General features: G+C 36.9%; 2 long non-coding RNA genes across 2 annotated transcripts; one reads left to right on the forward strand and one right to left on the reverse strand.

Annotated features, from left to right (window-relative positions):
* The first annotated feature begins 28,611 nt into the window (after nucleotides 1-28,611).
* On the forward strand, nucleotides 28,612-67,842 carry LOC138837110 (uncharacterized). Its single transcript, XR_011375182.1, has 4 exons — nucleotides 28,612-28,654; nucleotides 32,520-32,567; nucleotides 65,782-65,859; nucleotides 67,785-67,842. It is a non-coding gene; the product is annotated as an uncharacterized lncRNA (long non-coding RNA).
* A 49,138-nt stretch (nucleotides 67,843-116,980) lies between these two features.
* LOC138837111 (uncharacterized) lies at nucleotides 116,981-119,829 on the reverse strand. Its single transcript, XR_011375183.1, has 4 exons — nucleotides 119,743-119,829; nucleotides 119,251-119,442; nucleotides 118,508-118,550; nucleotides 116,981-117,566 (listed from the first exon to the last, which is right to left on the reverse strand). It is a non-coding gene; the product is annotated as an uncharacterized lncRNA (long non-coding RNA).
* Nucleotides 119,830-144,179: the final 24,350 nt, after the last annotated feature.

A 144,179-nucleotide genomic window follows, 5' to 3' on the forward strand; every position in this document is an offset into this window, starting at 1 on the left:
CCACATAAGCCAAAATAAAAAATCAGCAAGTGGCGCTGTGGCTCAAGAGGTAGAGCACTAGCTTTGAGCTGAAGAGCTGAGGGACAGCGCCCAGGCCCAGGGTTCAAGCCCCATGACCGTACCCCAAAGAAATATATAGAGAGAGAATTATAAGATATAAACATACTTAAGATTCAGGATCATTGTAGCATTAACATTGTAGCATTAAAAAAATATGTACCCTGTATCTGTTGGATATATTTTCACTTCTGTTACAATGTCTTTGAATTATGAAAGGTGATCATTTGATGTTATCTGGTTTATTCTTGCTTTTTTTAGCCACTAATGAGCATCCTGAGCATCGAGGATTACAGGCATGACATATTGGTGCATGTTTGTGTTTCAATTTTTAAGGGTTTTCCTGTTTCCTTTGAATTCAAACATTGTCCTGTCAGTAATTCTGCACATTCTCAGAATGTTGTTCTCAAAGAAGATAAGTATCTGTTTGATGGGTGATTGTCCTGTTCATTGTATTTGACATAGTTTTCATTGTTTCTATTGATTTGCCCTTCCTAATTATTTCATTTGATGATTAGAATATTTAATATATAGACTTCAGTTTTGCCTCTATGGAGATTGTAGAAGTCATGTCAAAATAATGGTTTAAAAGATTCTTATAGAGACAGAATTGTGAACTTTATACATAAAAATGAAAAAAAAATTGGTCTTTGTTTCTATGAAGAAATTTTAAAAATAGGATTTAAATTATATGGTAATATATTTTAAATGCCATATGAACAAAAAATATGATAATCAGCAAAATTTTCTCTAGGTGACTGTCCCATTTATTCCCCCACCCCACCTTTCCCTGTTCTGGAGCCTAGAAAGGAAAAGGAAAATTTGTGTTGATTATTAAAGATTGTGAATTTCTCAAACTAGCTTTTTAGAAGCTCTAGAGGGTTGGGATGTAGAACTGTGTTGGCCAAGAAGAAGGAGGAGGAGGAAGAGGAGGAGGAGGAGCGGGAGGAGGAGGAGGAAAAAGAGGAGGATGAGGAGGAAGAAGAAGAGGAGGACGAGGAGGAGGAGGAGGAGGAGGAGGAGGAGGAGGAGGAGGAGGAGGAGGAGGAGGAGGAGGAGGAGAAGAAGAAGAAGAAGAAGAAGAAGAAGAAGAAGAAGAAGAAGAAGAAGAAGAAGAAGAAGAAGAAGAAGAAGAAGAAGAAGAAGAAGAGGGAGAAGAGGAAGACGAAGAAGACGAAGAAGATGAAGAAGATGAAGAGGAGAAGGAAGAGAGGAAAAAGAGGAGCAAGGAGATGGAAGAAAAAGAAAAGGAGGAGGAGGAGGAAGAAGTACAGAATCAAATTTATCCACATTTTATTTGATGAATATTTATGGCAAAATAAGAGGTTCAAGTTTCATTTTGATCTTTACAGTAGTTCCTGTTTAGCCTCTGGATATACATTTCAAGTGGATACCTGAAATCAATGAAGTACTTTAGAGAGTTAACCCTCATTATCCAGAATTTCCAGATCTAGGTGATCAATCAACCAGAAATTTAAAATATTCAGGAAAAAATGTTCCCCAAACATTCAATATAGCAACTATTTATATACTGTTACATGTATGTTGGTAATAGATATAACCTTGACGTGATTTAAAGTGTAACTTACTTTGTATGACATACTATGCTATTTTCTATATGGGACTGGAGCCTATGCTGATTTTAGTATACTCAATCAGTTCTGGAAGCAACACTGTAAATACCTAGATGACCATTTTATGATTTTACCCAAACAAATATAGCTACAATGAAGCTTCAGGTATAAATTAGGTACAGTAAGACAATTATAACAGTAGCTAATAAAAATAGAAAAATTGTAACAGTATACTGTAAAAAAAAAAAGTAATGTGAAATGGATATGTAAATGCATACCTGTAATTCCAGGAAACAAGACTAGGCAGGAAAATAATCAAAGAAATATACAGTGAAACTTTAGCTCCAAAAGAACCCAAAAAACAAAATGAAGGTATTAAGTGAATGTGGTCTCTTTTAAATTATGAGATGTTTTTCCATTAATCTTTTCAGAGCACAGTTGAGAACAGGTAACTTGTTGGGTCTTTGTCCGTCCCACGAAAGACAGACTGGGTCTGAGGAAAGGTAAGTGCGTTGCTTGCCCATTCTCCACACTCCCTCAGCCTGGGGGACAACCAGACACAGCGGGGAGCCAAGTCAAGAAGGAAGAGAACTCGTTTATTAACAGAGAGCAGCCCTTTTTAAAGCCAAAAATGCTGGTGGTATGGCAGGGGAGGAAGAGGAAACAATCACTGTCAAAGTCACACCCTATCATGCACCTAAGCTTTCACGGGCTGATTACACACTGAATGTAAGGTAAATTGGGCTCTACCCACTCACCTCCCTCTCAGCACCATCTTTGTGCTCTGCAGTAACTAACTACAGAAGGGGGAATTACAGTGAAGGTGAATACTGTATAATTGTTTTGTGAAGAGAAAAACGTACCTTATTTAAAGGTTCTTTTCTGACAAGAAAAACCATGCACAATTCTTTTGCCTTTTTCTGAAACTCTAAGATATTTTTCCCCTCCCAACTAACCATCTTCCCACCTGGGTGCTGGAAAGGACAAGCACTCCCAAACTAGCTTAGCTGTGCCATCGAGTCTTTCCAGGGCAACAATGCTTGATAAGAAATGTACTCATTACTTTGCTCAGGTAATTGTAACCTCTCTGTATGGTACTTTCACAATTAAAAAGAAAAAGCAGAAGTACAAACATGATTTATTCCTGAACAACCAAGCTTTCTGTAGCCTATTTCACTCTTCCTATTTTGCTCCCAGACGCCCAGAAGACCCTGGTTTGAAGACATATTCTGTATTGTCAGGTGTATGAGATAAATGACTTCTTTAGAAGAAAATGTGAATTTGGAGATTGAAATTGTGAAGGGAAATCAAACTATCCCATCTTTTTTACTAAGGACTAGAAAAAAATGATATGTGCTTACATGCTGAGAGTAAGCAACTTTTGCCACCTGTGGTAATGAATTTAATTTTGATGCTGTTGTGAAATGTGTCCTGAATCCTAATTCCTTATTTTCTGAGAGCACCACCTCTTCAGAAATTCTGATTTGTACTGTGAATATTTACTTCCTGTAAAATGTAGTTGCTTGGATATTTTGATTTTGTGAAAGCTTGGTTAGTTTGATATTGTTCTCTCAGTTGAATTATAAGCAAGTAAAAATGAATTGAAACTGATTAAATGAAGTTCTTTCTGCCCATTTACTCTGGTACAGATTTCTTTGATTTAGGAAATCTACATTTTAAGTCATTCTGGATGACTAACTAGGTCTGTGTATGTGGATGAGTCAATAAGAATTGCAGACTTTGCCACATTGATTTTGGAGCAAAAAATTACAGCTGGTAACTGGGCAATGATTCAGAAGACAGCTGAGGCTGAAGCCATGAGCCCTCCTGATTGTGTTAAGCTCGCAATCTCTTCTAAAACACCCTTCACTCCCCATTCAGTGGTTTCATTGTCTATCCAAAAAGGTTTCTGGAGCTTCATCTTATGCTGACCTCCTAGTATGCCAACATAAGGGGAGTCAAAGCAAGCAAGCCAGATGTGGCAGAGGGATTTTTTTGGTCGGTTGTGGGGCCTGAACTCTGGGACTGGGCATTGTCCCTCAGCTCTTCAGCTCAAGTCTAAAACCGCTGATCTAAACAACTGCATAGATCAAGTAGATTTAACTGACATCTACCGAATAATTCACCCAGCAGCAACAGAACACACGTTTTTCTCTGCAGCACATACAACATTTTCCAAAATAGACCACATTTTAGGTCACAAAGCAATCTTGTCCAAATTCAGAAACATTGAAGTTATACCTTGCATTCGCTCACACAACAAGGAAATAAAATTAGAACTCAACACCAAAAACAACCAAAGAAAGTCCTCTAACACATGGATGCTGAACAACACACTGTTGAATCACCAGTGGGTCAGGGAAGAGATTAAAAAGGAAATTCAAATGTTCATGCTATTCAACAAAAATGAGCACACAAATGAACAGCTCTTCTGGGACAGAGCAAAGGCAGTACAGAGAGGCGAGTTTATAGCTTTGAGTTCCTATATCAACTAATTGGAGAGATCTAAAACCAATAATTTAATGAGACATCTGAACCTCCATGAAAAAGAGCAGCAAGATAAACCCTAATCCAGGAGATGGAAAGAAATAATTAAAATTAAATCAGAATTAAATGAATTAGGATCCAAGAAGGCCATAGAAAGTATTAACAAAAGAATGAGTTGGTTCTTCGAAAAAATTAACAAAATTGACAGGCCCTTAGCAAATCTTATCAGAAAAAGAAGAAAACTCACCCAAATATATAAACTCAGAGATCAGAATGGAAACATCACCACAGAAACAACCAAGATTCAGAACATTATAAGGGAATACTTCTCAAAACTATGCTAATAAGTTTGAGAACTTGGCAGAAATGGACCTTTTCATTGCAAATATTGACATGCCGAAACTAAACCAAGATGAGTTAAAACATTTTAACATGCCCATATGAAACATTGAGATAGAAACTTCAATAAGAGCAGTCCCATTTAAAAAGAGCCCAGGACCAAAAAGATGTGCAGCAGAATTTTATAAGGCTTTCAAAGAAGAGCTCACACCAATAGCCCCTCAATGAAATTGAAAGAGAAAGTGCACTACCGAACTCACTCTGTGAAGACATCATAACCCTCATCCCAAAACCAGTCAGGGACTCATAAAAAAAGAGAACTTATAGACACATTTCTTTGATGAACATTGATGCAAAATTCTGAACAAAATTTTGGCCAATCGACTTCAGCAATTCATCCAAAAAATCATAAACCATGATCAAACAGGATTCATTTCAGGAATGCAAAGCTGGGCCAATATACGCACATCAATTAATATAATTCCTCACATCGGCAAGAGCAAGGATAAAAACCACATAGTGATCTCAATAGATGCAGAAAAGGCATTTGAAAAGATTCATACCCATTGATAATGAAGACTAGAAAAACTAGGAATCCGGTGAACATTCCTCAATACAATGAAGGCTGTATATGACAAACCTACAGCCAGCATTATACTTAATAGTGAAAAACTAAAGCCATTTCCTCTTAAATCAGGAACGAGGCAAGGATGTCCATTCTTGCCACTCCTCTTCAATCTAGTATTAGAATGCGTAGCTACAGCAATAAGACAAGATGCAAACATAAAATGGATCTAAATAGGGAAAGATGATGTAAAACACTCCCTCTTTTCAGATGTCATGATCTTGTATTTAAAGAATTCCACTGACTCCACTCCCAAATTATTCAAACTTATTCAAAACTTGGGCAAAGTAACAGGGTATAAATTTAACCCTCAAAAATCAATGGCTTTTCTGTATGCCAAGAATGAGAAAAGTGTGGCTCAAATCAGGAAAGCAACTCCATTCATAATAGAGCCACAAAAAAAGAAAATACCTAGGAATTAACTTAACCAAAGAAGTGAAGGACGTCTATGATGAAAATTTTAAAAGCCTGAAAAAAGTAATCAAAACAGAACATAGAAAGTGGCAAAAACTCCCATGCTCCTGGATTGGAAGGATCAACATCATGAAAATGGCAATATTTCCCAAGGCTATCTACGAATTCAATGCAATATCTATCAATATCCCAGATTCATTCTTCAAGGAATACAAGAGACAATCCAAAAATTCATATAGAACAATAAAAAACCCTGGATAGCATCAAAGATCATTAACAGAGAGAAAAGGGCTGGAGGAATATCAAGACTAAATTTCAAACTCTAATACAACACAATAGTAATCAAAAAAACTTGGTAATGGCACAAGAACAGATCTCAGGACCAATGGAATAGAATTGAACCTAAAGATATATAGCCATCTAATCTTCGATAAGGAAGCTAAATAATTAGAATGGAAGAAAGACAGCCTCTTCAGTAAATGGTGCTGGCAAAATTGGTTAATCACTTGTAGAAAATTGAAGCTAGATCCTTATATATCACCCTGAACAAGAATCAACTCCAAATGGATCAAAGACTTCAGAGTAAAAGCAGACACTCTGAAAACATTACAGGATGCAACAGGAAAAACCCTAGGTCTCCTTGGCACAAGAGAAACACAACAAATCAAACAAAAGTTGGACAAATGGGATTGCATGAAATTGCAGAGCTTCTGCAAGGTAAAGGACATAGCAAGCAAGATCAATAGAAAGCCCACGGATTGGGAGATGATCTTCCATAGCCATAAAATGGACCAGGGTCTCATATCTAAAATATACCTGGAACTCAAAAAAAAAATCCCCCAACAACAAATCCTCAGAGAAACAACTGCCCAATAAATAAGTGGGCTAAATGCTTAAAGGGAAACTTCTTTGAAGAAGAAAGTAGGATGGCCGATAGACATATGAAGAAATGCTCAACCTCTCTAGCTATAAAAGAAATGCAAATCAACCCAACATTGAGATACCACCTCAGCCCAGTTAGAATTATATATCTTGATTCTAGCCATAATCAAGAATTCTAATAACAACCGATGCTGGAGGGGATGTGGACAGAAGGGAACCTTACTTCATTGTTGGTGGGAGTGTAAACTTGTTCAACCACTTTGGAAAGCAGTATGGAGGTTCCTCAAAAGACTTCACATAAAGCTCCCCTATGACCCAGCAATCCCACTTTTGGGCATTTACCCAAATGCTTACAAACAAGACCACACTAAAGCTACCAGCATGACTATGTTTATTCCAGCATTATTTACCATAGCTAAGATCTGGAACCAACCCAGATGCCCCTCAGTAGATGAATGGATCTTGAAAATGTGGTATATATACACAATGGAATTCTATGCCTCCATCAGAAAGAATGACATTGCCCCATTTGTTAGGAAATGGAAAGGCTTGGAAAAATTATATTAAGTGAAGTAAGCCAAGATCAAAGAAGCATAGGTCCCATGGTTTCCCTTATTTGTAATATCTAGTATATGTATGAGTCAAGCAGAAAAGGTCAGATAATGTGATGCTAGGAAAATGAACCCTTAGATATGTAAGTAAATGTTTTTTCTTTCATGCATTTGTTTCTAATACATTTATTAGATTATTTCTTATTTGCTTTGTATGTCCCTCCCCCACAGTATAACCCCTGCTTTCACTATATTTGATGTTGGTACAATTTGTGGAGGAGAAGGGGAAAAACAAGTCGTTTAAGGATAACTGTGGACCCGTTACAAGAATGAGAAGTACAAGTTGTCATGTCGAAAACGAACTTTACAACTTTGGTGGGGGGGGAGGATGGGGGAGGAGGCTGGGAAGGGATATGAAGGGTAAACAAAGGAGGAGGCTGCAATGCTTGATAAGAAATGTACTCATTATCTTGCCCATGTAATTGTAACCCCTCTGTACAGTATGTTCACAGAAAATTAAAATTAAAATTAAAAAAAGAAGCAAAAAATGAAAATACACAATATATCAATGAATAAGACACAAAATAAAGAGAATGACTACAACAAATGCAACATGCCATATTTGGAAATATAGATCTTTTGTTTTTATTATGAATTTATGACTATATTGGCCCCCACCAGGACTCCATCTCTGGTCCCAGAAATGGCCTACCTCCTTAGTGGCTCATAGGCTGGTGTGCTCACCATGACCCATTCACCAATTGGGCCTGCTAGGCCTTGAGTTCAAATTCCAGCATTGCCAAAGATTCATTCTGATGTGAAAAGCCTAGGGTTGCACATGTTTTCCTGTTCGGTGAATGTCCTGGGTCTCTTTGAGGATCGAAAATACTATATAAGCAACTCAATAGCCATGGGAATAGGTTGTCATCCATGTAAGCACAGTTGTATCTGTCAACATATTCAATAAAATGCACAATACATCCATGAATAAGATAAATAAAAATTAATAAAAAGTATAACTACACTGAATGCAAGATGCATACCACACCTGTAGGTAAAGAGAGATCCTATGATTTAAAAAGGTGGGCTTGGGGAGTCCGGGAAGATGGCGGAGGAGATGCTGGAGTCTAAGTAAGTTCTCTCATAGAAAGCAGTTTTAGAGTTCCACTGAACAGTCCTAAGCCAGAGAATTACACCAAGTGTGCCATCACAGCACAGAGAATTAGGCCAGAGAAAGAAACCCGGGCAAGAAGACACTTCTGAGCTCTTGCCAGCAGCAGCCATGGCGGCGGCAGCTGTGGCAGTGGGCGAGCCCAGGAGCCATACCTGAGCAACAGAGAGTCTGGGACGTAGGAGCCAGACGCACAGAGGAGCGTATTATACTCAACATCAGCAAGAACCGACAAGGACCAGACATCTTCATCCTGCAGTTCGCAGACCAGAGACGACCCAGGAACTAAGACTTGGAATGAGTAGAAGCCTGACATCCTCACTCCTTCTCAGGGAGTAGAGGAGGGAAGGCCACCCCTCCCCCCCCCAGCACAGGTGTTCTCCATCTTGGATAGCGAAAAAGCTCGAAGGAGCTGCTAGCTCCAACTCAGGCCTTGGAATAAAATGAGTCATTTAGAAGGTCACAAGAACTTAACGGCGGCGTGACCTGCCAGACTCAGCTCCACCCAGGGAAAAGTCACCCAGCTCGGCACCAGCCCTAGGAGTGGGTTTCTTCACTGGGTAATCAGAGCCAGAGGCTGCTCCTCCCTCTAGCAGCCTCGACACTCAATTGAAAATCAGTAAACAGAAACCCTGAGAATGGCTCCAGGCTGGGCTCCGTGAGGTTTTCACAAAGTAGCCCCAGAAAAGCTACTGTCTGTTGAAAGGCCTCAACTCTACCCAGAACCTAGCCTCATCACTGCATCCCCCTCTTTTGTGATACTCAAAGCAGATCTGCCTCCCAATGAACTAGCCTGGGAGGAGGATCGCCAAGTCCTGGGTAAAGCAGAGCATTTTTCTGCCTGTTGGAACAAACTGACTTAAGAAACCAACCAACCGATAATCTTATAAATGTGTTAGAAAAACATGCATGAAAGAAAAAAACATTAAAGTACACATCTAAGGGTTCATTTTCCTGACATCACATTATCTGACCTTTTCCGCTTGACTCATACATATACTAGATATTACAAATAAGGGAAACCATGGGAACTATGTTTCTTTGGGCCTGGCTTACTTCACTTAATATAATTTTTTCCAAGTTTTTCCATTTCCTAACAAATGGGGCAATGTCATTCTTTCTGATGGAGGCATAGAATTCCATTGTGTATATATACCACATTTTCTTGATCCATTCATCTACTGAGGGGCATCTGGGTTGGTTCCATACCTTAGCTATGGTAAATAAGGCTGCACTAAACATAGTTGTGCTGGTAGCTTTAGTGTGGAGGAGATGGGGAAAAACCAGTTGTTTAAGGATACAGGTGGACCTGTTGCAACAATGAGAAGTACAAGTTGTCATGTCCAAAACTAGCTTTACAACGTCGGTGGGGGGGGGGAAGGAGAAGGATTGGGATTGGGGGGAGGGGGGAGGCTGGGAAGGGATGTGAAGGGTAAACAAAGGAGGAGGCTGCAATGCTTGGTAAGAAATGTACGCATTATCCTTCCCACGTCATTGTAACACCTCTGTGCAGAATGTTCAAAAATAAAATAAAATTTAAAAAAAAAATAAAAGTAACCAACCAAGCCACAGGACCACAATCAGACCAGAGACTCCAACAAGAAGCTGGTTAAGGACACAAGGGAGATACAGGATTTTTCCCACTTCTCCCAAAAAAAATCAAAGACTTTTTTTTTTCTCTTCTTCTTCTTCGTCTTCTTTTTTTTATTTTTTATTTTTGGTATCTTATATTATTTTTTTTTCTTTTCTAAAACTTTTTTTAATCTTTAATCTTAGTCTTTTTTGAAAAGAAAATTGTTTTCCAGAAATATTTTTTTCCTCTTATACTTTTATTTTAGGGATACGTGAGTGTGCGTTTCTCTTTCTTTTTTGGTCTTCTTTCTCTTTTTTTTTCTTTTGTAATTATCTTTTTGTTCTTTGTTTAGCTCTACTTAACTTCTCATCTTTTTCTTCTTCCTTTCTTATCCTTTTCACCTTCTCCTCTCTTTCATTCTGCTTTATGTGACTTAATTCTTTTTTTTTTTTTAATTTTATTTTTTTTTATTTGAGAACATACTTTACAGAGGGGCTACAATTACATGGGCAGGAAAATGCATACATTTCTTACCAAGCATTGCAGCTTCCTCCTTTGTTTACCCTTCACCTCCCTTCCCAGCCTCCCCCCTCTCCCCACCCAATTATACTCCCCTCCCCCCCACACCGACATTGTAAAGTTGGTTTTGACATGACATTTTGTACTTCTCATTGTTGCAACAGGTCCACCTGAATCCTTAAACGACTTGTTTGTCCCCATCTCCTCCACATGTTATACTGACATCAAATATAGTGAAAGCGGGGGTTACACTGTGGGGGAGGGACATACAAAGCAACAAAGAAAGAATCTTATAAATGCGTTAGAAACACATGCATGAAAGAAACGAAAACATTAAAATACATATATAAGGGTTCATTTTCCTAACATCACATTATCTGACCTTTTCCGCTTGACTCATACCTATACTAGATATTGCAAATAAGGGAAACCATGGGACCTATGCTTCTTTGGGCCTGGCTTACTTCACTTAATACAATTTTTTCCAAACTTTTCCAGTTCCTAACAAATGGGGCAATGTCATTCTTTCTGATGGAGGCATAGAATTCCATTGTGTATATATACCACATTTTCAAGATCCATTCATCTACTGAGGGGCATCTGGGTTGGTTCCATATCTTAGCTATGGTAAATAATGCTGGGATAAACATAGTTGTGCTGGTAGCTTTAGTGTGGTCTTGTTTGTAAACATTTGGGTAAATGCCCAAAAGTGGGATTGCTGGATCATAGGGGAGATCTATGTGAAGTCTTTTGAGGAACCTCCATACTGCTTTCCAAAGTGGTTGAACAAGTTTACATTCCCACCAACAATGAAGTAAGGTTCCTTTCTGTCCACATCCCCTCCAGCATCTGTTGATGTTAGAGTTCTTGATTTTTGCTGTTCTAACTGGAGTGAGGTGATATCTCAATGTTGTTTTGATTTGCATTTCTTTTATGGCTGGGGATGTTGAACATTTCTTCATGTGTCTATTGGCCATCCTTCTTTCTTCTTCAGAGAAGCTTCTCTTTAAGTCTTTCGCCCACTTATTTATTGTGCTGTTGTTTCTTTGAGGATTTGTTGTTGGGTGGTTTAATTTTTTGAGTTCCAAGTATATTTTAGATATGAGACCCTTGTCCATTGTATGGCTATGGAAGATCATCTCCCAATCCGTGGGCTTTCTATTGATCTTGCTAGCTATGTCATTTGCCCTGCAGAAGCTCTGCAACCTTATGCAATCCCATTTGTTCAACCATTCTTTGATTTGTTGTGCTTCCGGGTCTCTATTCAGAAAATTTCGGCCTGAGCCGAGGAGACCTAGGGTTTCTCCTATTCCATCCTGTAATGTTTTCAGAGTGTCTGCATTGAGTTCAAGGTCTTTGATTCATTTGGAGATGATTCTGGTGCAGGGTGATATATAAGGATCTAGCTTTAGTTTTCTACATGTAGTTAACCAATTTTGCCAGCACCATTTATTGAAGAGGCTGTCTTTCTTCCATTCTATTGTTTTAGCTTCCTTATCAAAGATTAGATGGCTATAGGTCTGTAGGTTCATTTCTGGGTTTTCAATTCTATTCCATTGGTCCTGAGGTCTGTTCTTATGCCAATACCAAGCTGTTTTGATTACTATGGCTTTATAGTAGAGTTTTAAATTTGGTATTGATATTCCTCCAGCAGTGTTCTTTCCGTTGAGGAGCGTTTTTGCTATTCGGGGTCTTTTTTTGTTCTATATGAATTTTTGGATTGCCTCTTCTATATCCTTGAAGAATGAGGGTGGAATTTTGATAGGTATCGCGTTGAATTTGTAGATAGCCTTGGGAAGTATTGCCATTTTCACGATGTTAATCTTGCCAATCCAGCAGCATGGGAGGTTTTGCCATTTTTTAAGTTCTGTGTTGATTTCCTTTTTTCAGGATTTTAAAGTTTTCATCATAGAGGTCCTTCACTTCTTTGGTTAAGTTAATATCTAGGTATTTTATTTTTTGTGGGGCTATTACAAATGGAATTGCTTTCCTAATTTCAGCCACACTTTTCTCATTGTTACCATATAGAAAAGCCATTGATTTTTGGGGGTTAATTTTATAACCTGCTACTTTGCCAAAGTTTTGAATTAGCTTGAGTAATTTGGGAGTGGAGTCTATGGGATTCTTTAAATACAAGATCATGTCATCTGCAAAGAGGGAGAGTTTTATTTCTTCTTTCCCTATTTGGATCCCCTTTATGTCTGCATCTTGTCTTATTGCTGTAGCTAGGCATTCTAATACTAGATTGAAGAGAAGTGGAGACAGTGGGCATCCTTGTCTTTTTCCTGAGTTAAGAGGAAATGGCTTCAGTTTTTCACCATTGAGTATAATGCTGGCTGTAGGTTTGTCATATACATCCTTTATTGTATTGAGGAATGATCCATGGATTCCTAATTTTTCCAGAACCTTCATCATAAAGGGGTGTTGGATCTTGTCAAATGCTTTTTCTGCATCTATTGAGATAACCATGTGGTTCTTATTCTTGCTCCTGTTGATGTGATGAATAATATTAATTGATTTGCGTATATTGAACCAGCTTTGCATCCCTGAAATGAATCCTGTTTGATCATGATGTATAATTTTTTGGATGAATTGTTTAAGTCGATTGGCCAAAATTTTGTTGAGAAGTTTTGCATCAATGTTCATCAAAGAAATGGGCCTATAATTCTCTTTCTTTGATGAGTCCTTGCCTGGTTTTGGGATGAGGGTTATGATGGCTTCATAGAATGTGTTCGGTAGTGAGCTTTCTCTTTCAATTGCACTGAAGTGTTGGAGGAATATTGGTGTGAACTCTGCTTTGAAAGCCTTGTAAAATTCCGCTCTAAAACCATCTGGTCCTGGACTTTTCTTACCTGGGAGGTAGGTCTCTTATTGCTGTTTCTATTTCAATGCTTGATATGGGCCTGTTAAGCTGGTTTAACTCATCTTGGTTTAGTTTTGGCATGTCAATATTTGCTAGGAAAAGGTCCATTTCTGTCAAGTTCTCAAACTTATTAGCATAAAGTTTTGTGAAATATTCCCTTATAATGTTCTGAATCTTGGTTGTTTCGGTGGTGATGTTTCAACTCTCATCTCTGAGTTTATTAATTTGGGTGTGTTCTCTCCTTTTTCTGATAAGGTTTGCTAAGGGTCTCACAATTTTGTTAAGTTTTTCGAGGAACCAATTCTTTGTTTTGTTGATTCTTTCTATAGTTTTTTTGGATTCTAATTCATTTAATTCTGATTTAATTTTGATTATTTCTTTCCGTCTACTGGATTGGGGTTTATCTTGCTGCTCTTTTTCAAGGAGGTTTAGATGTGTCATTAAATTGTTAGTTTCAGATCTCTCCAATTTGTTGATGAAGGATCTCAGAGCTATAAACTTGCCTCTGAGAACTGCCTTTGCTGTGTCCCAGAGGAGCTGGTAATTTGTGTGTTCATTTTTGTTGAATAGCATGAACATTTGAATTTCCTTTCTAATCTCTTCCATGACCCACTCATGATTCAGCAGTGTGTTGTTCAGTCTCCATGTGATACCGGACTTTCTTTGGTGGCTTTTTTTGTTGAGTTCTAATTTTATTCCCTTGTGGTCAGAGAGAATGTAAGGTATAACTTCAATGTTTCTGAATTTAGACAAGTTTGCTTTGTGGCCTAAAATGTGGTCTATTTTAGAAAACGTTCCATGTGCTGCTGAGAAGAACGTGTATTCTGATGCTGCTGGGTGAAATGTTCGGTAAATGTCTGTTAAGTCTAGTTGATCTATGCAGCTGTTTAGATCTGCGGTTTCTCTGTTGATTTTTTGCTGAGTTGATCTATCTAGTGGGGAGAGTGGTGTGTTAAAATCCCCAACAATTAATGTCTTTGGATCTATGTGGGATTTGAGGGAAAGTAGTGTTTCTTTGATAAATATGGGTGCTCCATTGTTTGGCGAATAGATATTTAGAATTGTAATATCCTCCTGAAGGAGAGATCCTTTAATTAGTATGTAGCGACCTTCTTTATCTCTTCTCACGAATTTTAATTTGAAGTCTATTTTATCTGATATTAGGATTGCAACTCCCGCCTGTTTATGAGGGCCGTTTGCTTGGTAGATTTTGTTCCAGCCTTTAACATTGAAAATGTGTTTGTTTTTATGGGCAAGATGTGACTCCTGCAGGCAGCAGATAGAAGGGTCTTGTTTTTTAATCCAACTAGACAGTCTATGTCGCTTAATTGGAGAGTTCAGTCCGTTAACGCTAAGAGGTAGGACTGAGAGGTATTTGGGAGTTCCTGCCATGTTATCCACCTTCTTGGGGGCTGTGAAAACTGGGTTCTTCCTAAGGTTCTTGGATTCTCAGTTTGGGTGCAGTTTCTTGGCCTTTGTTGCAGTCTTGTTGGTTTTCTATGTGTAGGACATCTTTAAGAATCTTTTGTAGGGCTGATTTGGTGGAGATGTATTGTTTCAATTTTTCTTTGCTATGGAAGGTTTTTATTTGGCCTTCAATTATGAAGGAGAGTTTAGCTGAGTACACTATTCTTGGTTGATAGTTGTTTGTTTTTAGGTCATGGCATACCTCATTCCAGGCTCTTCTTGCTTTGATTGTCTCTGCTGAGAAATCTGAGGTGATTCTAATTGGTTTCCCTTTATAGGTGATTACCTTTTTCTCCTTATCAGCTTTAAGGATCTTTTCCTTGGTCTGGGTTGATCCTGTGTGGATTATAATGTGACGGTGGGATGTCCTATTCTGGTCTGGTCTATTTGGGGTTCTAAAAGCTTCTTGTATCTGAATAGGCCTATCTTTTTGTATGTTTGGGAAGTTCTCTGCTAGGATCCTGTTAAACAAATTTCCTAGACCATTAACTTCTGTTTCTAGGTGCTCCTCTACACCCATTATCCTTAGATTGGGCCTTCTGATGGTGTCTTCCAGGTTTTGGATAGACTTATCATATTTCTTGGACTTGCCTTGGATGGTTGTACGTTCTTTCTCTATAATATCTAGGCTGTCTTCAATCCCTGAGATTCGATCTTCTGCATGGTCTAACCTGCTGTCAAGACTCTCTACTTTGTTTTTTACCTCTTTTCCTTCTAATTGGTCAGCTTTGATGGCTTCAAGTTGTTTGTTGAAGCTCTGTTTTAGGTCTTGTATGAATTTCTTTACTTCCTTAATTTGGTGTTCAGTGTTTGTTCTCAAATCACTTAGTTGATTGGTTATGGTTTCTTTGGACTCCCATTCCTTCTGTTGGGTTCCATTCAGCATTCCCTTTGTGGTCTCCCTGATTTCCTTCAGCTCTTTGTTAATGGATTCCATGAATGCCTTTAGTGATCTTTGTGTATTCTCTACCTGGTCTCTCAATTCCTGAATTACTCTTTGATTAGCTTCCTCCCGTCTGTGGGATTCCTGCAGTTCTCTTTCTTCCCGTTCGTGGGATTCCTGCAGTTCTCTTTGAGTGTTCTCTGCCTGCTCACGCCATTCCTCCCTTTTTCTTTGAGTATTCTAAATTTGTTCACGCAAATCCTGTATCAGTTTTTGAGTAGCTTCCTCACGCTTATGATATTCCTGTATAACCTTCTGGGATGCCTCCTCTCTCCCTATCACGCTCATACAGAGTCCTTTGTACATTGTCAAACTTCTCATTTATCATGTTTGCTATTAGTGTTTGTAGAGCTATTTGGGAACTCTCCTCTGGATTATTCTTTATCTGTTCTAATCCCTGATTATCAAGATTGGGAATTGAGATACCCGAATTTGCCATTTTCCTTGTGTTTTTCCGGCTTACTCGGCCCATTTGAGATGAAGATTGCACCAGTTTTGTGCTAGAACACTATCTTAAGGCAACCATCAACCTAAATTTGCGTTTGTACAGTCAATAGTCTACAGATACAATCTAGTTCAACAGATACATCTATTCAACATCAAACAACTATATGTTAAAGGACTTCGAACCGCAGAAAAGAATTTGGAAAACCAGAAATTATTAGGATTAGGGAGAGATGTGGGTAAAAAATAGGAATAGATTGGTGTGGGGAGGCACAGGGAGAGTTAACTATGTCCTAATCACAATGCAGGAAATGGGTTGGGTAGGATGCAAGTAGAGAGAGAGAAAAAAAGAAGAGACGGAAAGGGGAATGAAGAGAGACCAGAAAAAAAATGGAAACGTAAAAATTAATGTTATTATAGAGGTTAAAAGACCGTCTATTTAGAGAGGAATGTGAATATGTTCAGAGAAGGGGAGGGACATAGAGGAGATGTGAAAAGCTTTAAGGATAGGAAAGGGAGAAGAAAAGTTCAGAAGTTCAGTAGAGCTAGACAAAAAACAAAAAGATAATTAAGAAAGAAAGAAAAAGAGAAAGAAGACAAGAAAAGAAAGGAAAACGCTCATTCACATATTCCTAAAATAAAAATTACAAGATAAGAAAAAAAAAGTTACTGGAAAACAATTATTTTTTCAGAAGAGGCAAAAATTAAAGATTAATAAAACTTTTAGAAGGGAAAAAAATATATATCGTAACAAAAAACAAAAAACAAGCAAAAAAAAGAAAAGAAGAAGAAGAAAAAAAGAAAAAAAAGTCTTTTGATTTTTTTTTTGGGGGGTGGGGAGGAGTGGGAAGAATCCTGTATCTCCCTTTTGTCTGTAACCAGTCTCTTGTTGGAGTCTCTGGTCAGCTTGAGGTCCTGTGGCTTGATTGGTTTCTTAAGTCGGTTGGTTGGAAGAGGCAGAAAAATGCTCTGCTTTACCCAAGATTTTGAGATCCCCCTCCCAGTTTATTTTTCTGGCAGCGTGATCTGCTTTGAGAATCACAAAAGAGGGGGATGTGTTGATGAGGCTAGGTTCTGGGTAGAGTTGAGGCCTTTCAGCAAACAGTAGCTTTGCCCTGGGGCTATTTTGTGATAAAGCTCACAGCGCCCAGCCTGGAGCCATTCTCAGGGTTTCTGTTTTTCAATTGATTGTGGTGGCTACTAGAGGGAGGGGCAGCCTCTGGCTCTGGTTTCCCAGTGAGGGAAGGCACTCCAATGGCTGGCGCCTGAGCTGGGTGACTTTTCCCTGGATGGAGCTGAGTCTGGCAGGTCACTTCGCCGTTAAGTTCTTGTGACCTGCTAAATGACTCGTTTTATTCCAAGGCCTGAGCTGGAACTAGCAGCTCCTCCGAGCATTGTTGGTATCCAAGATGGAGATCACCGGTGCTGGGTGGGGAGGGGTGGCCTTCCCTCCTCTGCTCCCTGAGAAGGAGTGAGGACGTCGGGCTTGTACTCACACCGAGTCTTGGATCCTGGGTCGTCTCTGGTCTGCAAAGAGCAGGATGAAGATGTCCGCTCCTCTTCGGTTCTTGTTGGTGTTGAGTAGAATCCGCTCGTCCGCTGCGTCTGGCTCCTTCGTCCCGCACTCTCTGTGTCTCAGGTATGACTCCGCGGCGGTGGTCGCCGCTGCGACCCTGCCGCCGCAGCGGCAGCTGATGTGTTTCCTTGGCTTCCCCTCTCTTGTCTAACTCTCTGTCCTGTGATGGCACACTTGGTGTGATTCTCTGGCTTAGGTCTGTTCACTGGAAATCTACAACTGCTTTCTATGCAAGAGCTTGTTCAGATTCCAGCTTCTCCTCCGCCATCTTCCCGGAACTCCCTATGTGACTTAATTGTTGTACTGCACATCCTCAGATAAACCCGTAGTTGACTATTATACCCTATCCCCCATTGTGAACACACTTAATCCACAAATTTATTACTCAAGTCACAACCTCTAAGACTTAAACTCCTTAATAGCAGTACTACCTCTTTATACCTATATAATATTTTAAATATTTTTATTTTTAAGTTTTTCACATCTTCATTAAATCCCTCCCCTTCTCTCAATAAATACACGTTCTTATTTAAATAGATTGTTATCGAATCTACATATTTTGATTAATTTCTACCTTTCTATTTTTTCTGGTCTCTTTTCTTTTCCCGTTCCCTTTCTTCTTTTTTTTTTCTCTCTCTCTACTGTCATCCTACCTAACCTATTTCCTGCTTTGAGATTAGGACTTAGTTACCTTGCCCTGAGCCTCCCCACAACAATCTATTCCTATTTTTTATGCACATCTCCCCCTAACTCTAATAATTTCTGGTCTTCCAAATTCTTTCTTGCGGTTCATAGCCCATTAACGTATAGTTGTTTGATGTTGAATAGATGTATCTGTTGAACTAGATTGTATCTGTAGACTATTGACAGTACAAATTCAGACTTGGGCTGATGCTTGCCTTAAGATAGTGTTCTAGCACAAAACTGGTGCTATTTTCATTTGAAAAGGGCAGAGCAAGCAGGAAAAACACAAGAAAAAATGGCAAATCTGGGTATCTCAATTCCCAATCTTGATAATCAGGGAACAGAACAGATAATGAATAATCCAGAGGAGAATTCCCAAATAGCTCTACAAACACTGCTGACAAACATGATAAATCAATAGATTGAAAGCATACAAAGGTCTCTGTATGAGCGTGATGGGGAGAGAGAAGTTTATACAAGAACATCATAAGCCTGAGTTAGCTACTCAAAAACTGACAAAGGATTTGCATGAACAGCTTGAGAATACTCAAAGAGAAAAGCAGGAATGGCGTGAACAGGCTGAGAACACTCAAAGAGAACTACAGGAATTCCACGAATGGGAGGAAGCTAATCAAAGAGTAATACAGGAATTGAGAGAACAGGAAGAGAATACACAAAGATCACTAAAGGCATTCATGGAATCCATTAACAAAGAGCTGAAGAAAGTCAGGGAGACCACAAATGGAATGCTGAATGGAACCCAACAGAAGGAATGGGAGTCCAAGGAAACCATAAGCATTCAACTAAGTGATCTGAGAATAAACACGGAATATCAAATTAAGGAAGTAAAGAAGGTCATACAAGATCTAAAACAAAGCTTCAACAAAGAATTTGAAGCCATCAAAGCTGACTAATTAGAAGGAAAAGAGATAAACAACAAAGTAGAATGACTTGAAAGCAGGTTAGACCATGCAGAAGATCGAATCAAAGGGACTGAAGACAGCCTAGATATTATAGAAAAGAATATACAACCATCCAAGACAAGTCCAAGAAACATGATAAATGTATCCAACACTTGGAAGATACCATCAGAAGGCCTAATCTAAGGATAATGGGTGTAGAGGAGCACCTAGAAACAGAAGTTAATGGCCTAGGAAATTTGTTTAACCGGATTCTAGCAGAGAACTTCCGACACATGCAAAATGATAGGCCTATTCAGATACAAGAAGCTTTTAGAACTCCAAATAAAACAGAGAAGAATAGCACATTCCACCATCACATTATAATCCACACAGGATCAACTCAGACCAAGGAAAAGATCCTTAAAACTGCAAGGAGAAAAAATTAATCACCTATAAAGGCAAACCAATTAGAATCACCTCAGATTTCTCAGCAGAGGCAATCAAAGAAAGAAGAACCTGGAAGGATGCATGCCATGTCCTAAAAACAAGCAACTATCAACCAAGAATACTGTACCCAGCTAAACTCTCCTTCACAATTGAAGGCCAAATAAAAACATTCCATAGCAAAGAAAAATTGAAACAATACATCTCCACCAAACCAGCCCTACAAAAGATTCTTAAAGATGTCCTACACATAGAAAACCAACAAAAACACAATAATGGCCAAGAAACTGCACCCAAACTGAGAATCCAAGAACCATAGGAAGAACCCAGTTTTCGCAAACCCCAAGAAGGTGGATAACATGGCAGGAATTCCCAAATACCTCTCAGTACTTTCTCTTAACGTTAACGGACTGAACTCTCCAATTAAGCGACATAGACTGTCTTTTTGGATTGAAAACCAAGACCCTTCTATCTGCTGCCTTCAGGAGTCACATCTTGCCCGTAAAAACAAACACATTTTCAATGTTAAAGGTTGGAACAAAATCTACCAAGCAAACGGCCCCCATAAACAGGCGGGAGTTGCAATCCTAACATCAAATAAAATGGAATTCAAATTAAAATTCGTGAGAAGAGATAAAGAAGGTCGCTACATACTAATTAAGGGATCTCTCTTTCAGAAGGAGAATACAATTCTAAATATCTATTCGCCAAACAATGGAGCACCCAAATTTATCCAAGGAACACTATTTTGCCTCAAATCCCATATAAATCCAAAGACATTAATTGTTGGGGATTTTAACATACCACTCTCCCCACTAGATAGATCAACTTGGCAAAAACTCAACAGAGAAACCGCAGATCAAAACAGCTGCATAGATCAACTAGATTTAACAGATATCTACTGAACATTTCACCCAGCAGCATAAGAATACACGTTTTTCTCAGCAGCACATGGAACATTTTCTAAAATAGATCACATTTTAGGCCACAAAGCAAACTTGCCTAAATTCAGAAACATTGAAGTTATACCTTGCATTTACTCTGACCACAAGGGAACAAAATTAGAACTCAACACCAAAAGCCACCAAAGAAAGTCCGGTATCACATGGAGACTGAACAACACACTGCTGAATCACGAGTGGGTCATGGACGAGATTAGAAAGGAATTTCAAATGTTCATGCTATTCAACAAAAATGAATACACAAATTACCAGCTCCTTGGGACACAGAAAACCAGTATTCAGAGGCAAGTTTATACCTCTGAGCTCCGACATCAACAAATTGGAGAGATTTGGAACCAACAATTTAATGAGACATCTCAACCTCCATGAAAAAGAGCAGCAAGTTAAACCCCAATACCGTAGACAGAAAGAAATAATTAAAATTAAATCAGAATTAAATGATTTAGATTCCAAAAAACTATAGAAAGAATCAACAAAACAAAGAGTTGGTTCTTCGAAAAAATTAACAGAATTGACAGACCCTTAGCAAATCTTATCAGAAAAAGATGAGAACACACCCAAATAAATAAACTCAGATTTGAGAATGGAAACCTCACCACGGAAACAACCAAGATTCAAAATATTATAAGGGAATACTTGTCAAAACTTTATGCTAATAAGTTTGAGAACTTGACAGAAATGGACCTTTTCCTAGCAAATATTGACATGGCAAAACTAAACCAAGGTGAGTTAAACAGGCTTAACAGGCCCATATCAAGCATTGAAATAGAAACAGCAATAAGAGACCTTCCAACTATGTAAAGTCAAGGACCAGATGGTTTTACAGCGGAAATCTTCAAGGACTTCGAAGCAGAGCTCACACCAATACTCCTCCAACTCTTCAATGAAATTGAAATAGAAAGTTCACAACGGAACACATTCTATGAAGCCATCATCACCCTGATCCCAAAACCAGGCAGGCACTCATCAAAGAAAGGGAACTATAGACCTATTTCTTTGATGAACATTGATGCAAAACTTCTCAACAAAATTTTGGCCAACCGACTCCAACAATTCATCCAAAAAGTCAAACACCATGATCAAACAGGATTCATTTCGGGAATGCAAAGCTGGTTCAATATACCCAAATCAATTAATATTATTCATCACATCACCAGGAGCAAGAATAAGAACCACATGGTTATCTCAATAGATGCAGAAAAAGCATTCGACAAGATCCAACACCCATTAGGATGAAAGTTTTGGAAAAATTAGGAATCCATAGAACATTCCTCAATAGAATGAAGGCTGTATATGACAAACCTACAGCCAGCATTATACTTAATGGTGAAAAATTAAAGCCATTTCCTCTCAACTCAGGAACAAGACAAGGATGTCTACTCTCTCCACTTCTCTTCAATCTAGTATTAGAATGGCTAGCTAAAGCAATGACAAGATCCAGACATAAAGGGGATCCAAATAGGGAAAGAAGAAATAAAACTATCCCTCTTTGCAGATGACATGATCTTGTATCTAAAGAATCCCATAGACTCCAGTCCCAAATGACTCAAGCTGATTCAAAACTTTGGCAAAGTAGCAGGTTATAAAATTAACCTCCAATATCAATGGCTTTTCTGTATGCCAACAATGAGAAACGTGTGGCTGAAATTAGGAAAGCAATTCCATTTGTAATAGCCCCACAAAAAATAAAATACCTCGATATTAACTTAACCAAAGAAGTGAAGGACCTCTATGATGAAAAATTTAAAATCCTGAAAAAGAAAATCAACACAGAACTTAAAAAATGGCAAAACCTCCCATGCTTCTAGATTGGAAGATTAACATCGTGAAAATGGCCATATTTCCCAAAGCTATCTACAAATTCAACGTGACACCTATCAAAATCCCACCCTCATTCTTCAAGGAAATAGAAGAGGCAATCCAAAAATTCATAAGGAACAATAAAAGACCCCAAATAGCAAAAACGCTCCTCAACGCTAAGAACACTACTGGAGGAATATCAATACCAAATTTCAAACTCTACTATAAAGCCCTAGTAATCAAAACAGCTTGGTATTGGCACAAGAACAGACCTCAGGACCAATGGAATAGAATTGAAAACCCATAAATGAACCTACAGACCTATAGCCATCTAATCTTAGATAAGGGTGCTAAAAAAATAGAAAGGAACAAAGACAACCTCTTCAGTAAATGGTGATGGCAAAATTGGTTATCTACTTGTAGAAAACTAAAGCTAGATCCTTATATATAGCCCTGCACCAGAAACAACTCCAAATGGATCAAAAACCTCGAAGTCAAAGCAGACACTCTGAAAACATTATGGGATGGAATAGCAGAAACCCTAGGTCTCCTTGTCTCACGCCAAAATTTTCTGAATAGAGACCCGGAAACACAACAAATCAAAGAAAGGTTTGAAAAATGGGATTGCATAAAGTTGCAGAGCTTCTGCATGGCATAGGACATAGCTAGCAAGATTAATAGAAAGCCACGGATTGGGAGAAAATCTTTAATAGCCATACAAAGGACAAGAGTCTCATATCTAAAATATACTTGGAACTCAAAAAATTAAACCCCCAACAACAAATCCTCAAAGAAACAACTGCCCAATAAATAACTCGGAGAAAGACTTAATGAGAAACTTCTCTGAAGAAGAAAGAAGGATGGCCAATATACCCATGAAGAAATGCTCAACATCCTTAGCCATAAAAGAAATGCAAATCAAAACAACATTGAGATACCACCTCATTCCAGTTAGGATGGCAAAAATCAAGAACTCTATCAACAACAGATGCTGGAGGGGACGTGGACAGAAGGGAACCTTACTTCATTGTTGGTGGGAATGTAAACTTGTTCAACCACTTTGGAAAGCATTATGGAGGTTCCTCAAAATACTTCACATAAAGCTCCCCTATGACCCAGCAATCCCACTTTTCAGCATTTACCCAAATGCTTACAAAGAAGACCACACTAAAGCTTCCAGCTCAACTATGCTTATTGCAGCATTATTTACCATAGCTAAGATATGGAACCAACCCAGATGCCCCTCAATTAATGAATGGATCTTGAAAATGTGGTATATATACACAATGGAATTCTATGCCTCCATCAGAAAGAATGACATTGCCCCATTTGTTAGGAAATGGATAAACTTGGAAAAAATTATATCAAGTGAAGTAAGCCAGGCCCAAAGAAACACAGGCTCCATGGTTTCCCTTATTTGCAATATTTAGTATTTGTATGAGTCAAGCGGAAAAGGTCAGATAATGTAATGTTAGGAAAATGAACCCTTAGATATGTATTTTAATGTTTTTTTTCTCTCATGCATGTGTTTCTAACGCATTTATAAGATTATTTCTTTGTTGGTTTGTATGCCCTTCCCCACAGTATAACCCCTGCTTTCACTATATTTTATGTCCGTATAATTTGTGGAGGAGATGGGGAAAAACAAGTCGTTTAAGGATACAGGTGGACCTGTTGTAACAATGAGAAGTACAAGTTATCATGTCCAAAACGAGCTTTACAATGTCGGTTTTGGGGGAGAAGAAGGATTGGGATTGGGGAGGGAGGGGGGAGGCTGGGAAAGGATGTCTAGGGTAAACAAAGGAGGAGGCTGCAATATTTGGTATGAAATGTACGCATTATCCTGCCCATGTAATTGTAACCCCTCCATACAATATGTTCACAAATAAAATAAATAAAATTTAAATAAAAATAAAAAAATAAAAAGGTGCGTTTGCTATTTTGTTCAGTCCTGGGGCTTTAAATCAGGCCCTGTACCAGGCCTGACATTATAGTCTTCAAGGATGGTGAGCTTCCCCTTCCCCCTCAGTGCAACAGAGCTATCGAAACCTGAGTTCAAATCCCGTCACTCACAAAAATATTCATCCTGATGTCAGAAGCCAGTTGTTTTAAATGTTTTCATCTCCTGTGTAAGTCCTGAGTCTCAACTAGGAAGGGGAATTCATAGGCAACCCTATAACCATGGGAACAGGTTGTCCTCCATGTCAGCACAGTTAAACCTGTCACCTTACTTAGTAAAATACACAATACCTCCATAAAGTAGAAACAAAATAAGGAGAAATTCACCGAACACAAGATGTTGTACACACACTATGTCAATATAGATCGTATGTTTAAATTATGAATTCATGACTGTAGTGGACCACCCTGGTGATCACTGTCAGATCCTGGGAATGGCCTAGCTCATTAGTAGCTCACAGGTTAGTGTGTTCACCTTGACCTATTGGCCAATTGGTTCTACTAGGCCCTGAGTTAAGATCCCAGCACTACCAACAAGTGAATCGTGGAGTAAGAAGCGAAGTGTAAAACTTGTTTTCCTTTTCTCTGAATATCCTTGGTGATCCTGAGAATCCTGGTATGATGGAGAACATTTCTATAAATCTATATGCTCTGTGAAAGGATGTCATCAATGTAATACATGGAAGGGGTTTCATCATAGTACAATCAATGGTAAATAAATGAATATAACAAAAGATACAAGAACAACCACACCAAACATGTATGGTTGAACATCTATAGGTAAGTAAATATCCTATCTTTACAATGTATATAAATAGTATGTTTCCAGGGCTGGGGCTTGAATTCAGTACTAGTGAACAGGCCTGACTTTTTTATCTTCATCCCCATTGCTGCAGGTTTACCCAGATCCTGAGTTCGAATCCAAAGCCTGGAAGAATAAACAGCATGAATTGCAAGCCAGGGAGCTAATTTTTTTATTTTACTTTTCTCAATACGGCGCTTGAACTCAGGTTATGGCAACTCTGCCTCAGCTTTGATAACCCTAGGCTGGGGTACAGCCACTAGATCTATAGCTCCTCCTGGGATCCTAGACCCCCAGGCCTTGCAGGGAAATCAATGCACAAAAATGGCCATTTTACGTTTTCTTCCTTTGCATGGTGACCATCATGGGTCTGAATGACACTGTTGCAAAGGGTACTTCACCTTGCATTGCTGAAGGCTGCCAGACTATCAGGATTAACAATGGAATGTTGTCAATGTCAGGGTTGAATGAATTGATCATGGATGATGCTTTATAAAATTAGACAGCATCATTTCAGGAGGCTGATTGATTTGATTTAATATTTATGAAGCATTGAAAGAATATTATTACTTAAAGGAATGCAATAAATTCAGGACATTGATTTCATTAATAGTTTAAGAATGGAAACAATTTATTAATTACATTACATTAATTACATTAACTACATTGAGGCACAATTAATACCCAGGAATTGGTAAGAATGTAGTTTATATAACATCTTTGACACTCTATAAAGATATATATTTATTAGCGTACTGCCATCTGCATGTCAATCTTTTCTTATTTTGGTAACCCCTGGGGCTTGATCTGAGGTCCTGGGAACACCCTATCAGCTCAATTTGCCCCAGGATGGCATGCTAACACTCACCCATTCATGAATTGGGCCTTGTAGGCTTGTAGGCCTTGAGTTAAGATGCCAGCACTACCAAAAATGAATCGTGGAGGAAGAAGATGATGGTGACACATGTTTTCCTTTTCTCTGAAAGTTCTGGGTGTAAGGTATGAAGTGGAATACATATGCAGACCTATATCCTGTGTAATCAATGTAATCAATGTTTTATGTTCCATAATAGTCAATAAAATAAATGGTCAATACATGAATAAAACAAAAAATAAAATAACTATACTGAATGCAATATGGAGTCAACCAATGTATATAAATATAAATCATATATGTAAATTCTACATGAATAGGATATTTTCTAGTGGTGAGGATCTATTTTAGGCATAAGGAACAGACCGGAATTTCTTGATTTCAAGGAGGCCAGCTTCCCATTCCCACACAGTGCAACAGAGTTACTAAGACCATGAATTTCAAACCCAGACCTGGCAGAAAAATGGCACCTTTGTAGTATGTGAGGCCCAATTCTTATGTATTTTATTATGTCTAAATTTTATGAATGTGATTGTTTAAATGCTTAATAAAGAATTAACTAAAATCGATCAGTGTCCTATAATATATTGTATATAATTTTATCCTAGAATCATTCAAGAACTGCCCATTCAATCAGGACATACATCACATTCCATTGGTATTCATATGGAAAGGAATGAGTTCCTTAGAATCTCCTGCCATTTGGAGGTGGCAGGACCAGGATTCCAACTGTGGGCTCCAGCTCCCAACACTTCAACCTGGGGATAGGGTACGCACCGGTCTGTCCAAGAATATCAGCAAGACCAATGATTAGGCAGGCACCAGTGGCTCTCAACAGTCCTCCTTGATACTTACAAGGCTATAATGGGAGGATCATGGTCAAAGTCATCCTAGGAAGGAAAGTCCTTGAGACCTCTGTCCAACTTCAGTTCCAACAAAGCCAGAAGCCCAGGGCTCCAGTGTGGAAGGCGAGCCTTGAGCAAAAGCAGCTCACAGACTGTTCCCAGATCCTGAGTTCAAGGTCCGGGTCTGGTAACAAACAGACATACACAACAATCTGTGCAGCCATCCAGCTAAAGCAGGTCACCCTCTTGTCTCCAACTGAATTGGTCCCTGGGAAAAGGGCTGCGGGAGCTGCTGTCTTTTTGACTCCACCCATGCTGCTTGCATCACAGAAATCCAGCCACACCCCCATTATTTCATGGTTCTTTCTGACCAATGGGATACAAGAATGGTGACCACGCCCACATTCTGTGATGCCCAGTAGCACCTGGATTCCCTCTGTTAGTTTACAACATTACCAGCAGTTGAGGAAGGTAGAGGTGGCTGAGTGGTGAGGAAGAGACTCAAGCGACTTTGGATTATAGTAGGAAATTGAGAAGCCTGCCCACACCCTGGCTCCCTCCCCCCTTCCCCAGGTGCAGGATTTCAAACCTCAGGTAAAGGTGCCTACCAGCCCTCCTAAAGCACTGACCTGGTCCCTGGCCCTGGTTCTTTGCTCATGGCCCATCTGTTTGCTATGCCACTGCCATTGATGCTTGCCCCACCTGGAGCAGCCTCCAGCAGCTTTTCCCAGCAGCACAGGTGAGTGGCTGCCCCCAAATCACCACTACCCGAGGTCAGACACCCCTCTGGGGGCACCATGACCCCCTGCTTGTTTCCTCATGCTGGCTCTGAGGAGCCACCTTTCTGTCTTGTGCATTTCTGAAACAGAGACTCAATATATGATTCTGGTTGGACTGGATTGAGGTCCTCCTATCTGGGACAGGTATGCTCTACCGCTCCACCAGACCTGGTCCTCTGTAGTTGGGATGGTAGACATGTAGCACCATGCTCAGTCATCGATTTAGATGGATTATCCCAAACATTTAGACAACAGCAGCCGATTCTTGACCACAGGTGAAGCTCTGGGTAGGGCCACAACCATCAGACCTCATTCTCTTCACAGGACAGTTTTGAGGAAACAAGGGATTTATACAGAGGGAATCTCTGGAGCATGACTTGGCATGGAGGGAGTGGCCTTTAGAGAAGGTTCTCGGCTATTCTGTTAGCAAATGACAGGAAGATACCCGAAAAGGGCTCAGGTGGGGTCAGTTATTAATCATGCAACAGGTGGGGATTTTGAAACAAAACATGGCTCTCTTTCATCATTACCCTATCCCCATGAGTAAGGGGATGCTTCACTGTGTTGAGTTTTGCATCTGGGGAAACCGAGGCACAGAGAAGTCAGGTGATCTCCTTATCATTTTAACTTCACAGGAAACTCGTCCTGACTTCATTACCATCCTCCCAAGGACAATGGGTGCTATTCAATCCACTTCTTGTGGTAGGAAGTCCACTTCTTGTCAGTTGTGGGGCTTGAACCCTAGGCATGGGCGCTGTTCCTGAGCTCCTCAGCAAAAGGCTAGTGCTCTACCACTTGAGCCCACAGCACCACTTCTGGTTTTCTGGTGGTTCTTTGGAAATAAGAGTCTCAGAGACGTTCCGGCCGGGGCTGGCTATGAACCATGATCCTCATATATCAGCCTTCTGTGTAGTTAGGATTAGAGTTCTGAGCCACCGCCACCCGACTTAATTGTAATTCTGACTTTTCTCTCTCTTTTCACAAAAACTGGTTGAATGGGTTCTGGAGGAGGGGCCCAGCATTCCCATATGGCTGGAATCCAAGGTGACCCTCTCATTCTGGAGGTGGGCTCTGGGTCACGAGCTGTCTCGCTTAGCCTGTTGAAACAGCTCCCTGAGGTAAGACCCACTGGGCCCTGGCTAGACTGTGAAATTCATTGTCCATCCAGCCTTACTGGACTTATTATATTGTATTGCTTTCTGCATCATTTTCTAGCACCTGGACAAACTTATGATACATACTTACGGAATGAAAATGTAATGCCTTCTTAAGAAATTCTCTTAGGGCTTGGGAATGTGGCTTCATGGTATGGTGATTGCCTAGCATGAATGAAACCCTGGGTTCAATTCCTCTGTAACACATAAAAAAGAAAAACACTGAAAGGAATGCTGTCCCTCAAGTGGTAGTGTGCTAGCCTTGAGAAAAAAAAAAGCTCAGGAATAATTCCCTACCACAGAGTTTAAGCCCCTGAACTGGCAAAAAAATAGTAATTGGAAAATAAAGAAACCATACTTGAAATATATAATTGCTCCTTTCATACTGACACCTGACAATAGCCCCTAATTCATGTATTTTACTTATGTTAGGATACTGTGTTGAAAAAAGGTTTGTTCATTAAGTCACAGCAATTAATGCCAGGAATGTGCTTAGATGTTAGGTGAAGATTAATTCTGGAAATTCAACGATTCCAGGATTTTGTGTCATCACTGCTAATCACAAAGTGAAAATAGTCTAAGTGTGATTATGAAAACTTTCTGGTCAGTTTTGGCACCAAAAAGGCAGAAGTTAATTAATAGTTGTGACAGAAAATAAGGAATAACTCCAGTTGGAAGGAAAAAATGATAGTAACTAAGTTTACCAGAAACTGGTCTAGAGAACCATTTTTGGTTACTGAAGATCTAGTTGTCAAGTAGGCTTTTCCTCATTGCCTTTAGCATTCTAAATCTCTTAGGCTAGTTCTTAATCTCTGCATGATAAATGTATCTCCTTCTATGCTGTTCTTTCATACCTTATCTCCTTTGTTTTCTAAAAATCTCATTCTTTCTACATTTCTCTATGAACATTTCCTGATACTAAATACACCTATACAGATGTCACAGGATGCTAATGTAAGGGTCCCATAGCTCATGAGTCATTAATGTAACAAAATGGAAAAGGAGGACATATTTACTGCTACCTCAATTTTTCTGAAAATCTACTATGTTATCATTTGGTTAAAAATTCCATTCTTTGTCTACACAGTGTCATTCAGTGCACATATATGCAAATATGAGCTGGGTGTTGGTGGTTTACACCTGTAATCCTAGCTACTCAGGAGGTTAAGACCAGAGGATTGTGGTTCAAAGCAAGCCTTGTCAGGAAAGTCCACGAGACCCTTATCTTCAATTAACCACCAGAAACCCGGAAGTGGTGCTGTAGCTAAAGTGGTAGTGTGCTCAACTTGAACTGAAGAGCTGAGGGACATTGCCCAGGATCAGAATTCAAGCCACACAACCAACAAAAAGTGAAATATGACTTTAAGTTTTCCCAAAAGGAACGACAAGATCAATAATCTTCCCAAGCAAAAAAATTAATTCCAAAATGATTCAGTGCACCTACTTTTGTTGAGTTATGTTATAGAATCTTTGCTGGACATATTCTCTAAAAACAAATCGTTTAGGGATACAGGTGGACCCATTGCAACAATGAGATGTATAAGTCATTATGTTGAAAAACGAACTTTACAACTTTGGTGGGGGGGGAGGATAGGGTGAGGGGAGAGGGGGTATGGGAATGGAAGGGAAGGGGAAACAAAGAAGAGGCAACAATGCTTGATAAGAAATGTGCTCGTTATCTTGCCTGTGTAATTGTAACTCCTGTGTACGGTATTCTCACAATAAAAAAAAGTCAAATACTAGCTTTCCAATAAACATCTAATATTTCTTCTTTGAAGAGACGTCTATACAGTTGATGTCACTTAGCATTACTCCTACGTGGAACACGAAGTATGAAGCCACTCCCTTTCTAAATCATGCTTGCTAATCACGCAACTTTGTAGACAGTAGAATGGAAGCATAATTCTGTTTCCAATGCAAATCAGATATAAGAGCATGGACTTAATTGGAAAAAAAGTCCATCCTGAGAGAGCAGGGATTATACTAGCCATCAACTGGTGGATAAGATCACATTTATTTTCTTTCCTTTACTTATATATTTTTTGTTGGTGGTGGTCTTGGCACTTGAACACAGGGCTGGGATCTGTCCCTCTGCTATTCAGCTCAAGCCTAATGCTCTATACTTGAGCCACAGTGCCACTTTTAATTTTCTTGTAGTTAATTGGAAAAAGAGTCTCTGGGACTTTCCTGTCCAGGCTGGCTTTTAACCCTATCCGAAGATCTCACCACCACCAAGCTTAGGATCACATTTCTAACAGTGTACACTCAGCATATGTAATGTGCATGTTCATCTATCTTTATATAAATTCTTTTTTTTTAATTTAATTTTATTTTATTTGAGAACATACTGTACAGAGGGGCTACAATTACATGGGCAGGATAATGCATACATTTCTTACCAAGCATTGCAGCCTCCTCCTTTTTTTACCCTTCACCTCCCTTCCCCGCCTCCCCCCTCCCCCCACCCAATTATACCTCCCTCCCCCCCCACACCGACATTGTAAAGCTGGTTTTGACATGACATTTTGTACTTCTCATTGTTGCAACAGGTCCACCTGAATCCTTAAACGACTTGTTTGTCCCCATCTCCTCCACATGTTATACTGACATCAAATACAGTGAAAGCGGGGGTTACACTGTGGGGGAGGGACATACAAAGCAACAAAGAAAGAATCTTATAAATGCGTTAGAAACACATGCATGAAAGAAACGAAAACATTAAAATACATATTTAAGGGTTCATTTTCCTAACATCACATTATCTGACCTTTTCCGCTTGACTCATACCTATACTAGATATTGCAAATAAGGGAAACCATGGGACCTATGCTTCTTTGGGCCTGGCTTACTTCACTTAATATAATTTTTTCCAAACCTTTCCATTTGTTAAAAATCTATGTTACACCTTAGCCTTTACACTCACAAAATATTTGTAATTTAAAATTTGATACTACTGGAGCAATACAACCTAAGAATGTAAAGTAGTCTGGGAAGTTCAGTTTGCATCCAGCCTGGGCAGAACAGTCTTTGAGAAACTATATATAATTAACCAGCCAAAAGTTGGATTGGAAGAATGGCTCAACTATTGGAATACCAGTCATGAGCAAGGTTGCTGAATAAGATGTTGAGGCTTTACATACATACATGCAATCATACACATATATACAGAGGCACTTATATGTGCACAAATACACATATGAAGCAACTCTCAGAATATGTGGAAAAGTTAGAAAACAATAGAAAATATGTCCTGAGTAAGACTAGAATCAATTGATAATTTTTAATGTTAGAAAATCCTCAAGTGAACTTTCTTCAAAAAAGTTTAAGAATACTACATAGATAGGGACCAGAGATAGTAAGAGAGTCAAGTATTCATTATTAAAGGGATCAGATCCATGGAGGAATGAATCAGAGACTCCTGCAGGTTCATCTGAAAATATTCATATCCTGTGTCAAATGTTAGAACATCTTTGAAGAGTACATGAACACTCTCAGCAGTGCAGTGGATAATATTACTGGAGAAGTTCAGAATTGCTAGTCTGTATCTAGATTAAATAAACCAAGAATCTATGGAGGGGCAATGTGATACAAGGCTAGAATTCTAGCACTGAGATTAAGATAGGAGATTAGATAGTGGAATTACACAGTGATACCTTCCCTGGACCAGGTAGTATACTTTTGTCTTAATAAAATAAACCAAACAAGAAAGGAATACAAAGTTGGACGTTTGGGCTAATTTTGTCATTATGTTTTGAGAAGTCAAGTTTCCTATTGAAGTGCAACTCATATATAATCCTCAGTTGTGTTTTAAATGCACTCTTCATTACAGAACCTTAGATGCAAAATGGATCATGATTCCCATCCAAAATTTGAAAAAGTAAGTAATCATCACTCTGTTTGATTCCAAGGAAAGGATGAAGGATTACAAAAACTTAAGCCTGGGGAAATAGCAAAGTTAATCTAATGAAGGACTATGTAGATCTTGCTAAATTGGAGTTTAGATTTAAAATAAATACTTCGGTTTTGTTTGTAATTTCATATTCTATAAGATACTTACAAAATTCTTTTTAAGTACAGTGTTTAATTGACAAATTTACAAATGTTTCTTGCATTCTATTTGCCTAGAATATTCTTTCATAAGAGTTATAATTAGAACTCAGCTAATAGATAATTACAACACTTCATGTATAAAATGATAATGTGAATAATGTAGAGAGAGTTGCCAACAAATGGATGATATTAATTTATAAATTTAGAAAAAGGGCAATGTTTTTTTTGGTCCGGTAGTGGGGCCTGATCTCTGGGCCTGGGTGCTATCCCTCAGCTCTTCAGCTCAAGGCTAGCCCTCTACCACTTGAGCCACAGCACCACTTCCGGTATTTTTCATTTCCCTTATGTGGTGCTGAGGAATTGAACCCAGGGCCTCAGGCATGCAAGGCAAGCGCTCTGCCACTGAGCCACCTTCCCAGCCCGAAAAAGGGCAATTTTTTGAGGCTTTGGTATAACATGGTATGAAGAGAATAATTGTGTGACATCTTCTTTCTTCTAACTGTATGTAACACAGGAAGAAATTTCCCTTAATTACTTCCTCTGTATACAGTGAGAAAAATGCTAGGTTTGGGATTTGTTTTTATTTTTGTTTTTGTTTTATTGGTTTGTCCTAGGGCTTGAACTCTGGGACTGGACACTCTCTCTGAGCCTGTTTATTCTCAAGGCGTGTGCCCTACTATTTCAACCTCAGCTCACTTGTGTCTGTCTTTTGCTGAGAAGTTTATTGGAGATAAGAATCTAGGGAACCTTCCTGCCCGAGTGGGCTTTTGTCAACATCTATTGCGTTGGGGTCCCTGGGTAAGGGTAACGAAATCACCAAGACATAAGGGATGCAGAGTGCAAACAGCAATTGCCACTGAATGCTGTGCTTTATTGTCAGTGGTATTTAAAGACAAGCAAGCATGATCTTTGCCAAGATTTGGTCAGAAGACATTCACACAAAAATTTCAACAGATACATTTTTACTTGACCTATGAGACAATGTCTTGGTATTTTATTATCTAACCTATTTTAGAGCAAGCTCAAACCACTTCTTCAATATCAGGAAAATGCTTGACCAGCTGATTATCTATGCTTAAGCAAGCAGAAGAGCTACTTCCTCAGCTCCCAGGAGTCTGTGACATGTGTTTTGAGACAGGGAGAGAGAAAATTTTCCCTCTCTAGCCCGGCATCCAAGAGGTTTCTTAATACTCAAACACAGCCCTCGGATAATCCTGAGGCCAGAGCCTGCATCATTCTGCCCCTTTAACATAGACCCTGAGTCTTCACAACTTTATTCTTTTTTCTTTTTTTTTTTTAAAGAATATCTTTCCACAGCGTTATCATAGACGCTTGCATTGGTTTCATAAAAATCAAATATAACAGTACAAGTGCAAACAAAATAAAAACAATCATGATTCCCATACTACTAGTAGTATTTAAAATGCTATGTTGTATTTCTTTCGGATCCAACCCTTCCGATTGTTTAATAAATGCATCAGCAATATTAGAAGCATCATCATTTGTAAATTGTTTACCAAAAATATCATGTACATTAAATTATAACTGAGCAATCAATTGAGCAGCTGTAGAATTTCCAGATAAATACTACTGTATTACATTCTAATCATGTATAGATTTATTATATTTTATATTAGTAATGCAAAAGGTAGTAAAATTCCAATCACATTTTAATAATAACTGTTTTTCCACAACCAATAACATTTTTCCTAACCATCCCACTGTCTGTTTAAGAATATTAATCTGGGGCTGGGAAGGTGGCTCAGTGGTAGAGCGCTTGCCTTGCATGCTCGAGGCCCTGGGTTCGATTCCTCAGCACCACATAAGCAAAATGAAAAAAGCCGGAAGTGGCACTGTGGCTCAAGTGGTAGAGCGCTAGCCTTGAGCTGAAGAGCTGAGGGACAGTGCCCAGGCCCAGAGTTCAGGCCGCACGACCGGACCCAAAAAAAAAAAAAAAGAATATTAATCTGTGTTTATATTAGAGCATCAATTTCTACCTGTGAGACCCACAATTCATGTGAATCCCAGTGCCATTCTTCCACAAAGTGCTTAGTTTGTAAGGAAGTGTATAGGGCAATTCCAGACACTGCAGCAACAGTGGTAATAGCAATTAAGTTTAAGATCACATATAATGGCTCCAATCATACGCTTTGTACGTTTTAGTAGTTTGGTAAAAAAATTCAATAACAACACTATCCAAAGGATTTTGGGACCATTCTCTTCCTAATTTAACAGGTAGCCAAATATGAGTTCTTTGTTGTAATATCATAGTACTATTACTGTCATTAAAATTAAGAGAGGAATTAATGAAAGAATACAGGCGACAAGCTACAGCAATAAGACAAGATGCAGAAAGAAAGGGGATCCAAATAGGGAAAGAAGTAAAAAAACTCTCCCTCTTTGCAGATGACATGATCTTGTATTTAAAGAATCCCATAGACTCCAGTCCCAAATGACACAAGCTGATTCAAAACTTTGGCAAAGTAGCAGGTTATAAAGTTAACCCCCCAAAATCAATGGCTTTTCTGTATGCCAACAATGAGAAAAGTGTGGCTGAAATTAGGAAAGCAACTCCATTTGTAATAGCCCCATAAAAAATAAAATACCTAGGAATTAACTTAACCAAAGAAGTGAAGGACCTCTATGATGAAAACTTTAAAATCTTGAAAAAGGAAATCAACACAGAACTTAAAAAATGGCAAAACCTCCCATGCTCCTGGATTGGAAAGATTAACATCGTGATAATGGCAATACTTCCCAAGGCTATCTACAAATTCAATGCACTAACTATCAAAATTCCACCCTCATTCTTCAAGGAAATAGAAGAGGCAATCCAAAAATTCATATGGAACAAAAAAAGACCCCGAATAGCAAAAACGCTCCTCAACGGAAAGAACACTTCTGGAGGAATATCAATACCAAATTTCAAACTCTACTATAAAGCCATAGTAATCAAAACAGCTTGGTATTGGCATAAGAACAGACCTCAGGACCAATGGAATAGAATTGGAATCCCAGAAATGAACCTACAGACCTATAGCCATCTAATCTTAGATAAGGGAGCTAAAACAATAGAATGGAAGAAAGACAGCCCTTCAGTAAATGGTGCTGGCAAAATTGGTTAACTACATGTAGAAAACTAAAGCTAGATCCTTATATATCACCCTGCACCAGAATCAACTCCAAATGGATCAAAGAACTTGAAGTCAAAGCAGACACTCTGAAAACATTACAGGACGGAATAGGAGAAACCCTAGGTCTCCCTGGCTCAGGCTGAAATTTTCTTAATAAAGACCTGGAAACACAACAAATCAAAAAAAGTTTGGACAAATGGAATTGCATAAAGTTGAGGAGCTTCTGCAGAGCAAATGACATAGCTAGCAAGGTCAATAGAAAGCCCACGGATTGGGAGAAGATCTTTACTAGCCATAGAACGGACAAGGGTCTCATATCTAAAATATACTTGGAACTCAAAAAATTAAACCACCCAACAACAAATCCTCAAAGAAACAACTGCCCAATAAATAAGTGGGCGAAAGACTTAAAGAGAAACTTCTCTGAAGAAGAAAGAAGGATGGCCAATAGACACATGAAGAAATGTTCAACATCCTTAGCCATAAAAGAAATGCAAATCAAAACAACATTGAGATATCACCTCACTCCAGTTAGAACGGCAAAAAATCAAGAACTCTAACAACAACAGATGCTGGAGGGGATGTGGACAGAAAGGAACCTTACTTCATTGTTGGTGGGAATGTAAACTTGTTCAACCACTTTGGAAATCAGTATGGAGGTTCCTCAAAATACTTCACATAAAGCTCCCCTATGACCCAGCAATCCCACTTTTGGGCATTTACCCAAATGTTTACAAACAAGACCACACTAAAGCTACCAGCACAACTATGTTTGTTGCAGCATTATTTACCATAGCTAAGATATGGAACCAACCCAGATTCCCCTCAGTAGATGAATGGATCAAGAAAATGTGGTATATATACACAATGGAATTCTATGCCTCCATCAGAAAGAATGACATTGCCCCATTTGTTATGAAATGGATAAACTTGGAAAAAATTATATTAAGTGAAGTAAGCCAGGCCCAAAGAAACATAGGTCCGATGGTTTCCCTTATTTGCAATATCTAGTATATTTATGAGTCAAGCAGATAATGTGATGTCAGGAAAATGAACCCTTATATATGTATTTTAATGTTTTTTTTCTTTCATGCATGTATTTCTAATGCATTTAGAAGATTATCTCTTTGTTGCTTTGTATGTCCCTCCCCCACAGTATAACCCCTGCTTTCACTATATTTGATGTCAGTATAACTTGTGGAGGAGATGGGGAAAACCCAGTTTTTTAAGGATACAGGTGGACCTGTTGCAACAATGAGAAGTACAAGTTGTCATGTCCAAAATGAGCTTTACAACATCGGTGCAGGGGGGGGGGGGAGAGGGGAAAGAGAAGGATTAGGATGGGGGGGAGGGGAGGCTGGGAAGTGATGTGAAGGGTAAACAAAGGAGGAGGCTGCAATGCTTGGTAAGAAATATATGCATTATCCTGCTCATGCAATTGTAACCCCTCTGTACAGTATGTTCACAAATAAAATAAAATAAAATTATAAAAAAAAGAATATAGGCGACAATTAAAACAAAAAATAGTAGGAGAAAATGTAAAATTTACCACTAAAAATACATAAGGCAGAGGTACACAAGCAGTAACATCATAAGATTTGTACAAAGTAAAATTATAAGTGGATGCAGAGTTCGACGTCCCTGAAAACTATCCATTTGATAGCATCACGGGTTTCAGCACTGCTCTGACCTTCCAAATTGAGTCTGAAAACAGTGAGTACAGCCATGAAACCCAGCATGCATCTGCAATGCCTCCATCTCCCTAGGCCATCAGTCAATCTCCAGTAAGTGATCCATTAATGGCTTCCAGCATCCTAGTAACATTTGATAAATCACATCTGGTACTATTCCATTCTGAACATGTGTTAATAAACTGTCCAAAAGGTCCCTAATTAATAAAATTATTGAACACTTTTCCAAATGTCCCTCTACACTCTTGCCACACAAAAGGCTGATATTATAAATCAATATAAGTAAAATCAGGACACATAGGTAAGGATAACTTGCCATCAAAGGTGACACTTTCCCAGCTACTATTTATGGACCAAGTAGTTAATCGCTTCAGCTGTGTTCTAGAATTGGAAGTGCATTTCCCAGGTAAAACCCAATGTTGCCAATTCATAACTAAACATGGAGGAGGCCCCAGACAAACAGGCAAGGGATGAGTATAGTAAGTAAAATTTAAAAAGCTACCATCATCCTTATTGCAAAATGTCAAATTATTCCAAGGAGAGATTAAACAGCAGGAACATTATAGATGGTTATATCCATGTCTCCCCAAACAACAGGTTCCAATAAAGGAGGGTTAGGAACAAAAGCCCGAATAACTTACATTAGCATTAGCATGGACAGGGTTTACAGCAAGCAGGGCACACATGGCCAGAACAAGTTCTCAGCCACGACAGGTTTACCAGTGCATTGTAACATCTTTTGTCCTTCTCCAGTCAACTTTTTTACCTGTCCCCAGGTGGGCAGTGGGGATTTCTTCTTCCTCAACTGGTGGGGGATTCCTTGCAGGATATGGGGCTGTCCTCACTGGGCCGCGTCTGTATCCATTGTGCAGGAAGACAGTATTGTTTGCCATCCTGTGTAGACACAAAACTCTATCCTCATCCCTTATGTAATGTTCCTAGTTGCCATTCTGCTTTCAATGTAATCTTAATCTATGTGGGAGCATTTAAATAAGGTTTTTGTGATATTTGTTCAAAATGGCGCTCAGCTCTAGGTAAAATATCTCCTTGTGGTAAGTTAAAAACGTTAAGAACAAAAAGAGCTTGATGTAAAATTATTTTAGGATTTTGCATGGAAACCCACAAAATATCCATACCTTAATCCAACCTTTTCCTCCTTTTTAATTTTTTGATTTGTTGTTTTAGTGTGCAATGAACTCGTTCAATAATGGATTGTCTTGGGAGTTATATTCTATTCCGGTAATATGTACCACATCATAAAGTTCACAAAATCTTTTAAATTTGATACTTTTATAGGCTGATCCAATATCAGTCTTTATTTGGCAGGCACTCCCATAATGGCAAAAACTTCCAATAAGTGTTCTATTACATGGTTAACAGTTTCTCCCGTAAGGGCAAAAGCCCAAATTTGGAATAAGTATCTATTGTAACATGTATAAAGGAAAAATGGCCAAAGGCTTGTACATGGATTATGTCCATTTGCCAGAGCTCCTTAGGTTGTAATCCTGAGGATTTACTCCAGCAGGTACAACTCTCAAATGCATTGGTCTGCAGATGGGGCACCTTTTTATAATTTGTTTACCTTGAGAATAAGGTATTTTATAATGCATATGTAAATGGCAAGCATTTGTATGTAAATGAGCATGATCTTGTTTAGCAGAAGCAAAACTAATTTATCAACCTGATTATCGCCATATACAAGGTACCCAGGTAACGAAGAGTGAGCCCTAATGTGAGTTAGCACTTTGGCCTTATGTTGTTGCAGTAATGCTTGTAATTGTTTAAATAATTGGTTTAGCTGGGGTTTAGATGAATAAGGAACAGCAGTGACTATATTAGTCACAACCCCTACAGCATAGGCAGAATCAGTAACAATATTAACATCTCCCACAAAATCTTGTAACACCTTAATAATAGCAAAAAGTTCATTTTGTTGAACTGATGCTAAAGTAGTTGTTTGAACCCAATATGTATTTGTTGTCCAATAAACACTTTTTGTTTTGGAGCCATCTGTAAAAACAGTAAGAGCAGTGGAAATAGGGACCTTGGTAATTATATTATTAAATACAAATTGTTGTTTAAGCAAGCAATTCCACAATCTACCTTTGGGAAAATGATAGGAAAATTGCCCAGTAAATTTTACTAATGTAATTTATAGCATTTCAGACATGTTTAACAAATATTTTACTTGGTCTTTTGGCAAAGGAAGGATAATTTCAAATAAATCTTACCCTGATAGGGTGAATACCCATTGCCTGGCCTGTTGAATAATAATTGCCAACTGTTGTTCATAAGGCATATTTTTTGTAAATCTATGCAGTGTATAAATCCATTCTAATGGTATCTCATTTTGTCCTATAATTCCTTTTGGGTGTTTCCATGTATCTAAAATATATAAATTTATGAGTTGATTTAGCGTTACTGGATGTAAAACCATTTATTTTATTCTCTGTTCTACAAATTGTACTTCCCTTTCAGCTTCCTTAGTTAAAGTTCTTTTGCTATGTAAATCAGGCTCCCCTTGTAACAATGAAAACAAATTATGTAATTGATAAGTAGGAATTCTTTTTTTTTAATATTATTTTATTTTATTTGAGAACATACTGTACAGAGGGGCTACAATTACATGGGCAGGATAGATAAGTAGGAATTCTTAAGGCCAGTTCCATCCAATTAATATCTCATAGGAACTTTTGAAAATCATTTAACATATGTAATTGATCACGTCATAAAGATATTTTTTGAGGTGCGACTGTTTGTCTACAGACAACATATCCTAAATATTTTACCAACATGTCTTTTTGTATTTTTTCAGGTGCTATTATTAATCCAAATTCTTTAAATATAGATGGTAAGCACTGTAACACCATTTCTAATTCTGTCATATTTGGTCCTGCAACTAAAATATCATTCATATAATGAAAAATATAAATGTGAGGCCATTTTTGTCTAACAGATTTTAAGGCCTTATCAACATATATCTTATCAACATATAACACATAGTTGGAAAATTCACCATTCCTTGGGGCATCACCTTCCATTGGAAGCACTGATAAGGGCCTTGATGATTTATTTGTGGTAAAGAAAAGGCAAGTCTGTTACAATTTTTTTTTTTTTGTCGGTCGTGGGGCTTGAACTCTGGGCCTGGGCGCTGTCCCTCAGCTCTTCAGCTCAAGGCGAGCACTCTACCACTTGAGCTACAGCGCCACTTCTGTATTTCTGGTGGTTTATTGGAGATAGGAGTCTCACGGTCTCTCCTGCCCGGGCTGGCTTTGAACCGCGATCCTCAGATCTCAGCCTCCTGAGTAGCTAGGATTACAGGCATGAGCCATCAGCGCCCGGCCTGTTACAATTTTTTACATGTACAGGAATGGTAAAAAAGCAATCTTGTAAATCTATTACTATTATTGGCCAATTTTTAGGAAGCATTGCAGGCGATGGTAAACCAGGTTGTAAAGCCCCCATAGGGTACATGGATGCCTTTACTCCTCGTAAATCAGTCCGCAATCTCCATTTCCCTGACTTCTTTTTAATAACAAATATTGGAGAATTCCATGGTGACATAGAGGGCTCAATATGTCCGTTGGTTAACTGTTCTTCAACTAATTGATAAGCTGCTTCTAATTTTTCTTTCGATAAAGGCCATTACTCAATCCAAAGAGGTTCCTCAGATTTCCATAATATCATTATGGGCTCCATCTAAAAATGTTAAAATTGAATATGAGCTCCCCATTGTTCCAGTACATCTCTACCAATTATGTTAACTGGAACTTCCATAATATAAGGTTTAAGGACAGCTGTCTGTCTATCTTCTGAGGTTATAGTAACATACAACACTGCTTGTCCTATAAAATTTACAAGAGTATTGTTAACTCCTTTAATATTACAGGAGATTATTTTATATAATAAATGATTAGGCCATTCATGAGTGTTAATAATTGTAATATCTGAGCCAGTATCTATTAGTCCTGTCAATATCTTTTCCTGAATATTAATCTTAATCTTAGGTGCATTTTAGTAATATGAGTAGTCCAAACACATTTTTGTTGGTTAATACTTCCAAATCCCCCAATGTGGGGTTTAAATGACTTTCCAATAGATATCTATGGTAATAACAAAATTTGAGCAATTCGTTCTCCCTTTTTAAAGGAATTATCTGCAGAAGCTGACATTAAAATTTTTATTTCCCCAATATAGTCAGCATCAATAATTCCTAAATGTACTAAAACTCCTTTTGTATTAAGACTGGATCTACCGGTCAATAGGCCAAATGTTGCTTCAGGTAAAGGCCCATAAATTCTGGTAGGAATTTTTTGTGGCTTATCACCACCTTTCAAAATAAAATCTTTTAAGGCTGGTATGTCCACTGCGGTGCTGTGGGCTGTGGCAGGGACGAGGGAAAAGTTGGTTGGCTGCCCTCGGTTATTAATCCTGGACTCCGGGGCTAGCCCGATGGAGAGTTTCCCTGCATAGGGTAAGCATATTTTATAGGAATTCCTTTATTGTCTCTTTTTGCTCTACACTCCCTTTCTCAGTGCTTCCCCTTTTCACACTTAGGGCAAATTCCACGTCTTCTCTTGTTAACATCAGTAGCCTTTTTAAAATTTTTCTTTATATGTCCCATTTGACCACATCCAAAACACTTTAGATTAGAGGGCTTGTTTGCATAGCATGCCAGGTAGTGGCCATAGTTTCAGCAAACACCTGCATAGGCCTGGATTCAGATGTAAAGTCTTTGCAGGCCCTTAAATATGTATTCACATCCCCAGATTCTTTAATAGGCAATAGGGCTCATCTACAGTCCTCATTAGTATTCTCATAAGCCAACACGCGCAGCAGTTGTTGCCATGCAGCCTCTCCCACAACAGTACGTTCCAAGGTCAATTTCAATCGTGATAAAAATTCAACATAGGGTTTACTAGGTTTTTGAATTACTTTAGTCCAAGAGACATAATGCTCTCCTACCGGTGGAATCCTTTCCCATGCCTCAATACCTATGTCTCTTAACTGCTCATGGATTTCTTCAGGAGAGTTTACTTTTATATGAGCATCCGCATATTGTTCTGTTCGACCTAACATGGGAAAGGTGTGGATTACTGCTCTGTGCATTTTGTCTAGCCCTTTTTGTACATAACTCAGTAAACCACATTTGCCATTGTAGGTGTTTAGGTTTCTTAAGCAAGGCTCTACAAAGCATCTTCCAATCCATGGGAGCAAAATTATTGTAATGTCGGGCAAGCCCATTAAGCAATTCCTTAACATAATGAGACTGAGGACCATACAACTGCCTTCTTAAGTTTACCAATATCATAAACAGCAACACTTTCATATCTGGCTGGTTGAGCTATACCATTCATAGGGGGTGGTTGAATTACAGGATAAGAAAAAATAGGCATTTCATCATCAAACTCACTGTCTGAGCCCTCTGTTTTGGGAGGGAGTGATGCTTTAAATATTGCATCAGCCAGTTGAGGAGCCGAAGGCTGCTTTACTTTCACTTTCTCAGGTTCTCCATTCACTCTGCTAATTTCCAACTCCATATGTTGTAATCTTGATAAAATCAATTCCATTTGCTCAGACATTTTATTTATACTTTCAGTTTATTCTTTTTCAGCTTTTAGCTCTTGTTTTTTTCTCTGTTAATTGCAATGCATCCTTATCTATTGCATCTTTAACCTCAGAGTCCAATTGTAAATCTACAAAAGAAGGGGGGAACTCTTTCTTTACATCTGCTATTAATCTTTCCTCATTCAAAGCTTTAAAAAAGGTATGTAAAATAGCCCAAATGGACAAAAATATAATAGCAATCTTTTCCCATTCTCGAACAGCTCTTTCTACATTATTCTTTACTCGGAGAACCAAGGATTCCATTCCCTAACTACATTAATACACATTTCTATGTCATAAGAAGACATATTTACAGCATAAGCAGCAAGTAAATGATTAAGCATATGTAAGTACAGAGTAGATTTAACTTGTCCCATCACCCTGTAATTAAAAGTACTTTCCTGAATATCCTTTCCTGAATTCAACAATGCAGGGTCCCTGTTTGGGCGCCAATTGTAACAAGCAAGCATGATCTTTGCCAAGATGTGGTCAGAAGACATTCAAACAAATATTTCAACAGATACATTTTTACTTGACTTTTGAGATAATGTCTTGGAATATTATTATCTAAACTATTTTAGAGCAAGATCAAACCACTTCTCCAATCTCAGGAAAATGCTTAACCAGGTGTTCATCTATCCTTAAGCAAGCAGAAGAGCCACTTCCTCAGCTCCCAGGAGTCTGTGACATGTGTTTTGAGGTAGGGAGAGAGAACATTTTCCCTCTCTAGCCCGCAATGCCAAGAGCTTTCCTAATACTCAAACACAGTTCTCAGATAATCCTGAGGCCAGAGCCTGCATCATTCTGCCCCTTCAACATAGACGCTGAGTCTTCACAGTCTTTGAACTGCAATCTTCCAATCTTTGCATCCTGATTATCTATGATAGTTAAAAAAGTATAAATATAAATAATATTTGTAAGAATACCAGTGAAGGAAAAATGATACAACCCTATTTATAGTGGTGTTCTTTTCAGAATATATTGGGCATCACATTAGCAGAGGTACAGTGTATTTTCACAATGGACATAAGCTATTTTTGATGTAAATTAAGGGAATTTTGAGGTGCACCCTACAAGTTGGAAACTGGTGTGCTAGGATCACTTTATGGCATAAATTTTGTGATTGATGGTCATAGAAATAATAGCTTAATCTGATAAACAACTGCTTAATCTTGAAGAATTAATTATAAGATGCTTCATAGTTTTATCCCATATCAGAATGTGGCTCTTTTCCTGTTCACATTTCAGTCTGTAACACCCCATTGGAAACTGCATCTACTGCAGAATTAAATAACATGCAAACAGGTTCAGAATTTGAAAATGAGTATTTATTAGTCATAAGAATTTTGAAGAACACATACATTCTGTCTTCTTAACAACTTATTTACTTTTAAAAGTTATGGGATTTCATAGAATTAAACTGTTTTCTGTTTTAGTATTACAAAGTACTATATTTATTTTATTTTCAAAATATTATGAAAAAAAAATTTTTTTTAATTGTATTTTATTTTATTTGAGAACATACTGTACAGGGGGGCTACAATTACATGGGCAGGATAATGCATACATTTCTTACCAAGCATTGCAGCCTCCTCCTTTGTTTACCCTTCACTTCCCTTCCCCTCCTCCCCCCTCCCCCCACCCAATTTTACCCCCCTCCCCCCACCCAATTATACCCCCCTCCCCCCCCACACCGACATTGTAAAGCTGGTTTTGACATGACATTTTGTACTTCTCATTGTTGCAACAGGTCCACCTGAATCCTTAAACGACTTTTTGTCCCGATCTCCTCCACATGTTATACTGACTTCAAATATAGTGAAAGCGGGGGTTACACTGTGGGGGAGGGACATACAAAGCAACAAAGAAAGAATCTTATAAATGCGTTAGAAACACATTCATGAAAGAAACGAAAACATTAAAATACATATTAAAGGGTTCATTTTCCTAACATCACATTATCTGACCTTTTCCGCTTGACTCATACCTATACTAGATATTGCAAATAAGGGAAACCATGGGACCTATGCTTCTTTGGGCTTGGCTTACTTCATTTAATATAATTTTTTCCAAACCTTTCCATTTCCTAACAAATGGGGCAATGTCATTCTTTCTGATGGAGGCATAGAATTCCATTGTGTATATATACCACATTTTCTTGATCCATTCATCTACTGAGGGGCATCTGGGTTGGTTCCATATCTTAGCTATGGTAAATAATGCTGCAATAAACATAGTTGTGTTGGTAGCTTTAGTGTGGTCTTGTTTGTAAACATTTGGGTAAATGCCCAAAAGTGGGATTGCTGGATCATAGGGGAGATCTATGTGAAGTCTTCTGAGGAACCTCCATACTGCTTTCCAAAGTGGTTGAACAAGTTTACATTCCCACCAACAATGAAGTAAGGTTCCTTTCTGTCCACATCCCCTCCAGCATCTGTTGTTGTTAGAGTTCTTGATTTTTGCTGTTCTAACTGGAGTGAGGTGATATCTCAATGTTGTTTTGATTTGCATTTCTTTTATGGCTGGGGATGTTGAACATTTCTTCATGTGTCTATTGGCCATCCTTGTTTCTTCTTCAGAGAAGCTTCTCTTTAAGTCTTTCGCCCACTTATATATTGGGCAGTTGATTCTTTGAGGATTTGTTGTTGGGTGGTTTAATTTTAGATATGAGACCCTTGTCCGTTGTATGGCTAGTAAAGATCTTCTCCCAATCGGTGGGCTTTCTATTGATCTTGCCAGCTATGTCATTTGCCCTGCAGAAGCTCTGCAATCTTATGCAATCCCATTTGTCCAACCTTTCCTTGATTTGTTGTGCTTCCGGGTCTCTATTCAGAAAATTTCGACCTGAACCAAGGAGACCTAGGGTTTCTCCTATTCCATCCTGTAATATTTTCAGAGTGTCTGCTTTGAGTTCAAGGTCTTTGATCCATTTGGAGTTGATTCTGGTACAGTTTTCTACATGTAGTTAACCAATTTTGCCAGCACCATTTACTGAAGAGGCTGTCTTTCTTCCATTCTATTGTGTTAGCTTCCTTATCGAAGATTAGATGGCTATAGGTCTGTAGGTTCATTTCTGGGTTTTCAATTCTATTCCATTGGTCCTGAGGTCTGTTCTTATGCCAATACCAAGCTGTTTTGATTACTATGGCTTTATAGTAGAGTTTGAAATTTGGTATTGATATTCCTCCAGCAGTGTTCTTTCCGTTGAGGAGCGTTTTTGTTATTCGGGGTCTTTTATTGTTCCATATGAATTTTTGGATTGCCTCCTCTATTTCCTTGAAGAATGAGGGTGGAATTTTGATAGGTATCGCGTTGAATTTGTAGATAGCCTTCGGAAGTATTGCCATTTTCACGATGTTAATCTTGCCAATCCAGGAGCATGGGAGGTTTTGCCATTTTTTAGGTTCTGTGTTGATTTCCTTTTTCAAGATTTTAAAGTTTTCATCATAGAGGTCCTTCACTTCTTTGGTTAATTTAATTCCTAGGTATTTTATTTTTTGTGGGGCTATTACAAATGGAGTTGCTTTCCTAATTTCAGCCACACTTTTCTCATTGTTGGCATATAGAAAAGCCATTGATTTTTGGGGGTTAATTTTATAACCTGCTACTTTGCCAAAGTTTTGAATCAGCTTGAGTAATTTGGGAGTGGAGTCTATGGGATTCTTTAAATACAAGATCATGTCATCTGCAAAGAGGGAGAGTTTTATTTCTTCTTTCCCTACTTGCATCCCCTTTATGTCTGCATCTTGTCTTATTGCTGTAGCTAGGCATTCTAATACTAGATTGAAGAGAAGTGGAGAGAGTGGGCATCCTTGTCTTGTTCCTGAGTTAGGAGGAAATGGCTTTAGTTTTTCACCATTGAGTATAATGCTGGCTGTAGGTTTGTCATATACAGCCTTTATTTTATTGAGGAATGTTCCATGGATTCCTAATTTTTCCAGAACCTTCATCATAAAGGGGTGTTGGATCTTGTCAAATGCTTTTTCTGCATCTATTGAGATAACCATGTGGTTCTTATTCTTGCTCCTGTTGATGTGATGAATAATATTAATTGATTTGCATATATTGAACCAGCTTTGCATCCCTGAAATGAATCCTGTTTGATCATGGTGTATGATTTTTTTGGATGAATTGTTGAAGTCGATTGGCCAAAATTTTGTTGAGAAGTTTTGCATCAATGTTCATCAAAGAAATGGGTCTATAGTTTTCTTTCTTTGATGAGTCCCTGCCTGGTTTTGGGATGAGGGTTATGATGGCTTCATAGAATGTGTTCGGTAGTGAGCTTTCTCTTTCAATTGCATTGAAGAGTTGGAGGAGTATTGGTGTGAGCTCTGCTTTGAAGGCCTTGTAAAATTCCGCTGTAAAACCATCTGGTCCTGGACTTTTCTTAGCTGGGAGGTCTCTTATTGCTGTTTCTATTTCAATGCTTGATATGGGCCTGTTAAGCTGGTTTAACTCATCTTGGTTTAGTTTTGGCATGTCAATATTTGCTAGGAAAAGGTCCATTTCTGTCAAGTTCTCAAACTTATTAGCATAAAGTTTTGAGAAGTATCCCCTAATAATGTTCTGAATCTTGGTTGTTTCTGTGGTAATGTTTCCATTCTCATCTCTGAGTTTATTAATTTGGGTGTGTTCTCTCCTTTTTCTGATAAGGTTTGCTAAGGGTCTGTCAATTTTGTTAAGTTTTTCGAAGAACCAACTCTTTGTTTTGTTGATTCTTTCTATAGTTTTTTTGGATTCTAATTCATTTAATTCTGATTTAATTTTGATTATTTCTTTCCGTCGACTGGATTGTGGTTTATCTTGCTGCTCTTTTTCAAGGAGGTTTAGATGTGTCATTAAATTGTTAGTTTCAGATCTCTCCAATTTGTTGATGTAGGAGCTCAGAGCTATAAACTTGCCTCTGAGTACTGCCTTTGCTGTGTCCCAGAGGAGCTGGTAATTTGTGTGTTCATTTTTGTTGAATAGCATGAACATTTGAATTTCCTTTCTAATCTCTTCCATGACCCACTCATGATTCAGCAGTGTGTTGTTCAGCCTCCATGTGATACCGGACTTTCTTTGGTGGCTTTTGGTGTTGAGATCTAATTTTATTCCCTTGTGGTCAGAGAGAATGCAAGGTATAACTTCAATGTTTCTGAATTTAGACAAGTTTGCTTTGTGGCCTAAAATGTGGTCTATTTTAGAAAACATTCCATGTGCTGCTGAGAAGAACGTGTATTCTGTTGCTGCTGGGTGAAATGTTCGGTAAATATCTGTTAAGTCTAGTTGATCTATGCAGCTGTTTAGATCTGCAGTTTCTCTGTTGAGTTTTGCCGAGTTGATCTATCTAGTGGGGAGAGTGGTGTGTTAAAATCCCCAACAATTAATGTCTTTGGATCTATATGGGATTTGAGTGAAAGTAGTGTTTCTTTGATAAATTTGGGTGCTCCATTGTTTGGCGAATAGATATTTAGAATTGTAATATCCTCCTGAAGGAGAGATCCTTTAATTAGTATGTAGCGACCTTCTTTATCTCTTCTCACGAATTTTAGTTTGAAGTCTATTTTATCTGATATTAGGATTGCAACTCCCGCCTGTTTATGAGGGCCGTTTGCTTGGTAGATTTTGTTCCAGCCTTTAACTTTGAAAATATGTTTGTTTTTACAGGCAAGATGTGACTCCTGCAGGCAGCAGATAGAAGGGTCTTGTTTTTTAATCCAATTAGACAGTCTATGTCGCTTAATTGGAGAGTTCAATCCGTTAACGTTAAGAGATAGGACTGAGAGGTATTTGGGGGTTCCTGCCATGTTATCCACCTTCTTGGGGGCTGTGAAAACTGGGTTCTTCCTAAGGTTCTTGGATTCTCAGTTTGGGTGCAGTTTCTTGGCCTTTGTTGGTTTTCTATGTGTAGGACATCTTTAAGAATCTTTTGCAGGGCTGGTTTGGTGGAGATGTATTGTTTCAATTTTTCTTTGCTATGGAAGGTTTTTATTTGGCCTTCAGTTATGAAGGAGAGTTTAGCTGGGTACAGTATTTTTGTTTGATAGTTGTTTGTTTTTAGGGCATGGCATACGTCATTCCAGGCTCTTCGTGCTTTGATTGTCTCTGCTGAGAAATCTGAGGTAATTCTAATTGGTTTCCCTTTATAGGTGATTACCCTTTTCTCCTTGACAGCTTTAAGGATCTTTTCCTTGGTCTGGGTTGATCCTGTGTGGATTATAATGTGACGGTGGGATGTCCTATTCTGGTCTGGTCTATTTGGGGTTCTAAAAGCTTCTTGTATCTGAATAGGCCTATCTTTTTGTATGTTTGGGAAGTTCTCTGCTAGGATCCTGTTAAACAAATTTCCTAGACCATTAACTTCTGTTTCTAGGTGCTCCTCTACACCCATTATCCTTAGATTGGGCCTTCTGATGGTGTCTTCCAGGTGTTGGATAGACTTATCATATTTCTTGGACTTGTCTTGGATGGTTGTATGTTCTTTCTCTGTAATATCTATGCTGTCTTCTATCCCTGAGATTCGATCTTCTGCATGGTCTAACCTGCTGTCGAGACTCTGTACTTTGTTTTTTATCTCTTTTCCTTCTAATTGGTCAGCTTTGATGGTTTCAAGTTCTTTGTTGAAGCTCTGTTTTAGGTCTTGTATGATTTTCTTTACTTCCTTAATTTGGTGTTCAGTGTTTGTTCTCAAATCACTTAGGTGATTGGTTATGGTTTCTTTGGACTCCCATTCCTTCTGTTGGGTTCCATTCAGCATTCCCTTTGTGGTCTCCCTGACTTCCTTCAGCTCTTTGTTAATGGATTCCATGAATGTCTTTAGTGATCTTTGTGTATTCTCTACCTGGTCTCTTAATTCGTGAATTACTCTTTGATTAGTTTCCTCCCTTCTGTGGGATTCCTGCAGTTCTCTTTGAGTGTTCTCTGCCTGCTCACGCCATTCCTCCCTTTCTCTTTGAGTATTCTCAAGTTGTTCACGCAAATCCTGTATCAGTTTTTGAGAAGCTTCCTCACGCTTATGATATTCCTGTATAAACTTCTGGGATGCCTCCTCTCTCTCCCTATCACGCTCATACAGAGTCCTTTGTACATTGTCAAACTTCTCATTTATCATGTTTGCTATTAGTGTTTGTAGAGCTATTTGGGAACTCTCCTTTGGATTATTCTTTATCTGTTCTAATCCCTGATTATCAAGGTTGGGAATTGAGATACCCGAATTTGCCATTTTTCTTGTGTTTTTCCGGCTTACTCGGCCCATTTGAGATAAAGATTGCACCAGTTTTGTGCTAGAACACTATCTTAAGGCAACCATCAACCAAAGTTTGCATTTGTACAGTCAATAGTCTACAGATACAATCTAGTTCAACAGATAAATCTATTCAACATCAAACGACTATATGTTAAAGGACTTCGAACCGCAGAAAAGAATTTGGAAAACCAGAAATTATTAGGATTAGGGAGAGATGTGGGTAAAAAATAGGAGTAGATTGGTGTGGGGAGGCACAGGGAGAGTTAACTATGTCCTAATCACAGTGCAGGAAATGAGTTGGGTAGGATGCAAGTAGAGAGAGAGAGAGAAAGAAGAGACGGAAAGGGGAATAAAGAGAGACCAGAAAAAGAATAGAAACGTAAAAATTAATGTTATTATAGAGGTTAAAAGACCGTCTATTTAGAGTGGAATGTGAATATGTTCAGAGAAGGGGAGGGACATAGAGGAGATGTGAAAAGCTTTAAGGATGGGAACGGGAGAAGAAATGATCAGAAGTTCAGTAGAGCTAGATAAAAAACAAAAAGATAATTAAGAAAGAAAGAAAAAGAGAAAGAAGACAAGAAAAGAAAGGAAAACTCTTATTCACATATTCCTAAAATAAAAATTATAAGATGAGAAAAAAAAAAGGTTACTGGAAAACAATTATTTTTTCAGAAGAGGCAAAAATTAAAGATTAATAAAAGTTTTAGAAGGGAAAAAATATATATATATATATATATATAAGGTAACAAAAAACAAAAAACAAGCAAAAAAAAGAAAAGAAGAAGAAGAAGAAAAAAAGAAAAAAAAGAAAAAGAAAAAAAAAGAAAAAAAGAAAAAAAAGTCTTTTGATTTTTTTTTTTGGGGGGGGAGGAGTAGGAAGAATCCTGTATCTCCCTTTTGTCTGCAACCAGTCTCTTGTTGGAGTCTCTGGTCAGCTTGATGTCCTGTGGCTTGATTGGTTTCTTAAGTCAGTTGGTTGGAAGAGGCAGAAAAATGCTCTGCTTTACCCAAGATTTTGAGATCCCCCTCCCAGGTTAGTTTTCTGGGAGGGTGGTCTGCTTTGAGAGTCACAAAAGAGGGGGATGTGGTGATGAGGCTAGGTTCTGGGTAGAGTTGAGGCCTTTCAATAAACAGTAGCTTTTCCCTGGGGCTATTTTGTGATAAAGCTCACAGTGCCCAGCCTGGAGCCATTCTCAGGCTTTCTGTTTTTCAATTGATTGTCGAGGCTGCTAGAGGGAGGGGCAGCCTCTGGCTCTGCTTACCCAGTGAAGTAAGGCACTCCGATGGCTGGCGCCTGAGCTGGGTGGCTTTTCCCTGGATGGAGCTGAGTCTGGCAGGTCACTTCGCCGTTAAGTTCTTGTGACCTGCTAAATGACTCATTTTATTCCAAGGCCTGAGCTGGAGCTAGCAGCTCCTCCGAACTTTGTCGGTATCCAAGATGGAGATCACCGGTGCTGGGGGGGGAGGGGTGGCCTTCCCTCCTCTGCTCCCTGAAAAGGAGTGAGGATGTCGGGCTTGTACTCAGGCCGAGTCTTGAATCCTGGGTCGTCTCTGGTCTGCAAACAGCAGGATGAAGATGTTAGCTCCTTGTCGGTTCTTGTTGGTGTTGAGTAGAATCCGCTCATCCGCTGCGTCTGGCTCCTTCATCCCCGACTCTCTGTGTCTCAGGTATGTCTCTGCGGCGGTGGTCGCCGCCGCCGCGGCCCCGCCACCGGAGCAGCAGCTGCTGCGTTTCCTTGGCTTCCCCTCTCTTGTCTAACTCTCTGTCCTGTGATGACACACTTGGTGTGATTCTCTGGCTTAGGATTGTTCACTGGAACTCTAAAACTCCTTTCTATGCGAGAGCTTGTTCAGATTCCAGCTTCTCCTCCGCCATCTTCCCGGAACTCCGTGAAAAAATTTTGTAGTTGGATATCGTTCAAGTTGATGACCCTTTGATAAAGAAGAGGTAATTAATTCAAATTAGATGCCAATAAGACTGATTTTTTAAAAGTTACTACATAAAGAATAATATTTACTATACCAAAACAGTGAAATTTTATTTCATCAGCTTATTTTTTTTATTTTAATGTGAAAATGATGTGCACTGTGGTTACAGCCATTGTAAGGTAGTGAGTACATAACTTTTCAAATTTGTTATCCCTTCACTCAATTTTCTAAGTTTTTCTTTCACCCTAATAACCCTCCCAAGTTGTAATGTACATTTGCAACTTATTGTCTTGTGAGAATTGCTATTGCATTGGTTTGCTGTTTGTACTTTGACTCGCCATTGTTTTTGTTCCTGTTCCCTTCCTTATTAAGGTAAATGTATACACAATATACAGGGTACCAAAATCAAACACAGCAGGGGATAAACCATAGGGGAAAATCTCAAAGAAACTAGAAATCACATAGTACATAAAAAAACAACTGCAAATAAATATCTGTTTCCATATCTTGGAATTCATTTTGTTCAGCATCAGCTTATGTGGTCAAATATACGCAATACAAACCCACTGGAAAATAGTAGTTTCATGGACACTATATCATTAAAACAACATGTTAACTGTTTTTGATGGTAAAGGTGGGATTAAGATTGGTGAATTCATGATTCTGATAAAGGAATTTAAAAAGAGTTAAAAATTTTTGACAGGTAAATTTTAATTGTTCAAACATTTTAACAACTTAGCCTATTAAGAAAATTTAAAATTGTCTGAGAAAATTGGCTTTAATGCAAAGAAATCCATGGAGACTTAGCTGAGAGGGAACAATGTGGGTGAATATGGCTCATTTTCACACTAAACAAACAAACCTCACAAACCTTGCTGTAAATCCTGTAGGTTCCCTTGAGAATTGTCCTTACCCAGGAAATATACTCTCACTGTGTGAAACAAAGTTGTAGTGGAATTTAAATTCAAAGTTCTGTAAAAAAAAAGTCATCAAAATTTGTGAATTGACATTTAATTACCAAACAATAATTCTCTGAAAAAGAAGGAAATATAATTCAAAATCACTTGACTTTATTAAAAGTATGAGAAAAGATTAGTGAAGACAGATGAGAGAAACCATAGGGTACTGTTTTCTCTCCAGTGGTGTAATGGGTTCTTGATCTTGATTCTTCCATTCTATCTTCATAAGCTATAAAGCCACAGCTCAGGACTGGAGTAAACAGTTCAGACAAAGAATACTCACAGAATGGGGGTTAGATACCTCAGATCCACATAAGCAAAAAGAAAAAAGCCGGAAGTGTAGCTGTGGCTCAAGTGGTAGAGCGCTAGCCTTGAGCTGAAGAGCTAAGGGACAACGCCCAGACCCAGAGTTCAGGCACCATGACCAGACCAAAAAAAAAGAAATACTCACAGAAGAAAATATGTGCAGTAGATGTAGGTGATTTATAACATTAGACAATCTATTTAAAACTGTTCAAAATTCTCCCCTACCTTAAACTGCCCTCTTTGAACAGCTTTGTTTGCTTTTCCCAAGATTGCCCTTCATTTACTGCTTAAAATTTTGTGAGGTCATATACATACTTTCTAGAGATTGCTGTTTGGTTGTGCTTTTTGTGTGTTTTTGTTTGTAGTTGTGTTTTTAACTGAAGTTCAATAGGTTGTGCAATTGTGTTACAATTAAATATGTCCATCTAATTGTCCAATGCTCCTGGATCAGAGTCACTCCTTCTATCATTCTCAACCAACACTTTCTTCAAGATTTATTTCAGATTTACCACTTCTTTTATTATATGTGTACATTGAGTATTGTAGCTGTACTTGCCCCTTGTTCCATTTTTCATTCATTCTATGTCTTTACTATTATTTTTTTCTGGTTTCAACTTCCTGATAGTTATTCTGTTAAATTGTCTGTTAATACTTTGAAACGTTTATATATATTCCATGGTGTTTCAATCCTGCATATACTTGAACTGATGTCAGCATATACTTCCATAATTCATTCATCTGTAATAACAATTTGCAAGACTGGAGACGTGAAGGACCTAAACATGATTTTATTCTCATATTTTTGGAAGATTAATCTTTAGTCAACAAGAAAGTTTAAAAATTGCTTAGAATTTATAGCTAACTACCAGTTTTTATAAATGGCTTTGTGCAATGGTCTGTGATTATTTGATTTTACATGGGATAATATTTTCTACTACCTATAAGTTTTGGAAAAAGAAGAAAACTAAAATTTACTACTTAGAGGAATATGATAGAAATAGAAGATAGATTTTATGTTTGTCACATCTCTGATCAGTACCCATATTCAAGACTTACAGTCATATTTATTACTATGTTAGACAGATAGGGAAAATATATGATAAGGCAACACATGATAAGGCAACTATTAGTGACTTTTTAAAATGTACCTTCTTATGTGATGAAATTTACTTTATTAGCTAATATTTGGGTTTGAAATATGGGAGGCTGATCTATTTAACACATTTCTGGAAGGCACCTACTGAACAACGCAAATGGTGGGAGATACTATTTCCACACTTTAATGAATGGTTGAACTTATTTGGCATTAGTGCTCGGTAAATAAATCAACTCTATTGTAACTTGATTCCTACACTTGCGAAACTTTTAATATCACTATCATCTACTTGTCAAGTGTTATTTTGGTGAATATGATTCTAAAAAGTTTATTTGAAAAGGAACATACTTTCAGGAGATTAAATGTAAGTTACATTGGTTTGAGAATGACAACATTTTTATACTACAGAACCAAGTTTTACTGAAGTGCCAGTGTTTTGAAGCACTAGGGTCTTCTCAATGTTTTTCTAAATTATACTTGACATCGAAGTCAAGTTTCCTAGCCTTGGTAGAACAATTATGGATCTATCATTCCAGGAATTTTTTTGGCCTACTTATGCTGGGCTGAAATCTTTCATTCATCAATAGGAGAGAGGTATTAAAAAAAAATCTTGTGACATTTGTGATTTTGTTTACTCATATGGGCTTGTCATCTGTAAATTGAAAGTTTGAACTACAATACTTTCTCTCATATCTTGTGGTTTCCTCTTTCGTTTTAAGTTGCCTTACATTTCACAATTGCTTACTGCTAATTACTGCAAGGAATTGGAGCCCTGAAATATTATAGGAAATGAGAAATTGAGATGGGACTTCAATTACTTTCTGTTAGCATGTTGCATGGGCCAAAGTGAGAAGACTTGCCATTGTTATCTGATGATGCAGATAACTGGGATCTGGTATCCTCAGACCCGTGGGTACTGCAGAAGAATAATAGCTTTTAGGCATCATATGGAGAAAAACACTTTGGGACCAGCGAGTTATTACAATAAACACAGCAGCAGTGTAAAATCTCTTCTAGATTAGAGGAAAACAATACTGTTTTTTTTTTTTACTATGTGAATTCAGAAGATCAAGAACACTTAGAAGGTATCACAAGCTTATACCAAAGACAATGAATTGATAATTTTTACATTCGAATATATATTCTAAACCTAATTATTTATGTTCCAATCTATTTATGGGAATAAATTTCAATTTATTTGTCAATTTATAAATTAATTCTAGTTAGATTCACTGTGTGAAATTTAAGATCAGCACATATAAATATAAAATATATAAGTAGATATAATATAAGAAATTGTTATGCATTGTTCTGTGTGGTTAGTGTATCAAAGGCAACTCTGTTTTAAAGTATTATCCCATTATTTCTACCTCAGTTTTTGGTAGAGTTAGACCTAAAGCTTTACCATTTGTAAATTTAAAGCCTGGAGGCAAGAGGAAACACTTTGATTAAAACATTACCCATTTAAGGCCTAATATCGAGGAGAAATATATAGACTTCTCCAGGAGCTATGGAAATATTTGGTGATAGAAAGTCATTAGTGTAAGTTCCTGCCTGGTTGTATGGTAGACAGGCCAGGACATTAAGTAAACATGCATATGAACAACTTTTTCATCTTCTTGGCTTTAGCTACTTTTGAAATTATAGGTATAATGAACAATTACATTTTTTTGTTGTTGTGGTTTTTTTGGGTCCAGTCGTGGGGCCTGAACTCTGGGCCTGGGCCCTGTCCCTCAGCTCTTCAGCTCAAGGCTAGCACTCTACCACTTGAGCCACAGCACAACTTCTGGATTTTTTCTTTTTGCTTATGTGACCTGCCAGAATCAGCTCGACCCAGGGAAAAGTAATCCAACTCAGGCGCAAGCCCCAGGAGTGGCTTTCTTCACTGGGTAAGCAGAGCCAGAGGCTGCCCCTCCCTTTAGCAGCCTTGACAATCAATTGAAATTCAGTAAACATAAATCCAGAGAGTGGATCCAGGCTGGGCTCTGTGAGTTTCTTACAAACTAGCTCCCAGGAAAAGCTACTGTTTGCTGAAAGGCCTCAACTCTACCCAGAACCTAGCCTCATCACAGCATCTCCAAACTTGAGGAAAAAGCCATCTCCCTCTTTTGTGATAATCAAAGCATATCCCTCCCATTGAACTAAACTGAGAGGAGGATCACAAAATCCTGGGTAAAGCAGAGCATTTTTCTGCCTGTTCAACCAAACTGACTTAAGAAACCAACCAAGCCACAGGAAAATCAAACACCACAAGCGGACCAGAGACTCAAACAAAAGGCTGTTTATAGACACAAGGGAGATACAGGATTTTTCCCACCACTCCCAAAATAAAGAACTATTTTTTTTCCTTTTTTTGTACATTTTATAAAAATTTTTTTCTAAAACTTTTTTTTTAATTTTTAATTTTTACCTTTTTTAAAATAAAATGTTTCCTAGTAACATTTTTCCCTCTTATTATTTTTTTAGAGGTATATGTGTGTATGCGTTTTTCTTTCTTTCTTTTTCTTTTAAATTTTTTTTTGTTTTTTGTTTTGCTCTATTGAATTTCTGATCTTTTTTCTTTCTTTCTTATTCTTTTCCCCTTTTCTTTTCTTTCATTCTCTTTTATGTGAGTTAATTGTTTTTCTGCACATCCTCAGACATGCCCACAGTTGATTATTAGACCTTATCCTTTATTGTGTACACACTTAATCCAAGAATTGATTATTCAGTTCAAAACCTCTTAGACTTAAATTCCTTAATGGCAGTATTACCTCTTTATACCTATATAATATTTTCAGTATTTTTATTTTTAAGTTTTTCACATCTCCTTTATATCCCTCCCCTTCTGCATTATATGCATGTGCTTCTCTGAATATTTCGTTTTGAATCTGCATAATATTTTTAATTTTTACTTTTCTATTTTTTCTGGTCTCTTATTTTTCCCCTTGCTCTTTCTTCTTCTTCTTTTATCTCTACTTTCAACCTATCCCACCTATTTCCTGCTTTGAGATTAGGACTTAGTTAAGTTAACTCTCCCTGTGCCTTCCTATTTTTTACCCATATCTCTCCCTAACCCTAATAATTTCTGGTTTGTCAAATTCATATTTGTGGTTGTTAGCCCATTTGACGTTGAATAGATGTACCTATTGAACGAAATTGTATCTGCAGACTATTGACTGTGCAAATACAGACTTTGGTTGATGCTTGTCTTAAGTTAGTGTTCTAGCACTAAACTGGTGTTATTTTCATCCCAAATGGGCCGAGTAAGCCAGAAAAAGACAAGAAAAATGGCAAGTCCTGGGTATCTCAACTCCCACTCATGATAATCAGGGGACAGAACAGATAATGAATAATCCAGAGGAGAGTTCCCAATTAGCTCTACAAACAGTGCTGGCAAACATGATAAATGAAAAGATTGAAAATATACAAAGGAGTCTGTATGAGCATGATAGAGAGAGAGAGAGAGAGAGAGAGAGAGAGAGAGAGAGAGAGAGAGAGAGAGAGAGAGAGAGAGAGAGAGAGAGAGAGAGAGAGAGAGAGGATACAAACAAAAGTTCAATGGAGGCAAACAAAAGGTCAATACAGGAAAAGATTGAAAACCTACAAAGGACTCTGTATGAGTGTGATAGGGAGAGAGAGGAGGCAAACCAAAGGTTTATACAGGAATATTCTGAGCTTAGGAAGCTACTCAAAAACTGATACAGGATTTGGGTGTACAGCTTGAGAATACTTAAAGAAAAAGGCAGGAATGGCATGAGCAGGCTGAGAACACTCAAAGAGAACTACAGGAATGGCGTGAACATGAGGAAGCTAAGCAAAGAGTAATACAGGAATTGAGAGTATACACAATGATCACTAAAGGTATACATGGAATCCATTAATAAACAGCTGAAGAAAGTCAGGGAGACCACAAAGGGAATACTGAATGGAACCCAATCGAAGAAAAGGGAATTTAAGCAAACCATGAACATTCAACTAAGTGATTTGAGAATGAACACTGAACACCAAATTAAGGAAGTAAAAAAGTTCATACAACATCAAAAACAAAGCTTCAACAAAGAATTTGAAGCCATCAAAGCTGACCAATTAGAAGGAAAAGAAATTTTAAAATAGAAAGTCTTGACAGCAGTTTAGACCATGCAGAAGATCGAAACTCGGGGATTGAAGACAGCCTAGATATTATAGAGAAAGAACATACAGCCATCCAAGTCAAGTCCAAGAAATATGATAGATCTATCCAACACTTGGAAGACACAATCAGAAGGCCTAATCTGAGGATTATGGGTGTAGCGGAACACCTAGAAACAGAAGTTAATGGTCAAGGAAATTTGTTTAACAGGCTCCTACAAGAGAACTTCCCAACATGCAAAAGGATAGGCCTATTCAGATACAAGAAGCTTTTAGAACTACAAATAGACCAGACAAGAATAGGACATCCCACCGTCACATTATAATCCACATAGGATGAATTGAGAACAAGGGAAAGGTCCTTAAACATGTCAAGGAGAAAAGATCAATCACCTATAAAAGGAAACAAATTAGAATCACCTCAGATTTCTCAGCAGAGACAATCAAAGCAAGAAGAGACTGGAATGATGTATGCCATGCCCTAAAGACAAACAACTACCACCCAAGAATACTGTATCCACCTAAACTCTCCTTCATAACTGAAGGCCAAAAAAAATCCTTCCATAGCAAAGAAAAAATGAAACAGTACATCTCTACCAAAACAGCCCTACAAAAGATTCTTAAAGATGTCCTACACATAGAAAACCAACAAGACCACAATAAAGGCCTAGAAACTGCACCCAAACTGAGAATCCAAGAACCTTAGGAAGAACCCAGTTTTTGTAGACCCCAACAAGGTGGATAACACGGCAGGAACTCCCAAATACCTCTCAGTCCTATCTCTCAACATTAACGGTCTTAATTCTCCAATTAAGCGACATAGACTGTCTAGTAGGACTAAAAAGCAAGATCCTTCTATATGCTGCCTTCAGGAGTCACATCCTGCCAGTAAAAACAAACACATTTTCAATGTTAAAGGTTGGAAAAAAAATCTACCAAGCAAACGGCCCCCATAAACAGGCGGGAGTTACAATCCTAATATCAGATAAAATAGACTTCCAATGAAAATTCATGAGAAGACATAAAGAAGGTTGCTACATACTAATTAAGGAATCTCTCCTTCAGGAGGATATTACAATTTTAAATATCTACTCGCCAAACAAGGGAGCATCCAAATTTATCCAAGAAACACTAGTTTCCCTCAAATCCCATAGAGTCCAAAGACATTAATTGTTGTGGATTTAACACACTATTCTCCCCACTAGATAGATCAACTCGGCAAAAACTCAACAGAGAAACCCAGATCTAAACAACTTCATAGATCAACTAGATTTAACAGATATCTACCGAATATTTCACCCATCAGCATCAGAATACACATTTTTCTCAGCAACACATGAACAGTTTCTAAAATAGACCACGTTTTAGGCCACAATGCAAACTTGTCCAAATTCAGAAACATTGAAGTGATACCGTGCATTCTCTCTGACCACAAGGGATTAAAATTAGAACTCAACACCAAAAGCCACCAAAGAAAGTCCTGTAACACATGGAGGCTGAACAACACACTGCTGAATCATGAGTGGGTCATGGAAGAGATTAGACAGGAAATTCAAATGTTCATGCTATCCAACAAAAATGAGCACACAAATTACCAGCTCCTCTGGGACAAAGCAAAGGCAGTACTTAGAGGCAAGTTTATAGCTCTGAGATCTTACATCAACAAATTGGAGAGATCTGAAAGTAACAATTTAATGAGACATCTGAACCTCCTTGAAAAAGAGCAGCAAGATATACCCCAATGTAATAGATGGAAAGAAATAATTATTTCAATTAATTCATTTTAATTAAAATTAAATCAGAAATAAATGAATTAGAATACAAAAACTATAGAAAACATCAACAAAAGAAAGACTTGGTTGTTCGAAAAAATTAACAAAATTGACAGGCCCTTCGCAAATCTTATCAGAAAATGAAGAGAACACACCCAAATAAAACTCAGAGATGAGAATAGAAACATCACCACAGAAACAACCAAGATTCAGAACATTATAAGGGAATATTTCGCAAAACGTTATGCTAATAAGTTTGAGAACGTGGCAGAAATGGACCTTTTCCTAGCAAATATTGACATGCCAAAACTAAACCAAGATTAGTTAAACCATCTTGAGAGGCCCATTTCAAGCATTGAAATAGAAACTGCAATAGAGACCTCTCAGCTAAGAAAAGTCCAGGTCCAGTTGGTTTAGAGCAGAGTTCTACAAGGCCTTTAAAAGAAGAACTCACACAAATACTACTGCAACTCTTCAATGAAATTGAAAGAGAAAGTTCACTACCCAACACATTCTATGAAGCCATCATAACTCTCATCCCAAAATCAGGAAAGGACTCATCAAAGAAAGAGAACTATAGGCCCATTTCTTTCATGAACATTGATGCAAAACTTCTCAAAATTTTGGCCAATCGTCTTCAGAAAATCCTACACCACAATCTAACAGGATTCATTTCAGGGATGCAAAGCTGGGTCAATATTCGCAAATCAATTAATATAATTCATCACATCAACAGGAGCATGGATAAGAACCACATGGTTATCTCAATAGATGCAGAAAGAGCATTCGACTAGATCCAAAACCCCTTTCTGATGAAGGTTCTGGAAAAATTAGGAATCCATGGAACATTCCTCAATAGAATAAAGTCTATATATGACAAAACTACAGGCACCATTATACTTAATGGTGAAAATCTAAAGTCATTCCTCTTAACTCTGGAACAAGACAAGGATGTCCACTATCACCACTTCTCTTCAATCTAGTAATAGAATTCCTATCTACAGCACTAAGACAAGATGCAAACATAAAAGTGATCCAAATAGGGAAAAAAGAAATAAAACTCTCCCTCTTTGCAGATGACATGATCTTGTATTTAAAGAATACGATAGACTCGACTCCCAAATTACTGAAGTTGATTCCAAACTTTGCCAAAGTACTGGGGTATAAAATTAAACCCCCAAATCAATGGCTTTTCTGTATGGCAATAATGAGTAAAGTGTTGCTGAAATTAGGAAAGCAACTCCATTTGTAATAGCCCCACAAAAAATAAAATACCTAGGAATTAACTTAACCAAAGAAGTGAAGGTCATTTATGATCAAAACTGTAAAAACTTGAAAAAGGATATAAAAACAGAACTAAGAAAATGGCGAAAATGCCCATGATCCTGGATTGGCAAGATTAACATCGTGAAAATGGCAATACTTCCCAAGGCTATCTACAAATTCAAAGCGATGCCAATCAAAATCCAACCTCATTCTTCAAGGAAATAGAAGAGGCAATCCAAAAATTCATATGGAACAATAAAAGACCCCAAATAGCAAAAACGCTCCTCAACGGAAAGAACACTGCTAGTGAATATCAATACCAAATTTCAAACTCTATTATAAAGCCATAGTAATCAAAACAGCATGATAGTAGCACAAGAACAGACCTCAGGACCTATAGCCATCTAATGATAAGGGAGCTAAAAAGATAGAATGCAAGATAGTCTTTTCAGTAAATGGTGCTTGCAAAATTGGTTAACTACTTGTATAAAACCAAAGCTAGATTCTTATATATCACCGTGCACCAGAAGCAACTCCAAATGGATCAAAGACCTTGGAGTCAAAGCAGACACTCTGAAAACATTACAGGATGGAATAGGAGAAACCCTAGGTCTCCTTGGCGCAGGCCAAAATTTTCTTAATAGAGATCCAGAAACACAACAAATCAAAGAAGGTTTGGACAAATGGGATTGCATGAAGCTGCAGAGCTTCTCTATGGCAAAGGACATAGCTAGCAAGATCAATAGAAACCCCACAGATTGGGGGAAGATCTTCACTAACCATACAATGGACAAGGGTCTCATATCTAAAATATACTTGGAGCTCAAAAAATCAAACCCCCCAACAACAAATCCTCAAAGAAACAACTGCCCAATAAATAAGTGGGCTAAAGACTTAAAGAGAAACTTCTCTGAAGAAGAAAGAAGGATGGCCAATAGACACATGAGGGAATGCACAACCTCCCGAGCCATAAAAGAAATGCAAATCAAAACAACATTGAGATACCACATCATCCCAGTTAGAATGGCAAAAATCAAGAACTCTAACAACAACAGATGCTGGAGGGGATGTTGATGGGAGTGTAAACTTGTTCACCCACTTTGGAAAGTAGTATGGAAGTTCCTGAAAAGACTCCACATAGAGCTCCCCTCTTACCGAGCAATCCCACTTTTGGGCATTTACCCAAATGTTTACAAACAAGACCACACTAAAGCTGCCAGCACAACTATGTTTATTGAAGCATTATTTACTATAACTACATTATGGAACCAACCCAGATGCCCCTCACTAGAAGAATGGATCAAGAAAATGTGGTATATATACACAATAGAATTCTCTGTCTCCATCAGAAAGAATGACATTGCCCCATTTGTTAGGAAATGGAAAGACTTGGAAAAAATTATATTAAGTAAGCCAAGCCCAAAGAAACATAGGTCCCATGGTGTTCCTTACTTGCCATATCTAGTATATGTCTGAGTCAAGCAGAAAAGGTCAAATAAGGTGATATTAGGGAAATGAACCCTAAGATATGTATTCAAATGTTCTTTTTCTTTCATGTGATTGTTTCTAATGCATTTATAAGATTATTTCTTTGTTGCTTTGTATGTCCCTCCCCCACAGTATAACCCCTGCTTTCACTGTATTTGATGTCGGTATAATTTGTAGAGGGGAAGGGGAAAAACAAGTCCTTTAAATAAGAATACAGGTGGACCCGTTGCAACAATGACAAGTACAAGTTGTTATGTCGAAAATGAACTTTACAACTTTGGTAGGGGGGCAGGGAGGGCTGGATGGGAAGGAGGGGGAAGGATGGGAAGGGATGGGAAGGTGGAATAAAAGTGTTTTTTTTTCATGTTGTTGTTTCTAACACATTTATATCATGATTTGTTTGTTGCTTTCTATGTCCCTTCCCCAGAGTATAACCCCTGGTTTCACTGTATTTGATGTTGGGATAAGTTGTGGAGGGGAAGGGAAAAAAACAAATAATTTAAATAGGAATACAGGTGGACCCTTGCAACAACGATATGTACAAGTCATTATGTTGAAACATGAACTTTACAACTTTGGCCTGGTGGAGGGGAGGCCGGGGTAAGGAGTAGGGGGAGAGTAGGCGGAGGTGAGGGGTTGGCGGTGCGAGATGGGAAGAGATGGGAAGGAAACAAAGAGGAGGCAACAATTCTTGCTAAAAAATGTACTCATTATCTTGCCCAAGTAACTGTAACTCCTTTGTATGGTATTTTCACAATAAAAAAATCGTAATTGTTAAAAAATAAATAAAATAAAAAAATAAACAAATAATATAAGGACCTAGGAAAAAGGAATCTTAAAGTTTTACTTTATGGAATGTAATCTGAAAGGACACATTTATGAATGAACCTATATATTGTAAATCAATGTAGACTTCAACGTATTATATATAGAAGACAATGAAATATATTATGGACTTTATACAAACATAGATACTTTTTTTAGACAAGCACCAGGAATATCTTTAGTTTCTATACTATTCATTTCAACCATAAGTTAAAATTTAAAAAAATCTCAACCTCTGCAGCAATCATTATAGATGCATACAAACAACTCTTGAATACATTTTGATATCAAATCTGGCAATTCACGTGGAAGAATACAATGGAATCCATGAATTTTTAAATTAAGATATTGCTGTTGCTTTGTATATGAAAATATGTTGTAGGGACACAAAGGATGGACTGGCACTTTTGAAATTTAAGAAACTTAACCAAACTCCTACGTAGGAGAACAATTTGTAGAGCCATCCACAATTTCAAAGAGGTAGTGATACATACTTATCCTTTTGGCAATATCAAATGAAGTTTCTTCCAAGTTGTTCTTCAGACCCGGTTTGATATAATGTTTCAACAGAAGGAGATACAGCATATCTTTGCTATTTCTATTCCCAGCAGCAAAATGCAAGGGTGTCAAGAGACCTTTAGTTTGGGGATTGGTATCTTCATCATAATGAAGTAAGAAAGAATCCATTCTGGTGTTATTCCACGTATAAGCACTGTGCAGGGGTGCCAAGCCATTCAGAGTTATTGCATGAATATCTGCCTTGAGGTACCAACTCATGGACAATGTCTAAATGTCCACTCTAGGCTTCCCGATGAAAAGGGGTATACTTACCTCATCCCTAGTATACATATGAGTGGCCTTTTGGGAAAGTAGTCTCGGAACTCTAGTAAGTCGATTAATTTCGGCATCCCAAAGAAGAAATTTGCATGGATTCTTCTCCATTATTTTCTTGCAATTGATACCATTCTTCACGTTTTCATCTTGTTCCTTGTCTTCATCAGAATTGCCTAACCAGAGACTTTGAGTAATAGTGGGAATGAGGTGTCCATGTATTTCCCCAGTAGCTCACGTTGGTTGACATGGTCAGAAAATCCGGTGAATTTTCTGCATATGTTTTTTCACCATGATTTATTTTCTCTTTTTCCATTTTTACTATTCTAAATTATTCTAACTGGATAGTAGTGAATTGATAAAGAGCAGAGGAAAGATTTCCTCCGTATTCAAATGCACAGACTGAAAATGAGGACCAGTGGTGTCTACATGTGCAGCTTATTCTAGGAAGGAGAAAATAGGAAACAATGCCTTCTATGTATATGACTTGGGAAATACTATGATATAGTGTAAGAGAACTTACTTTTCAATATATGAGCTTTAAGAGCTTTCTAATAGATCCATTATTTATTGGTACCCAACATTAGAAAAAAAATGTATAATACAGTAGTAAAATAGAAGTCCTTTGCATGACTATTTAAATTCCTTGTTTTTTTAAAGACACTTGTTTTCATCTAAAAAAGTTGGCCTATCTACTGTTTTCAAGTGATTTTGATGATTGAAGATGCTTAATGAGAAGTCAAAATGTATTAGTATTCCTTTGATATCAATTAAATTTCATTTTTTCTTCTTGGAGAATATAATGATCGAAGCAATATTTCAGAATCAGCAAGTAATAGTTCAGCATCATGTTTCCAATGCAAGTGGATCACCAGTAAGTAATCCTCGATACCATTTTCCTGAAAGTTTTTTTTCACAGATACAATCTGCCTGCCTTCTCTAGCAGCTTTCCTAGCCTGGACCTTTTCTTTCATTGTGCAGGAAAAGTGTGATTCAACTGATTTCAGTCATATTTGTTCCTAGAGTTATCAAGGATTTAGATTCTTTTTTAAAAAAAAACATTACTTGTGGGGCCTGAACTCTGGGCTTTGGCACTGTCCTTGAGCTCTTCAAATCAAAGCAAGCGCTCTACTAGTTGAACCACAGAATCACTTCTGTGGTTCTGTTTATGTGGTGCTGATATGGGAAATGATAGAGCAGAAAGTGAAATGATGCAACCAAAAATATAAAAGCAAAATAAATTAGGACAATTATGGAGCAACCATATTGTCTATGAAAATCATGAGAGAGAGGAAGAGAGATACAGATGTGCAATGACCTAGCTATCCACAAAATCAATGCTTCTGATCTATTTATAAAGCAGTTTTATTGTTTTATTTGTTAAAAGAGATGGAAATAGAATTTATGTATTTACTTGAAATTAGCACATACATTTTTAGTCACCTACATAAAGAGACATAGCTTTGACTAAATTACAGACAAGAATCTTAATCCTTGGGCTGGGAAGGTGATAAGTGGTAGAGTGTTTTTCTTGTAGCTTACTACAGTGCGGACACTACTTTCCAAAAAGGCCACTCATGAATACTAGGGATGAGGATGAGTATACCCCTCTTCATCAGGAAGCCTAGAGCAGACACTTAGACATTGTCCATGAGTTAGTAGCTCAAGGCAGATATTTATGCGATAAATCTGAATGGCTGGACACCCCTGCACAGTGCTTATATGTGAAACATATTGCAGCACACACACACACACACACACACACACACACACACACACACACACACACACACATCATCATCATCATCATCATCATCAGATTTCTTCTTAAGTATTTTTGTGTATGATCTTAAGAAGAAATTTACATTACTAACTTGATTTTCTGAGAGAAGAGTATACTCAGTGTACATCTTGCTTCTATACTCTCAATATTTAATTGCTATCGAAGTATATGCAATAGATAAGTATAGGAAAAAGTAGGAGCCACACTGGTGGTTCATGTCATTATTCCTAGCTAATCAGAAAGATGAAATCTGATGATTGTGGTTTGAAACCAGACCAAGAAAAATAGTCCATTAGATTCTGGTTTGAAAGTAACCAGCAAAAGCTAGAAATGGAGCTGTCTTACAAGCAGTAAAATGCTAGCCTTGAGAAAACTAAAACAAAAAAATAACAAATTCTGGGACAGAGCTAGGCCTTGAGTTCAAGCTCTAGTATTAGTATTTAACTAATGAAGGAATGAATTAGTTAATTAATTACCTAAAATAAAATAAGTGGTCACATGTGGAGGGGCAGGTAAAATGTAACAACCCTGGTGACTGGAATATGTATTATTTTGTAATAAGACAAATTATAATTTGTCCTAATCACTAATATTTTATTTGAACTTTTTTGTACAATAAACTCTGAATTTGGCATGCGTGTATATGTGTACATGTGCACAAATATGTGTTTAAGTGTGTGTGTGTGTGTGTGTGTGTGTGTGTGTGCTGTTGCAATGTTGCTTGCAAATATGAACAGGGTGAGGCTGAAAAGAGCTGTGTTAAAATGTTTTTTAAAATGTTTTTTTTATTTATCAGTGTTCTGTCCTGTCATTTCAGTGGAAACACCCTTCTGTACATTTTATTTGTTAATAACATCATCATAATCAAAGCAATTACAACATTAAGTTAGATAAAAGAGATCATTTTCAGCGTTTAGTATGTGTTAGGTAAAAAGATACACATATAATTGGGTAGTAAGTTATGACTGTCAGTTCAAGATATGTATTTGACCTCTTAAATTGATTATATTTTTAAGAAATACTCATGGAGTGATTTTGACCGACTTGAACAAATAAGTATTACTCTCTGGTTATTTCTGTGAAACTCAAGGTAGGTAAACTCCGGATTTCTGTTAAAAATAACTTTCTTTGTAAGATCGTATCTATTCACACTAAGATAATAAAATCCGTATTTTTAAGGTTTGAATATCCCATCATATTGACTGAAAATCAGTATTGTGGCTATGCGTGTTAGATATATATTTCAAAAACAAAAACAAAAACATGTGTCACCTCCAGATTGTGGATGCATTTGAAGTTTGTACATACAAAGGTTTCTTCATTAATAGTTCTTTTGTGGGAGTAACTATCACAACTTTAACAAATAAGGCTTTTCGAATATCTTTTCCAATATAAATAACATCCCAGAGCGAGTTTTGCAATTTCTGAAAAACATTTAAATATTTTACTATTATTTTAGTTCATTGACTATACAGCTAAAGACATTTCTGAAATAAATATTGTTAAGATCTGAAAATGTAAGTGGGTATATAGGCTTTTCATGCATCATTTCATGAAAAGCCAGTTTTTATGAAACTAAAAGAAATAGAATAAAAGAATGTAAGTGAATTGGGTAACCTAATTATTAGTATAATTTTGTTTTCTATTAGCACAGTCCTTTGAATGTAGATGATGCAGTTAAATTATTTTTTGTCTCACTGTGCTTGTTATTTTTAGATTATTTGTAGTTATAAGAATGAATTTGTAGTATAAATAAAGGTCTTTTAAAATGATTAGGATTAATCTTGTGTTTTGTATTCTACTCCCATGAAAATGAGTTATGATCAAGTGTTAATAGTTTATAATTGAATCTTCAGCATCATAAGAAATTTTGAAAAATTTGGTAGTATTGATGTCTTTTTTGCGGGGGCGTTCGGTAGTGGGGCCTGAACTCTGGGCATTATCCCTCAGCTCTTCAGGTCAATTCTAGCGCTCTACCACTTGAGCCACAGCGTCATTTCCAGCTTTTTTCTTTTTGCTTTTGTGGTGCTGAGGAATCGAACCCAGGGCCTCATTCATGAAAGGCAAGCGCTCTACCACTAAGCCACCTTCCCAGCCCTTCATGTCTTTTTAAACCAATAGTATTCACAAAATGGAGAGTCTTTAATTCATACTTAGGCCTTGATGTCTATGATTTTAAACCTCTCATTCCTAACATTAATGATAGGTCAGAGTGCATTTTTGGTTATAGGAAAGATAAAATATTTATCTAGGGTCAAAGGTGATTTTTATATCAGTCTTGCTTTAATAGCATTTTAAAGTAGTACCTTTCTCTCAAAATGTTAGGTATAAAAAGCAATCAAAATACTTCTAATGGTAAACAACTTAGTTGAGCTACAATGTGGAAATGATTGGTCCATAAGACCTGCAGTCTGTTTCCATCAGGAATTATGGAGGTCATTCTTTCAGTAAGACAGTGTTAAATAGAGATAGGGTCCCCAGGCAGTTCAGTGTTTAGTGAAGGGTTAAAATATGATTTCTACTATTTTGAGCTAGAAATCAAGAATGTTATACTTTAGCAGTTCTTTTCACCAGGGAGGTATACATTGATTATGAACTTTGAGTATTCATATTACAGTTCCCTATTTTCTAAGATAAAGTAAAATATTATGAGTGTACACAATAATTCTGGGAAATTTTTCCTAGAATTTGTAGACTAAGTGCTGGTATTTTAGTCATAAAATAGAATGAGGATAATTGATACAGTGGGAGATGAACCTCAGGCTAACACCATGTCTGCAATGTTGTACTAGTAATTCCAACTCTGAAGACTTCAATATAATCATCTGAGAATTAAAAATGTAAGGAGCTCCACTTCATGCAATTATTGTGAGGATTAAATTATATACCATAGGTAAAGTACTTGGAAAAACAATCAATTAGCATTTGGCACATTCTACCTGTTATTTTATCATGTGATGAAATCAAGCATTTTTACTGTGATTTTATATGTGCAATGTGATGTATTGATATGCATTGCATTGATCACTTTTCTGTCACTATGAGGAAAATACCTGCAAAGAAAATTTCTGAGGAGGAAACTATTATAATGACTCATGGCTTAAGAGAATTCAGTTTAAGATCAAATGTATCCATTGTTTTTAATCATGTTTTTATTATCTTAACTAGTTGTACACGGGAATTTCCATTCAATAAATGAGTTTTTTAAGTATAATGGATCTTTATATAACTTTTCCTACCCTTCCAAACCTCACCCCACTTTAATTTTTTCTAGTTTCATATTATTTCCATTGAATATAATGTCTTCACTGTTACTCCATAACTCTTTTTATTCCTTCCATTTGACTTCCCCTCACATCTTCCAAGTGATTGTTTCTTGGTATTCAATTTTTTGGATTAAAATTCAATTTTATAAGAAATTACACCTTTTAAATATTGCTCTGAAAAATGAAAGCTTTAGTTAATATTGTTGTTTAACTTGCATATAATTCTGGCTTCCAAATACGAGACAGAACATGGGTCCTTTGTGTGTCTGGATCTGACTTCATTTACTTAACATATTTTTAGATCTATCCATTTCTTTGCAAATAATGTAACAGTCCTCATAATGGATAGGTGCAATACAGTTGTGTATATATGACACACTTTCTCCAATCATCCTTCTGCCAAAGGGCATCTTGGCTATGGTGAATAGTGCAGTAATGAAGATGATTGTGAAAGTGATTTTACTGTAACCTTTTAGAAGAATTCATCATTATCTTTCTGGGAGCAATCCTATAGCCAGTTTTCTAGAATAAGCACATCCTTCCCTTCATCTCCATCACAACGTATTGCAAATCCTCAAAAACAAACTACCCCATACAGGTCTCAATAAGCTAAAACCACACTGTGCCCATATTATTTCAATACATTTTTAATAATTACATAAATTTAGTGAGAACGTTCTATGTACTTTCCTAATGTGGGAATGAGAGACATAAAAACAGTGTAAAAGTAAGAAATATGCATTTTAATTAGCTATTATCATATTTAAAATCTTTTTCAGCTCTAACTCATAGCCTCACTTACTATTCTTTTAATCTTTATTTGATTACTTCATCTAGCCCCTAAATTATAACAGGTGAGTTAAATAAAAACAAAAAGTGTGGTTTGATTTTGACACGCATGTACGAGGATGTACAATATGGGTAAATAGATGGATTGGAATTAATAGCAATTATCCATTTTGTTAAAGTAGAGATGGTTTTCCCAAACTGATTCATATTTCATTCAACAAAAAGAAACATGTAACAATTCCCTTTGTTTTCCTCCTCATTAACTTTTGTTTCCATTTTATTTTATAATGAAGGATGATTTCATATATGTACTGTAGATACAAAAATATGTTAAACTATTTCTATCCTTATGTATTGATAAATACACACATACATATATTACACAGGTTACAATGATAATTATAACTTCTGTAACTATACAATTTACTAAATTATTAAAAACATCGATGGCTCATGCCTGGAATCCTGGTTACTCGGGAGGCTGAGATCTGATGAACATGGTTTAAAACCATCCTGGGCAGGAAAGTACATGAGCCTCTTATCTCCAAACAACCAACAGAAAATCAGAATTGGAACTGTGGCTCAAAGTAATAAAGTGGTAGCCTTGAGAGAAAAAGCTCAGGGACATCACCCAAGCTCTTAGTTCAAGAACTACAATCTACCCAAAAAAATTATTTAATTTACACCTGTGTAAGTAGAGTATTTCCATCACCCAAATGTACATCCATGCTCATTTGCAAGGTAACTCTGTTTTGTCTGAAGTACCAATAAATATTATCACTTAAGTAGAAAGCATTGGAACATAGGTTCATTCTGTCTCTCTCATGGATTTTTCTCGACTCAAATACTCAAGTGTTACAATTATTCCAATTATTTAAAATCATGGCTTTTATCTTTAATACCCCTAATATTACAGTTTGAATTCAGTGTCTTGTGCTCCCTAAATAGGTGTTCTTACCACTTTGTCATGTGCCCAGCCCTAAATTATCAAGATTATTTTTCAGATAGAAACTGGCTTCCTACTTGTGTATGATCTTGGCCACAGTCCACTTTATGTTATTCTTCCTGCAATTTAGAATAATAAGTGCATGGTATTATGTACAGATCTTTCTGTCTAGTCTGGGCTTTAGCCACTGTTCTCACAACAGTGCACTCCCATGTAGTCAGGATTTTCAAAAGTTTGTCATAGCTGATTTTTTTTAAATCTTTTCATTTCCTGCATGTTCTTGAGTACTGAATTAATTTGTGTTTTCTTGTGTTGTTTTGTTTCATTTGAATGTATGTATTGATTTGTTCCTTACTTTTCCTTTTGTTTATTTCCCTCAAGTTCTTACCTAAAGTGCTGTGAAACCAATTCTTCTTTCTCAAAATAGGGTGAACATTATTTATTCCAAAGCAATTTCAGTAACATTTAAACACCTTCATATCTATGAATGGTATACAAATGCTAAACGCTGAGAAGGGTGTTTTTACTTTCACGGTAGTCTTTGTCATACACAGATCATGAAATATATGAAGATAATATAACTACAGATGCATGCCAAGAGGAGAAAACCCTATTATTAATTGTTTGACAGAAGCTTCCCTTCTAGTGAAAGAAATATATTACTTGATGCAGGAGTTCACAAAATCATATTGCTAGGAGGAACCTAAACAATCATCTAATACTGTAGACTTGAGAGTGATGACTTGACTACCTGAATAATTTACTTTTGGGTCAAATAAAAGCAGGCTTCCAAAATGAGAGTAGATTTTAGAGAAACATGATGAATTTTATGTAAATAGGTCCTTAGCTGATTTTGTTAATTTGTGACCTAATACAGGGAAATAAAGTACAGCAAGGTAAAAATTAAAGAACTTCACATTGAAATACTCATTTGTGTGTGTGTGTTCATGCGATTGTGAGTATGCAAACTCATATGTGCATGTGCTCATGCATGCATTCATCATTCTTGAGGCTTGATAGTGGCTGGGATATATTCCTCAGCTTCTGTGCCCAAGGATAGTGGTCTACCACTTCAGCCACTTCTGTTTTTATTTTTAGATAATCGCTTGTATTTTCATGATTGGACTGGCTTTGAACAGTGGTCATCAGATCTCAGACTCCCTAGTTGCTAGCTAAGCTTATTCAGCCTCTGAGTACCTAGTTAAAATTCTGGGTGTCCTCTATGCTTCACTGCTCTTTTATTCATTTCCTGAGGTAATCACAAGCCTAAGTTATATATATATATATATATATATATATATATATATATATATATATATATATATATATATATATATATATGTCTAATTGCTTTAAAAATAGTTACTGCTTGGTACCAGGGGTTCCCATCTATACTCTTACCTACTTAGGAGGCTTGAGAATAGAACCCAGGCCAAAAGTTTAGTGGAATTCCTTCTCAATCTACAGCTGGGTGCATTGGATCATTTCCAACATCCTTAACTATCTAGTTACTAACATTGGAAGGACTGCGGATCCAGGCCAGTCAAGGTAGCAGGCTAGACAAGTTGGTGTTCATGTCAGATTCCATTGATGATGGGAAGGCTAAAAGGACAGATCAGGTGCATGTTCTTGTGGAAAGAAAATCCCTATCCTAAAATTAACCACTGATATGACGCTGGCCTAGAAAGAAAAATATACTCCAGCTTGAAATACCCACAATTTCCCACAACCAAATTAAGTATATACATGAACAATCAAAAACTTAGTACAATCTGTTCTTTAATATCAGCTTTATCTGATTATCATATGATGTGACAGAATAGTTTCTTCATTAAACTTATGATAATTTAAAAATCCTAGAAAATTCTTTCACACTTATTAAGTGCAAATGAATGGCAAATTGCCTCATTTCTTACATATTTGACTACCACTATAAATTCGTCTTATGATTATTATTAATAGTAATATATTCTGATTTATTACTTTACTTTGTAATAGTTTTTAAACTTTTTGCTTTTCTGCTAAAGTTGAAGTATTTAAATAGTATCATCAAAGTATATTCCTTGCATATTTAGGGAAGATTTTTAGAAAGTTTTTAACCAATGGCTTCTAAGAATTCTTAATTGGTATATATATATATATATATATATATATATATATATATATATATATATATATACCTATATATAGGTTTATTTTAAATTTCAATTAATTTTATTGTAATGGTAATGTACAAAGGAGTTAAAGTTACATAAATGAGGTAATGAATACATTTCTTAGGGAAGGAACATTGTTATATCTTCCATCGATATTTTTGTACACTCAAAACAAGAACCACTGATACTTTTGCTGTTGCTATTGATCAATGGGTTGATATACAGAGGGTTTACACTTAATTAAGTCAACTAAAGAGTACACTTCATTTTATTTTCTAAATTTCATATTTTGTGCTTAAATGTTTTCATTTGTTTCTTTAGGATAATTCATTTTTTTCAGAGTTGTAGAATTAGTTTATTTATTTTTGCATGATTTTTACACATGTAAATTATTCAGACATGTATTTTGCTTTTATAATATTTAACATGTGACTATTTAAAAATTGTTTTCTTAATTTTTATAATGTTAATGATGTTAAATAAATTTATTTTCTTATACTTATGAACATATTTGTCCAGGTAACAAATACTTACTGTATTTTCAAGAAGCACATACTTTATTAAGAAAGGCTTCATTACTTGGTCACTTTTTGGAAATATTTTTACTTGAATTAAAAAAAATGTTTGAGCTCGGCATGTTGATTTGTGGAATCCATTTTCTAGCTATGGTGGGAAGTGTAAATAGAGTTTGTAATTCGGGAGATACTGAGAAACTCTGTGACCTTATTATAAAACTATTCATAGTGAACTGATTAGAGATATAGCCATCGCTAGTGTTATATACAGCACCTCGCTATCATATTCTAAATCTTGAGTTAAAATACAAGTAACATCAATCTTTTTTCAAAATAAAAGGACACGTTTCAAAATGTTTATTATTTAAAACTTATTTGCAAAGGTTCTCATTTCTTGTATTAATTTTCAATTTACTTAAGCTATTAAAATCCAAGCATACTGTGATTATTTTATTTCTACTAAACTTTTAAATAGTACAAGCAATATTATGATATCATATAACATACTTTTACTATTTATTATAATTTCCTCTGTTTAATATGATAAAATCTATATTCCAAATATGTGTATGTGGTGTGTATGTGTGTGTTTATATGGTTTTTGTGTGTGTGCACTTTCTGTGTACTTTGTAATGTTTGGGAGGTCACACCATTGCTTTACACATGCTAGGCCAATGTTTTACCACTGAGCTATACTGCCTAGTTATAATCAAAATAGTGTTTTAAATCATGACTTTGAAACTTTCATTCCTAGTATGTTTTTTCAAAATAATATATGATAAAACGTGATCCATATTCTATCCACGCTAGCAATATTTAGTTACTTAGAATATTCCCACTGCCTTTCCACTTCCAAACTCTTGTGTTTGTTATTGATAAAGGTTTTACTTTGCTTCTTTTCTCTCTTCATTTTTTTTCCTTTAGAGTTTAGCTACTCTTTCTCTTATTTCTTTGAGAATTAATTATCATATTCTTATTACAATATCCTTACATTGTTACAGGTATATACAATCCTCTATTTTTTATTTTATTTTTCCATTTTCACTGACTTTTGGTCCAAACTATTAGATGGATTAAAAAGAAACTTGACTTAGGACAATTACTCTTCTCCTTCTCTTCTCTGAAATCTTTCTGTTTTTTGAAACACAATAGCAATGTCATATAGCTCCTACATGGTCCATCATTCTTTCCCCTCTCACTCTCCTCTGTTGTATAGCTCAAGTTGTTATCATTCAGATTTATTATGCTACAGCATTATCTAAATCTTAACTCATTCCTAAATTAATTTTAGTTATTTCAAGTATTCTCTAAAGACATTTCTCGATATATAATATCTGGGGTCTTGTGTTTTTACAAGGTACAAAATATGAGTGACTATCAAACATCTAGATATCTCTGTAGAATATTGGTCCACCTGCTCAATAAACTTGTATGTAAATTCAAGGAATACAGGTCAGTCAGAACAATCATGTAAAATGATGTAGCTTCAGCCTTCATTCTAGCTTTGAAACTTATTACCATGTTTACTAGTGAAGACAAAATAGTTCTACTATAAGAGCAGATACATAGAAGATTGTAACAGATTTGTCAAAAATAAATTCTTAGTTTTATGGTCAATAAATTTTGAAAACTATCCTATAACTTTATGAAATAAAAATAAAATCTTAAATGGTGTATTGGCACTATTGTCTCTTGAGATTTAAAGAATGATCTTAGACTACTACCTCAATACTTTTTTGTTTTGTTTTGTTTTTTGTCATTCATGAGGCTTCAACTCTGGGCTTAGGCGCTGTCTGTGTGCTCTTCTGCTCAACGCGCGTGCCCTACCGCTTGAGTCACAGCACCAGATCTGGTTTTCTAGTGGTTTATTGGATATAAGAGTCTCATGGACGTTCCTGCCACGGCTGGCTTTAAACTGTGATCCTCAGATCTCAGACTCCTCAGTAGTTAGGGTAACAGATATGAGCCTCAGGCACACGTCCTACCTCCATCCTTACACAAAAATTTAAAATAAAAAATGATTATCAAACTAAATGTGAGATGTGAAAACCTATAAAATATAAATATAAAAATTCATGACATTACATCAGTAAACGTTTCTAAAACTTGGACATGGAAAGCATTAGTGGCTAAAGATAAGCAAGAATAAACTGGATTATATCAATTGATAGCATTTCATAATTCAAAGGACCCTATAACCGAAGTGAAAACATATCCAACAGATACAGGGAACATATGTGTTAATGCTCCAATGTTAATGCTACAATGATTCTGAATCTTAAGTATTTTTATATCTTCTAATTCTATATAAATTTTTTCCTGAATAAGATATTTCTTTGAAGAACATATGCAAATTAATAGTCAATAGAAGGAGCATATAAAATAAGTTCCTCTTTAGTATCTAAGAAAAAAGACAAAGAAAACTTACTAGTCTGAACCTAATATAAAAAGATGACACAAAATATAGTAATGCATTTGTGGAGAAAATGATAAGCTCTACATAGGAGAATGATTTGTATAATAGTTCGATCATTTTAGCAAGCAAGATTTCAATTCTTCAAAAGGTCAAAGAGAATTGTATATGATCCAGCCATTACACTTCTATGTATGTATTAAAGAGAAGTAAAAATCTTGTTTGGACAGGGAATGTAGTTCATTGACAGTGTACTTGAGTAATATGTGTGAGACCCTGGAAATAATCCCCAAAAACAAATTTGAAAAGACACACTATAGAGGATGTATGCTGGATAAATTCCTGTAAGTGAATTTTATATCTATTTTAATGTCTGTTCTAAAATTTACAGCATTTCTATTTGAAGAAATGCAAGTTTGTGAAAATTAGGCTTGGAAAACCTATTATTGTATAATTTACTTCCAAAGCACTAAATCTATACAATAAAAGGAGATTAAATATTGCATGTAAATTTCATGGCAACAAAAACAAAACAATTGTTAAAATACTTCACATAAATTGCAGAATACCTAAAAGATGTTTTCAATATTGACTAAAAATTCTTTGTAAACTACAGCATTTAAAACAAATATGTGATTTTGTGTATTTTGAGTGTTTTTGGTCCGTTTTTTTTTTGAGTTCATACAGAGATAACTCAATCAAAAAGTGTATGTGATAACTGTAATATCTAGGAGTTATGCATCACATATAAGTAATTGATAACCTTTTCCGCAAGAAACTTTTAGCAAATGACAGAAGACCCAAATCTATGCATCTGCATTCTATGAAAGTCATATGTTACTTACTCAATTCAATTGCTTTTCTCTACTTTGCTAGGAAAAAAATTATTCTCAAGGTAAGAGCCAATAGCAATGAAAAGAAACAAAATACATAATCATCTTTATTTATTTGTGAAAATAACAAATGAAATAAAACAATTCCACTTAAGCGACTCCAATATTAGTACCTATGAAGATGTTCCTGAATATCAATATCCAATGAATTTTTGGAATTTTAATTTCTACCAACATATTAAAACTAGAACAAGAAAACAAATATAGCCTTGGAGCCAACCAGCACTGGACTAATTTTTTTAATTGTTTTGAAATTACAAAAGGATTGATACCATTAAGAAAATGATTTTTTTGGAAATCAATTAAAAGTGTTTATTACTTATTATAACTCAAATACCAAACAAGAGTATTTTTATACAATCATTACAAATATCATTTTATTACTATAGTAAAATAGAATAAAAGACCAGTCCCAATAAATTATCATTATTCTTAATTCTTAATTATTACCTTAATATCTTAAACAAACTAAATAGTCATGTCTTTAACATAAACATAAATATTCTATACTTTTTACCTAACATTTTCCAGGGGCATGTATTCATGTTTCTAAGAAATGTTCACAGCAGTTAAATGGTGCTTTTGTGAAATTAATGTGATATATTTTGTTGTTGTTGTTTGCAAGGCCTGGGCATTATTCCTAAGCCTTTTTATGCTCAAAGCCAGCATTCTACAACTTGAGGCACAGAGGTAATTCCGGTTTTTAGTGGTTAATTGGAGATCAGAATCTAACAAGTACTTCTTTAGTGGGGGGATCCAGTAGTGGGGCCTGGGGGCTGTCCCTCAGCTCTTCAGTTCAAGGCTAGTGCTCGACCACTTGAGATACAGAGCCACTTCCAGCTTTTTTTCTTTTTGCTTATGTGGTGCTGAGGAATCTTACCCAGGGCTTCATGCATGCAAGGCAAGGGCTCTACCACTAAGCCACCTTCCCAGCCCCCTAACAAGTACTTTCCTGTCTGAACTAGTTTCGAACACAATTCTAAGATCTCATTACCCAGAACAGCTTAAATTATAGGCACGAGTCCCTGGCGCTTGGTTGGATGTATTTTTTAAATTTTAATTATGTTTTAAGATTTTTGTTTCACTATAATATACATCGTTCTACACATAAATTCATATATATGTATATATTTCTGATGACAAATAATCTCTAAAAATGTATGTCTTTCTACATAATATATATATATATATATATATATATGTTGCTGAATACAGACTTACTCTAAAACTTTTATGTTATTTTTTTACCTTTTTCATTTCAAAGACATACAGTCTATTGTTCCAAAAGTTTCCTAGAATAGAATAATTAATATTTCAATAGAATGTAGAATCTATTACTTTCAAGGTAATTTTAGATATACACATGATATTGCAGTAACATTTATACTATATTACTTGAAATAATTCTGTTCACACTCTTAAATCTTTGTGTGTAGTGATGGGGAGAGAGGAAGTTATTTCATACTGGTTAGGAATTTGCAATGCTTCCAAAATCTATTCCATAATTTGATATAAGCATGTAGTCAATCTACCTGTTATGGTTTAGTATTTTTGTTTCTTTATTTGTGCAAATTTTTAATATGCATGCGTGCACAGTGGTAACATTAAAAATATCAATCCAGATTTTGTGGGTATTTATATTTCTCTTGGGAAAACTAATGAGCTCCAAGAAAATGTCCATAAGGAGCCTTCTAATTCCAATATCACGGTTTGTCTTACAATGCTTTAAATTCTACACACTCTAATGTGGACATAGGGTCATATTGTGGAACTTTTCTCCTCAGAGAGTTAGTACTACACTATTGCTTAACATGGACATTGTACCTTCATACATAGACAGGGCATGTGCAAAGAAGAAGTGGTAGTTGAACAATTTTCTTATCAGTTTTTACAGATGAAATGGAGATAGAGCAAATATGAGCTCAAAAGGAATGTGCAAAGAAGACAAGGGCACAAAATAGAATGTGCCAAGAAATGCTGAAGTATAATTTCAAATAATGTGCTCAGGTGTGAGGGTGTGTTCAAAGTACAAATTCAGACAATGTACTTGGATATCTTGGGGAAAAACCTGCTTTAACCTATTCTGGGATAATTGTACAAGTACAAGCCCTTAACTCTGACTTTAATCAGCCACAACATCATCAACCAGGGACTATTTTCCAACTGCAAAGTGAGAAAAAAAGGGCTCATCACAGTTAGTGTTCAGGTTAAAGCAATGGCAATCACATAACTTTTCTATAATTCTTCAATTGTTTTGGAGCATTAAAATAGGAAAAAGCCAAGTAATTATTTTGCATGAACCTAAATTAAGTAGGATGTATTCTATTGGTCTCTAACTTGAAAGTTATACATTATGTCTTTTTATACTCTATCATGGGACAATGATATGCGGTCAGTCATTTTCTTCTCTTCCCCTTTTTTGCCCTTCCACTTACATAATTGTTATTTAAAGAGACATACTTAAGCTTGCATTTCTAAATTCTTCAAAATTATCTGAACTACTTTATACTTCTGGAAGCCTTCTATATCTTTCTCAAGGGAAATATTTTTGTCACTACCATTTTTATTCTCTATGATATTGGATATCTTCCTGCCTAATTCAGTGCAAGATATACACGAGACTCATCCAGATATCTCAAAACTCGTACCACCATGAAAATCCTATCTTAATTAGAAATCATGCTTTTAGAATGTCTGGGGAAGTGGCTTCTCTCATTTTTGAATGACACTAAGTGATAGTTATATGCAGTCATGTTTTAAACCAATATGCCACTCAGTAGATGAACGAATTGACAAAATGTGGTTTATGTATGCACTGGAAAGACTTGGAAAAATCCTATGAAGTAAAATAAACAAGACACAAAGAAACAGATTCCGTGGTTTCCTCATTTGTAATAAGTTAGAAATGTCTAGGATAGTCTTAGCAGTTGAGCAAAATTGCTCAATAACTATGTTTTTATGACCATATAAGATGATGATGAGCAAAATGACCTCCTGGATATGGGAACAGAATTTTCTGTTTGTGGTTGTTGTTTTTAATGTACTATGTGATTTCTTTTTTCTTTTGTGTTTTCTCTTTGGTTTATCCCCTGTTATATTTGATTTCAGTATCCTGTGTATTGTAGATACATTTATCTTAATTTGGCAAGGGAGGACGCACAATGAAATGGCGAGACAAAGAACAAAGGCCAAACCAATGCAATAGCAATACTCAAAAACAACATGTTGGAAATTTACATTACAACTTATGAGCTGTATAGGGGTGAAGGAAAACTGTGAGAAAAATGAGGGAGCAGGTAAAAAGTTCAACATGTTATGTATTCAAACCTTACAATTACTGCAACCCCTTCTATATAACACCTTGATAATAAAATTATATTAAAAATGAGCTGCATAAAATATAATTTCACTGTATTGGTATAGTAAATATTATTCCATGTGTATTACCTTTTTAAGAAATGAACAATTTGAATTAATTACCCCTTTATCAGAGGGTCATCATCTTAAATATTATGAAACTATACAATATTTTCAGAATTTACTTGCCATTATTTTGAAAAAAACATTATTTTAGTATTGTCTCATACTAAAACAGAAATAGTTCCATTCTATGGAAACTCTTAACTTTTCAAACTGAATAATTGTTAAGAGGGCAGAGTATATGTGTTCTTCAAGATTCCTATTATTACTAACTACTCATTTTCAAATTCTGAACATGCCATACTAGAGACATTCAAAAGAGTACCTGTTTGCATTTTATTTAATTCTGCAATAGGTGCAGTTTTCAATGTGGCATTACATATTTAAATTCAACAGAAAAAATAGCCACAGTCTGGTAGAAGGTAAAACTAAGAAGTATCTATATTAATTCCTCTAGAGTAAACATTTGTTCATCAAAGTAAGCCATTATTTCTATGACCATCAATCCCAAGTTTTCTGCCATAAAGTCATCCTAGCTCAACAATTTCCAACTTGTAATGTGCACCTTAAAATTCCTTAATTTCACAACAGGACAAGCATATAATTATTGTGAAAAAATACTACACTTCTGCTAATATGATGCCCTTCGTATTGTAGAAAGAACACTACACTAAACTTTGCTGCATCATTTTCCACCAGTGTTATTCTTTTTTTTTTTTTTTTCGGTCTTGGGGCTTGAACTCTGGGCCTGGGCACTGTCCCTCAGCTCTTCAGCTCAAGGCGAGCGCTCTATCACTTGAGCCACAGCGCCACTTCCGGTTTTCTGGTGGTTTACTGGAGATAGGAGTCTTATGGTCACTCCTGCTCAGGCTGGCTTTGAACCACGATCCTCAGATCTTAGCCTCCTGATCAGCTAGGATTACAGGCATGAGCCACAAGCGCCCGGCTCCAGTGTTATTCTTGAGATCAGAACACTTGCAAATATTATTTACAGTTATATATTTTATCTATCATAGACATTCAGGAGATCTGAATGTCTGAATATTAAGATATGAAGACCCTGGTTCAAATTCCACCCAGGAAGGAAGGTTCCTTAGATTCTTACCTCCAATAAACTGCTCACGAAAAGTGGCACTGAGGTTCAAGTGGTAGAGCAGTAGCCTTGAGCAAAAGCAGGCTCAGAGACAGTGCCCAGGCCTAGAAGTTAAGCCCTAGGACAAAGCAAACAACAAAACAAAAACAAACCCTAACCCTAACATTTTTCTCATTGTATACAGAGGTACATAATTAAGGAAATTTCTTCCTGTGTTATGTATAGAAAAAAAAAGATGTAGAAAAAAAAGATGTCACACAATTACTCTCTTCATATCATGTTACAGCAAAGTCTCAAAAAATTGCTCTTTTGCTAAATTCATAAATTAATAGCATCAAATTGTTGGCAACTTTATCTAGATTATTCACATTATCATGTTACTTATGAACTGTTGAAATTAACTATTAACTAAATTCTAATTATACCTCACTTGACGAATATTTTAGGCAAATAGAATGCCAGAATCATTTGTGAATTTGTAAATTAAACCTTCTACTTAAAAACAATTTTATAGTATCTAATAGAATATTAAATTACAAACAAAAATATTTATTTCAAATCTCAATTCTTATTTAGTCAGGTCTACAAAGTCCTACATTAAATGAACTTTCCTGTTTCTCTAGGCTTAAACTTCTGTAATCCTTCATCATTTCTTTGGAATCTAACAGAATGATTATTGCTCTTTCAAATTCTTGGTTGGGAATCATGTGCTCTTTTGCATCTAGTAATGTTCTGTAATGAAAACGATATTTAAACACAACTGAGTTTAAATATATGAGTTGCAGTTCAATAGGAAACTTGACTTCTCAAAACGTAATGACAAAATTAGCCCAAACTTCCAACTGTGTGTTTCTTTCTGACTTAATTTTTATTCCTTTCTTGGTTTGTTTTATTGAGATAAAATTATACTACCTAGTCCAGTGAAAGTATCACTATGTCATTCCATTCTCTAATTACCTGTTTAAGTCTGAGTGATAGAATTCCTGGCTTGTATCACATTGTCTTACCATAGTTTGTTGGTTTATTTAATCTAGATACAGACTAGAAATTCTGAACTGCTCCAATAATATTTTCCGCTAGACTGATGGCTCAGACTGTTCATGTACTATTTTCAAAGATGTTCTAACATTTGACACAGGATATGAACATTTTCAGATACACCTGAAGGGGTCTGTGATTCATTTCTTCCTGGATCCGATCCCTTTATTAATGATGACTTGATTTTCTTACTATTTTTGTTCCCACCTACGTAATATTCTCAAGCTTTTTGGGGAAATTTCACTTGAAGACTGTCTAGTATTAAAAATTATCACTTGATTTTAGTCTTACTTAGGACATATTTTCTAACTTTTCTACAGAATCTGAGAGTTGTTCCAAATGTGTGTTTTATCATATAAGTGCCTCTGTGTATATGTGCGTATTTGTATGTATGTATGTATGCAAAAACCTCATGCTCTTCTTCAGCAATCTTGCTCATAACTAGTACTCCATCACTTGAGCCATTCTTCTAATGCATCTTTTGGCTGGTTAATTATAGTGTCTCAAAGACTGTTTTGCCCAAGCTGGATGCAAAATGAACTTCCCAGACTCCTTTGCATTCTTAAGTTTTATTTCTCCAGGGGTATCAACTTTTGAACTACAACCATTTTTGTGAGTGTAAAATCTCAGCTGTAGCCCAGATTTTTAACTCAAGTTCATATAAAGATAAATGAACATACACATTACGTATGCTGAGTGTACACTGTTTTCACATTTCTATGTGATCCTAAGAAGGGTTCAAGTGGCTCACACCTGTAATCCTAGCTAATTAGCAGGCTGAGATCTGAGGATTGCAGTTCAAATCCAGCATGAGTAGGAAAGTTTCTGAGGCATTTATCTCTAATTAACCACAAGAAAACTGGAAGTGGTGTGAGTCTCAAAGGTATAGAAAAAGTTTTGAGCTGAAGAATAGAGGGATAGTGCCCAGGCCCGGAGTTCAGGCCCCACTACCATCAAAAAAAAAAGAAAGAAAGAGAAGAAAAAAAGAAATGTGATCTTAGCCACTAGTTTATTGCTAGTATAATTCCTGCTTTCTCGACATGGACTTTTTTCCAGTTAAGTCCATGGTCTTATCTCTGACTTGATTGGAACCAGAATTATTCTTCCATTCTACTTTTTACAAATCTGCATGATTAGCTATCATGATTTAGAGCTAGTAGAAGAAAGAGAGTGGTCTCACCCTTCATGTTCCACTTAGTAGTAATGCTTTCTCTATGTCACTCCCATAGATCTACATACTGGCCTTGGCTTTATTATTTCAACGTTGTCTTATTTTCAGAGTCTTCTATCGAGTATTGAACCATTATACTTAAATACAGAACTTCTCTTCCTCCTATACCTATTGTTTCTCCTTCTGTTAACTTATGTACACTTGGGTAATAATGCACAACACAAACACTGACCAAAAAAAACGTTTCCGAGAACCTTCTTCCCACTTAAAATTTGTCTTAATTTACAGAGCACTTAGGAAATTTGAACTTAATGTGCTCCAGGATAATGTTTTTTTTCATGTTTTTTTATTGTGAAAAGGGTGGACAAAGGGGTTAGAGTTACATAAGTTAATGACTACATTATCTAAGGAGCATTGTAACCTCCTCTTTTGTCTTTCCCCTGCCATCCCTTTTCTCCCCACCACACCAACTCTCCCCTCCTATCCCCAAGTTGTAAAGTTCCTTTCAACATAGTGTCTTGTTCATCTCATTGTTACAACAGGTCATACTGTATCCTTGATTTACCATTTTATTTCCCTTCCCCTCCCCACATTAGAAAAATGCGTATGCACGATGCAGTTAACCGATATCAAACAGTGGAAACGGGTTATACCATGGAGGAAAAAAATAGAAGAGAAACAAAAAAATCACATAATACATGTTAGATACATTAAAAACAAAAGTAAAAGGGCTGGGATGTAGCTCAGTGGCAAAGCGCTTGCCTAGCAAGTGCAACGTCCTGGGTTCGATCCCCAGTACCAAAAAAGAAAAGACAAAAAAAAAATACAGTTAACCATGGGACCTATGTTTCTTTGGGCCTGGCGTACTTCACTTAATATAATTTTTTCCAAACCTTTCCATTTCCTAACAAACGGGGAAATGTCATTCTTTCTGATGGAGGCATAGAATTCCATTGTGTATATATACCACATTTTCTTGATCCATTCATCTACTGAGGGGAATCTGGGTTGGTTCCATATTTTAGCTATGGTAAATAATGCTGCAATAAACATAGTTGTGCTGGTAGCTTTAGTGTGGTCTTGTTTGTAAACATTTGGGTAAATGCCCAAAAGTGGGATTGCTGGATCATAGGGGAGATCTATGTGAAGTCTTTTGAGGAACCTCCATACTGCTTTCCAAAGTGGTTGAACAAGTTTACATTCCCACCAACAATGAAGTAAGGTTCCTTTCTGTCCACATCCCCTCCAGCATCTGTTGTTGTTAGAGTTCTTGATTTTTGCTGTTCTAACTGGAGTGAGGTGATATCTCAATGTTGTTTTGATTTGCATTTCTTTTATGGCTAGGGATGTTGAACATTTCTTCATGTGTCTATTGGCCATCCTTCTTTCTTCTTCAAAGAAGCTTCTCTTTACGTCTTTCACCCACTTATTTATTGGGCAGTTGTTTCTTTGCCGATTTGTTGTTGGGTGGTTTAATTTTTTGAATTCCAAGTATATTTTAGATATGAGACCCTTGTCCGTTGTATGGCTAGTAAAGATCTTCTCCCAATCCGTGTGCTTTCTATTGATCTTGCTAGCTATGTCATTTGCCCTGCAGAAGCTCTGCAACCTTATGCAATCCCATTTGTCCAACCTTTCTTTGATTTGTTGTGTTTCCGGGTCTCTATTCAGAAAATTTCAGCCTGAAACAAGGAGACCTAGGGTTTCTCCTATTCCATCCTGTAATGTTTTTAGAGTGTCTGCTTTGAGTTCAAGGTCTTTGATCCATTTGGAGTTGATTCTGGTGTAGGGTGATATATAAGGATCTAGCTTTAGTTTTCTACATGTAGTTAACCAATTTTGCCAGCACCATTTACTGAAGAGGCTGTCTTTCTTCCATTCTATTGTTTTAGCTTCCTTATCGAAGATTAGATGGCTATAGGTCTGTAGGTTCATTTCTGGGTTTTCAATTCTATTCCATTTGTCCTGAGGTCTGTTCTCATGCCAATACCAAGCTGTTTTGATTACTATGGCTTTATAATAGAGTTTGAAATTTGGTATTGATATTCCTCCAGCAGTGTTCTTTCCGTTGAGGAGCGTTTTTGCTATTCGGGGTCTTTTATTGTTCCATATGAATTTTTGGATTGCCTCTGCTATTTCCTTGAAGAATGAGGGTGGAATTTTGATAGGTATCGCGTTGAATTTGTAGATAGCCTTGGGAAGTATTGCCATAAAGGTCAGATAATGTAATGTTAGGAAAATGAACCCTTAAATATGTATTTTAATGTTTTCGTTTCTTTCATGCATGTGTTTCTAACGCATTTATAAGATTATTTCTTTGTTGCTTTGTATGTCCCTCCCCCACAGTGTAACCCCCGCTTTCAGTATATTTGATGTCAGTATAACATGTGGAGGAGATGGGGACAAACAAGTCGTTTAAGGATTCAGGTGGACCTGTTGCAACAATGAGAAGTACAAAATGTCATGTCAAAACCAGCTTTACAATGTCGGTGTGTGGGGGGAGGGTGGTATGATTGGGTGGGGGGGAAGGGGGAGGCTGGGAAGGGAGGTGAAGGTTAAGCAAAGGAGGAGGCTGCAATGCTTGGTAAGAAATGTATGCATTATCCTGCCCATGTAATTGTAACCCCTCTGTACAGTATGTTCTCAAATAAAATAAAATAAATACAGTTAAAAACAATAGTAAAAAAGAAAAAAAAAACAAGTTGTGTCCCTATTTTGGGGCTCATTTCACTTAACATAGTCTTATATGGCCATATGAACATGGATAATGGTTTTTTTTTTTTTTTTTTTTTTTTTTTTTTTTTTTTTTTGTCGGTCGTGGGGCTTGAACTCTGGGCCTGGGCGCTGTCCCTCAGCTCGTCAGCTCAAGGCGAGCACTCTACCACTTGAGCTACAGCGCCACTTCCGGTTTTCTGGTGGTTTATTGGAGATAGGAGTCTCACGGTCTCTCCTGCCCGGGCTGGCTTTGAACCGCGATCCTCAGATCTCAGCCTCCTGAGTAGCTAGGATTACAGGCGTGAGCCACCAGCGCCCGGCTGGATAATGCTTTATAAATCATTTAAATTCCATATTTTCTCGTTACTAAGTTGTCTCTGACACACGTGTTACCTCATGCCCAAAGATGTCTTTGTGCTATTTCAATTAAGCCAGAAAACATTCATTTTTCCTGGAGCAGCACCGTAGATTGTTACTGGAACTAATTGGAAGGAACTGTTACAGGAAGTAGAAACTGAATCCAGGAAAGAAATTGAACATAGAGAATTGACAAAGTTCAACTTAATTTGTGTGATCCTTTTACTGTACAAGAAAATAATCCAAGGCTTGAAGGAATCACTGTCCCTGACTTTTTCGAGTGTGTTCTTTACTCATAAAACTTTCTGTAAACTTCTAGTTGAGAGTATTACAAAAGGAAACAATATGCCATTTGAAGGCAAGCATAGAAAAAATGGAAATAACATTGTTGTACAATCTTCTGCAAAGAAATAAAGACACGGAGGTTTTAAAAATGTCTTATGCATGGATATTTAACTCTTGAGATGATTCTCTTTTAAAAGTCAGATATCTATTCCATTATTCTGGTCCTCAGTTCACCATATCAATAAGGATTCCAATAAGGATCCAGTGAGTATGATCAGCAAAAGGAGCCTCTTTTCAAACCAGTGCTTTAAGGATGGTCCAAAAAAATATTTGGCTTTTTTTGTTTCATGTTTGTTTGTTTCGTTTGAGCTGCTTCTGGGGCTTGAACTCAGAGGCTAGACCCTGTCCCTGAACATTTGTCTTTCCTGCCCACCTGCCCCCAAAGCTAGTACACAACTGCTTGAGACAAAAGTCCACTTCCAGATTTTGGGGGTTTAATTAGAGATAAGAATTTGACAGATTCTCCTGCCTGGGTTGGCTTTGAACTGAGATAGTAAGAAAGCTAAGTGACACCAACTGTATGGACTTCTCTTTTGAACAAAGAAATATTAGATGAAGTTTATTATAAAGGTAATATTTGACAATTTTTAAAAGAAGAGAATACATCCAGCAAAGAAGCCATAACTTAAATAATTCAGCAAAAGTAGGTGAATCATATTGGAAACTTTTCTTCAGCTTGGGAAGATTACTATTGACTTCGTAGTTCCTTTTGGGGAAACTAAAATTATATTTGACTTTTTTTGTTGGTCGTGGGGCTTGAACTCTGATCCTGGGCACTGTTCCTCAGCTCTTGAGCTTAAATTGTGTGCTCTACCACTTTAGATATAGCACCACTTCCTGGTTTCTGGTGGCTAATTGGAGATAAGTGTCTCATGTACTTTCCTGACCAGGTTAGCTTTGAACCACAATCCTCTGGTCTCAACCTCTTGAGTAGCTAGGATGACAGGCGTAAGCTACCAGCACCCGGCTCATATTTGCATTTATGTGCACTTAATGACACTGTAGACAAAAAATGAAAATTTGAATCAAATGATGACATTTCAGCTTTTCAGAAAATTTGAGGTAGCAATTAATATGTCTTCCTTTCCCATGCTGTTAAATTAATGAGTCATGAGCTATTGGACTCTTACTTTAGCATCCTCTGATGTCTGCGATGGTGGACTTAGTATAAATAATTGTTAGTAAAGAAATATAGAAAGCCTGATATTTTTAGAAAGCAATGGAGATCAGATAGGAACGAACAACATAGAATGACATATAATTTATCACACAGAGATTAAGAATTAGCCTAAGTGATATAGAATGCTAAAGGTAATGAAGAATAAGCTTGGTTGATAACTAGTTCTTCAATAACAAATTATGGTTCCCTAGAACAGTTTCTGGTATAATTTAGTTATTATTATTGTAAGGTCCACTCCTGGATGGCTAACAGACTCCACCCTTCTCTCAGCAAAATCTCCACCCAGTACCTGCGTTACCTAGGCAACTGGGACACCTGGAAGTGGTCACATCTGCATCCGCTGAGGTCATACCTGAATTTGATGTGGCCACACCTTTCTGCGCCCATATGCTAGATAAGGCCTACCACAGGCCCAGACGTCCTCTCTCTGCTCTTTTGTAGCTCTTTCTCAGCTCTTTCCTTCTCTTCTCTTTCCTAGCTCTCTCTTTCCCATCTCTTTCCGAGATGCTCTCTTTTCTAGCTCTTTTTTTCTCTTTTGTAGCTCTTTTTTCTTTCCCAGCTCTCTCTCTTTCCCAGCTCTTTCTCTTTCCCAGATCTCCCAGCTCTCTTTCCCAGGCCTTTCCCCACCGCGTGGAAGACCAAGATGGCCTGGTGCCAGCCAGAACGAAGAATAAACTTACTCCTTACCTGAATACCATGTTCATGGTGCTGTTCTTACTCAGCTACCTCTTTTTAAAAAAAATGTAACAATTGTCATTTATTTCTTTGATCTGGATTATTCCTTCACTTCTATCACAACTATTAATTAGCTGGAGCCTTTTTGGTGCAATAACTGACCAAAAAGATTTATAATTCTCACTTAGACTACCCTACACATTGTGATTAGCAGTGAGCACTCAAAAGCCTGGAATCTTTGAATTTCCAGGATTAATATTCACCTGATATCTAAGCACATTCCTGACATTAATTGCTGTGACTTACTAACAAAACCTTTTTTTTAAATCAACACAGCCTTCTAATATAGGTAAAATACATGAATTAAGAACGATTGTTAAGTCATAATTGGAAGGAGCAATTATATATTCAAATATAGGTTCTTTATTTGGCATTTACTAGGTAAATGCATTTTTTGCCAGTCCTGGGGCTTGAACTCAGGGCCAGGGAACTCTTCCTGAGATTTTTCTCTTTTTATTTTGCTTAACGCTTGCACTCTACCACTTGAAGCACAGCACCACTTCCTTTTCTGTTTTTGTGGTACTGAGGAATTGAAGCCAGGGTTTCATGCATTCTAAGCAATCACTGTACCATGAAGCCACATTCCCAGAGCTCTAAATGAATTTATTAATATGGCATTACTTTTTCATTCAATTACTATGTACTATAATTTAGGCTTGGTGGTAGAAAAGGAAGTGGAAAACAATACTAAGTCCAGTAAGGCTGACATTCCTATCACATCCCTACAGAAGTACAGTGTGAAGACCTGCAGGACTCATAGGGATGTTGCATGTTATATTATTATATAAAAAAAACATAAAAAGTCATCCCCGACATCCATAACATTCTGCTTCCACTTTCAAGTTCAAGAGTCAAAAATCGAAGCCTTTTTAATTGATTGGGTGTATTTCCTAGGAAGGAAGAAGGAGGATGTGGAAGATGATGTTGGAAAAATATGTATATTGGCTCCCAGTCCACATTTTTTGCAATTTTAAAACGTGCTACTGACGAACTCTCACATCTACTTGAATATGCTGTCTGCACAAAATGCAGATAAATGAATACATTTATTCTGGTGGATAGTCACATATATTAACGAAATCCAGTTCTCGAAAAAGTTACCAGTATAAATTATTGTCTATAAAATGGTTTCATCTCCTAGCAGAACAAAATGTAGTATTGAATTCTTTGAGATTTTATGCTGCTTCAGTACTAAGATGTTCTCTAATTCCAGTAACATGGAGCATAAAAGACATGATTTGAAGATCTCAGTAATTTTAGGAACAAAGGTACTTAATACTTTCCTTCCTGCAGAGACATGTGATGGCAAGTATGACTGATTGTATTATAGTTCTCTTCTTTTTCCTCTTTATCTCAAGTGTTGCATATCTTGGCATATTAGACTGTCCTGCATCAGCTTCCTGTAGGTGAGATTTACCTCTACTCTGCAATGTCAAGATTGGTCATGTGACTTACTTCGGCTTACAAAAATGAACCAGAAGTGGTGAAAGGCTATTTCTAGGGGAAGATTTCTATCCCATTGTTTGTGTCTAAGAGCTAACTTTTTTTCCCTTAGCTATAAAAATAGCATATTTCCAGAGGGAATCTTTTTTCAACTTATATACTGGAAGAATATAGCATGTAAAATGAGGCAAAACTCAAACACAGAAAGAATTAAGCGAATATTAGAATGTGATACTAATGTTAATTTCTTACCATTCTTGTATGACTACAGCACATCAGAATTTAAGAAATACTAAACAAGTACTAAAAAAAGATAACACTTCCTGTTTGATACTATTACATTTTTTAAACAAATAAGCATTCTCTATGTGATCACTTGAGGGGTTAACTTTTTCTATAAATGTATTTAATCACTCTAGAGCACTGTATATAACATCCACAATCATTATCAAGAACTTGTGATTGAGATGAGGAAGAACAAAATATCTAGAGTTCTCACTTCTCTTTTCCTCTTCTCCTTTTTCTACTGAGAATTTTTATCCTTTCTCCAAATTCTCCTTTTAATAAAGAAAGAATGACACATGTGGATATCAAGCAAAAGGCTTCAAAGCCAGAATTTCATTCTTTCAGAAATAGATGAAATAAATCAGAGTGGCTCAAGGAAGAAGCAAAGCATGATTTTTCCCCTTTCTGGCTTCAACAATAGAGTCTGAACACGACTCTAAACATCTAATAAACAATTTGCCTTGGCTAATTTTTTTAAAATATTGTTTTTTAATAAATAATAATTTTAACAATTAAAAAATTTTAAATATATAGTAATTTGTTGTTTGCTTTTGGTAGGCATAAAATAAGACTGCATTAACATTGTGTGAGTTGAGAGGCTAAATTTTATAAGAATCCAAACAAAATGAAAAATATATGATGTTAAGATAAATAGCTTTTAGGTACATTTTCAATATGACATATACACAGGGACATCTTTTTTCTTCTTTTCCTCTCCACATTTCAATAAGCAGTTCATGTAATTCAAATAGCTGTGTTTCTTTCAGAAATAGATTACACATGAACAAGTTAAAAGACGAGAACCAGTATTGGTAGTGCATTCTTTAAAAATAGCAGTCACATAACTATTAACCATAATTCTAAAATAACAACAATCAAATGCTCTTGAAAAGAGAAGATTGTAAGCAGAATATTCAAAAAGTGATAGTGCTAGAACTGCTTCAGGAGCTGCTGTCTGACATTTAAGATTGCTAGTACATGACAATAAGGATTAAATGCTTTCAGGAACCCAATTTTTTCTAGTTATATTTTACTAAAGAAATATGTTGTTCAAAATTAATGAAAGGGTAACAGGTTATAACCTGTAGAAAGAATGCTTACACACTCATTGTGGTAGGCAGTAAAATACCTTCCCAAAATATCTATAGTCCCGAAATATCTAATCCATAAAATGTTGATTTACATTTTATATATAAGGTTGTAAAATAATCACCTTTCATTACCCAAGGAACACAAATTTGAATAATTATCAGATGGGCAAAGTATACTCAAAAGTCCAAGCTGTAGTTCGAAAGGGACATCATTAGGTAAGAATCATCAGAATGATGTAAAGATGCTACATTACAAGATAAAGGAAAAGACAAGAACACAGATTCTGAAGTTTCTGGAAAGCAGAACAGGAAATAAATGCTTTTTCCACTAGAATCACTTGAAAAATATTTTAGCTCTGTAGGGGGCTCAATTTTAATCCAGTGAGACTTATTTTAGATTTCTGTCCTTTAGAAATGTAAATGATAAATATGGATTATTCAAGCCAATTATCTTATAGAAATATTTTACATCAGATTTGTTGTGGTAAGCTAACTCAACTACAACCTTTTCCTGATGCAACTACAAGGATACCACACGTCCTAGTTTCTGAGAATAAGAAAAAGTTGCCACCAGCTTTGTACACATGTATGATATACATACTACTAAGGGCCTTGCATTAATGAAGTCTTGAATTCCTAAATAATATTTAAACAAGAAGCTCCCTATCTTCATTTTCACATTTGGAGATCACTAAGTACCAAATTTATGTAGAAGGCTAGGGTAAGAATATAGAAACGAAATCTGTCTCCTATTATTATAAAGATAATTTATGTCATTTTGATTTACAGTTTCTAAGGTAATAAAAAAAATAAGGTAAAACCGAAACAGTAACTCAATCTTCTCTCCTTCTTAACTTTCCAACAGAAATTAGAGAATCCCGTAAAGATAAGCAATCCCAGGATGGTATAGGATGTTATAGGAACACCAGATCGTGAAAAAGAAGTTAACAAAAATGGGTCCCATGGAACAATGGGAAACAAAATCTACACCTACAGATTGTGATATAGCTAGAAAATAGTTTCCACTATGCTAAGTCTTTGACATTTTAGATTTGTTTACACAGCTACTTTCATCTCTTAGGAAATTACTTTATTAATACTCAAGGGTTTGCAGCGTATGACCCAGGAACAAATAATGCTTCTAAATGTAAACAAGCAGGATACTATGAGTAACCAAGGCATTGCTATAGCTGATAAAGAAGAATGATCTTGGGGCATAGTCATACCTTTCCTCTTCTGCAACATTAGAAGTCCTAGTCTAGATATGTAAAACATTAATAAAGGATTTTTTAATTTTTTTTCGTTCACACTAAAGCAAATACACTTTTCTTTTTTCCAAACCTGACTTTGAAAGAGTCAGACCCTCACCATTATTTTATAGACAAACATTTACTGCTTTGACTTAGGTGTTTTCTTGACTTTGGGTGTTGCTATTATTTTGGCAACTACATAGAATAACAAGATAAATCCCTTTTGCTTATTTTGGATTGTTCAAAGTCAAGCTGCCTTCAGTTTTCTGTTCCCTTCTTCACTGCTAATTAAAGTTTAATTATTGCTCTTTAAATGATAACAAAAACGTGATACTTTAACGTATATTCTCATTGAAACCAGTGAAAACAGGAGTGTCTGCGATTGTTATATAATTGTTTTCAAATATTTTTCTTGGCTATTTTCATTATTGCCTTTGTTCCTGTCTTCTAATCAGGAACACAAGGTTACACAAAATATCTTCCTAAGGAATAGGATGTTAGGCAGAAAAAAAATAGATATATAATTGAAAGTTTTCATCTCTTAAGAGACTGAAAAGATCAAAAGACATTTTGTTATAACTTGTACGGTTAAGATGACTTGAATGTTTTGGTTCTTTTTTTTTTTTTTGTCGGTGGTGGGGCTTGAACTCTGGGCCTGGGCGCAGAGCTCAGCTCAAGGCAAACACTCTACCACTTGAGCTACAGCGCCACTTCCGGTTTTCTAGTGGTTTATTGGAGATAGGAGTCTCACGGTCTTTCCTGCCTGGGCTGGCTTTGAACCACGATCCTAAGATCTCAGTCTCCTGAGTAGCTAGGATTACAGGCGTGAGCAACCAGCGCCCAGCTAATGTTTTGGTTCTTAAACTAAGTGAAATGCATGCAAAATATTACAGTTGTTCCAAAAAATTATTATGGTTTATACATTTATGCTTCAATGAGATGAAACCTCTTACATGTTTGGAGGGCATATTTATTTTACGGTAGAAGGATTAATGTTAGAAAGCCAAGGGAGGTTCCTAAAACAACACTGCCTATCACGTATCAGTTAATTATACTTATGGCATATAAGTATATAAACATACAGTTATTAATTGAGTGAGAAATATGTGATTTACACAATTGATTCAATAACAACTAGTATATCTAGTGAGGATTTAAAAGTTTTATTATACATATTTTAACATTTATGCCAAAATATTTGTTTATTTGTAACTGTTTATTTTTAATTTTTGTCGGTCATGGAGCTTGCAATCTTCACCTGGACGATATCCGTCAGGTCTTCAGCTCAAGACTAGTGCTCTTCCACTTGAGCCACAGCCAGTTTTCTGGTGAGTATTTGGAAGTAAGAGTCTCACGGTCTTTCCTGCCTAGGCTGGCTTTGAACAATGATTCTCACCTCTCAGCCACCTTAGTAGCTAGGGTTACGAGCATGAGCCATTGGCGCCTTGCAACATAATTATTTTTTACACATTTATGAAGTATGGAGTGATAATCCCATTCATTTATATATTGTTTAATGATCAAGCCACACCATATCCATTAATTTCTGCATGTAACATTTCTTTATAGGGAGAATGCTCAAAAACTTATCTTCTGGCTGTGATGAAATATCTATTCTTAACTATAATCACTTTGCTTCTTGTAGGATAAAATTAATATAGTTACTTTTAGTCATGGAAGTCTGCTAATTAAAACATGAATTGTAAAGTGAAAGAAGTTCATAGCTCCATTACTTGTTTAAAAAATAATTATGCATTTTTTTCAATTTTATTTCTTTGGGAATGTGTAGTATTCATTGATTTAACTGTTAAAATTGATAACAGTTACATTATATCAAGTAGATTCAAACTTGTATTTTAAAATTGCACACTTAACACAAATATACTTCCACATTCTTCTAAGACATAATAAAAATAATGGTATAGCAACGCTTGGTGTTAGTTGTTCATGTGTAGAATCCTAGAAGCTCAGGAAGCTAACACCTGAAAATTTTAGCTCAATATCAGTCCAAACAGACAAAATGTGAAAACTTATCTCCAATTATCCAGCAGGAGGCAGAAGGTGTGGATGTGGCTCAAGGAATAGCCTGTCCTCAGCTATGAGCAAAAAACACAAGGGAGATCATTAAACATTGAGTTCAAGCCCCAAAATGGCATATACACACAAGACAACAAAAAAAACTTAGTATGAACATCAATAATGAAGACAAAATTGTAGAAAAGATCATGAGAAATGTTGTGAAAACATCTGGAAAACAAATTATTAGACAGAATTTTGATTCATGACAGGTAAAAGTCACAGTATAATTTGGACAATCTCATTGTAGTCATTTGTGTTGAAACCTGGCTATTGGGTAACATGTGAAAGAGCAGACTGGATTACCTGAGATATCAGACTTCGTCTGTAACTATGTATCATCCCACTCTGCAAAAATCTAAAATCGTGCTTGTTAATTTAAAAAGAACCTCATGTTAGAGACTGTTTGGTCCACACAGACTGGGGTCCTTATTTTGAGGTTTCAGACCAGTGCTTTTTTTAATAACCACTCCTCTTTTACCCCTCTTCCCTGTTGCAGCTATCCCTTACTAAACTGGCACCAAGCCAAGGCTTTGAACTAGACCCCCCCCCCGCCTTAGTCCCTCCCTTTCTCCAGCTACAACTCAGTTCACATATTATCACTCTTTTAGCATTAGTTATTTTCTTAATAATCCTCACCAGAAAACTCTTATATTCATGTAAACCCACTATAAATAACCTAGTTAGAAAAGGAAGAAAGGCATTGGCTGAGACACTCATTTGTAGGTTTGTTCCCTAATAAATCTGTGCTACACTATCTTTGTTTTTCATGGCTTTTGAGTCTGACAAATGATTGATTTGGTTTGATGTAATCCCATTTATCCAGACTTACTTTGGAAGTTTCGACCTGTGCCAAGGAGCCCCCATGTTTCCCCCTAACTCTTCCTGTAATATTTTCAAGGTATCTGGACATACATTGAGGTCTTTGATCCATTTGGAATCGATTCTGGTATAGGGGGATATATAAGGATATAACTTCAGTTGCCTGTGTACAGCCAATTCTACAAGCACATCTTTTTTAAGAGGCTGTTTTTCTTCCATCCTGTGTTTCTGCCTTCCTTATCAAAGATTATGTACCTATAGGTGTGGATTAATTTCTGGATCTTCAATTCTGTTGTATTGATGGAATTCTGCGCTTCCATTGGAAAAAATGCCATTACCCCATTCCTGAAGAAATGGAAAGACTGGGAAACAATAATATTAAGTGAAATAAGCCACATCCAATTAAGTATATGCTGCATGGCTTTCCTCATTTCTAATAACTAGATATATCCATAAATCTACAAGGTAATGCAACAGATAATAAATGACATATAATTGCACTTGGATATGATTAACAGCACTCTAAACATTCACATGGCAAGAGCAATGGAAGCTATTCTTAGGAGAGGATCACAATAGCTCAATAGCTATGTGCATATGACCAGATAAAGTGATGCTTATTGAAATGAACTCTAAGAATCAATCATACATGTGAAATACATATATATGCATATAATTTTAAAAGATGTCATATAACAACCGACTTCCCTGTAAACTCAACAGCAACATTGTAAGTTTAGAAGATAAAATTGAGGAAAGTTTTCAACACATAAACTAAAATGCATAGAGGAAAAGGGAGAGAAAAGATAAGATGGAAAGTAGAATAGTTAACTACTGAAGAACTCATAAACAATTTCCAAAACTATATAAGAGAGCTGGGGTACAGCTCAGTTGTAGAACTAGACTAATATATACAAAGCTATGGGTTCAATCTCCAAGAAGGCCTAAAAATAAGTTAATAAATAATAGTAATACAATAATTATTTTAAATAAATGCTTTCATATTTGAGAGGCCTGAATCCTCAAACAGTAAACAAAATATTCTCAATTCTTGTACCAATGACATGAAACTACAAAAATGAAGAGCAAATAGTTGCCTTTTCTGTCCTTTCCTTTTTCTGTTTTCTTTTTTTTCCTTTGATAATACTGGTGCTTGAAGTTGCCAAAGCTCTAACCACTTTATATTATTTTTCAGGCCAAGCCTCCCTTGAGCAATCATCTCTTACCTATGGCTTCCACAAACGTGAGTAACAGGGAAATTACACTATATCTAGCTTACTTTGGTTTGGTAATTTCTCACTTTTTTGTAAAAATTGGCCCTGATATCAATCTTCAAAGTCTCTGCTTTCTAATTAGCAAGGTATATTTCATCTCAAGCTTGGACCCAGACTAGTTCCCAATGTAAACATTCAATATTGACTTCTGTTTTCTTGATATCATTAAATTCTATTGAGGTTAGTATGGATCTTTATGATGTTATAAGAACACAGTTATATCCCTTGAATACTTTCCCCAGTTTCTTTAAATATTTATTGTAAGACATCACAAGTAGACATTAATATTTCACAAGTACCTTAAGCAGCATTCAGTTGTTTTAATTATTTTGTTCACATATTAAGTCCAATACAATGTTATCAACTCTATATGAATATACTATATTTACAGATACGTTTCTTTACCAAAAATGAGTCTGTCTCATGCTATTCTTTTATAATTAAACCCACTTCTTCTCTTTGTCCCATCCCAAACCTGTTTCATCCTGGTAACACATTTTTTCTCTGACTTCTAGATCATGCAATAAATAAGTTTTTAAGATTGTCTTCAAATATATGATAGATTATTCCCAATTATTGTATGCCTTAATATTGTATTGCATTTATGAGAGTTGCCTTTTGGTTCTGTTATTAGAGAATGTAGCACAATCCTTTTCCCATTCACCTGAAGAAAGCCTGAATTGATTTCTATTTTTTAGAGGAAATAATGCTGCTATAATCCTCTGTGTTTTGGCTTTGGGGTGAATGTTACATTTTATTTCTGTGAGACAAAGCCTGAAGAGCTCAATTCCTGTGCTATGCTATGGGTTACATATTTCATATTCTAGGAACCTGTCACAATGTTTTCAGAAGTGGCTTTCCCATTTGACATTCCTGCCATGATCCATAGTTTCTCTGTTTCTTGATAGCATTTAGTATGGTCATTATTGTATTACATGAAGTAATTCTCATCTATATTTTATGATGTCATTTTACTTTTAATGTGCAATTATTTGATGACTAATGATGATTTTCTTGTGCTTATTTTTCACAAGATGTATTTTGCTGGTTTCAATTTTTTTTTAACATTAGGTTTTGAGAGTTCTAAGTAGAGTCTTGATTTGAGGTATTTTTCAGGTATAGGATTTGCAAATATTTTATCCTTGAGTCTGGGTACCCTTCATCATCATCATCATTACCATCATCATCATCATCATCATCATCATCATCATCATCATCATCATCATCATCATCATCATCATCACTATTAGTATTACTACTATCACTTTTGTACATGTATGTATGGTCCTGGGGTTTGAACTCAGGGTCCCTGAGAATTGTTGCATTTTGTTAACAATTTACCCTTTGAGTCATGCCTCACTACTGATTTTTGTAAATTAATCAGAGATAAGATTCTCAGGGACTTTATTTTGTGGGCTGGCTTCGAATAGCAATACTCAAATCACAGCCTCCCAAGTAGCTAGGATGAGATACATAAGCCCTCTGCTCCCAATTTGTATTCACTACTTGTATATGAGCTTTCACAGACCAAATTTTATTTTACACTTTTATTGAGTTCTACTATATCAAGTTTCCTTTCCTATAAGTTTAATGCCTAAGTTAAGAATACTTCATCTCCAAAATTGTCAAGACATCTTTCTTTGATTTACATTTACATCACTCTTTTTGTTTTATATGCCATGTTTTAATCCTGCTTGAAGTTAATATTTGAATAAATTGTTATGTTTAAGTCAATGTTTATTTTTTAATTCTCCCCCAATACTTGCTAACCTATCACCACTTATTAAAGAGAATATCATTCCACAAATATTTTGTTTTACTCCTTATTAAATATTCCTTGACAATAATTATGTGGATCCAATCTGGTGCCTTATAAACCCATTGAGCTGTGTAATCTTTCCTTTACAAACCTAACAATTTTACACTAACAGCTTTAATATTGGACAGAGAAATATATTTAAGTTTATATTCCTTTGTCAATGAGTCAAAGAGTGCTGGTCAGGTGTTTTTGGAAAGTGTCAAAAACTTATAAATATTAATGCCAATGAAAAACTTTAACCTTCCTGAATAAGTTATCAAAAAACTGTCTGTTATAATATACCAACATCCAAAGAACATGAAAAGGTCATATCATGCCTAGACACTGCATACATAGAGATTAGTGGAAATAGAAACATCAATAAGATAGCCCTGCACAACCACTATATAGAAATTGGAATCCTTATACATTGGTGCTTGGCACTTAAAGTGAGATAGTCAGTTTGTTAAACATACTGGCAATCTTTTAGATATTATACATAGAGTTGCCTCTATGATCCAGCATTTTCAATCATAATTTTATATACAAAATATATTTCAACTTATGTCAAATGAGACACATGTACAAGAATAGATATTGCAAAACCTTTTATGATACAATATAATAAATTGTTCAGATGCTCATTGAGGATGTAATACAATTATACACATGTATGCAAAACAACATGAAATAAATTTACATGGACTTACTTAGGAAACATTAATATTGCATATGAAAAATGGATAAAACAGACTATATTTTCTTTTTTTTTGGTCAGGGGGGTCCCGTAGTGGGGCATGAACTCTGGGCCTGGGCGCTCTCCCTCAGCTCTTCAGCTCAAGGCTAGTGCTCTATCACTTGAACCACAGCTCAACTTACGGCTTTTTTCTTTTTGCTTATGTGGTGCTGAGGAATCGACCCCAGGGCCTCCTGCATGCAAGGCAAGCGCTCTACCACTGAGCCATCTCCGCAGCCCTATACTACATTTTCTACTTACAATGAGATGTACAAGTAGTTATGTCGAAAACAAACTTTACAACTTTCGTGCGAGGGGGGCGGGGAGGATTGAGTGGGAGGTCGGGGGGGAGATGGGAAGGGATGGAGAGGGGAAACAAAGGAGGAGGCTACAATGCTTGATAAGAAATGTACTAATTATATGAGCTTTTTAAAATTGGCACAGTGACATAGCCTCTGAGTGACTATGTATGACATTGAGAGCCAGTAAATATTCTACATAATTATGTAAATTGAGGGATGAAATAGGATTGAGAGGGATGAGGGATAATGAACCTCAAGTTGCATTGTATTGGCCATGAAATGTTTCTTACTGGTAGACGGTTTGCCTTGCAAGTATGAAGCCCTGAGTTTGATTCCTCAGTACTACATAAACAAAAAAAGCTGGAATTGGTACTATGACACAAGTCGTAGAGTGCTAGCATGAGGAAAAGAATCTCAAGGACATTGGCAAGGCCTTGAGTTCAAGCCCCAGGATAAACCAAAAAATAAAAGATGCATTGTTTTAAGCCAGGCACTAGAGGCTCACACTTGTTTTTCTAGATAGTCAAGAGGCTGATGATTGAGCTTTGAAGCCAACCCTGGCAGGAAAGTCTGTGAGATTCTTATCTCCAATTAAATCTCAGAAAAATCTGAAATTGTTGCTGTGCCTCAAATGATAGAGTTCTAGTGTTCATCCAAAGGAGCTCAGGGACAGCGCTCAGACCCAGAGTTCAAACCTCAGGAGAAAAAAAAGAAAAAAAAAACTCACTAAATACTGTTCATAAACTGCTTTGTCAAACTGCAATTTCCATTCAACTACTTAAAGTTAATTAAAAAATATGATAAGAATAAAATACGAATCATTTTGGGAGCAAGACATAGATAGAATTGAAAGGTTGTTTACAGGGGACAAAGTAAATTTTATATCAGGAAGCTTAAGTTGAAATTTGTTCTTCAGTCTTCTTACATCATTTATGAATGTGACAGTACTGCCAGTTATGGGTCAATTTCCTTGAGGAGCAGATTGTATTCTTCTTTCTTTTCATAAGAAACCATACAGGAAATTCTTTTGCCTTTTTTTTATCAATTGGGAAAGTACATTACATAGGGATTACAATTACATGGGCAAGGTAATAAGTACATTTCTTATCAAACATTGTTACCTACTCCTTTGTTTACCCTTCCCAACACTTCCCATCTCCCCCTCATCCCCCCCAGCGAAAGTTGTACATTGTATTTTTGAAATAAAATCTTGTATATCTCATTGTTGCAATGGGTCCACCTGTATCCCTATTTAAACAATCTCTTTTTTCCCTCACCTCCACAAATTATACCAACATCAAATACAGTGAAAGCAGGGGATATACAGGGGGGAATGGACATACAAAGCAATAAAGAAATCATCTTATAGGTATGTTAGGAACAATCGCAAGAAAGAAAAATTGAATCCTTATCTTGGTCTCAGACATAAATTAGTTACTGCAAATAAGGGATACCATGGGAGCTACATTTCTTTGGGCCTGGCTTACTTCACTTAATTTATTTTTTCCAAGTCTTTCCACTTCTTAACAAATGGGGCAATTTCATTCTTTCTCATGGAGGCATAGAATTCCATTTTGTAAATATGCCACATTTTCTTGATCCATTCATCTACTGAGGGGCATCTGGGTTGGTTCTATATATTACCTTTGGTAAATAAATCTGCAATAAACATGGTTGTGCTTATAGCTTTGTTTGTGAACATTTGCATAAATGCCCAAAAGTGGGATTGTTGGGTCATAGGGGAGCTCTATGTGGAGTCTTTTGAGGAACCTCCATACTACTTTCCAAAGTGGTTGAATCAGTTTACACTCCCACCAACAATGCAGTATGGTTCCCTTCTCTCCACATCCCCTGGAACATCTGTTCTTTAAATTAGAGTTCTTGATTATAGCCATTCTAACTGGGTGAGGTGGTATCTAAATGTTGTGTTGGTTTGCATTTCTTTTATGGCTAGGGAGGTTGAGTATTTCTTCATGTGTCTATTGGCAATCCTTCTTTCCTCTTCAGAGAAGTTTCTCTTTAAGACTTTAGCTCGATTTGTTTTTGTCCTTCCCCTCCACAAATTATACCAACATCAAATACAGTGAAAGCAGGGGTTATACTGTGGGGGAGAGGCATTAATGGTTATGTCGAAAAACGAACTTTACAACTTTGGCGGGGTGGGGGAGGTAAAAATCGGATTGGGGGAGGTAGGGGGATTATGGGAATGGATGGGAAGGGAAAAAAAGAGGAGGCAACAATGCTTGATAAGAAATGTACCATTATCTTGCCCATGTAATTGTAACTCCTCTGTATGGTATTCTCACAATTAAAAAAAGAAAGAAAATAATAACAAAATAAGAAATGTACTCATTACCTTGTTCATGTAACTGTAACCCTCTGTACAGTATTTTTACAATAAAAAACTTAATTTAAAAAAAAGACTTTTGCTCACTTATTTATTGGGCAGTTGTTTCTTTGAAGATTTGTTGTTGGGGGATTCAATTTTTTGTCTCCGGTATATTTTAGATATGAGACCCTTGTCCATTGTATGGCTAGTGAAGTATTTCTCCCAATCCGTGAGATTTCAATTGATCTTGATATCTATGTCCTTTGCCAATGCAGAAGTTCTGCAATTTCATGCAATCCCATTTGTCCAACATTTATGTGAATTGTTGTGTTTCTCGGTGTCTATTAAGAAAATTTCGGCTTGTGCCAAGGAGACCTAGGGTAGCTCATATTCTCTCCTGTAATGTTTTCAGAGTTTCTGCTTTGACCCCGAGGTCTTTGATCCATTTGGAGTTGATTCTGCTGCAGGGTGATATATAAGGATCTAGCTTTAGTTTTCTACAAGTAGTTAACCAATTTTTTCAGCACCATTTACTGAAGAGGCTGTCTTTCTTCCATTCTAGTTTTTTAGCTCCCTTATTGAGGATTAAGTGGCTATAGGTCTGTTCGTTCATTTCTGAGTTTTCAATTCTCTTCCGTTGGTCCTGAGGTCTGTTCTTGTGTCAGTACCAAGCTCTTTTGATAACTATAGCTTTGTAGTAGTGTTTGAAATTTGGTATTGATATTCCTCCAGCAGTGATCTTTCTGTTGAGGATCGTTTTAGCTATTCGGGTTCTTTTATTGTTCCATATGAATTTTTGGTTTGCCTTTTCTATTTCGTTGAAGAATGAGGTTGGAATATTGATAGGTATTGCATTGAATTTGTAGATAGCCTTGTCAGGTAGTGCCATTTTCACGATGTTGATCCTTCCAATCCAGGAGCTTGGGAGATTTTTCCATTTCCTAAGTTATGTTTTGATTTCCTTTTTCAGGTTTTTAAAGTTTTCATCATAAAGGTCCTAAACTTCTTCGATTATGTAAATTTCTACATATTTTATTTTTTGTGCACTATTATGAATTGCCTTCCTGATTTCACCCACGCTTTACTCATTGTTTTCATACAGATAATCCATTGATTATTGAGGGTGAATTTTATACCCTGCTTCTTTGCCAAAGTTTTGAATCAGCTTCAGTAATTTGGAAGTGGAGTCCGTGTGATTCTTTAAAATCATGTCAGCTGCAAAGGGTTTCATTTCATCTTTCCCAATTTGGAACCCCTTTATGTTTGCATCTTGTCTTATTGCGGTAGCTAAGCATTCTAATACTAAGTTGATGAGAAGTAGAGAGTGGACATCCTTGTCTCATTCCTAAGTTAAGAGGAAATGGCTTTATTTTTCCACCATTAAGTATAATGCTGGCTGTAGGTTTGTCATATACAGCCTTTATTGTATTGAGTAATGTTTCCTAGATTCCTAATTTTTTCAGAGCCATCATCATAAAGGGTTTGATGGATCTTGTCAAATGCTTTTTCTGCATCTGTTGAGATAACTATGTGGTTCTTATCCTTGCTGTTTTTTGATGTGATGAGTTATATTAATTGATTTGTGTATATTGAACCAGATTTGCATCCCTGAAATGAAACATGTTAGATCGTGATGCGTAATTTTTTGGATGAATTTTTGAAGTAAATTGGCCAAAATTTTGTGGAGAAGTTTTGCTTAATATTCATCAAAGAAATGAGTCTATAGTTCTTGTTATTTGATGAGTCCCTGCCTGTTTTTGGAATAAGGGTTATTATGGCTTCATAGAATGAGTTCGGTAGTGAATTTTCCCTTTCAATTTCATTGAAGAGTTGGAGGATTATTGGTTTGAGCTCTGCTTTGAAGGACTTGTAGAATTCTGCTGTAAATCCATCTGTTGCTGGCATTTTCTTAGAAGGTCTCTTATTGCTGATTTTATTTCAATCCTTGATACGGGCTGTTAAGATGGTTTATCTCATCTTGGTTCATTTTTGGCATGTCCATATTTGCTAGGAAAAGGTCCATTTATGCCACGTTCTCACACTTATTAATATAAAGGTTTGAGAAGCATTCCCTTATAATGTTCTGAATCTTGTTTCAGTGGTGATGTTTCCATTCTCATCTCTGAATTCATTTATTTGGGTGTGTTTTCTTTTTCTGATAAGATTTGCTAACAGTCTTTCAATTTAGTTAATTTTTCGAAGAACCAACTCTTTGTTTTGTGGATTCTTTCTATGGATTTTTTAAAAATTCTAATTCATTTAATTCCTACTTAATTTTAAGTATTTCTTTCCATCTACTGGGTTGGGGTTTATCTTGTTGTTCTTTCTCAAGGAGGTTCAGATATCTCATAAAATTGTTGGTTTAAGGTCTCTCCAATTTGTTGATGTAGGAACTCAGAGCTATCAACTTCCATCTGAGTACTGCCTTTGCTCTATCCCAGAAGAGCTGGTAATTTGAGTGTTCATTTTTGTTGAATATCATGAATATTTGAATTTACTTACTAATCTCTTCCATGACACACTGGTGATTCAACAGTATGTTGTTCTGCCTCCATGTGTTACAGGACTTTCATTGGTGCCTTTTGGTGTTGAGTTCTAATTTTATTCCCTTGTGGTGTGAGAGAATGCATGGCAAAACTTCAATGCTTCTGAATTTGGACAAGTTTGCTTCATGACCTAAAATGGGGTCTATTTTGGAAACTGTTCCGTGTGATGCTGAGAAAAACGTGTATTCTGATGCTGCTGGATGAAATATTTGGTAGATGTCTGTTATATCTAGTTGATCCATGCAGTTGTTTAGATCTGCAGTTTCTCTGTTGAGTTTTTGCCGATTTGATCTATCTCGTGGGTATAGTGGTGACTTAAACACTTTCAACAATTTATGTCTTTGGATCTATGTGAGATTTGAGGGAAAGTAGTGTTTCTTGGATAAATCTGGGTGATCCGTTTTTTGCCAAATAGAGATTTAGAATTGTAATATCGTCCTGAAGGGGAGATCCCTTAATTAGTATGTTGAGATCTTCTTTATGTCTTCTCACTAATTGTAATTTCAAGTCTATTTTATCTGATATCAGGATTGCCATTCAAGCCTCTTTATGGGGACCATTTGCTTGGTAGAATTTGTTCCAGACTTTCACTTTCAAAATGTGTTTGTTTGTATGAGCAAGGTGTGACTCCTGAAGGCAGCAGATAGAAGGATCTTGCTTTTTAATCCAACTAAACAGTCTGTCACTTAATTGAAGAGTTAAGTCCATTAATGTTGAGAGTTAGGACTGAGAAGTGTTTGGGAGTTCCTGCAATGCTATCCAACTTCTTGGGGGCTGGAGCAATTGGATTCTTCCTATAGTTCTTGGATTCTCAGTTTGGGTGCGGTTTCTTGGTCTTTATTGTGGTCTTGTTGGTTTTCTATGTGTAGCACATCGTTAACTATTTTTTATTGGGCCAGTTTGTTGGAGATCCATTGTTTCAGTTTTTCTTTGCTATGGAACGTTTTTATTTTACCTTCAGTTATGAAGGAGAGCTTAGCTGGGCACAGTATGATTGATTAATAGTTGTTTTTCCTTAGGACATGGCTTACATCATTCCAGGCTCTTCTTGATTTAATTGTCTCGATTGAGAATTCTGAGCTGATTCTAATTGGTTTCCCTTTGTAAATAGTTGATCTTTTCTACTTGACAGCTTTAAGGATTTTTTCCTTGGAATTGATCCTGTATGGATTATAATGTAATGGTGAGATATCCTTCTCTAGCCTGGTCTATTTGGGGTTCTAAAGTTTCTTGTATCTGAATAGGCCTATCTTTTTGCATGTTTGGGAAGTTCTCTGCTAGGATCATGTTAACTAAATTTCCTAGGCCACTAAATTCTGTCTCTAGGTGCTGCTCTACCCCCATTATCCTCAGATTAAGTCTTCTGTGAGTGTCTTCAAAATGTTGAATAGATCTATCATATTTCTTGGATTTGTCTTGGATAGTTGTATGTTCTTTCTCTGTAATAAGCTGGCTGTCCTCAATCCCTCAAATTTGCTCCTCTGCATGGTATAAGCTACTGTCGAGACTTTCTACTTTGTTTTTTTAAATTTCTTTTCCTTCTAATTGGTCAGCTTTGATGGCTTCAAATTCTTTGTTGGAGCTTTGTTTTAGATCTTGTAAGAACTTCTTTACCTCCTTAATTTGGTGTTGTGTTTATTCTCAAATCACGTACTTGATTGGTTATGGTTTCCTTGTACTCCCATTCCTTCTGTTGGGCTCCATTCAGCATTCCCTTTGTGGTCTCCCTGAATTCTTTCAGCTTTCTGTTTATGGATTCCATGAATGCCTCTATTGATATTTGTCTCTTGTCATACCGCTCTCCCAAGTCCTGTATTACTCTTTGATTAACTTCCTCATGTTCATGCATTTCCTGTAGTTCTCTTTGACTGTTTTCAGCCTGCTCATGCAATTCATGTATTTCTCTTTGACTGTTCTGATCCTGCTCATGCAATTCCTATATCAATCTTTGAGGAGCTTCCTCACTCTCATGAGATTCCAGTATTAATCTTTGGTTTGCCTCTCTCTCCCTATCACGCTCACATTGAATCCTTTGCAGGTTTTCAATCTTTTCATTCACCATGTTTATCAGTAGTGTTTGTAGAGATTTTTGGGAACTCTCTTTTGGATTATACATTAACTATGCTGTCAAATGATTTTCCTGAGTGGGAGTTCAGATAACTGGACTTGCAATTTTCCTTGTGTTTTTCCGGTTTGTTCTGCCCAGTTGGTATGAAAGTCACACCAATTTTTTGTTAGAACAAAATTTTAAGGCAAGTATCATCAAAGTTCTGTAGTTGCACAGACAAAAGTCTGCAGATACAATATTTTTCAACAGATACAATTTATTCAACATCAAACAACTATGGCTTAATGGGCTAAGAACAGCAAAGAAGAATTTGGCAAATCACAAATTATTAATTTTAGGTGGAAATGTGGGCAAAAATAGGATTAGAGGGATGTGGAGAGTTAAAAGGAGAGTGAATTTAACCAAGTCCTAATCTTAGAGAGGGAAATGGATTAGGCAGAATGCTAGAAGCAAGATTAAGAAAAAAAATGGAAATACAAAAATTTAAATTTAAAAAGTGAAACACTTAAAATTATGTGTTTAATGATGATATTGAGAGACGAAAAGGACAGGATGAGATGATGGGAGGGAAAAAAAGGAGACATGAAAAACTAAAAATTCTTTAAATTAGTTACTTGAAAATTATATAGGTATAAAGAGAGATAATACTGCTCTTAAAGAATTTTAGCGTAAGAGTTTGTGAACTGAGTAATAAATTTCTGGATTAAGTTGTACACAACGGGGCATAATGTCTAATATTCGACGATGGGTAAATATCTGGGGATGATCCGAATAACAATTAAGTCTCACAAAAAAGAAAGAGAAAAAAAAGAAAAGAATAAAATAATAAGGACCAAAAGGTCAGAAGAGATTTTATAAAAAAAGCACACACACACATTTACACCTAAAATAATAATGATGAGAAGAAAAAGATTAATTGAAAACATTATTTTAAAAAAAAATTAAAATTAAAGAAAGGTACAAAAAGACTTCTTTGATTATTTTTGTGGGGGTAGAATGTGAAGATATTCTATCTCCCCTGTGTCCATAACCAGTCTCTTGGTGGCGTCTCTGGTCTGCTTGTGGTGTTTGTTTTTCCTGTGGCTTGATTAGTTGCTTAAGTCAGTTTGTTTGAGCAGGCAGAAAAATGTTCGGCATTACCCATAATTTTGTGATCCTCCTCCCAGGCTAGTTCAGTGGGAAGGAGATCTGCTTTGAGTATCACAAAAGAGGGAGATGGCTGTTTCTTCTAGTTTTGAGATACTGTGATGAGGCTAGGTTCTGGGTAGGGTTGAGGCCTCTCAGCAAACAGTTGCTTTTCCCTGAGGCGCTAGCTCCTGAGATACACAGCCCAGTCTGGATCCATTCTCAGCATTTATGTTTACTGAATTTCAATTGATTGTCAAGGTTGCTGTAGGGAGGGGCAGCCTCTGGCTCTGTTTACAGAGTGAAGAAATTCACTCCTCCAAGGGCAGGGCTTCTTTGCCTGGGCTGGGTGACTTCTCTTGGGTGGAACTGAGCGTGGCAAGTCAGGTCAGGTTCCTGTGATCTCCTAAATGGATCTTGCTTTCTTCCAAGGCCTGAGTTAGAAATAGCTGTTCAAATGGGCCTTTGTCAGTATCAAAGATGGAGATCTCTGGTGGTGGTGGCAGGGTGGGGTGGCCTTACCTACTCTGTTTGCTGAGAAGGAGTGAGGATGTCAGTGTTCCACTCACGTCAGAATCTTGGTTCCTTTTCCGTCAGTTCTTACTGATGTTGAGTAGAATCTGCTGTCCTGCTGTATCTGGCATCTTTGTCCTGGACTCTTTGTTATAGGTATGGCGCCTATGGCCACTGCCACTGCTGCCACAGCTGGCACAGCCATGGCTACCAGCAAGTGCTCTGATCTGTCTCCTTGCCTGGATTTTCCCTCTCTGGACAAACTCTCTGTACTGTAATGGGACACTTGGTGTGATTCTCTAACCTAGGACTGTTCACTGGAACAGTAAAACTGCTATGTGAGAGCTTGTTTAGCTCTAGTTTCTCCCCCACTCTCCCTCTGAACACATTTTTTGCCTCTTATTGAAGTATATCTGATATTTTAAAGTAGATTTGTCCAAATATAATTAAGTTGATCAATTATTTCATTAGGACAATGTTGGCCAGATTTATTTCTAGTAAATCTTATCCCTTATAATATATGAGAACATGCTGTGTTAGTCTCCTATTAATATGACAAATATTTTTATAAAATTAACTTCAAAGGAGGAAAGATTAATCTTGGTTTCTGATTTTATACCTTTCAATTTACATTTCTTTTTCTCATTGCTTTTGGTTGGTGATGGTACAGTACCCCATATCAGGAACATGTGATGGAGTATGTGTATTCCTGGAAGCGAGGAAGTAAAGAAAAGTAAGAATAGGAGTGAGAAAGGGAGAAAGGGGAGGTGGGGAAGAAGGAGAGGGAGAAGGAAAAGGAGAAGGAGACAGAGAAGTAAACGAAGGAAGAGGAAAAAAGGACTTTGATCTTAAACCTTCTTTGATGACAAGTTCTCAGTGACCTAATCTCTATAACTATGCCCACGTGAAAGGTTTCACCTCTTTATGGCAACATAGTGAAACCTAATTATTAATCCCAATCCTTTATTATTTCAGATTTAATTTCTAGACTGATGGGTAGATCTTTCTATACAATTGTGATAACTTCTATTCCTAAACACCAGAGATGCTATTTGGCATAGAGGTGGTTTGGTTATACCATTGCTGGAGAGATGAATGAAATATTTTGAGCACAAATACATTTTATTTAATGGATAAGGATGTTCCCAGAGGTTTCATTTTGTGACCTTCAAAAATGACTATTTCATCTAACTCATAATGACTTGAATTTTTCATAATTTTATGGCATTTCCATTCAAGTATTTGTCATCAACAGTGAGGTTCTTTCCTTCAAGTTGAAGGAAAAATAAATACTATCACAATCTTTATCAGAATTATTCTTTAGAGAGTAGGTATAATATGAATTTCCTACCATTCAAAAATTAGTTATCTTCAAGTCTATAGGAATAATTGGATAAGTGATTAAATATCCTGCTTTAGTTTTCTTATAATGAGGTTGATTCAATTTCTAAAAATCACTGTTGACATAAAATACATGAAATTCAGTGTTTCTGTGATATGACTTAGTAATCAAAAACCTCAGAAATACATGATTTGTAATCAAGATTTTTATATACTCACAAAATGTATGAATTTACAAAACCTAAAAAAGTTTAGGTTTAAAAGAATAGAAAATCACGTGACCACAGTATATAATATTTAATTTAATGAAAAATTGCTTCATTCAGCCTGACAGAGCCTTTTGCTTTTAGCTTATATGAGAAATTTGATTAACAATCCCTTTTTTGCTTTTGAATGATAGAGTATTGCAATTTGTCTAAAGATTCTGTCATTTAAACCTTTGGGTGCATAATTTTTCATAAAAATGAAACATTTTTCACAATGCAGGTTCAGGTTTAATAAATGAATAAATATCTAAATGTTAATTTGTTAAACTGAGCCTCTAGAATTCAAAAAATACAATTTACTTTATTTTTGGATATATTAAATCTGTGCTAAATATGGGTGTCTCAAGCTTGTAATCCCCGCTACTCAGGAAGCTGGGGTACAAAGTCAGCCTTGGCAAGAAAGTTTGTGAGACATATCTCAATTAATCACACACACACATTACAACACACACACACACACACACACACACACACACACACACACACACACACACACACACACAAAGCCAGAAATAGAATTGAGGCTCAAATGATAGACCAATACCCTTGAGGAAAAAAACAAGAACAACTAAGGGATAGTTCTTGAGTTAAAATCACAAGAACAAAACCCACACACAAGCAATATTATGCCTAAATGCTTATTTTAGTTTGAAGAAATAAACAATATCATGAAAATAATATTTGTTACATATCTTGGAACATTTGAGAAGTTGCTTTTAGTATAATTTGTCTTAAGATATAACATAGGTTATTAAAATTAATATTAATCTAGTTAATATTTGTAATCACTCATAACACCTTACAGTACAACAGTTCAGATTTTTCTATTGCCATAAGAAATATTCTGAGTAAAAGGAAGAGAGGAATATTAGACGAAAGGAGAAAGAAAGAAAAAGGAAGAAAGAAAAAAAGAAAGAAAGAAGGAAGGAAAAGGAAGGAAGGAAGAAAGGAAGAAAGGAAGGAGAGAAAGAGAGAGGTAGGGATGGAGGGAAGGAAGGAGGAAGCAAAGAAGAAAGGAAGGAAGGATGGAAGAGAAGGAGAAAGAATGGGACAAAACAATTTAATTTATAAAATCTCTTTAGCCCAACATAAACTCCATGTAATGAATCCTTAATAAAGTCAAGTTTGGAATTTTCACTTCTTTGCATGTTATCCATGCATGAATGAAACCAACAAATGAAGGATCATAAATAACTAGGTGAATCTGTTTGCATTTGTAGTAATATGTATGCGAATTTTTTTCTCATTTTTATACATCATCAAATAACTATTTACAAACAATTTACATTTAGTTATAAATATTCTAAAAATTGATGAAAACTAAAGGATTTCAATATATTATATAATGTGAATACAAGTATTTTTAATGTTATTAATATTAAAGTCTTCATGTTATATTAATTATGAAAAATTATTATGCATTTTATCAGAAGAATTAGCATCCTCTGATTTTGGTGTCTGTGGGTATCCTAATAGCAGACCGTAATTAAAATCAAATGAAATCTTGATTTGAGATTTCCCCAATTGCTTGATGTAGGCATTCAAAGCTGTAAATTTTCCACTAAGTATTGCATTTAATATGTCCCTGAGGAACTGGTATTTTGTGTGTTCATTTTTGTTAAATTCCAGAAACTTTCAGATTTCTATTCTAATCTCTTCAGTGCCCCACTGGTCATAAAGCAGTGTGTTGTTCACTCTTCATGGGTTTGACCTTTTTTTTTTTTTTTTTTTTTTTTGCTTTAGCTGTTTAATTCTAAGTTTATTCTGTTGTGGTCTGAAAAGATATGTGAATTCAATTAATTTTCTTTCAATTTGGACAGAATTTCTGTGTGACCTAGGATAGGTTCTATTTTGGAGAATCTTCCATGACCTGCTGTGAAGAATGTATATACTGATACTGAATGTATGTTCTGTAGATGTCTGTTAGGGGTAGTGGTCAATGTAGTTATTTAGGTCTTCAGTTTATTGGTTGAGTTTTTCCAGTATAACCAATTGATGGATGACAATGATGGGTTGAGATGTGTTTTTAGGTTGTGTAGTATTTGGTTGATGATGTAGGGTGGTCCAGGATTCAGGGCATTGATATTTACACTTGTTATATCCTCCTAATTGAGAGTTGCCTTTCTCAACATGTAATGTCTCTTCCTACTAATTTTAATTTGAATTCTATTTTATCTTATTTTAGTAATTCTACTATGGCCTGTTTATGGAGTCCATTTACTTGAAAAGTTTATTTCCAGCCTTTCAGTTTGAGTACGTTTGTTTTTGTCAATAAAATGTATCTCTTGTGGACACTGGATGGATGTGTCTTGTTTTTTGATACTAGTATCTGATCTGTTTTCTAATTGGTAATTTAATTCCATTGATATTGAAAGTTAAGACTGAGAAATATGTTATGTTATAGCCCTGCTGTTAGGAGCTGTGCCTCATCTACTGTTAATATATTTACCTTGTTCTCTGGTAGGGAGCATTTTATATAACCAGATCCTGTTCTTCTTGATCTTCTTTATATAGGGTATATTTAATTAACTTCTACACTGCTTATTTGGTGGAGATACATTGTTTCAAGTTTTCTTTGTCATGAAATATTTTTATATATCCTTTAAATGTAAAGGAGAGTTTGGCTTGGGACCATATTCACTATTGGTAGTTGTTTACCCTTAGTGTTTGTCATATATTATGCCAGGCTCCCCTTTTTATGCCTAGAAAAGTTGAGCATTTCTTCATGAGTCTAATGACCATTTTTATTTCCTCTTCAGAGAAGTCTCTCTTTAAGTCTTTAGCCCACTTAGTTATCGAGTAGTTGTTTCTTTGAGGATTTGTTGTCAGGTGATTTAATTTTTTGAGTCCTAAGTATAATTTAGATATAAGACCTCATCCGTTTTATGACTCGTGAAGATATTCTCCCAGAACGTGGGCTTTCTATTGATCTTGTTAGCTATGACCTTTGCCTTGCAGAAGCTCTGATGTTTCATGCAATCCCAATTTTCCAAACTTTCTTTGATTTCTTTTGTTTCTAGTTCTCTATTAAGAAAATTTCGGCTTGTGCTAAAAAGCCCTAGAGTTTCTCCTATTCCTTCAGGTAATGTTTTCATGGTGTCTTCTTTTATTTTGAGGTGTTTGATCTATTTGGAGTTGATTCTCCTGCAGGGTATTATATACAGATCTAGATTTAGTTTTCTACAGGTGTTGAAGCAATTTTGTCAACACCATTTACTCAAAAGGCTGTCTTTCTTCCATTCTAATTTTTAGCCCCCTTGTCAAAGATTAGGTGCCTATAGGTCAGTGGGTTTATTTCTGAGTCTTCAGTCTTATTCTATTGATCCTCAGGTCTGTTCTTGTGCCAGTAACAAGCTGTTGTTTTACTATGGCTTTTTAGTAGAGTTTGAAATTTGGAACTGATAGTGCTCCAGTGCTGTTCTTTCTGCTATGGATTGGCAAACCCAGAGCTAGCATTATACTTAATGGTGAAAATTTAAAGCCATTTCTTATAAATTCAGGAATGAGATAAAAAGTCTGCTCTCTCCACTACTCTTCAACTTAGTATTAGAATTCTAGCTGGGGCAATAATACAAGATGCAAACTTAAAGGGCTCCAAATAGGGAAAGATGAAGTAAAACTCTCCCTCTTTGCAGATGATATGATCCTGTATTTAAAGAACCACATGGACTCCACTCCCAAATTATTGAGCTCATCAGAAACTTTGGCAAACTAGCCAAGTATAAAATTCACCCTCAGGAATCAATGGCTTTCCTGTATTCCAATAATGTTAAGATTGCGGGTGATATTAGGAAAGCAACCCCTTTTTAAAAGCCACACAAGAAATAAAATATCTAGGAGTTAAGAAGGACCTCTATGAAAGAAATTTTCAAAACCTGAAAAAGAAAATGAAAGCAGAACTAAGGAAGTGGGAAACCACCCATGCTCATGGATTGGGAGGAATAACACCATGAAAATGGCAATACTGCCAAAGGTTATATCCAAATTCAATGTGATATCTACCAATATCCCAATCTCACTCTTCAATGAAATAGAAGTAATCCAAAAATACATATGGAACAATTGAAAACCCAAATAACACTGAGGTTTTTTTAGTGATTCTCATTTTGTATTACCACTTTGATTCTACAAAGTAATCTACGGATTTTAACTTTCTTCCCTCCCTTTGGATAAAGCTCAAAAACCCTGCCTCTAACTCCCAAGACACTTAACTCTTAGGTCTGGACAATTGTTCCTAGATAGTGGATTACTTAATTGTATGTTGAACGCATAAAACATGCATATAGAAATCTCACATTTTGATCTCATGAGAAAACAGCCTTTACTCCACTCTCAGATTTATTTCCTGAAATGCATTTTTAAAGAGAATATGTTTTCATTTTTAGATGAAAGGCTTGTAGGAAACTATTTTCATAACCTGGCTCCTCCTCCTGCACCTCAACACCTAAAACACAAATTTCAAAACGCATTTAAAAGAAACAATACAAAAACCAAACACTGGGAATGCTCAGATGCAGAATATTTTACAAAACCCAGAATATAACTCTGCTGTCTGAGGGAGGGGCTCTCTGAATAAATTAACAAACAAACCCAAAAGAGCATCCAGGAGTATCGGATGGGAGTGTCCCTGGCTGCTACTCCATGGACAAGGAGCATGGAATGGCTTCCTAAGCCTGCTGGCGAATGCGTGGGGGAAAGTTTCCTTGCCAGTCTGAGTACAAAAGTTGGCATCACCCTGCTTGGGCCTGTCTTTTTTGTCTTTTCCCCACAGCAGAACAAAATCAACCCCTCCTCCACGGCTGATAGATACTGTACAAACTGATCCACAGAGTGGCATCTGTTCAGTCTGCACTCCTTCCTAGGTGGGTGGACCCTGTCCCGTAGTATGCGTGTACTCCCAGGGGCTGATCCTCATGGACCCGGCCCAAGGGACAGGGGGGTGCTAGATGTGAGTCAGTGGCACTGTGTTATTCATGCAGCAGCTGCCAGGTTGCTGCCCTAGCCCAACAACAGGTGCACCCTGATCTTCTTCCACAGTCCCAGGCGAGGGGTGCTCACAACAGCCCTAGGTGGGCAGGCTTCCAGTAGGATCCTACTTCACCAGAGGGACCAGCATGCCTGATTAAGTGGCTGCAGCCTGAATTAATTATTAATTATTTAATTAATTGTTTAATGGAGCAGTATTTTTGCCAGTTGTGAGGCTTGAACTCTGAGCCTGGGCATTGTCCCTAAGCTCTTCAGCTCAAGACCAGTGCTCTACCACTTGAGCCATAATGCCACTTCCAGCTTTTTCTGCTTATGTAGTGCTGAGGAATTGAACCCAGGGCCTCATGCATGCAAAGCGAGCACTCTACCACTGAGCCACCTTCTCAGCCCTGGAGCAGTTTTAAAGAAAATGATTCACATTACTGTATGATATTATTGGAGAGTAACTTTTCTTCCATATGTGCCCAAAGCACAATGAAATGTAAACAGATTTGAACTCACGGTTGGAAGAGTATCATACATACCACTATAAGTATTGTGACATTTGTCCAAATTGACAGAACAGCTTTCTAGGACCTCTAACCTGCTATTTCATAGACCTTTTGTAGCCACCTTATTTCCCCATACAGGCATGGCCTGGCTTCCTTGCCGCTCCCTGTGCATTTAACAGTTCAGTAATATGCAGTAGGCTCTCTTGTACAGCACCCTGTCACTCTGTTTTCCCCCCACAGAACACGTATGCACAATGCTTCAGATTGTAGGCTTAAAAAACATAATTAGGATTCATGAATACTAGATTATATAAAAAACACTAACATTTTAATAAAGTTAGAAAAATAGAATGAGCATTTTATAACCATCAGGACAAAAAAAAATACAGGTTTTCCCAGGAATGGGGGAAGGAATCTCTATATCTAGATTGGCTTCTAAGTTGCCTTCAGAAAGAAATTCTGCCTCAGAGTCCTAAAAGGGATTTACTTCCTCATTAAAGACAGGGTTTTCTTCCTGAGTCCAAGGAGGGACAGATTCTAATTTCTCAATTGGAAACTGGATTCCCTTCAGGAGGACAGATTGGTCAGGATATTCTGTGAGGAAAGATTCCCTTTCCTCAACTGAATCTAGATTTTGGACCTCACTTATTGGTTTTCCTGAAGATACACTGGGGTCATTTTCCATTAGCATACATTTACACTGCATACCAAGACATGTCTTTTTGACTTGTTTGGAGCTAATCTAGGTGGATTATCAACATCAATGGAAGATATTCTGGATCATCTTCTTCCTTGGCAGTAAGTGCAGGTACTCCTGCTTCACATGTGGGGTTCAGAACCAGTGGGATGTCCACAGGACTCAAAACCTGCTTGGGCCTTTCTATATATTAAAAAACACCCTCTATGTTCACATGCCTTCTGGAGATCAGTAATGTTTTCTGATCTCCATGAGTCATCATAAACGACATCACTGATGGGTTCTTTATCTGGAGAACTGCAGGAGCTGCTCTACTGTGATACAAACCTGAGAATGGAAATAGGTACAGGAGTCTTAGAACTCAAGAAGTTAAGGTGTGACTAAACTTTCATGAGAATCTAATGGGGGAAGCTGTAGAACTTGAGTTTGGACTGAACACTGATGAGAATTTAGCATGTTTCTAATGAGTGGCTACTTCCAAGTTCTTTCAAAGGAGAACAGATATTACCTGGCAAAGAATATCCATAAAAGGATATTTTGCCAAGCTGGGGAGTACTAAGGGCTCTATGCCCATCCTGCCCATGCCTAAAGACCCAAGTTCCATCCATATTCATCAGCTCTGAGGTATCTAAACAAGGACTTCTTCCACTTTTTCTTGGTCTCATGGGCCATGTGTTCCTATAGCTGGTCCAGAAGAATATGTAAGCAGAAGAGCAAGTCTGAAGAGGGCATCTTGAGCTTGACATACTGTGTAAGTTCTTTCAGGGTGTCATGGTTCTTGTTCTCATAGAAATCATCAAGGTAGAAGTCCATCCACATAGGGAAGATGGAACAACCTATGCTATGGGCAGATTGGTGACAAGGAAAATGAGAGCCTTTCCTCCCCATCCTGAGCTTTGTACTATAGCCTCTTTCTGGCGGGACTTGCATGTTGTAGGAAGAAACTCCTGCAAGCAGAATGTTCCTCACAACCCACTTCTAGAAATTTCTCAAATATAATCATCTACAATTCTCCCTATGTTAGGAGGAGAAGGTTGTTTCCCCTCTTGATCTGCCTTGCTATACATACCCCCCTCGTCATCCATGAGAGTCCAAAACCATAACCACATCCACACTGTGTAATCTGCTATCCACTGAAGTGCCAAGCCTCAACCCCCTGGTGAAAATCACAACTGGTGTGCAAAGAAGGAAGTTGACTTTGATTCAGACACCTCAAAGATACCCAGTTTTCAAAGACAGAACTTCTCTTTGTGTCAACGTCCACTTACTTCTTCATCTTGTTCATCTTCCTCCCAGTTACGGTAGAAGGATCTGTACCAATGGGAGGAGAGAAGGAAGTTAACTCTATGCTTCTCCTTTTCTGAACTAACAGGACAGACATGGGACTGGTTAAGTCACATATGGTAATGTAAACATAACAGACAAAAAGTAGAGATATGTCTACACAATTTCATGGAAATTCTGTGAGGATACTTATCAGCATTTGTCCAAATAAATGTCCCATGGCTCATGCCTCTAATCCTACTAATCAGGAGGGTGAGATCTAAGGATCACAGTTTGAACCCAGTCTAGTTTGTAAAATTCTAAAGACACTTATCTTCAATTAACCAGCCAAAGGCCAGACCTGGACTTGAAGCTTAAATGGTAGAGTGATATGAACAGAACAGCACTCAGGCCCCAAGTTCAAGTTCCATTCTTTCTTCCATCTATATTCCTTCAAAAGCCTCCAAGATAGTGATTTCCTAGGTGAGGGTGAATGTTGGGTGACACTGGCTCATTCCTTTAATCCTAGTCTCTCAGCAAGCAAACTGTTAAGGCTCCGCTAGCTTCTGAGGAAAATGAAATGTTCTGGCAGGCCACTCGTAAGGAGTTATCCAGGGAGTGCACTTCTTTGTCTCAAGCCAAACTCCTGTGATAAAACCCCAGTGAAACAGTCTCAGAGAGGTACCAAGTATCCCAATAATCTGCCAGGGGGTCTCATCAGTCCTGGATTTGAATAAGGAACACTCACTTTTTAAACAATATCCAGCAACTGCTCCATTGTCTCCCACTCTCTATAGTGGCGGTGGAAGTTTCCAACATAGAAGAGATCACCTTTCTTGTAGGCAGGGATCAGGTCCATTACCAGCATTTCCAACAAGCCTGAGTCCAAGCTCCATATATTATAAGGCACATTCAGGATTTGAGCAGACTCATTGTCACACTGAGGTGGTAAAAAGAATGAATCTTTGAAACTTGGAAATGGGAGTACACTTCAAAATGAGTAATAGAGTAATAGGATTGAAAAGTACACAGTAAATATTTTATCAATATACACATATAAAAACACAAGAAGAAGCCTGTACTGTGGGCTAGAATGAGATTAAATAGGTTTCCTGTCATAGTTACACCTGACCTGAGTTGCCTTGTGATTCCCTTTATTTCTTCTTATAAAAAGGCCTGAGACATTGGATTCGTGGTTTGGCACTGATCCAATGTCTGCAGTATCGAGTGAGGCACTCACCCCTCTCATGCCTGGGACCTGATTCTCTTGAACTTTGAAAACAATACAGGAATGTCTTTCTTGTTTCTGAGCCACAGGCCAAGTGAGCTGGCTAGAGCTGACTGTAAGTTACAGTTGCCTGGGTCTCAGAGTTCCATATTCTATTCCATTGTGAGGGAAGTAGTGTCATCTCTCAGAGCCCAATGATCTAAGCTGCTTACTCACATAAGACCATCCCAAAGACAAACGGGAGGCTGAAATTTCCCCTCCCACATCACTCTATACAAATATGGACATTGTCAAATCCCAACATCCTCAGGTAGGCCTAGGAACCAGCACGGTCTCAGCCTCAAGGAAGCTTTCCTAGGTGAGATCCATGCCTTATTCCTTATTTTTCACTATTCCTCTTGTTCTGCAAAAATCATTTTGCCTCTCAGGGCCCTCTCAGCCTGCCATGTGCTTTTTGCATCTACTTCCTAGGACACTGTTTGGTTCATGTTTCCTAATCTTTTGTTTGCTCTTGAAGCCCCTGTGTGCTGTAATCTGCCCAAAAGACAAATACTTAGAGGTGGGAAAAATCATAAAAATATTGAAAAAACCTTACACATATAGTCAGACATTTTTACACGTGTACATTTTTTTAAGATAAAAGACTATTTTTGATAGTTTTGTCATATTTTATGACAGAGGGGAAGGGGAGAAGGGAAGAGGTGCTGCATTGTCTTCTCATAATTCAATGATTATTTTTTTTTGAATGGGTGTCCAGTCGTGGGGCCTGAACTCTGGGCCTGGGCGCTGTCTCTCAGCTCTTCAGCTCAAGGCTAGCAATCTATCACTTGAGGCACAGCGCCACTTCTGGATTTTTTCTTTTTTTGCTTATGTGGTGCTGAGGAATTGAACACAGGGCGTCATGCATGCAAGACAAGCACTCTACCACTGAGCCACCTTCCCAGCCCCTCAATGATTATTATTTAAAACTATAGTTGAAGGAATGTAAGATTTAAAGATAAAAACCGTGCTCCTGTTCTTTTTATAAGCTAGTTGTTTATAAAGTATTCCTCACTAAAGTCTTGTCACCTGTGTCTCATGAACTATCCTCCTCCTTCAAAATAATCAAGAAAAACCTTCACAAATAAGTGGGCTGTTGTCCAATCTCTGGATAAGAATTTAAGATACAATATTGCCTGTGACTCTGTGTGTGTACATCTCTGTGGGAGTGTTTGTGTGTGTGTGTGTGTGTGTGTGTGTGTGTGTGTGTGTGTGTGTGTGTGTGTGTGTACCCATTTTTACTTTGACTTGTGGAACCATGTTATCTCAGAAAGCCTCAGGGCACTAATGGGATGAAAAGCTTGTTAGATTTTAAGGCTAAGATTAGGGCTGGGTCTCATTCCTCTTACTGTCTCCGTTGATTTAAAAAAGAAATCCTCCTTTATCTTTAAAACATACCCAGGAAGAAGCAGGTTATTACGCTACCAGAGAGTAAAGAGACTGTGACCCTGAAGTGCCTAAGGCAATTCAGCAATAACCTTGCCACTAATATCCACTGTGGGAGTAGAGAGGGTTACTAGATATCACTAAAAGAATGTCCCACATGATATTATTTTGTAGTAGATATCAACAGGGAAGCATTCTCAGGTGATGGAGTCAAGCAGGAGTTCAGTCTATTTTACTGCAGTGGAGGTGGTCTGAGTGATGATGTAGATTTCCTCCAGGTGACTGTCAGGCTGTCGTTGAACTTTACCCATTAGGGTGTGCAGCAGCAGCAGCAACAGCAGCAGCAGCACAGGATCTCTCAGTGGCTCCAAGGGACAGTCACACCTCGTGCTGAGCTGCAAATTCCTACACAATCTGGTTAAGGACACATGGCATAGGCTTGGCAGGCTGTGACCCCACTAGATTTTAAAACTATTTAGACAATAGCCCAGGACAATTTACCAAGCTGACAACATTTTAAATTAGATAGTTCTTTTAATAGGGCTAGGATTTTCTAGGCAGATATACAGGGCTCAGGCCTGTACTATTATTTCCCATGTCTTTTCCTTCTGTCTGTTTTACCACATTTTTAAAAAAGTGAATCTGGTCCCTTGTTCTTAAAAAGGGATGTTGGGCAAAGATTCAGCTTCTGTCACTTCTTCAAGCTGACTCAGGGATGTTGATCCTAGTTAGCCAGGAACCTATAAACATAGCCTATTTTACAAAGAGGTTATCAGGGTTAAATGTCATTAAGAACAATATTTTAACTTTTAACAAATGCACAGACCTTTTTTCTGGCTACAGCAGTGGAGCTTATTTAGACTTCTAGTTTACAAAAGGATCTTTCTGGATGGCATAGGAATGTGATCTCTAGTAATCCTAACAATGCCTTAGTTACCTATGTAGCCCTTCAGACTGATATCAATAGAAACACACTCTCAGGTTTACAAAGATTTTCCTGAGCAGATGAATTTCATATAGCTGGCATCAGCTCAAAATTTACTGCCAATTAGAGTTTTTGGCACATACAGGGGTTGGGATCAAAACTATCTTCCACATTTTAAAACCTTAACTTTTTAGTACTATCACAGATGACTGAAGAGTTCCTGTCCCTTACAAGGTAGATAGACATAGACAGTAGGCATGCTTACAAACTATGTTCCCATGAACTCCTGGCTCTGACCAATTTTTGAAAAGCCACACACAAATGACTCTAGGATCTGACATTATTTCTGCCATACAAGCAGTGGCTTATGGTGTCTGGATGCTCCTCCATTGTTTTCATCCCAGGACTGTCTTCTCCACACTGGGAAAAATGCCTCATTGGCATTTTCCTTAGTTAGTTGCTGAACTTGAACTCGGGGCCTGAGTGCTGTCCCTCAGATCTACAGCAGGCTATCGCTCTGCCACTTTGAGTCCTAAAGAAACTCTGCTTGCTCTTTCAGCCATCTTTTGGCTGAGTAGAAGTGACAGTTTCACAAGGACCTTTTTCTGCCTGGGCTGGCTTGGAACCAGTTTGTAGATCAACAATTCTCATAAAAGGCCACTCTCATCCACTTAAAAGCAACAAGGTGTTCAACATAGAAGTGTCTTTTAAGCATGTTCTTACCTGAAAAGTACTAAGAGCCAAAGTTACATCTGATAAACTTACAAGAATCCTCACTCCTTTTTGTGGACCTGCCAGGAACTGTTACAAAAAAAAAAAAAAAAAAAAAAAAAAACCTATGAGAGCAAACTGAAATAGGAATTAAGCAATTATTTTGGTAATCCTAATTTTTCCTTTAGCATTTTGAGGTAAATGTTTAGAACGTTTTTACTTTTAAACATTATATCCAGAAATCAATTCTTAATTTGTTATCTCCGTTTTAATATTCTATACTTTAGTTTTTAGTTGCATTTTGAAAAATCCCTTGACCTCTCAAGGCTAGGTGTCACTCATTTTTTCTTGGATGCTTGTTTTAAAACAGATACACATGAAAACTTTTAAACTCAAATAAGAATTTTTTCTTATTGCAAAAATTACAATCACAATCACTGTACCAAGAAGCTAGACTTAACACCATTTTGCCTTAAAAATATCCAATAGCAGAATATCATTGAGAACAAATCACATTATATAAATAAACTTTTTAATCCTTTTTAAAGGCCTTCTTAATTTTAATTTTAACATATCCAAGGGACAGTTTTAGCAATGATAATCCGATCATTACATCGTTCAGTTTTACCATCATGTTTCCAGTGTCTATCTGAAGGTAAGGTACAAAATAAAGATGAGCCACTTAGCCCTTCCTGTGTAATGGGCACGCACCCAATCCAACTCTTTAGGGTTATTTGAACTGCATTTGTGCCAGCTTGCCCTCTTTCACCATGCATGGTTCCACTGTGCATGACCAGCTGAACTGCACTTCTGCATGTTCACCCTTCACTCCTAAAGATAGTTCTTCTCTTGTCTTCTAAGTTTCTCCTTGTTGTTAAGCCAGATATCTTTATTACAGTGTAAAGAGACTTATGCATTCTAAAATACCAGATTTTCTAATTTTCAAGTTAAAGAATCCTTAAAAAGCCATTTAAAACAAAGTGAAAATTCTTTAAAAATTTTTTTGGTAATGTCCAAACGTCATAACCTTTTGAATTTTAAATTTTGAACTCACCCAATTGTTACAGAATGCTGAAAATGTCTATCTTCAACATATTACCAAACACATACAAAACATACTCACACAGATATTTAAGCATGCAAAAATAAAAACAACTTTTACATACATTATCTAAAATTTTCAAACAAAAATTTAAGACAATATTTCTTTTAAACTAAGTATTTTGTTGAGTTTCATTTTTCAAGAGCTTGCTTTACAAAGGCATTTCTCCAATTAGTCTTTTGAATCCCTTCTGTTGGAGGAATGCTGGGGGGATGGTCACCTGATTTTTATCCAATTTTATACAAGAGCAGTTTACATTGTCAGGACTAGCTGAAAAGTGAAACCCAGCCACACCACCTTCTCTGTGACTGAGCTCAGCTGGAGGCTGGAGCTTTTATTTCCCCAGAGATGTTCAAATAAATAACAAAATCACAAAAACCAAAAACCCACATTAAAGCTCGTACCAATTCTAAAACAGAACGAGACAACTCAACACCCAAAGGCTGAGTTTATCCCTACCAGAACTCTGTGCCGTTCTCACTCAGCAAGCTGAATCCAGAGTATGCTGAATGAGCATGCTACTCTCACCCAGAACTTCCCTACCTCAAGAAACAGAACAGAGAACAATCAGGTCTCAGTGAATGGGGTGATGTCTCACCAACTTTTGTTGACCCAGGGGCCTTCCAAAGTGGAAGAGAAGTACCAGTCATTTTGGAGCAAGGGAAATAAGTCCCTAGCGGCCATCCCCTCAGACTGACAGATTCTCCCCCATATTCAGACCCTCCTGGGCCAAGGACAAAGGCTAATATAAACTCCAAATGACAAACAGAACACTCAACACAAAGAATTTACAAAGACACACTGCATCATTGTAAATTGTAAACAAGAAAGTGCCGAACTACATACGGAGAGTTTCCCCCAAAATGGAAAACTTCCCAATACAGATGGAAAACTTCCCACAAAATGTCTGCATGAAAGTGCGAGACTACAGACAGAAAATTTCCCAAAAATATCTGTACTAAACAGCAATCTACCAAGAGGGGTCTGGGGACATCTTCTCAAAGAACCCCGTTGGCAGTCTTATAGCGCGTCTACCAAGAGTCCTTGCCAACCAGAATACAGACCCTGTGGGAAACCAGAATTACAGATACAGAAATTACAGGCAACCAAATATGCAGAACAGCAGTGCCTTGACTTAACAGCTGTTTTTGTTTTTTGAGTCTCTGTGGTGGGGCATCTGGATGGTTTTATGAGGGAGATTCCACATGAACCCCCAGAAATGTTGTACAGACTTGAGACGCCCAAAAGACCCCCAGAGACCACGACCAATATGAACAGCATAAGAGTCTTTTATTTGCAAGCTCAAGCTGGTCCTCTGTGCACTCACTAACCGGTGATAATAAGAATCCCTGAGCACAACATCAGCACAGTTTTATAGTACTGAACAAACAAAATTAGGGAATTTCCACACAAGCAGTTACATGATTGGTTTGAGTCCACCCAAACCACACTGCCTTTTCTCTGAACTATTGGTATGTACTGTTCCTGGAACACTTGGGAAAGTGTTTTGATTTCTTAAGGGTGGGCAGGGTTGGTGGCAACCTGTGTTTTTTTTTCTCTCTCTTGGTATTACTCTGAGGGAAGCCTAGCACAAGATGGTAGGGTTAATCTTAGAGTTATTTTGGCTCTTCAGCCTGAATAAACCATAGCATACCACATACAAAGCTTTGGTAAAACACAGGTCTGGCTTACACTGTTGGACCAATAGGAGTGTATGTCTACTGCTGTTGCAGGTGTGTCTTAAGGTGTGTGGAGTTTTTCATCCTGATGATCTTGCAATGATGAAATTGACTAACTACACAATTACCTGGGCATATCCCTGCTGAGACTTTTAATATTAAGTCACAGGTTAACAAAGAACAATATTTAAAATGAAATATATTGAACAACCAGACATGGTGACCAAAATAATTTTTACCTGATTCAGTGTATTTTTTACATGCTATATCATATGTACAAGTTCTTCATTTCCTTCTGTGTCATTATGTTGTCTTTCCTTATTTTGGTTTTGTTTTCAGAACCATGGTATAAGAGGGCATTTCTTATATTTTTGTCTTATAGTCTTCAGAAAGTCTACAGTTCAATAGGTTTAGTTTCTTTTGTTAGAAAATTAAAAGCACATTGGATGGGGTCTTTATCATAATTTTGTTATGATAAAAAATACGTTTTTATTTCTGGCATTTTACCTGTATAATCTCATTTCAATCTTTTCCAAAGGACACTTTAGTGGAAGGAGGAAATTCAAAATGGATTCTGTTAGAGAATTTCTTTTTCATGTTTTTTTTGGGGGGGGTCCAGTCGTGGGGCCTGAACTCTGGGCCTGGGCAGTGTACCTCAGTTCTTCAGCTCAAGGCTAGTGCTCTACCACTTGAGCCACAGTGCCACTTCTGGCTTTTTTCTTTTTTGCTTATGCGGTGTTGAGGAATCGAACCCAGGGCCTCATGCATGCAAGGCAAGCACTCTAACACTGAGCCACCTTCCCAGCCCCCTGGTAGAGAATTTCTGTTGCTAAAAACTCTGGTACATAGTAAGGTAAGCAACTCCAAAATTATTTATTATGGAGGTGAGTTGAAAGTCATCTAATACTCTTTCCTCAATGAAAAGAGAGGATTTAAAATAACTAATATTTTTAAAGTTAATGGGCACAAATATGTACGAATTTTCTAGAAATAAAATGATCATTCATGAAACCTTACTGATACTTCAAAGAATGGTTTCCAATAAGAAGAATCACCTTCATACATTTTCACACAATGTGTATCTGCCTGGTAACAGAACCCCAAACTAGAATAAAGCATCTAATATCTGTCTAATTTTTGTTGCCTTTTTGCAAGACTGCTTTCTTATCATATTGATTAGTATGAATTCTATGGCCAGTACAATATCACATATCTCATAACAGTTACTAGATTGGACCTTCATGGATGAGATGGTGTGGGTTTCTGGTGGAGCCCTCTCTGGTTAAAAGGGGGAGTTGGTATTGGCACAGTCTCTGTAGTGGAGCATGGTGAGTCTTAGGGAGTGAAGACCAGTCTGTGTTGGGCTTTGAGACCACAGGGAGGAGACAGGAAGTACTAGACTTGTTAGGGGCCTGGTCTCTTGTAGAGTATGCGGTACTTTAGTAAGAAGGCTGGGTCACAGGGCTGGAGGCTGGTTGGGGCAGAGCTTTGAGAAGGAAGAACAAAGCTACAAAGGAGGAGGTTACTTAGAGGAAGGGTTCTGGGGGAGCATTGTGAGCCCTTGTGGGATATGTAGGATGAGGTTTCCCATAAGGCAAGGCAGTGAATGTAGGCAAGAGGCTGACAGAATGTGGGGATTGTGGTGCAGGAATGCGGAGCTATGCGGAGAGGCTTTTCAATGTCTGGCCTTGAGAGGTCAGGGTGGTAAAAGGAAGACATGGACTAGTAAGGGGCGGGGTTTCTGGTGGACAATGGCAGGCCTTTGGAGAGTATGTTAGGGTGGAAGTGGGGTTTCCTGAAGAGAAGAGTGCAATCACAATGTATGGAGGAGATTTTCAGAACCAGAGCTTTGTGAGAGCACTGATAGGATGCAGTGCACCAGAATGGTTAAGATGGGGTTTCTGGTATAGTCAGTCACCACTTTGAAAAGAGGAGTAATGTTGGGTGGGGATTTCAGTATTGCAAGGCAGGCCATGGTCTTTGTACAGGGTTTCCAGTAGGGCAAAGCAACCTTCAAAAAGGGAAAACGGAGGGACAGGGATTTACAGTTGAGCCTGGTGAGGCTTCCAGATGGAGGCCATCTGACGCAGTTGTTTCTAGTGGAGCAATGTGGGTGCTGAGAGTTGGGATAGTGTGTTGGGGGTATTCTAGCGGGTTTTTTCTGGAGCAATGCAGGGCTTGGAGCCATGGGGATAGTTGGAGGAGGGGCTTTGAGAAGGAGTGGAAGGGATATAAAGGTGTAGATAATTATGGGCAGGGTATCTGGTGAAGTAGGGTGTGGATCTGAGGGAGGAGCCAATAGGGGTCTGGTTCATCTGAGGAGTAAGGCAGGGCATTGAGAGAACACTTGTGGGAGGTGGTGAGGCTTGTGGTAGAACAGGGCTGGCTTTCTAGGCAGGAGATGGGCTGTGTGAGAAGCTTCTAGCCAAGCAAGGTGAGGCTTCAAGGGCAGTTATAGGGAGGTGAAGGGTTTTTGGTATTGCATGATGGGTTTTGTGAGAAGAAGTAGGTTCAAGGCTGGGTTTGAAAGGTTAGTCCAGTTTGAAGTAGGCTAGTTATGGGCGGAGGTTCTGATGAAAATAGGAGAGGATCGAGGGAGAAGGCTAGTTGGTATGAAAGGGAAGGGAGTAGCTTGGATGTACTAGGAAAGGGGAGCAATGTGACTATGAGGGACTAGAGTAGTGAGGGTGGGGTATCTGTGAGCTTGCAAGATGGTTTATTGCAGTCATCAAAATGGTGATTTAAGCAATGTGTCTTTATCATTGGATGCATCGATGTTAAAACATATCTAAGAATGTGAAGCACTACTATACAGACCCTGAAGAAACTCAGAAGGATCTGTGAAATTATGTTGGAATAAAATTAATGACTAATTACAGTAGGAATTGATTTTCACTCGGCCCATAAATACTTTCCAGAAGAAAAGGCTACATTGAAAAATAAACAATTAAAAGGAAGCAGGCAGGCAGATCTTGAAGTAAACATTATCCAATGAACAACAGCTATTGAGGAATGTTTGCAATCTTCTTTTACCTAAGTTACAGTTACTGACCTATATTCTTCCCTAATGCCAAATCAAAAAGCCATGAAAATGCAGTAATTATTGTCAAGGCCTTAGACTTTACAGAAAGAATTCAATGAATGTAGTTCTAGAAAGTATAAAGATAGATGTCCTAGCTAAAGATTGAAGAAAATATCCCCATCTCTGGCCCTCCAGGGTGAGAAAGGTTAAGCCAAAGCATAATGAGAATGGACAGAAGTACAGTAGTGCATACCAGTAGTCCCAAGATACAATGATGAAGGTGTATCGGGGGAGAAAATCAACAAGATCATAACAGGACTTAGCACTGGAGAGTAGAGAAAAGAGCAGTGAAAATTCAAGGAGAATTACAAAGGTTCCCCTTGCATATATGGCAGTAGAGCACATCACATTGGGGTCTAAAGTACGTGTAGGAAACTACCTGTGCTCATAAGGTGTCACAAGAAGTGATGAACGTACGATTTACAGGATATTGAATAATCATAAAAGTCTTGCTTCAGTAGTGAAGAGTTAAACCTTGATAAACTCTGTTTTGAAACACCTAACAAACTATAAAACCAAGACAAGAAGATTCAAAATGTGTATGTTACTTGACTGTTTGCAATAGTAGAGATAAAAAAAAATCAAATCACATAATGTGGATGCAAAAGAATAACATTATTAAGGTAATCTTTAAACAATACACATTTTATGTGAATAGTCCTGATTATAAATGATTTGTTTTTCTTAGAGATTTTGGATGCACAAAAACAACAAAAAACAAAAACAAATAAAAGCAAAAGACACTTGACAATAGAGCTGGCTGCCAGTGCCTTATCCTTATTTCTAGATAGTCATGAGCCTGAGATTGGAAGATCATAGTTCACCGATGGCTGGGGTAGCAATCCATGAGACATTTATGTTCAATTGTTCAATCAAAGACAGATTGAAACTTTGGATCAAATAGTACAGACTCAGTCAGTCATTAGTGAAAAAACCAAGCAAGAGTTTGAGGCTCCAAGTCAAGTTTCATTACTGGGTGGCACGCGTGCGCACGTGCAGACACACACACACACACACACACACACACACACACACACACACACACACACACACACACACACAAATGGAATGAGAGAGGAAGAGGGAGAAAAAAGGGAATATTAAGAGTTTAAAATGTGAACCTGTCTTCCAGGACTATCCTAAGCATTTATTAATAATAATGAAGGAAACCATGGAACCTAGGTTCCATGACTATTTTCCCAAGTCTTTCCATTTTCTTAAGAAAGGGGCTGTGTCATTCTTTCTGATAGAAACATAAAATTTCATTGTGTATATATACCAACTTTTCTTGAACTATTCATATATAGAGGGGCTTCTAGTTTGGTTCAATATCTTAGATATGGTAATAATGCTTCCAAAAACATAGTTGTAGATTTAGTAAGTTTTAGCTTGAGATCATTTCCACAAATGCCCAGGAGTGGGATTGCTAGCTCCAAAGCTATGTACATTTGACTTTACAAAATGATGCTAATTGAAATGAACTCCAAGGTATGGAAACAAGTCATTTTTCAGATGTCAACCTTGATATCTCTAAAATAGTGTATCTAGATCTTATTTTATTTCATTTGTCTTTTTCAATTGGTTTATCCCCTGCAATCTCTGTCTTAATTCTGGTACCTTTCATTTTGTATATACATTTATCTGATTTTGAGAAGGAAAAGAAAAACATAGTGATGAAAGGAGTACAAAGAGCGACCCACTGCAACAATGATATTCACAAGACACTATGTCAGAAATGAACTTGACAACCTTGGGTGGGAAGAGGGGTAGGAGGTGGGAAAGGATATGATAACAACGATGGAGTGGGTAACAATATTCAACAAGGAATTTACCTTACTCATGTAACTCTACACACTCTGTAAAGTATCTTTGAAATAAAATAAAATTCAAAAATTGAACCTATCCTAAAAATAATATCCTTTTCAAGATAATACATCTCTCACAGTACTTGTGAGAGATTTTAGAGTCAAGCTGTTAGACCTGAAAAGGGATAGATTGGGAAGCCATCTCAAACAGCATTCAAAAGGCTGTGCTCTGGGAAGGTCAAACAGTCAAGGGGAGACAGGAGTATGAGGAGTTATTACCTCAAGGGTATTTAAGTTAGAGCTGTTGGACAATAAAAGATTAAGACTTTGGAGACAAGATGGATGTCTGTGATATAGTTGTAATGACCCTTGCTCCCTTCTTCTCCCTAACAATAAGGGATTCAATTATCACTATGTTTACAAACAATACCTCATGTTAATAATTATAACCACAAACTAGATTGATGCCTTAGTTTGTGGACATACCTGTAGCCACTGATCACCCCCTATAGTAGAATGAATATAAAGTCTGTTAAGCAGGATTTGGGGATCCAGAAGCTGGTAATAAGGCATTGGGTCCTCTGGTGTCTTCATTCCTATCACTTCCTGTGATTTCTCAGTTCTTTGGCCAGGTATCCCATTGTATTTGCTGTCCCAAGGTTGCGGTTAATGACAGTACTTATATTCTGAATACCTCAAAACAAACCACATAAAAATACTTCCTCAAAGAAGATTGACAAATGTATAGGATCACCTGCAAAGATACCTAACATCAGCAGTCAACCTGTGATCCTCTAGCAAGAAAGTGCAATTCAGGACTATCTTTACTTGTGATAATATAAGAAATGGATAATTGTCCCTTTTGTATATTTGGTATTTGGTATTGCATATATTTTCAGAAACACATATACATTGTGAAATAATGTTATTTATTTCTTAGGTCAGACCACGTCACTGGAGTGATGACCCAGTTGCCTGAATTACAAATAGGTGAGTGTGAATTGCCTAATTACGACCATTTCTCCATGAAACTCAGCAACACAGAATGAAGTATCAGGGTCAGGCCATTCCATACCTGTGAGGATTTATACCTAGATTAGAGTAACATACACCTCTCAGCATTCATGGCACATTCGTGTGTTAAAATTGTCATCAGATCAGAAAAATGCTAGAGCTTAAAGTAGAATGATGGGCAATACATTTTCAATGCAAGAGTGATATCACCCCTGCAATTATTCTCAGTGGAGAATCCTTTCTATACATTTTACTGACTTAACTTCTACTTTGTGCTTTACCATTATCAAGCAGGATCACACTGTATTGAGCTACAATACTGCAGCAACCTCAGCTGCCTTTGAATGTTACCTCCAATCTTGGTACTAAGGTCAACACTGCAACTCTAACCACATAGTTAGTGGACAACCGAACTTTTCAAGCCTGGTTAACAATTGAGCTATCACTGCTCATTGCCAGTGTTAAAGATCTCACTCTTTAGATTTATTGTTTATCTTCTTATATTTCCAACACTGCCTTAGATGTTGGTTTTTGAAGTAGAACTTTTAGTTTGCATCTGATTTATGGGGGTGTTAGTAATGCCAGTTAAACTGCATATATTATAATGTAAGTAATTTGATGTTTTCACATGTGAATTAAATTTTGGTAATTGAGGAAGTGAATACACATCACTCACAAAAGTTTCTTTATGTGTATTGGTATTGCCATATTGTGAGCTTCCTAAACGCCATCCATGGAAGCACATGTCCCTAATTCCATCATTTCTGTCACTGATACAAGGCTTGGAATGTCCAGACCATTTGGCACCTCATAGTAAGAACCTTTCTACAAAGAAGGGGGAGAGAATAGCAAACAGAGCAAATGAATCTTCCAACAGTTTTTAACATATTCATTATGCTTAGCCATTAAGACCACCATAATAGTATTGTTTACCTACTCTTTTCTGTTCTAAGCAGTTTTATTTATGGATCTTTAAGAAATTATAAAAGAATAACATAAGAAATCTATATGAATCATATAAGAAATCACAAAAAATAGTCTGTTAGGTATATAATATACTCCCAAAGACAGAATTTCAGGAAAGCATTAAGCACATAAAATGTAATGTAATGACCCTTTATTGAAAACTTCAGCAGTTGTAGTTTATTTATTCTGATAACAAAGTTTATAAAGTAAGTTACAATAGTATTCCAAATGGAACACAGAACTAGAAACATGAAGGGTAGCACTAAAGAATATTACTGCTACCATTAATAGAGTAAGAATGAAATTTAGGCAAAACTCCTTCAGAGTAAAAGTGACAGGACAGCCCCATCATTACTTTCATTGTTCATATGAAGAAAAGACCTTTTTGTAGTAGACAAATTTTCACAGATATTAACATCAATTGGGTATATATTTCTTAAGGCATTCAGGAAGGATGCTCTCACCATGTTAATTGAAGCTGACTTCTCTGGGACCTACTACACAATGCACAGACACTATTCCAAGCACTGCACCTGCATTAGGTAATTGTAGTGCTTATGAGTGTTTTTCAAGTTAGAAAATGAATTAAATATTTTATTAAAAACAGAAGTAGGCAACAAGGTGAAGCAAATTTCCCAAATACCCAAGACTGATCAGTTCTAGACACATAATTCAAATCCAGGTTTGCACCAGGCAAATCTGAGGATATTCTTTGTCATATTCATTACCATTCAAGAGCTATGGAGCAGATGAACCCACATTATCTTCCTATAATGGCAATAAAAATGCTTCAGAATATAGATATTTTTAAATGAAAAGGGTGTGGCTAATGAAAGTGTAAGTGATCTTTATACCAAACAAAGATCAGTTTAATTTCTCACGAAATACATGAATGAACATGATTTAGATTCCACTTTTCATTACTCTTGGAGTAATTGCTTAAAGAGACCAATTCCATGTCAAAGACACTTGTGCTGATAAACACAGGCTTTTATCATGAAGTACCGTGAATACACAGTGAATAGTTTGTTATGGATATATAATCCAAAAGAAATAATTTAGTGGAGGTTCTGGGAAGATGGCGGAGGAGAAGCTGGAGGCTAAACAAGCTCTCGCATAGAAAGCAGTTTTAGAGGTCCAGCAAACAGTCCTAAGCCAGAGAACCACACCAAGTGTGCCTTCAAAGGACAGAGAGTTAGTCCAGAGAGGGAAAATAAAGGCAAGGAGACAGCTCTGAGCACTTGCCAGCCGCTGCCGCTGCTGCAGCACCAGCTGTGGCGGCAGCGGCGGCCATACCTGCCATATCTGAATCACAGAGAGTCTGGGATGAAGGAGCCAGACACAGAGGGTGAGCAGATTCTACTCATCACCAGCAAGAACCAACAAAGATCAGAAATCTTCATCCTCCAGTTCGCAGACCAGAGACAACCCAGGAACCAAGACTCTGTGTGAATAGAAACCTGACATACTCACTCCTTCTTAGGGAGCAGAGGAGGGAAGGCCACCCCTCCCCCCCAGTACTGGAGATCTCTATCTTGGATACCGACAAAGCTCGGCAGAGCTGCTAGCTCTAACTCAGGCCTTGGAAGTTAACTAGAGTCATTTAGCAGGTCACAGGAGCCTAACCTGAACTGCCAGACTCAGCTCTACCCAGGGAAAAGTCACCCAGCTTGGGTGGCAGCCCCAGGAGTGGCTTTCTTCACCGGGTAATCAGAGGCAGAGGCTGCCCCTCCCTTTAGCAGCCTCAACAATCAATTGAAATTCAGTAAACAGAAACCCTGAGAATGGCTCCAGGCTGGGCTCTGTGAGTTTCTCACAAACCAGCCCCCAGAAAAAGCTGCTGTTTGCTAAAAGGCCTCAACTCTACCCAGAACCTAGCCTCATCACAACATCTCCAAACTTGAGGAAAAAGCCATCTCCCTCTTTTGTGATACTCAAAGCAGAACTGACTCCCATTGAACTAACCTGGAAGTAGGAATGCAAACCTTTGAGGAAAGCAGAGCATTTTTCTGCCTGTTCAAACAAACTGATTTAAGAAACCAACCAAGCCACAGGAACATAAGCAGACCAGAGACTCCAACAAGAGGCCGGTTAAGGACACAAGGGAGATTCAGGATTTTTCCCATCCGCACCCCAAAAAATCAAAGAACTATTGTTTTTAAAGTTGCAGAGCTTCTGCAGGGCAAATGACATAGCTAGCAAGATCAATAGAAAGCCCACGGATTGGGAGAAGATCTTTACTAGCCATAAAATGGACAAGGGTCTCATATCTAAAATATACTTGGAACTCAAAAAGTAAACCCCCCAACAACAAATCCTCAAAGAAACAACTGCCAAATAAATAAGTGGGCGAAAGACTTAAAGAGAAACTTCTCTGAAGAAGAAAGAAGGATTGCCAATAGACACATGAAAATCCCTAGCCATAAAAGGAATGCAAATCAAAACAACATTGAGATATCACCTCACTCCAGTTAGAATGGCAAAAATCAAGAACTCTAACAACAACAGATGCTGGAGGGGATGTGGCAGAAAGGAACCTTACTTCATTGTTGGTGGGAATGTAAACATGTTCAACCACTTTGGAAAGCAGTATGGAGGTTCCTCAAAAGACTTCACATAGAACTCCCCTATGACCCAGCAATCCCACTTTTGGGCATTTACCCAAATACTTACAAACAAGACCACACTAAAGCTACCAGCACAACTATGTTTATTGCAGCATTATTTACCATAGCTAAGATATGGAACCAACCCAAATGCCCCTCAGTAGATGAATGGATCAAGAAAATGTGGTATATATACACAATGGAATTCTATGCCTCCATCAGAAAGAATGACATTGCCCCATTTGGTAGGAAATGGAAAAACTTGGAAAAAATTATATTAAGTGAAGTAAGCCAGGCCCAAAGAAACATAGGTCCGATGGTTTCCCTTATTTGCAATATCTAGTATATGTATGAGTTAAGCGGAAAAGGTCAGATAAAGTGATGTCAGGAAAATGAACACTTAGATGTGTATTTTAATGTTTTTTTCTTTCATGTATGTGTTTCTAACGCATTTATAAGATTATCTCTTTGTTGCTTTGTATGTCCCTCCCCCACAGTATAACCCCTGCTTTCACTATATTTGATGTCAGTATAACTTGTGGAGAAGATGGGGTAAAACCAGTTGTTTAAGGATACAGGTGGACCTGTTGCAACAATGAGAAGTACAAGTTGTCATGTCCAAAACGAGCTTTACAACGTCGGTGCGGGGGGGGGCGAGGGGAAGGAGAAGGATTGGGATTGGGGGGGAGATGGAGGCTGGGAAGGGATATGAAGGGTAAACAAAGGAGGAGGCTGCAATGCTTGGTAAGAAATGTACGAATTATCCTGCCCATGTAATTGTAACTCCTCTGTACAGTATGTTCACAAATACAATTAAATTAAATTTAAAAAAGCACTATTGTTTTTGTACCTTTTATAAAATAATTTTTTTCTAATTTTTTTTAATCTTTGATTTTTACTTTTTGAAAAAAAATTGTTTTCTAGTAATTTTTTTTCCTCTTAGAATTTTATTTTAGGGGTTTCAGTGTGTGTGCGTTTTTTTTCTTTTTTTGTTTGTTTTTTGTTTTTGTTTTTTGTTTTCGCTTTCTGTTTAGCTCTACTGAACCTCTGATCTTTTTTCTTTCTTTCTCATCCTTTTCACCTGTTCTTCTCTTTCATTCTTCTTTATGTGACTTAATTGTTGTTCTACACATCCTCAGATAAACCTGTAGTCAATTATTAGACCTTATACTCCATTGTGTACACACTGAATCCACAATTTATTACTCAATTCAAAACCTCTGAGACTGAAATTCCTTAAGAGCAGTACTACCTCTTTATACCTATATAATATTTTAAGTATTTTTATTTTTATATCTCCTTTATATCCCTCCCCTTCTCTCATTATATTCATGTTCTTTTCTGAATAGCTTTTTTTGAGCAAGTATATTTCTAATTTTTACCTTTCCAATTTTTTTGGTCTCTTTTTGTTCCCTTTCTCTTTCTTCTTTTGTTTCTCGCTCCCTACTTTCATCCTATCCAACCTATTTCATGCTTTGAGATTAGGACTTAGTTAACACTCCCTGTGCCTTCCCACATCACTCTATTCCTATTTTTTACCCACAACTCTTCCTAAACCTAATAATTTCTGGTTTACCAAATACTTCTTTGTGGTTCGTCGCCTATTAATATATAGTTGTTCGATGTTGAATAGATTTATCTGTTGAACTAGATTGTACCTGCAGACTATTGACTGTGCAAATACAGACTTTGGTTGATACTTGCCTTAAGTTTGTGTTCTAGCACAAAACTGGTGTTGATTTCATCCCAAATGGGCAGGGTAAGCCGGAAAAATACAAGAAAAATGGCAAATCCACGTATCTCAAATCCCACTCATGATAATCAGGGGACAGAACAGATAATGAATAATCCAGAGGAGACTTCCCAAATAGCTCTACAAGCACTGCTGGCAAACATGATAAATGAAAAGATTGAAAACATACAAAGGACTCTGTATGAGCGTGATAGGGATAGAAAGCAGGCAATGCAAAGTTTTATACAGGAATATCATGAGCGAGAGGAACCTAGTCAAAAACTGATACAGGATTTGCCTGAGCAGCTTGAGAATGCTTAAAGAGAAAGGCAGGAATGGCATGAGCAGGCTGAGAACATTCAAAGAGAATTATAGGAATGGCATGAATGGGAGGAAGCTAAGCAAAGAGCAATACAGGAATTGAGAGAGCAGGAAGAGAATACACAAAGAACACTAAAGGCATTCATGGAATCCATTAACAAAGAGCTGAAGGAAGTCAGGGAGAACACAAAGGGAATACTGACTGGAATCCAACAGATGGAATGGGAGTGCAAGGAAACCATAAATAATCAACTAAGTGATTTGAGAATAAACACCGAACACCAAATTAAGGAAGTAAAGAAGTCAAAACAAGATCTAAAACAAAGCTTCAACAAAGAATTTGAAGCCATTAAAACTGACCAACTAGAAAGAAAAGAAATAAAAAAACAAAGTAGAAAGTCTTGACAGCAGGTTAGACCGTGCAGAAGATCGAATCTCAGGGATTGAAGACAGCCTAGATATTATAGAGAAAGAACATACATCAATCCAAGACAAGTCCAAGAAATATGATAGATCTATCCAACACTTGGAAGACTCAATCAGAAGGCTTAATCTAAGGATCATATGTGTAAAGGAGCACCTAGAAACAGAAGTTAATGGTCTAGGAAATTTGTTTAACAGGATCCTAGCAGAGAACTTCCCAAACATGCAAAAAGATAGGCCTATTCATATGCAAGAAGCTTTTAGAACTCGAAATAGACCAGACCAGAATAGGACATCCCACTGTCACATTATAATACACACAGTATCAACTCAAAACAAGGAAAAGATCCTTAAAGCTGTCAAGGAGAAAAAGACTAATCACCTATAAAGGAAACCAATTAGAATCAACTCAGATTTCTCAGCTGAGACAATCAAAGCAAGAAGAGACTGCAATGACGTATGCCATGTCCTAAAAACAAGCAAATATCAACCAAGAATACTGTACCCAGCTAAACTCTCCTTTATAACTGAAGGCCAAATAAAAACCTTCCATATCAAAGAAAAATTGAAACAATACATCTCCACCAAAGCAGCCCTACAAAAGATTCTTAAAGATGTCCTACATATAGAACACCAACAAGACCACAATAAAGGCCAAGAAACTACACCCAAACTGAGAATCCAAGAACCATAGGAAGAACACAATTTTCACAGCCCCCAAGAAGGTGGATAACATGGTAGGAACTCCCAAATACCTCTCAGTCCTATCTCTTAACATTAATGGACTCAACTCTCCATTTAAGCGACATAGACTGTCTAGTTGGATTAAAAAAACAAGATCCTTCTATCTGCTGCCTTCAGGAGTCACATCTTGCCCGTAAAAACAAACACATTTTCAGGGTGAATGGCTGGAAAATAATCTACCAATCAAATGGCCCCCATAAACAGGCGGTAGTTGCAATCCTAATATCAGATAAAATAGACTTCAAATTAAAATTTGTGAGAAGAGATAAAGAAGGTCGCTACATACTAATTAAGGGATCTCTCCTTCAGGTGAATATTACAATTCTAAATATCTATTCGCCAAACAACGGAGCACCCAAATTTATCCAAGAAACACTACTTTCCCTCAAATCCCACATAGATCCAAAGACATTAATTGTTGGGGATTTTCACACACCACTAGATAGATCAACTCCACAAAAACTCAACAGAGAAACCTCAGATCTAAACAACTGCATAGATCAACTAGATTTAACAGACATCTACCGAATATTTCACCCAACAGCATGAGAATACTCATTTTTCTCAGCAGCAAATGGAACATTTTCTAAAATAGACCACATTTTAGGCCACAAAGCAAACTTGTCGAAATTCAGAAACATTGAGGTAATACCTTGCATTCTCTAAGACCACAAGGGAATAAAATTAGAACTCAACACTAAAAGCCACCAAAGAATGTCCAGTAACACATGGAGGCCGAACAACACACTGCTGAATCACAAGTGGGTCCTGGAAGAGATTAGAAAGGAAATCCAAATATTCATGCTATTTAACAAAAATGAACACACAAATTACTAGCTACACTGTGACACAGCAAAGGCAGTACTCAGAGTCAAGTTTATAGCTCTGAGCTCCTACATCAACAAATTGGAGAGATCTGAAACCAAGAATATAATGAGACATTTGAACCTCCTTGAAAAAGAGCAGCAAGAGAAACCCCAATCCAGTCTACCCAAAGAAATAATTAAAATTAAATCAGAATTAAATGAATTAGAATCCAAAAAAAATATAGAAAGAATCAACAAAACAAAGAGTTGGTTCTTCGAAAAAATTAAAAAAATTGACAGACTCTTAGAAAATCTTATCAGAAAAAGAAGAGAACCCACCCAAATAAATAAACTCAGAGATGAGAATGGAAATATCACCACAGAAAAAAACAAGGTTCAGAACATTATAAGGGAAAACTTCTCAAAACTTTATGCTAATGAGTTTGAGAACTTGAAAGAAATGAACCTTTTCCTAGCAAATATTGACATGCCAAAACTAAACCAAAATGAGTTAAACCATCGTAACAGCCCCATATCAAGCATTGAAACAAAAACAGCAAGAAGAGACTTCACAGTTAAGAAATGTCCAGGACCAGATGGTTTTACAGCGGAATTTTACAAGGCCTTCAAAGCAGAGCTCACACCAATACTCCTCCAACTCTTCAATGAAATTGAAAGAGAAAGTTCACCATCGAACACATTCTATGAAGCCATCATAACCCTCATCCCAAAACCAGGCAGGGACTCATCAAAGAAAGAGAACTATAGACCCATTTCTTCGATGAACATTGATGCAAAACTTCTCAACAAAATTTTGGCCAATCGACTTCAACAATTCATCCAAAAAATTATACACCATAATCAAAAAGGATTCAGATCAGGGATGCACAGCTGGTTTAATATACGCAAATCAATCAATATTATTCATCACATCATCAGGAGCAAGAATAAGAACCACATGGTTATCTCAATAGATGTAGAAAAAGCATTCGACAAGATCCAACACCCCTTTATGATGAAGCTTTTGGAAAAATTAGGAATCCATGGAACATTCCTCCATACAATAAAGGCTGTATATGACAAAACTACAATCAGCATTATACTTAATGGTGAAAAACTAAAGCTATTTCCTTTTAACTCAGGAAAAAGATAAGGATGTCCACTCTCTCCACTTCTCTTCAAGCTAGTATTAGAATGACTAGCTACAGCAATAAGACAAGATGCATATATAAATTGGATCCAAATAGGGAAAGAAGAAATAAAACTCTCCCTCTTTGCAGATGACATGATCTTGTATTTAAGAATCCCGTGGACTCCACTCCCAAATTACTCAAGCTGATTCAAAACTTTGGCAAAGTAGCAAGGTATAAAATTAACCCCCTAAAATCAATGGCTTTTCTGTTTGACAACAATGAGAAAAGTGTGGCTGAAATTAGGAAAGCAACTCCATTTGTAATAGCCCCACAAATAATAAAATATCTAGGAATTAACTTAACTAAAGAGGTGAAGGACCTCTATGATGAAAACTTTAAGAACCTGAAAAAGGAAATCAAACAGCACTTAGAAATAGGAAAAAACTCCCATGATCCTGGATTGGAAAGTTTAAAATCGTAAAAATGGCAATACTTCCCAAGGCCATCTACAAATTCAATGTGATACCTATAAAAATTCCAACGTCATTCTTCAAGGAAATAGAAGAGGCAATCCAAAAATTCCTATGGAACAATAAAAGACCCCGAATAGCTAAAACGCTCCGCAACGGAAAGAACACTGATGGAGGAATATCAATACCAAATTTCGAACTCTACTATAAAGCCATAGTAATCAAAACAGCATGGTGCTAGCACAAGAACAGACCTCAGGACCACTGGAATAGAATTAAAAACCCAGAAATGAACCTACAGACCTATAGCTTTCTAATTATAAGGGAGCCAAAAAAATACAATGCAAGATAGACAGTCTTTTCAGTAAATGGTGCTAGCAAAATTGGTTAACTACTTGTGGAAAACTAAAGCTAGATTCTTATTTATCACTGTGCACCAGAAGCAACTCCAAATGGATCAAAGACCTTGGGGTCAAAGCTCACATTCTGAAAACATTACAGGGTGGAATAAGAGAAACCCTAGGTCTCCCTGGCACAGGCCGAAATTGTCTTAATAGAGACCCAGAAACTCAAAAAATCAAAGAAAGTTTGGACAAATGGGACTGCATGAAGTTGCAGAGCTTCTGCATGGCAAAGGACATGGCTAGCAAGATCAATAGAAAGCCCATATATTGGGAGAAGATGTTCACTAGTCATACAATGGACAAGGGTCTCATATCTAAAATATATTGGAACTCAAAAAATTAAATCCCCCAACAACAAATCCTCAAAGAAACAACTGCCCAATAAATAAGTGGGCTAATGACTTAAAGAGAAGCTTCTCTGAAGAAGAAAGAAGGATGGCCAATAGACACATGAAGAAATGCTCAACATCCCTAGCCAAAAAAGAAATGCCAATCAAAACAATAGTGAGATACCACCTCACAACAGTTAGAATGGCAAAAATCAAGAACTCTAATAACTACAGATGCTGGAGGGGATGTGGACAGAAGGTAACCTTACTTCATTGTTGGTGGGAGTGTAAACTTGTTCAACCACTTTGGAAAGGAATATGGAGGTTCCTCAAAAGACTTCACATAGAGCTCCCCTATGACCCAGCAATCCCACTTTTGGGCATTTACCCAAATACTTACAAACAAGACCATACTAAAGCTACCAGCACAACTATATTTTTTGCAGCATTATTTACCATAGCTAAGATCGGGAACCAACCCAGATTCCCCTCAGTAGATGAATGGATCAAGAAAATGTGGTATATATACACAATGGAATTCTATGCCTCCATCAGAAAGAATGACATTGCCCCATTTCTTAGGAAATGGAAAGACTTGGAAAAAATTATATTAAGTGAAGTAAGCCAAGCTCAAAGAAACATAGGTCCCATTGTTTCACTTATTTGCAATATCTAGTATATATATGAGTCAAGCAGAAAAAGTCATATAAGGTGATATTATTAATATGAACCCTTAGATATGTATTTAAATGCTTTTTATTCTTTTATGCATTTGTTTCTAAAGCATTTATAAGATTATTTCTTTGTTGCTTTGTATGTCCTTCCCCCACTGTATAACCCCTGCTTTCACTGTATTTGATGTCGGTATAATTTGTGGAGGGGAAGGGGAAAAACAATTTGTTTAAATAAGGATACAGGGGACCCGTTGCAACAATGAGAAGTACAATTTGTCATGTTGAACATGAACTTTACAACTTTGTTGAGGGTTGGGGTGGATTGGGTGGGGGGTGGGGGGAGGCAGGGAAGGGATGGGAAGGATAAACAAAGGAGGAGGCTACAATGCTTGATAAGGAATGTACTCACTATCTTGCCCATGTAATTGTAACCCCTCTGTACATTATTTTCACAATAAAAAAAAGAAAAAATTTCATGACTAGTTACATCCTGGTAGTACCAAAGAAAATCTACTCCCTATTCTAAAACACATATCAATTAATGGATATTAGTGATATCAGTTAAAATTATGTGTGCATAATATATGTAATGTATTCTATTAAATAACATATAAATCATATGTTTATAATATGTGTATCATTACTGATCTTCTGTAATACATTATTTGATGTAGTATTATACTGGGAAGCATACAAGGAATGACAAATTTATTTAAATAAATATAGTTGTATGTTTTCGTCACATAATTTGTTTTTGTGCCAGTACTGAGACTTGAACCATTGTCTGGGTTTTGTCCCTGAGCCATTTTACTCAGACTGGTTTCATATAACCATCTTCAGATCACAGCCCATAAGTAGCTGTGATTACAGAGATGAGTCATGTTATATTTTTTAATTCCATCCTTGGCATGTTCTTACATAATTATTTTTGAATATTAAATGATATTATGATATTAAATTTCTAAACCAATTCAGAATAAATAACGATTTATTGGGTAAAACTATATGTTGCAATCGAAATTTTAAGAACCCTACTTTACTATCAATTTTCAAAGATATTGCTAATTTAATTCCTGGACAGACAAGTAGAAAAATTAAATTTTGTGTGCATAGTATATGCAGGGTACTATGTTATATAACATATAAATGATATATTTATAATATATGCATAATTGGGGATATTTTATAATACTATAAATAATATATATATATATAAAACTGGTTTTAATATTATTCTGTGAAGGATACAAGGAATGACAGTATCACTATCTTAACTGTCTTCTTTTCAACAGTGTGTAAACTATGCTATAAACATATATCTTCAAGAAAGCATACCTCTGTAATCCCATATTCACCTTCAAATATTCTCCACGTTGCTATGAACATCCTCTAAGATTGCAACACTCATCCACAGAAAACAGTTTGTGATACTTTCTGGATAATGTTCCTTGTCCCCATCCCTATCACCCTTTCAGCAATTTCAGTGAAGAGCATTTTCTCCTGCTTTGCCTGTAGAAAATATCATCTTTTGTTATTTCACAGCAAAGAAATTGTGGCTAGCAGGGTTGAGCACTGGTATATTCAGAGGTTCTCCAGTTGTGAAATTTTCTTTTCTTTCTTTGACAGTGAACTGGAATAACAAAAAAACATTTAAGGCAGTGTGTTTTGGTGTAAATGAAAACATACTAATTTGAAAAAATATTCGTTCTTTAAATTTATTTTTAATTCAAATATAATAGGTGTGGTTTTAATGGTGCATGCCTATAAATCTAACTATTTAGAAATCTGAAAACAGAGGATCATGGTTTTAAGCTAGACCAGGTAAATGGACCATTAGACACTTATCTTCAATGAAGAACCAAAAAGCTAAAAGTGGAGCTGTGGCTCAAATGGAAGACTGACAGCCTGAGCACAAAAGAAAAATAAAAGGACCTAGGCCCTGAATTTAAGTCATAATGTTAGCACTCATGTACTATATATTCTGTGAGATAATTTGTCAAAAACTGGTCATAGATTACATAGGAGGTGTGAAAATGTATGTAAGTCTGAAATGACCCCAAGGTATTTTGACAAGACAACTAAAAGAAATATCACTTAA

The sequence above is a fragment of the Dipodomys merriami genome, unplaced genomic scaffold (genome assembly GCF_024711535.1).
Source record: "Dipodomys merriami isolate MVZ:Mamm:240054 unplaced genomic scaffold, mDipMer1.0.p SCAF_262, whole genome shotgun sequence".
Taxonomy (NCBI): domain Eukaryota; kingdom Metazoa; phylum Chordata; class Mammalia; order Rodentia; family Heteromyidae; genus Dipodomys; species Dipodomys merriami.